General features: G+C 44.1%; 3 protein-coding genes across 7 annotated transcripts in view; 2 read left to right on the forward strand and 1 right to left on the reverse strand.

Moving 5' to 3' along the window:
* Positions 1 to 1046, forward strand: part of tnfsf13b (TNF superfamily member 13b) — a 3952-nt gene extending 2906 nt beyond the window's left edge. For both annotated transcript variants that reach the window (XM_010742744.3, XM_010742743.3), the window contains exons 5-6: positions 149 to 299; positions 402 to 1046. In XM_010742744.3, the coding sequence (XP_010741046.3) occupies positions 149 to 299; positions 402 to 514 (264 nt within the window). In that variant the 3' untranslated portion in view covers positions 515 to 1046. The remainder of the gene's footprint in view (positions 1 to 148; positions 300 to 401) is intronic.
* Positions 1047 to 6076: 5030 nt separating this feature from the next.
* Positions 6077 to 101969, forward strand: myo16 (myosin XVI). 4 transcript variants are annotated; one of them, XR_003464158.1, is made up of 36 exons: positions 24757 to 26024; positions 30421 to 30690; positions 39916 to 39986; positions 40672 to 40815; positions 46755 to 46863; positions 48537 to 48661; positions 48757 to 48882; positions 51824 to 51899; positions 53740 to 53890; positions 53987 to 54137; positions 54958 to 55068; positions 57180 to 57245; positions 59095 to 59222; positions 60913 to 61018; positions 61811 to 61928; positions 62468 to 62615; positions 62827 to 62944; positions 64833 to 64950; positions 65597 to 65668; positions 66313 to 66454; positions 67091 to 67163; positions 69939 to 70091; positions 70618 to 70818; positions 71916 to 71991; positions 73101 to 73297; positions 74313 to 74393; positions 76027 to 76232; positions 83524 to 83626; positions 84318 to 84414; positions 84504 to 84777; positions 86445 to 86827; positions 86934 to 88193; positions 90851 to 91003; positions 92011 to 92096; positions 93590 to 93704; positions 99318 to 99439. XR_003464158.1 is itself a non-coding variant. In XM_019261183.2 (35 exons), exons 2-35 carry the CDS (start codon positions 30456 to 30458, stop codon positions 99486 to 99488), a joined length of 5829 nt encoding a protein of 1942 aa, XP_019116728.2. In that variant the 5' UTR covers positions 6077 to 6216; positions 30421 to 30455; the 3' UTR covers positions 99489 to 101969. The 4 variants fall into 4 exon arrangements, 3 of the variants coding, with proteins under 3 accessions (XP_019116728.2, XP_027146805.1, XP_019116727.2); XM_019261183.2 differs by lacking the exons at positions 24757 to 26024; positions 93590 to 93704 and adding an exon at positions 6077 to 6216 and having other exon boundaries at positions 99318 to 101969; XM_027291004.1 differs by lacking the exons at positions 24757 to 26024; positions 93590 to 93704 and adding an exon at positions 13041 to 13145 and having other exon boundaries at positions 99318 to 101969.
* Positions 101970 to 128148: 26179 nt separating this feature from the next.
* irs2b (insulin receptor substrate 2b) lies at positions 128149 to 141717 on the reverse strand. Its single transcript, XM_010742742.3, has 2 exons — positions 138047 to 141717; positions 128149 to 130726 (listed from the first exon to the last, which is right to left on the reverse strand). Exons 1-2 carry the CDS (start codon positions 141414 to 141416, stop codon positions 130722 to 130724), a joined length of 3375 nt encoding a protein of 1124 aa, XP_010741044.2. The 5' UTR covers positions 141417 to 141717; the 3' UTR covers positions 128149 to 130721.
* Between the last annotated feature and the right edge of the window lie 2462 nt (positions 141718 to 144179).

Here is a 144179-nt window from a genome sequence, read left to right on the forward strand (position 1 = left end):
GCATGCTGCTAGTTAACAGACCTTGAAGAAAGGTCAGATAAAGAAGAGAATTTGCAAATGATGCATGCATAATAAATGAAGTGGCAAATGCTATACCACCCACATGACTGTTTCCACATCTAAAACATCTCTCTCTGTATGTGCTCAGATCTACTACATGGACAGCACCTTTGCGATGGGTCATGTGGTGATCCGGAGGAAGAGGAACGTGGTGGGAGACGAGGATCCGTATGTGATCCTGTTCCGCTGCATCCAGAGTATGAACCCTGTCTACCCTTTCAACACCTGCTACACAGGAGGTGAGCCTGTGTGTGGAATGGCTGCACGTGTCATGTGTGCCAGTAGTTGGGTATGAATATATATCTGTTGGAGGTCTGAAGTGTACATTTCCATTCCCTCAGGTATCGTGAAGCTGGAGGCCGGGGACCACTTGGAGCTGCTGATCCCTCGTTCAACAGCCAACGTGTCCCTGGATGGAGATGCCACCTTCCTGGGTGCTGTCAAGCTGGCTTAAAGGGGTGTCATCACTTTGGACCCCCAGGGGACGCTTTTGTACAACGAACTGTGCGACGAGGCACGGCTCCGGTGACCCTGTGCAACTTTGGGTTTTGTAAGAAGAACGCAGGAGGCGGCAGCCATTTCTAGCTGAATGATTGACTGTGTGACTCCTTGTCTGTTCAGCCTGTGGGGACATGGATTGCACGATGAGCTGATGGCATAGTTTTAGCTCATAAGAATACGCACAGCTAGCTACAGCTGCATTATGTTAGTTTCTATCACACGTCAAGACAAAATATTGTAACGACTTTCTGAATCAGTACTTTCCTTCATGTAAGACATTAAAGTCACACTTTGTTCTTCTGCTTTGATCAATAGTCTTTCCTCCTGTAGCAGCAGCACTTCTACACTGAAACATATGCTTTATTTTTTTAGATATCGCAGCATAAACATGAGTGGTTACCATCCTGAATGGCATCATTTGTTTTGACCCACATGTGTCTAACCCCCGATGCAATAAAGTGATGGTTATTGCACAAGAGATGACATCATCTGGAGTCTGGGTGGAGATTGTTGTTCCTTTTTTGGCCACAAGAAGGAAAGACTTGAGTGTGACAGAACATCCTGCCAGGTGGCTCGCAGAAAGATCGAGCTAAGGTTGAGCGGGAACAGTGGAAATCAGGGAAAAAGTGCCTATTTTTAGGTTGAGGCAAAAACTACTGAAGCAAGAGCAGATGATATGTGCACATTCAAAGGAGCTGCTTAACATGGATTTTCTTGGCCATAAATTACACATAATATGTGGTGTTAATAATGAATAACACCAGAATATTCATACAGTAGGAACTGGCAATTCATGTATGTTATGATTAATGGATTTCCAGTGGATTCGTAATGTGATCGTCATATGTTATTATCGTGTAAACTTGCTGCACAGATTAATGAATCGAAGCAAGTTAAAAAGTACATAATGAATTATTACAGGTTTGATTTCACACATTTACATAATCAAAAGATATAATAGTGGAACAGAGTGTAAATTTGGCCTTGTGATACATACAGATGATGGAAAAATATGAATATTGTGATATTGATCTGAAGTATTAAATACACTTTTCATAATCAGAAATTTATGACAGGCTACTATCTGCTATCAGCGACCACACAAAGGTCAGAAGAGTTGGTGTATGTCACACAGAAAAGGCTTCCATCTGAATTTTTCCATCTTACATGCTTTTGTTTTGAAATTCTGCACAAAAGATCTTGATACGGCTTCAACTCTTCTTTGTGTGTGTGTGTGTGTGTGTTCACAGACTCAGATACAGACACAGAGAGGAAAGAAAATTCAGTAATCCAGAGAGAGAGAAACATTCACAGTTCAACAGTTTGCAGCAAAATGTTAAAAATGATTTTTACTGACATTCATGCAAATGAGAAAACTTTACATCTGGGAACAGACGCTCCCTAGTGGTTCGTGGCACAATGCCCGAGGGAAACCCTCCCCCACCTCGATATTATTCTCGTGTGATATCATTGATGCGTAAAAATGAAAACACACACACATCAGCTGATTCTTTGACAGTGCTAATGGCTTAAAACGAGCAGAAATCAGTAACTACGATTCATATTTAGATGATTGGAGAAGAATAAACCTCTTTAAAACGTGGGAATGGTGACATCATTTTAAAACCTTTGAAACTAAACTACACTGAATTCACTCTAAAGTAACTTTTAAAAGTCTTACTCAGTGTAAAAGATAATTGTCCCCCACAGCATGATATCACAAGTTTGTCTCAGATATGGTGGCATCTTGTGATATTTTCCAGCCAGCTACTTTCTAACTTGCACATTTTGAAGAGATTGATATTGCTCTGGGGTTCTCCCCTACCTGCCTCACTCTATCCCATCTGTTTCTCACACACACACACACACACACACACACACACACACACACAGGCCTTCTGTCCGTTGGGGCAAAGAGTTAGACAAAGCCCAGTGGGTGGTCACTTCTTCACTAGGCATTTTGCCCTTGGAGTCATGGCTCCATTTGACAAGAAGGGAGACCGAAAACAGGGGGAGGGAGGTAGAGAGTCTAAAATAGAATGCTGAGAGAAAGAGAGATTTCAAACGGACTTAATGGATAGCAATCGCCATTTGTAGGAAAAGCAAGCAGAATAGAGAGAGAGAGAGAGAGACAGAGAGGCTGTGAGGCTAAAACAGATAGAGAGAGCAGGCCAGCCCCCGGGTGCTTCAGCCATGGAAGTCTGAGAAGCTCTTTGATGATCTGGTAAACAGAGCAAGGCGGCTGTACAAACACCGGCCGAAGAAAAAGAAGAAGAAGAAGGAGGAGGAGGAGGAGGCTATGGGAGAAGAGGGGAGCACAGACCTCTCCTATAAATGTGTCAAGCATGATGCTCTCCCCCCCACCTCCCTCCCTCCCTCCCTCTGGGGCAGAAATGTCTTTGTGTGGTGCCATGGTGACGGCTGGTGTGTTGGCGGAAGCTGATGTCATTGTGGGCTCGCCTCTCAAAAGAGAAACCAGCATCTGACCGGAGAATCAGGAAATGAGACCTGCTGTGTACACATGCTGGCACTGTGTGTAGTTCACACACTCACACACATGTTGCGAGTACACACAGTCGCATTATTACACACACAAAAAGCAGCATATATATATACATACATGCCCCGTAAAAGGGGACAAACGTATGTTTTGTTGCATTATAAGTAATAGTTTGCATTTGAATATCGAAGATATTGACACATAAATATTGATGTATATAACATATTTTATGTTATTTTAAGGCAGTCGTCCCTGCAAAAAACAAACATCCACCTCATATTTAGATATAAAATCTCAAGATTAGAGTCTGCTGCTTTTATTCTCCCAGACCAGACTGCATCCGATGTATTAAACGTGGACCTTAGTGTCCCCATCTGTCCTTTCATTTCCTCCCTCCTCCTCCTCCCTCTCTCTCTCTCCATGTTTTGGGAGCTTTAGGACAGGTCTGACTGATGACAGGGGCTAAAGGTGATCCACCGAATCCTGATTATAAGACCCGGCATGCTCTGCTTCTGCAGCAAAACACTCGCACTGCAGCGTCTGCGACTCACACATACATATATGAAACACATTCATTATCTCTCCTAATACTCCCGATTACAGCCCTGTACTCCAGTGCACTACACGGTTTGTCCATGCACATACTTCTCCAGTATTCGGGGATTACTTTGATCTGCTGCAGTCAGCCCCAAAATAATCAGGCTGATCCAGAGCCCTGCAGCTGAACTGGCAGCAGCAGCAGCATCGCGTGGATTCCTCATTTAAGTGAGGATTTGGTTTATCAACACACCGGATTGTGCCATCAGTTACTCTAATGTCTAAACGCCATGTTCTGTGCTCACCGTGCAGTAGTTTTTGAATCGATTAAGCCTGAGGAGAAGACACTAATTATTTTGGATCTGGAAAAAAAACGTGACCGACGCAGCAGAACAAGAGGATTATTTGTTTTTAACAGTGTCAGCATTAGATTTGTTCTCCCTCCTCACTACATAGGATGTGCAGGAATATAAGCTGATCTATAATTCATACGTTTCTGCCTCTGACTGGAATCAAACAGTGATGAAACATCAGGTTGGGAAATCTGCATGTGTGTGAGAAAAGAGCAGATTTCAAAGTTGGCTCTGTTCAAGCTCGTCTTGATGAATCTTTTTTTCTCGAGGACAGAGGAGAAAAAAAAAAAAAAAAAAAAAACATCAAATGACTGAGTGGAGGGAAGGATTTTGGTTTTTCCACAACTCCCCCTCCACCACCACCCCTCCTTTCTCCATCTCCTGACTCCCACTCCTCCGCTCGGCATTAAGATGGAGCTTTTGGCAGACACACACACACAGCCAGCGACATTTATCTAGGGCTGTTGTTGTGCCGTGCTAAAAGACTCCCCACCCTCTTGCACGGTTTTAGGGTGTGCAGTTTGTATACGCTGTAAATAAAAACTGTGTGAACGCCTTTTGCCAACTGTACCCTGATCTCTTCACCAGAAACAGAAAACACTGAGTCTGCAGAAGCATGAGCACGGCAATAAACTTAACATAATCATCTACAATGTGATTATAGGAAGACAGATTAACGCAATTCTGGGTATTTATTATGTATTTCTCAATTATTACTGTTCATTCCAGTGACAAAAATGACAACAATGGGAATCACTTAATTACAAAAGTGCTGATGCAAAGCTGTATAATACTCATTGACAGTATAAAGAATGGACAGCACATGTGCAGTGTCACCCACAGGTTTCTGATGAGCTCAGTGTGGTGGCTCTGGCTGCCACCATGCTGGTAGTCCTGCCTCTTTCGCCTCCCAGCTAATATAAAATCAGCAAGACATGGATCATTGGCGGACCAGATGAAGCCTTGGGTGCTTAAACAAGCCATCTGTAATGGCACCCACCTGTCAATCAAAGCGCCCACGCTGGTAATTATGCATAATTTCAACTTTTATATAATGTGAACAGGTGAGTTATATATAAATTCACCCTCAGTACAGTTGTCATGAATGGGAAAATTAGTTACAGAGACCAAAATAAATTTTTGTACCAGGCTGTAAACATGTTTATTATATTGTTTGTGTTTTGTTGTGATCAGGGCATTGCTGTAAAAGAGCAATTTGCTCAGTCAAGGTTTCCCTGAATAAAGAACGGAAATAATAATTTCTGCTGTGAAGTTGGACATTTTTAATATGGAGTCAGTTTTTGGCCACGGAGGTTGCCGCTTGGTAATACCACATCATAAGTACAGCATCAGTTTTACAGGTTTCAATCATGAGCTAAAAGTCACCAAAAAATCATTCAGCTTCGTCAAATCTGTGGCAAAATTTGATTGGCAATCCATCCAACAGCTGTGAAAACGTGTCTAATTAATTGGGCTGCTACTTAGGTTTCGACAAAGAAGTCTTCCTCTGGGGACCATGAATGTCTGCACACTGTTTCATGGTAATCCATCCGAAAGCTGTTAAGAAATTTCAGTCTGGACCAAAGTGGCTGACAGACATTGGCATCCCAAGGGGATGAGAGGGAAGGGTGGAGGGTGGAGGGCGGTGGTGGAGAAGGCTGGTGTTAGGGTAGGCACATCTGCTGCACGCTGCTTTTTTGTCCTCCCGTTTTCACTATTAGGCTTTTGTTTGAGCGATTGGTTCTCCTCCCCCTTACACACAGCACGCACACACACACACACACACATTCACACACAGACGCAACAGAGTGTAGTGTGTATGAAGTCCTGTATGTGTCACTCATTCCCACCAGCTGCTTCTGGGCTTGTGATAAGCAGTTGTAATGAGAGATTTAAACTCGTTTTTCTCTCTCGTACAAACACTGTCGAACTCCTAAATCTCTCTCCGTCTCTCTCTCTCTCTCTCTATCACTGACTCATGCTCTCTCTCCATTTCAATGCCTCCCCCCTCCCCAGTTCACCCAAACTGGCACACTCCCCTCTCTCCCCCTCCCTTTCTCTCTGCCTCTCTGATGGGATGTCAGTGGAGGACTTTAGCCTCTGGGTGTAGATGTAGAAAGAGCTTGGAGAGTTGATATTTCTTTCACACTCTTTCTCTCACTGAGTGTTTCAGATCTTTGCAGCTGAGACCACGAATCGTCTCTGGATGTTGTTTCCCAGTCGGCAAGAAAGCGTCAAGAACTACGGTGGAAATGTCACAGTGAGGTACGGTGCCACTTATCTGCTGTTTGTTTGTGTGCGGGTTGTGCTCACATGGGGCCTGATGGCATAATGTTGTCCACTGGCAGTTTGTTCCTCTCATGGTTTCATTGCTTTAGTCTTTCTTTAGAGATTTTCCGTAACTGAACAAACATCTAACAAAGAGTGTCTGCCTCTGTCTGCATCCACTCTACTTTACACGTTTTCTTATTCTGGGAATTTCTTCTTCTTCTTAAATGTCCACCGTCTTTGTTCAGCGTCTAAGGACTGGCCTTTGTTTCTTTCCCCTATTTCTTTCTGTCTCTGCATGCTGTTGTTTGCCCCGAGATGCTGCATGTGTGGCGGGGCTGGCAACGCAGAAAGAGAGAAAACAGGTTTGTTGGCTTGTTCACTGCACACACAAACACACTCTCATCCAAAAAAAAAAAAAAAAAAAAAGCCCTTGGAGGCTACTAGATGTCAGCTGGGAATCGTCCCAGTTTTCAGAGGACCTTGGGCGGCTTTCACACAAACGCTGTGATGGTGGACGTGTGATGTGTACACTGGACGCCTGAGTGTCAATGTTTAGAGAGAGACTGAGACAGAGGACGGATAGAAAAAAAGTGAAAGACAGACAGAGAAGGGCAGCGAGGAGACAGTCACACCAGAGCAGGAAAAGCTTTAGAGTCTAAAATCTGTCCGCCTCTGAACATAACTCTGCCCGTGTCACCCTACAAAACTCTGCTTTTGTTTCACAGGAGCTCACAGATGGGCTCATTCAGACTGCTGAGAGTCTACACATCCCAGTGTGTGTGTGTGTGTGTGTGTGTGTGTGTGTGTGTGATGAACCTGTTGGTGTTAAACACTTGGGACGATGATAACTGTTACACACTGTGTAAAAAATCGATCACGATAAACTGATGTACAGGGATGATTTCCATTTCAGTCACAGCCTCCCTTTCAACAAGCTGTGTGTGTGTGTGTGTGTGTGTGTGTGTGTGTGTGTGTGTGTGTGTGTGTGTGTGTGTGCGTGTGTGTGCTACACCCATCTGTCCTGCTGCTCAGCCAGATTGTGGGCCTGCCAGCGTTGCATGGAGGTATCACTCTCCCTAAACTGAAAAGATTATCTCAACCACATGCTTCCACAATGCTTTTCTCCAGCAGCTTCCTTCTGGCTCGTCTTTCTTCCTTCATACTCTTCTTTTCCTTTGGAACACGACAAAGCGTGCTGCTCTGTGCTGATCTGTGGGTGTAGCAGGCAAGACGTCTGAAAGCTGCAGCCAGTCCGTCTGTGTCAGGACGTAGCCCAGTCCCCTGTGCTGTGGTCAGCTGTTGAGCCACATGCTCTCAAGACTTAGTCACCACCCTGCCTGATAATTATGGGTTGATTTATGAGCAAGAGGGGACGATGACGAAGAACAGGAGGACGAGGAGCAGGAGGAGGAGGAAGAAGAAGAAGACTTTTCCCTGCAAGAAAGCTTTGTGATGGATCTGCCGCTGTCAGAGCTCCAGAGGTGTTCAAGGAATATACATCCCCTCCCACTGTTTCACTCATGTAAAGCAGCCCACCGACTGCGTTGCGACCCTGAGGCCCCGTGGCTTTGGCAAGATTTAAATGACACCTTTTATGCATGATTAAGGAGGGGAAAGTTGCTCACTGAGGAAGTGTGCTGAGAGGAAAACTAGATAATACAGCCATCAACTGTTACCTGGAACATTTCTGTCTGTTGTCTGATCATTCAAGTTGAACTGCTGAAGAATTCCAGTTCGCTAGCACCTCTAACTGGGGGGCCTCCTGAGGGCCTCACAAGCCTTTGTCTACATTTTTGATGCCTAACCTTTGGTCTGTCCACCAACCGATCTATTCTTAGATGGGACTTACCGGTTACCACGCTTACTGGATTTCCTTTGCAGCTCCTCTAATGGACACCAGCACACACACACACACACTCCTCTAGCCCCCCTTCAGAAAAGAAAACACACTTGCATACACTGAGCAGATAGATGCATTTCAGGCAGCTGACGTCAGAAGGCAGACAGCTGACTGAGCAGACAGAAGTGGGGGGGTAGGATGGGATTAAAGGGGGTTACCGTTCATCTGGGGAAGCCGGAGATTCGTTTCACCCACAAAGCTGATTAGGCCAAATTGTAATCCACACCAATATGGGCTATTTATAATTGGTGAATTTGAGACAGATTAAAATCTGCAATGTCTAGAGGCATACATTTAAATAGAAACAAAGACTGCATTCGTTTGGATATTGATTGATCCCAGGGCCTCACAACTAATCTAAATATTATTGACATTGCAATATCCAAATCATAAAAACTACAGTTCTTTGATAAAGGGAAAATGTGTGAGAAAACAGCGCTTTACTGAAGTGCTGCAGAGACGTGTTTGGTAAAAATGGTCATTCCTACTATGTGAACAATATTGCAATCATAATATTTATCAAAATATTCACAAAAGGATTTTTTAAAACCATATTATACATTAATAATTGATCCAATATTTGATTGGCTAATCTTTAACAGAGATAAATGCTCAGAGGTACCACAACTTAAATATTCTTACTGTAGGTAATCAGATACAGCAAACATTTTGAGTATTTTCAACTTGTCGGGTTTTACAGTGAAACCAAACACCAAATCTACTCCACTTCCAGTGATATAAAACATAAAACGTCAACACAGCCTAACAATGTCTGATTTAGAAAATGTAATAAATACAAAATAAACAGGACGTGTAAATCCGTCACTTTTCCTATCGCCATTTTCTTTCTTCCGATATATCTCAGGTGTCCACATTGCGAGTTGCAAAACGATCCTAAGACGAGGATGAATTCCCAGACTATTCTTACGAGCATGGGCCCATGGGAGCGGGCAGTTGGCCGACTCAAACAGCAGCTAAAGCTAATGACAGGTGGTGGGAAGCACTGCTGGCAGCAGCAGCAACAACATGTTATTTGGGAGTGGAAGTTTTCCAGCATAGCAAGATTGAATCCAAACCTTTGGTCAGACACCCCCACCCCCCCTTCCACCATCTGATGAAACAGTATCATCAAACAGAGCAGTGCGCATGGGTTCAACACTAAACAGGTGCATCGGCTGACACAAAGGTTTACCCAGCCCTATATGATGGTAGTCTTCGTCGGAGGAGGAGGAAAGGGGGAGGCTGTTCCCTGTTTGACCCCATCTTTCCATAGAAGACTTCCTCATACTGTAGTAATGCGGGCTTGCTGCCTCTGGCATGTGACCGGTGGCCTTGCAGACTTTGTTGCCCTTCCAGATCTATTATCAGACACCGTGTCTGTAAGGGACATCAGTGTCAGGGTCAGGGTATGGGCTTGCCAGGACTTGCTTCTGCGTACGTGTTTGTGCGTGTATACATGTGAACATCTCACCTGTTTGCACCCTGAACCGGAACGATAGAGCTTTACAGTGCTTGTGAGGAGAAAAAAAAAAGAGCACGAGTGAAGGTGCTGAAGGTAATTTAATGTGTAGTGAGTGGGAATTGAAATGACAAGATGGTGTGACACGGCAGGGATTGTGACCAGGGACGAAAATGTTTTCCCCCGAAAGAGGACAGATGTGGAAGGGAAGAAGCGACAGATAAGGCGCTTAGAGAGCAGCTCATACAGCAGCTATTCCCTCGCCTTTCTGGAATGTGTTAGGAGGGCAGGTGTATAAAATGTAACTACTTTACTGCAACTATCAAGCCTCAAACACACACATGCATCCATGCATGCACGTGCACGCAAACACTAGTCCACCTACCTGGTTTTCTAAGCCTACAGTTAGACAGTGTATATTATAGAGTGGAAAATATGAGCCCAGCTGCAGAGCAATGCTGATGATTCGAACAGCGTTCCCTTTAAAACCACTACTTTGATCTATCCGAGAAGCCGTGGGGGGAGTGTATGCTGAGATGAAAGCCCGGCTGTGATGTTTGTGTGCCTGATTTCAAGCATGTCATCTCTCACGTTCAACCCTAATCAAATTAGGTCAATACCTAATGGGGCATGATGCCCCCCTTCTTACAATGCTATGATACACTCCCACATACTATCATGCAAATCGTGCCGATGCCTGTCAGAGTGTGCAGCAGAGAGGATGCAAGACAGAGAGAGAGAGAGACGGAGAATGTACGGATGAAAGAGTGAGGCAAATAGCTGCGGAAGAGACTGATGCACGGCGTAGCCGAATGATGGTGCAATATAGTGCAGGGAAAAAGAGAGGAATCGAGGTGAAGGGCAATAAGAGAAGGAGAAGGGATGGAGTCATATCCTCTGCACATTTCCGTGAGTGCAGATAAGAGCTCCGAAGAGAAGGATAATGTCGAAAGATCTCAGGCCATACTGTGGAGGGAATTGCTTCAGCTTTGGATTAAAGGTGGTGTGCCTCTCTGTGATTTGAACCTCCTAGTCTGGTAATTTCATGGCCCATTGAGGTCAATTCATAGATTTAATACACACTCTTTCTCTCTGTGCTCTAACTTTGTCTCCATCTTCCAATCTTTCTTACATTTGCCAATTGACCCTATTCCAGAGGGAGTTCAGCTCAACTAGAGCCACGACCACACACCTACCTCACCGTAACAGGGGTCTAATAAGCAGAGAAGCATAAGAAAGCGTTGTTAAGTCAAGGTTAAGTGTGATAAGTCTAGCAAGCCACTCACACACTTACAAAGCCAAAAGTTGAGAGAGAGATAGGCCGCGATTCATTGTGAATGACCGCCCTGCCGAGCTCCAAACTCAAAAGGCACGGGGAGAGGAAAGTTGAGAAAAGCTCAATTATACAGGGATTAAAGCAAGAAAAGATTTGTGAGCCTTGTCCAGGAGGAAATGTGTGCAAAGCATTACATGAATTTAAAACTTCTCTGTGCCAGAAATCAGAGAAATTTAAGCCCCGACTTTATGTAAAAGACCAGGCGCGAGCAAATCTAACAAACTAACTGTGACGACAACAGAAAAGAACAACTTCCTCGTGTGCGGCACTGCAGCTAAATCAGAACACAGCTGTCCGGTCGGAGCGGAGCATGTAAATAATGTTCTCCGTGAAACACACACGAAGAGCTACAGCTTCACGCCTAGTTGTGCGAACGCAGCACAAGTCGTCTCCGATCTTGGAATTATGGGTTGGTACTGTATGTACCAGGGCAGTGACAGACTGCTGTATGTTGAGCATGAGCAGGCACACGCAGAGAACATTTGGCCTCTGACTGTGTGGATGTCCAGACTGGCCAGCTTGTCCACTCTTGTTGTGTGCATTTATAGGATAGTGTAGTAGTGAACTGACTGACACATAAGGAGCAGCCGTTCAAATGACACACGAAGTGACAAATAAAACCAATTGAGGAAAGTTAGGTAACAAAAAAGGACATCAACGCAACCTTTAAATATGATTTTAGACTCCCTCAAAGGAATCTTAAACTGTATAACTGTAATATAATTTAAATAACACAAGCACAAAACAAGCAAAGAGCTTCTTTTGCACATTCAAGATAATTACTGATGAAAAGAATGCATAACTGCAGAGTCTGAGCAGATTTTTAAATCATGTCGATGCTACCCCGGTGTGTAATCAGGTGAATAGTGTCTACGCCCTGATTACAACCACCCATGAGATGTACTTGACACTTAACGGGACTAATTCACACACCAACAACAACTATTTCACAAATTCTGGTAGAACTGGATCATATTTTATGCATAAAACATGATCCAGTTCTACCAGAATTACCAGGAGTAAATGTGAACTACAGCTAATGTTAACTCAGATTATGAGCTCAGACCACCAGGGGGTGGTGGCGAGTGTTTGTACGTGTCATGACAGAATCGGAGCTCTGCAGGCGGGATGTAATGTAACTGAGCTCAGCAGCGTCTAAGGGACATAATAAGAGAGGTGACGTTGACGGAGGAAGCTAAGAAGAGAAAATGAGCCAGACAGGAGTAAATCTTGGAGTGACTTTTAATCGTTTTTTAAATAAAATGCTGAAAGACAGACGAGCTGGGCTTCTGCTGTTGGACTTAGTAAGTAAAATTATCTGGCTGCTATGTTTTGTGTTGTTGCACTTGCTTGATGTTGGACTAGTTTTCAAGTGTAAGTGATATAATGATGTAATTTACGTATATATGCTACATATATATGTAAATTCTACATATGAAAGAGTAATCACAGGTGTTACCAATGATACTAATTAAGGAGGTCCAGTTCCATTCAGCTCCAGCAGAGTCAGGGTGCTGCAGCGGTGCAGCTTAGCTCACTGGAAACAATAAATGGAACTGAACCTTAATTAGTGTCATTGGTAACACCTGCTGACGCTGCTGTTTCATGTCAAATTGGCTGATGTGGAAAAAGTGGTGAGCATAGTGACTTTTACATTGCTGCCAGCAGGAAAAGCTCCTCGAAGAACATTGTCTTCCTCGGTATGACAGCATTAGGGAGACTTAATGAGACTTTCGTGCTAACAGGTAACACTGAGTCTGCCATGCTGACTTAGCTGAGCTCCTTGGAAGTGGAGGACAGCTTCAAGGTCAGAACAATTATTTTATCTTAAAACATATTGCATTGGCTTGTGTCATAATTTTCACCTTTTGTTTTTTTTGTACATCATTTTTCATAGCCTCTGTGTTTATATGAAAGACCTAGACTCTGTGCTGCTGTAGAGTACATTCAGTGGAAATACTGGATATAAAGTTCTGAAGTTTCACCCCAGCTGTCAGACGAGGAAAAAGAGAGTCTGAGATGTCTATATAACTCATAAAATATAACCGACTGCTGGATAGCTGGTGAAAAATAACAATGTTTTGATCCGATTTTTCCCTTCATGTGTAGTACACAACGCCCTGCATGAGTCATGGAGCGCTGATTTCATGATCGGTGATAACTGGCAGCATCGGTAGCAGGACGCCGAGCCTCTGCCTCTTACTGCTGCCAGTGGAGTGACTCATGATGTAAGTAATCCACGATGACCACAAAGAGTATACTGTGCATGGCTGTCCAGAATAATGCTTCTAATAGAGGTTAAATAAAAGACAAACCTTTTCACCTAGTTCACAATGTGAGAATACATCAGTGGTGCATGAACTATGACTTACTGCGCGTGGAAATAAGGCTGAGAAACAATAACTTGTTACTTCAGGGTGATGAGCTGAGCAGTGGCAGCGCAGGGTGAGTAAAGTGATGAAATGTGGACCGGTGGGGGTCATAATTGAATGACGGAGGCAGCTTCAGGCGGAGGTGATGGTGTGAGTGTGTGTCTTTGTTTGATTTTCGTCTCTGAGTGACCAGATTGCCCACCTCCCTCCTTTTCCAAGGTCAACACGGGGATTATTAGCAGAGAGGCACCGTCGTAATGATCATCAGTGATGGCCATTAACTATTCATCACCTCACACTACACTGTGGGGCCGAGTGTGAGTCTATTGGGGAGTTACACACATCTGCAGCTTTTAGGTTTATGTGTTTGTCCGTGTGTGCAGATTAGACAGCTGGCTCACATCTAAACAAGAGATACTCAGTCCCACCTATTCAGACTCGGTTGTGTTCCCCACCGCCAGCTCTTTTTGTCTGCCAGTTCTCGTCTTTTTATGGGACAGCCTTGACACAAAAGTACGCCTGTTTGACCACAAAGTCTTCAGGGTGTGTTTTGCTACATGAGGTGAATCCAGGCGCCTCCCCTTTTTTGTGTTTTCGTACCCTCCTACTCGTTCCCCCGCGATGTAATAGTAGAGGGGAGGAGGGGAGGTGTGGATGCTTGTGAGGCTGGGGGTGTGACTGTACCCCCCTCTCAGATGGAGAAAGTGGGCTGGGTTCACCGAGGTCTGGAGAGGGGGAGGGACATAGAAAGACAGAGAGAGAGAGACAGAGAGAGAGACAGATGTAAAAGAATGAACGGCTTCAAGCGGCAGAGTTGCCATGGCTACGGGGGGAAACGGATGAATGAATGACATCACAGTGGCGGGGAGGTGAGAGAGTGTGAAATTGATTTGGTGGCGGAGCACGGGGAGGCGTCTCTCGTTTGGGTCTTCGTCGGGCAGACACATTTCTCTCTCTCCTCCGTGTGCCCTGGTGTCTCCTGTGGATGAGCTCTCACCGGTGAGTCTGTTTTCTCTCCCTCTCTGCCCCTCCATCAGAGTGAAGGTTGAAGGTTTTTGAGGATGAAGGCGAGTGTAGGTGTGATTTTTCACACTGATAGGTCTTGACAACATGTGAGACAGACATATATAGAGAGGACATGTGTGTGTGTGTGTGGTGTCCCGGTGTGCCGTGAAAGGAAAGGCAGATGTGCCGTGCAGTTGTCGTCGCTCTAAATATACCATGAGATGCTTCAGCGTGGAAGAATGTGTGCGTTTCTGGCTTAGAATGAACAGCTGATTGTGCAAGAATGATGTCAGTGTGCTGTCAGATCCCTCGCCTTAACAAGAATTATGAGCGGTGTATATGTAGTAACACTTAGGAGCTCACACTTGAGCGTGAATCTGTTGTTGATGTTCATGTGTTGGAGAGAGAGACGCTCTCTTGTGGCTGTGTTGTTGTCAAGCATCTGTGTGCCGATGCTTTCAGTTATCATGCCATCATTTTCCTGTCTTGTCACTTGGCCCCACAGGGGTCAGCAAACTGAAGTCTCACTACTTGAAAAGAGGAGCTGGAGTTTGAACCTGGCTCCTCTGATTAAAGTGTAGTCTTTCCTCGCAGTGTGCCACCCCGCTGTGAGTTCATTGGCAAAGCCTCGTGCCATTCATCCCGGCTGCGTGATTAATGATGACGTTGACCTGCGATGACCCCCCTGAGGGACAAATGGCCACAGTTGAAGGGTAGGGGCTAGAGGTGACAGCAAAGACAATCAGGACCCCTTAGCTCAGTGTCTCTTCTCTTTGGCCAACATCCAGAATGGAGGAACAGATAGCACAAGGGCTCAAAGGATCAGCATTTAGGCTAGATTTTGAAAGAATAATCCATTATTGGACCACAACTGGTCTACAGATCTGTTGGAATGCACCCAGGTGAATTCCTGATGGTGGTTTGTTTTTCACATCTTTTCAGCTGCTACCATCAAGGCCACGCTGTTGTTGAAGAGAGAATTTAAGCTCCAAGGACAATGTACTGTAGGCAATCGGGTATGGCCTCCTGTGGCAGGCATGTGTGAACGGTGCTGTCTGTTTGGCGCCTGGGAGAATATGCAAAAAGAGACAGATTTACATTTGAATTTGCATTTAGTCATTTCGCTACTGCTCCTAACCAGACCATCCTGTTTTATTCAGAAATGACAGCTTCCAAAAACAGTGTACGAGGGTAAAGACCATGACAATACAGGGAACACATTTTCTTGTAATGCCTGTGGCTGTGAAATGTTGGAATTAAAAAGTAAAGAAAGTTTTTAGTTTTTAAAAGTGCAGGAGAAATGTTGAAAGAGGATATCAGTCAGTTTAGTTTGCTTCAAACTTTTCTTCTAAAGTGTTTCGGTATTATAGCGAGGTAACGTTAGGTGGAGGAGCTAATGCCTGGAACGTGTCTTTGAGACGGAGTAAGGTGTCGGCACTGTGGGTACGCTCAGGGCGTTAATTATAAACAGGGAGAGGATGAATATACATGAGGCTGCTTCAGATAGTTTAATTTGAAGCTGAGGAGAACGGACCGTGGCAGGTGCAGGAAACCACACAGTGGGAGTGGATTGCTTGGCTTTTGTGTACATTAGCGTCAGCCACAACTGGTTCGTTGTATTTATCGAGAGGAGAAATTAAGGCGGATGTTCACTGGCTCCACTACAGACAATATAAAACAACTCTCTTTTAAGTCACCACACTGTAAAAGCTCGGCTAAGTGAACCACTGTCAGCATGCCAGCTTTTTTAGATGCCATGGTTGGGGGCACAATTGGGTCAGCAGTGTAGAGCCACACCAGTCCCGAATGCTCTTTGTCTGCACTCTGGGAACAGATGTGCCCTGTAGCGAAAAACACAGCTCAACATAGTGTTTTTTTGTCTCTGTTGGGAGGAAATAATCGGAACTGAAGCCGTTCCACTCCTCTGACACTGAATCCTGTCTTACAGCGCTGTTTCCAAAAACTGTGTGACTAGAAACTGAGAATTTTCTGTTGTGTTTGGAAAATGAAATGCCCATTTTGAATTTAACGTCAGCAACATGTTTCACGTTTACTGCTCTGTTCATCACCTCTTCCTTTAACAACACTCTGTGCAAACTGAGGAGACTTCAGTACGATTTCAGTTCCTCAACATTGAAGAAGAAGTCGTCTACTTGGCAGCAAATGTTACTCCAAAACTGTACCAACATTAATGCCTTCACAAATGTGCAGGTTACCCATCATGCCATGTGCACACATACCATCACAGATGCTGCGTTTGGATGCTCCCTCTCCTCTCTCCAAACAGAACCTCAGGACAGTTTTCCACTTTGTCTCAGTCCATCTTAAATGTGCTCAGCTGCGCATCCATTTTCGTCTTTGCATGGTTGAGTTTCAGCTGTCATTTGTGGACGCAGTGATGAACTGTGTCCACAGGCGATTATGATGTCTACGGCAGAATCGTGTCTGTTTTTGATGCGGTGCTGTCTGCAGGGTCTAAAGATCACGGGCATCCAATGTTGGTTTTTCAGTTTAGATTTCTTCTGATTCTCTGAATCTTTTAATGATATTATGAACTGTGGACGATGAAATACGCAGATTCTTTGTAATTTTATGTTGAAACAATATTCTCAAATTGAAAGTTGAGCTGTGAACCCGTCCCCATCTTTACTTCTTTACTCTCTCTAACCTGTCGCCAGTTAACCTCCTTCTTTGTCAGATAGATTTTCACTTTTGTTGCCACTGTCCAACTTTTTTGTTGTTGGCATCAAATTCAAAACAGGCGTATCACTTTTCCAAAAAAAAAAATCTCTATTTCAACATTCCAAGTTGTCTTTGACATGACATTTTGTTTCTGTTTTGTAACCAGGGTCTGTGTGTGTTTAGTTTTTTTCTTTATCTTTCAGTTCACTCTGTTCATGACTGCTGGATAGGAGAAGGCGTTTAAAGGAGGTTGCTTAGCGACATGAGGGGTTGTGTTTACACCATCCTGAAGTCAGCTTGTGTGTGTGTGTGTGTGTGTGTGTGTGTGTGCAGTCAGTCCTTCCTCCTTGTGGTGTCAGCTGGTTGGCAACACTGTGGTCAGTTATGGTGACTGGACATGTACACAGACACTCAACATGCCCACATGCACAGACTGTGTGGAGGGTTTTGTCTTGAGCTCGTCCTCACTCTATTTTTCTTTTCTCCACTTTTCTCTTTATTTTTTAGGACTTTAATTCGTGGAGTAGAGATCCCGTACTTCACAAGAAGTGTCACCAACATCTCCTCCTGGGATGTTTAGCACATGGGTGAGCCCGTGTATTCGCGTAGTGGAGACTATTATCTCATGTCCTGAAACAGCAGTGCTGTCATTGCTAATTACTAACGGTCAACCTTTAAATGCTGTTATTATGGTAGTATAGCTGACACAACTTTTTCAGCTTCAGCCATTTCTTTTTTATTAAGAGCTCACAGCTCAGCTGTTTGACACAATCTTTTTTAAAGCAAGTGTAAATGAGGCGGTGCAACAGCAAGTAGCTTAATCAGACAGGCATGCCTCCGTATCTAAATCAGAGTCAGAGCCAGCTGGTAGTGTTCCCAATGCTTTCCTGCCTCAAACCACTGAAACAGTAAACTCAAATATAATGAAATTCTTCCCCAACGATGCATGCAGCCACTCATATGTATTCAAAAGTGAGAACATTTTCTGCAAAGAGACTTTTGTTTCAACTATATGTGAGTTGGTGTAGAGTATAGTGTCTGACCTTGTTACTTCTTCTCACAAGGCTACCCGGGAGTGATGTTACCTTGTCCTAGGGGAGCTTACACAGGTGTATGCTGGGATGTCAGTTTGGGTTAATTTTGCATTTGATAGCCTGACACTCATTAACCGATAACTAACCTGTTTTATTTTAATTGAGAGAGGAGCACACTGGACTGTAATCTTCCAGTTAGCACTTTGGATGTTACGTTAGTTGGAATCATTGATTGTATGATACATAAGAATAATGACTTGCAGGGATGTGGGGCTAATTTGGGAGCGAGGGCAGCCACCTCAGCCAGAAAGTCAATAATATCGCTGACTGGTCAAACACAAGCTTTATGAACAGAGCATTCAGACTCCAAGCATGCACTAGTTGTAGAAGGTGTATCCATATTAGTCACCTCTTCACAGCAACTGTCCAGCATTAGTTTAGACATCACATGACATTAAATTATGAAGAATGATAAATCGCTCTGCTTTTGTCTAGTCTGATATGATGGAAAAAATTGTTTCTGGGACTATTTGGTTGAAAAAAGGCCATTAAATTTCATGTGTGTATATTTAGGGGTCTATAATTACCTCAAATTGCCATGTTGAACTACAGTAGCCCAGAACGGACAAACTAAACACTGACCAGACTAGATCAGGGCTGTTTCATGTATTTTCCCTTCATGCTAGGAAGAAAATCATCAGCTCCAGTGCTATATATGAGTAAATCCTTTCGGGTGTACTTTCCTGTCTTTTGCAGTTGTTTATTAAATCTGTTCCTTTTTCGAGTATGCTGAAGAATGACTAAATTAAACTGAACTCACAGGGAACTGAACTACTGTCTGTATAGTTACTGTGTTTGTCTAACAGCCAGATGGGAGAACTTGCAAATCGCAGCGACTACATTGACTCATTGTTAAAACTTACACGTTGTGTCCGTGCATGTTGTCTCACAGCCTCAGCAAGTGTAGCTACAAACTAAAGCATTTTGTCTAATCCAACATCCTGATCTTTAATCAATAACTGCTGAATATCTGCAAACACTTCGTTTCATGTAAAACGTCCTCTGTGTTTCAAAAGAGTCAGCACGACAGAGATTTGTTTCCTTAAAATCATTACACTCAAACCTAATTATTATTATTAGTGTACTGATAATTATATACTATCCCCATCTAGCATTTTGTGTCAGTCTATATCAGCTCTGCCAAAGAAAGAACAAATTGCTGGTTGCGTATAATTGTACATGTTTAGGAGTGTGTGTGTACAGTACAGTGTGTGCACGCTTGCTCACACACACAGCAGGTATCATTGCTGCTTGAATTTGAGCAGCTGTGAGTGTAACACGATAACATAAGCAGAATGTTCATGTGGGGTAGGAGTTAGATCCAACTGTTCACGGGTCTGTTAGCTCGCCGTGAGTCACTAGTACAGTGTGTGTGTCAGGCAGCGGTCATGGTTTTCAGTCTTAGTCAGCGGAGAACAGAACAAGGTAACAGGAGGACGCCACCTCTGCGCCCAGCGCTGCTTTAGTCGGGAGCTTCTCGCATGCAGGACTGCGCTGCTCTTTTGTTTGTCCGGTTATTGATTGTCTCTCGCTGAAGCTTGCAGCCATCCTTTATGTTCCCATGTTGTCCATTGTGCCAGCTGCTTGGAGCTGGGAGCTATGGGAGAGGCTAGTGAAGGATAGACAAAGGAAGGGAGAGAGATCCACTCGCTGCCAGTTTGAGGGTTTGTTGGAGTTGACGGGTGGAGGGGAGAGAAGCAGACACATCATTAAAGGCAGAAAGTGAAAGAGAGAAACTCTCATAACTTATTAATTGTTATAGTTCTCCTTTATCTCCCACTCCTTTTGTCATTTACTAATTTACTTCATTTGTCTGTCAAATTGTCCTGATTCTGACAGACTTTTTACTTTACTCCCCCTCCTTTATGATTCCACTGTGTCTTTTTCTTTTTGCCCATGGCCTGCGGTGATAATAAGCTGAATCAGTCCGCCAGTGTCCCTTTATAGCAGTGTACTGACTGGGAGAGGTTACAGATGTTACCTTTCTGTTCTTCCCTCACTCTCCTTCCTTCCAGCTGAGTCTTGACCTGTGAAATTACAGTAATTTACCTGTCTGGTTTCCAGTCCAGTCCACCACCTGACCCCTTTTATTATGATCGTATGCCCTCCTTAAAAGTATCAAGATGAATTATGATGAACCACTTTTCAGTTTTTGTCTAGTCCTTCTGTTTGTTTCTTATAGGGAATCTTGATCAACCATTCAATCGGATTTCATCCTTTTGATTTGATTGTCATGGTTTAGTTGGGGAGCTTTTCAGGACATTTAAGTGTTGAGCTGACTGATCTGCCTAACAGCGAGCGTCTTGTTGGCGCTCTAAGAGCATGCACGCACATGCGTATGACACAACTGTAGCTGAATTACAGACAAATGGACCTGGCAGCTACAAAACCGATTCCTATACTGGTAGCACCTGATTTCTCTGGAAACAAAGATTACATTTTTAATAGGCATTTCTCACATGTAGGAAAAAGTCTGCTATTATCCACATTACACAGTATTTCTACCAACACCAAAGCAGTACTTTTTCAGTACCTTAATTTTAATGGCAAACTACTGAAATGTTAAATATTAACATACAAGGAGCCGTACAAAAACACATGATGCTAATACCTTTTCAATGCTACAGACAGATATCTGTGTCTCTGTGTGGGGTTATATACTCAGCTCTGGTGACTGTTGCACATGGTGCGCCTGCACAAAACCTCAGGTGAATTTTGCTCATTCGTACTTGTTCTGTTTGAGATGAATGACCTGCTGTCTGTCAGGAGAGGAAGCGTGTCACTCTGCAGCCGTGCCTGTCCGAGCAGCTCCTGGGAGCTGTTGAAAGCAACACTTGGCTTTTTGATCCAGATGGACTGTGTGACTGTTTTTTGGATGCCATTCTCACGGTCATCTGTCCACCTTTTGTCCATCATGCTTTTGCACAAATGCATTTAATGTGTTTGTCTGCTGAATGGTGATGATTCACCATTGATTCACCATTCAGCAGTGATTCAGCCCTCTGACAGGTTTATCTGTAGCTGGAGACGCTGGAGGCTCCATTACCATATTTGGTTTTTATCTCTAAGAACTTCATAATTTATTATTGTGCCAATGCATGTCACCATAAGTTGTTTTTTGGACTCATACATGACATGATGCAGCTTTAAAGGTCACTGTGTCAGATTTCAGGTGCTTTATTTACAGAATATGGCAGATATGGAATATAATATGCATAACTATGTTTTCATTAGTGTATAATCAGCTGAAAATAACCAGTTTTCCAGTTTTCATTCCATTTTTCCGGTACAGTGCTGTACCGTCTCATGTTAGGAAGGAGAGGGCAGCGAGGGGGTGGCAATAATCAGCTACACTGCTAAATATCATCTGTGTGTTGACTTGAGGCACATAAACCACATATTTCATTCACTGGAGTTTCTTGGTGACCTTCAGCATCATGCAGCAAAATGTTTAAATCCTCCCCTCGCAGGCAAAGATCCACCGCGGTATTGAACCAATATAACTGCTTAGCTATTAACTAGTATTATGATTATTAAATAGTAATCCCTGCTGTTCAGTTTAAACCTGGACTGAGCTGCTGTTTTGGAGGAGAAATGGTTGGATTATAATATAATCCAGCCTAAAGGGTGAAACCCTGATTATACATTTTACATTTGCACGAGGTGTGCTGCATTTATAGTTATCTTTTAAGTGATTCATCAATTTCTGGTGATCAAATAATCCCTGACAACCAAGTCAGTCACAGAGCTTCAGGTTTCTTTGTGGTCTTTGCATAGAAAAAGACGTAAATTGTGTGTGACTGACAGCTCTAAACATTTGCTCAGTCAGTCTGTGTGTTACACCTTAATGTCCTGTTTGTAGGTAATGCTGCTTGCTTTGTTTCTTCTGTTCTCTAGTCCATGTTTGTGTTTGTGCCTGTGTGCTAGTATCTCAAATTCTTCCCTTGTCAATAAACAAAGTTATTTTGTGCTCCAGCAGATGAAAAATGCTGCTGTGCATTCAGTTAACTTACAAATCAGTTATTGAATGCTTTGATGGGACACCCATCATCTGTTATCATAACTGAAGCTAAACAATATACATGGGCTAACAGAGCAGTATTGCTGCACTTGTCTAAGAACAGGAAGCAGAGCGACACTAAATCAACCTTTTAATCATGTGTAAGAAGCAGGTGGGACAACAGCTGGTGAACAACCACATCAGCACGTCACTCCCAAAACCTCTACAGCATGTCAAGAAAAGCAGCATGACATCAGTACTGTACAGCAGGGCCGGTCTGTCTTTACCACACAGACATTACATTAATTACACAGTCAAACGGGACACACCTTTAAGTCGGCCATCATCTAAACCAGGCTGTAACTCAGCTGTCAGCTGTTAATGCATGGATCATGCATCACCATGAAACCTAGTTGTTAAATATTCCAACATGTTGTACTGATCCTCCGAAACAACAATTATGTGGCTGAAAACATGAGGTGAAACAAATGCTGACAAAACCTTTACTGTATGTATATGAAGCTAAGCTCACAGGAGGAGGCCGTAATAACAATAATAAGAACATGCTTAAATTATTGAGCTGGATATCATACGTGCTCATGTAATTATTCAGTGCATTGTCTAAAGAATATACTGTACGGCTCCATTTCCAGTTGGTGGAAACCCAAAAAATCTCATAAAGAAATATTTGAATCCAATAATAATAAACAATCAGTCATTTCAGGTTGTTTCATAATTAACAAAAACAACAACAGTGCTTGGCAATGAAACAATAAAAACCAATGTAGTGACAAAAACACAAGCTGTCAACTCAGTGAAACAATCACACCACTGTGTACTGCCGAAGACAATAGAATGAATACACATAATAAACTATATAACTGTGGGGGACACGATATGATATGCACTGAAATTAAACAAAATGTAAATACTGCTGGGAATCACAAGACAATCAAATGACTTTGACCGTGCAGCTGTGGAGGAGAGGCGCTACAGATAAGAGGCGAGAGCGATAGCGTAGTCTAGTAAATGGATAGTGTGGTTCGAGTGTGTGTGAGAGCGAGCCTGGGGTTCCCATTGTAATCACACAGACTACTCCTCCATTGGGGCTTAACAAGTCTTTATGGTGTGTGTACTGTATGTGGATGCAGGTGCACATGAGCCAACAAGCTCTTTATTCGCACGGCAACGTTAAGCAATCCGTAATACATGCAAATAGTATTCAGGTTTTTACATTTTGCTGACAAAAATAAATAAATATTTATTTGTGTAAATACGCCACATCAGCCTGTGCTGAATAATTAACCCAAAGAGATCCCCTTTCATATATAATTTATCACCCCCCAAAATTTCCAAGTGCCTTTGGCTTCGCGGTAATTGGGGAACACATCCTGCATCAGACACGCCGCGTTATTAGAGTCGGATCGCACGCAAGCATATGTACACACTCTGGGGGTGGTAACCATAGAAATCACGTTGGTAACAGTTGTAGTATTGATCGACACCTGAGGGTGATGATGGCAGAATGACAGCTGTGTCAAAGAGAATGAAATGTGTCATCTCCTGTGGGACAAAAGCTGTTAGAATGAGTGTTTGTCACTGCCACACGCAGAGATACTCAATCTCCACACACAAACACAGCACAAGCTTTTACATTTATTATGATGCTATACAAACAAGCACATGTTTATATTGCTGCTCACATCTAGATAGTAGAATAAACACACTGAGAAATGGGTCTTCTCTTCTCTTTATTCTTCACATCATCTGCACTCTCTCTGTGTACCTCGTTGCTCAGGTGCTTGACCTATTTCTAGCTGTACAGAGGTAGAAATGATTAGTCTACCAACCCATTATGTTCTCTCCGTTCCACCGGAGATGAGTTGACTTGCCTCCTAGCAGCTTGTTTCACATCGAGACCCCGTGTTAGCTTTTGTCCTGATGTTCCAGCACATCACCCCCTTTCTGATACACCATGTTTCACGTCTATCGCTGAAGGCGCCGGTGGCAAGATTTCACACGAGTCATTAATGCTTCACGACATTCAGACGGAAACACTTGACGTTCCCTTGTCAGATCTCCTGCTGTGAGGTCTGGATGTCACGGGGTAAAGTGTTAATGGAGTAGGCATTGTGTTGTCCTTGAGCAGAAATAGTACACTACCGGGCTACAGAGGTGAGAATGTGTGTGTGTGTGTGTAGTCTGTTTGAGCATGTGACTTATTCAGTAGTCAATATATTGCATCAATAGCATGCATACACACACAAACAAACGTGGCATCTCAGGTAGTTGTTCTGAAGATGCAGCAAGTCGAGTCAGTGACCTGATTTCCTATGACAGGAATTACTCGAACACACACACACACATCCATCTCTCAGTCTCTGCTCTGCCTCTCCTTTCCTTTCAATAACACCTCACCTGCATCTCACGTTCTTTTATCCCACCTCCACACGCATCGTGTTTGACAGATATGCAAGGCAGCGGCGCTAAAACCTCTGCACGCTCTGTAACCTGCAGATGTGGGAGCACCGTGGCACAGATTTCTGAAATGTGTGTCACAATCCTGCTTTAGTCACACCGCACAGCCCGTTAAGCTGTTTCACACTCGTATTGCATGTGCGTAGATGTGTGTGTGTGTGTCTGCAGTCTTTCATGCTATCTCACTTCATCTTTTCCTCTTTCTCCTTAGTCTGTTTTTTTTTTATTTATTTTTTACCCCGCTTCTCTCTCCCATCTCTTTCCTTCGCTCTGTCGTCCATCATCACACTCTCTCCCCTCTTGTGTGAAATCCTCCTTTTTTAATGCAAAGCTTAGGTATTTATATATGCAAATCAGTCATAGAGGCCGCCCCACAGACACACTGACGCTGCGAGCAGTGCATGGTGTGTTGGAGCGTGATAAACACATGATAGAGTGTGTGTTAATGCCTAGTCTTGTAAACCATACTTATCTGTAGTTAATTTGTGGGCAGTTTAAGACCCTTGATGAACACTTAACCTGACACCGCACTCAGAGCCGCACTGCAGCAGCTTTTCTTTCTCTGTCTCTCCCTCTCTTTAGCTGTCTTTCTATCCAATTGAACGCTCCCCCTCTCTCCCTGCCTCTTGCCATCTCTTGCTTATTTTTCTTTCTCTTGCTCCCCCTACTGTATCTGTATCCTCCATTTTCCATCCTTATCTCCATCCTTCTGTTTTCTCCATTGACTCCTCCTTGCTCTTTTTCTTTATCTGTCCCTCTCCATGTTTTACAGGGACGCAGAATAACCCCCCCTCCTTTTTGTTCTTCTTTTGGGCAGAGGATAGTCCAAAGAGGTGTGCATCCTTATGAGTCACTGTGTGTGTGTGTAGGTGTGATAGAAGGGGAGACAGGGAGGGGGGTGTGTAAGGAGGTGAAGAGCATTGCGTCATTGGGGGTGTGTTGAGCTGGAGGTGGGCTGAGCCGGCTGTCAGTCAGTGACGCGAGTGGAGCACGTGCGACGGTCATGGCTGAGGAGACGTTGTGCGGCGGTTATCTGGCTGTAGGCGAGGAGAGCTAGAAACAGCCGCAGCTCCCCTTGCCGACGGGTTGATCGAGGGAGTGAATGTCTTGTGTGAGTGTGTGAGCGTGTGTGTGTGAGTGTGTGTGTGTGTGAGTGTATGTGGGTCTGCGTCTGTGCGCATGTAGATGCTGCATGGGCTGCAACCGGAGCTGCTACTGCTGCTGTTGCTGCTGCTGGTGAATAATGCAGGCAGGGGAACGGAGTTTGGATAGCATGCAGGGAGCCAGATTAATAATGCACCCTGTCTGCATTAGTTAGTTTTACTGGAACCTGTAGCTGCCTACTGCCTGCCTGCCTGCCTGACTTACTGACTCCCTGCCTACCTCTTTGCCTGCCTGCCTGCCAGCCTTTCTTCTGACTGGCGGACTGTCTGACTTACTCAAAAAAAATGTCTCACTACCATTTCATCAAATGCTGTAAGTAGTCATTCACCATCTCTTTATCCGTGCATGCAAGTGTGTCTGCAAGTGTACTTTTGTATGCCTCAGCCATGGGTGTGTGCAGTAAGTATTAGCACTTACTATGTATGCAGAGTGTCATGTACTGTTTGAGTTTACATGCTTAAGAAATTCTGGTCACCAGCTGGACACAGCAGCACAATCTAAACTTCAAATGGGTATTTTTGCCCGTGCGTGCATGTGTGTGTGTGTGCGTGCAGTAAGTGGGTGTGTGAGCTTGCTGCAGAGAGCTGCTGCAGATGTGTGAAGTTGACCGGTTAATGCGGCAGGTAGCGGCAGAGGGGGAAAAAAGAAAGATGAAATAGAGCCACGAAGATGCAGATCCCCAACGAGCGTCTGGCATATTCGTAACACGGCGACAGACTGAAAGGGAGAGAAAGTCATTGCAGAGAGAGAGAGAAGGACAGATGGAGAGAAACTGAGGGTTGATTTAGATGAGATGGAGGGAATGGCAGGATTGGGATATGGAAAGGAGGTGAGGATGGGATGAGTGACATATGAAGGATGCGGCCAAGTGGTGCGAGGGATGATGAGCAGACTTGAGGAGGTATGAGGGAGAGATGCCGTGAGGAAAGACAAAGAATACTGATACTGACGATACTGTAGAGGTGATGCAGACTGTCATAAAGTCTCTCCTTGACTCTGAGAACCCGACCTCTCTCACCCTTAAATCTCCCCCTTTTACATACATGTATATCTTGCACATTTATGGTGTCTGCAGTTTGCAGCCTGTGTGTGTCTGTGTGTGTCTGTGTTTGTGTGCTATTTCCTAATTTACAAGCTCCCGCAGTGCTGTCAGTGCTATTAGCCTGCACAGGGCATGGGATATTCTACAGTCAATCAATAACTGATAGCCTGGAGATGGGATGGCAGGAGAAGATAGCTCTTGCTTTTTATGCTCTGTCTCTCTCTCCCTCTCTCTCTCTGTCCCTCTACTCACTCCATCTCTCTCAGATTCATTCAAGCCTATTTCCCATTAGACACAGTTCTAATGTCCTTTGCCACTCTCATTCACATTCCATCAATTTGTCCAAAAGCCATTCATCACACAGGAGCAAACGCCTGTGTTATTTCTGTCCGACTAGACATTATGTCATAGTTCTTCCTTCTGACTCTTGAGTAAATGCTGCATAAATGTTTAGAAATAATTAGCTAAATTAAATATTTTCATGCAAAAAATGTAAATACTTGCTTGCATAGCAAATCGTTATTGATCTTTGCTGTCAGCGCTGACCGTATTTGATGTTTTCATCTAAAACCGAAGACAAAGAAATGCTCCTGGGAACGTTCTGATACACTGACCAATCATTTTACATCGATAACACATTACACAGAGCAACACACAGCAGGTTATGACACACCACAGCAATCACATTTAAGAGCCACAGCAGCTGAACTGCCGTGTGGATTAACGTGAAGCTTCCAGCTAACTGAACATACATTATTCACTCAGAGGTACATTTGTATCACTCCAATATCTTTACCAACAAAATGTTATTTTACTTCAGGGTGTTGAGCTGAATCTAATGGTTATCGATCTGCTGTGTATGTTCCCATCTGCTGGATGTGACTGTAACCTTGAATGCATGTTTAATGGATGATACGACAGAGTGTGTAAAGGATATGAGAGACCAAACCAAGGCAGAGATGAGAGGAGTCACAGCTAGTGTGCTTTATGATCTCTGCTATATAAGTATTAAAGGTCCAGTATGGAATATAATATGCATAATTCATTAGTTTATAAGCACCTGAAGATAAGAATCATTATGTTTTTGGCCATGTTGAACTGCCATGCAGCCCAGATTGGCTTTAGGTTGTGCCTTTTGCATGTTTTCATTGTAATTCCTCCTTAATGCTGAGGGTGACATGAGGGGGTTGCAGTCCACAACAGCACCACTAGATATTACTAAAGAGAACAAGAGATAAAAAAAAAAGGAAGAAATCTGCTGTGTCAGTGATTTTTCGTGTGCCAAATATTCTCACAGTTAACCTTTAGTTCCTCACACCTGTGCTCTCAAAGTTCACTGTGCTGAACTTGTGGTGGTGGTAACCACTTGGCTTTGGACAATCAAATAGGAGAGGGCAGGCACTGCTGGTTCATGAAGAATAGTGGAAGGATTTGATGATGCTGGAGATGTAAGGACACACAGAAGAGAAACTGGACCTTTTCCACCAGACTTGACTACTAAACTATTACTCGCTTGCAACACAGCGGTGTGAAACGACCAGTCAACAAATAAGAAGCTATGATTTCATTATTTTTTTAATTAATGATGAACCAGTTAATAAAGAAAATCATGTCAGCTTAACTGATCATGAAAATAATCACCCTACATTTTACCCGCTTCCATACACCTCCTATACCTTGTACTTGCAGCTTTGCAGTGAGCCGTGTGTCAGCATACAATACATCAGGCCACCTTTATATCAGCACAGTGACTCTGCTGTGGACACTAGACTGAACACACACCACGTCTACTCCCACTGGAAGTCACATATCAAAATGAGCTGGGTAGAAGAGACGGTGAGGAGAATAAATATGTGAGAATAGAAGAAAAAAAGAAAAAAGGCAGAGTGAGGAGGCTGGACCGTGGTGGGATGAAGTGGCATTTTATTGGAAAAGGCACTAGTGTGTGTGTGTGTGTGTGTGTGTGTGTGTGTGTGTGTGTGTGTGTGTGTGTGTGTGTGTGTGTGTGCGCTCGTGCTCAACCTGCAGCCAAGTTCCTAAAATAAAATACAGTTGAAGCAGACACCTGGCATGAACAGTATAATAATGACCGCCCATGTCTGGGGCCTGAATACAAAAGAACTGTTTTTACATGCCTCACCAGAGCAGATGGCACTAGTGTAGTGCAAAAGGTGTGTGTGTGTGTGTGTGTGGAAAAGGGGGGGGGTGGTGTAAGAGACAGGTGTTGGAATGAATGTGTAGATGTATATAAAACAGAAAAGGGCACAAAGGACGCCCCTTTTTGTGTGCCAGGGTGGCTTTGTCTCGACACGATAAAGATCTAGGTGCAAACACACCTCGGGCCCTGCAGATGAGAGACAGCAGTTTACTGTGTAATGTAGCAACAGTCCACTCGTGTCTGTTGGAGGACTGTTGAGGCCGTCTCTATTATTGCACTGTGTTTCTCTCCTTGATGTCGGGACTGTTCAAGGACTAGCTCATGTCACTCTGCGGATATGAAGAGCGATGATGATGAAGTAGTGAGAAAGAGACAGACAGGAGTGTGACAGACAGTAAAAACAAGTACTGTACGTCAAACTTTCCAGACAGACTGATGTGCGCTCTAAAAGAGAGACATGAAATAGAGACACTGGAGATCAATGAAGAGACAAAGTTTCTCTAAGGAGGGGACAGAAAAAAGGCACAAAAGGCCGAGAGTTTGATAAAAGAGATGAGATACAGAGACAGTCAGGGCCAGAGAGGGATTAGATGGTGAGTCAGAAAGAAAAACAAACTCGATTTCTGCAAAGACGTCCTCTAAGTATTTTACTTACCGTGGAGTGGTTGCGACCTGAATCTGTTTGAATTATCAGTGCTGTCAGTGTTCCAGATTCATGTGCATACTTTTACTTAAAACCAGCTGCTGTGGCTCAGGAAGCTCGGAGGATCTGTGGTTCGATCTCCGGCTTTTTCAGTCGAGATACTCAGTGTGTCAGTGAATTAGCTCCTGCCTGATTAGCAGTCAGCACACGAATGTGTGTATAAATAAAAGTGCCTTAAGTGGTTGGAAGACTAGAAAGTACGGTCCACCGGTTTTACCTGAGCACACTTAGTGAATCTCATTCTCAGCCCACCTACTGCACAAACACTGTACATCCTAATCAGCCAAGCAGGTCTTAATAGGTTTAGCAGCTGCCTCGCGATGGGATCTGTTCTGCTAAGTTCCTCTGAGCGGCGGGGAGATTCTGCAGAGTCAGGAGAATCACTGCACACTGTTGGAAGAGAAGGGATGACACACAAAATGCTGGGCTGCTCCTCTCCACTCACCCCAAGGCTGAACAGACACAGCAGATATCCTTTACAGTGAATATGCTCAATGATTGCCCACATACGATTTGGACTACTGCAGACATGCATGCACACAGAACAATAAGACAGCTCTGCCTGGAAGTGAAAGTGTCAGTGTTCGTGTGTTTTATCACCTGAGCTTTGCCTCATTAGCTCAGTATCAGTATTAGGCTGAATGCTATTATGGGCTGCAGTGTTTCCACTGATTCACCAGATTGTCGTCCTCAATTTTAGCAGGGACAGCTTGCCAACAGAGCTTGGTTGAAAACAAATGATGCGTAAATATAATATTTGCAGTTTGGTGCAGCTAAACATTATTTTAATTGTCTTTCTCACCAGGTTGTTTCCAGCTATGTAATGTCTTTCGTCAGAACATGGAGATAGACCAGTGTCTGCTGGAGTCTCTCCCCATTGGCCAGCGCCAGCGCCTGGTCAGGAGGATGCGCTGTGACCAAATAAGGGCGTACTACGAGAGGGAAAAGAGCCTCCAGCGCCAGCAAGGTGGCGTGAAGGTCCGAGCCCCGCCCGCCCACCACAAGAAGCAGCGCGTCCGCTTCAGCCTCACCGACGTCATACAGGATGCGATCATTCGCCGTGACGACAAAGAAGGTGTGTACTGCGTGTGGACACGTGTACGATGCCATGCGTGTCAGAGAAAAGGGAGTAAACTTTTGAGGGTGTGGATGCCTGGTTACTAGATGTGCAGCGCTTGTTCATTTATATTGACCTGACACAAACATACAAGTGGGTCAAAACTGTGCTGCTGACTGCAGGTTACACAATTTGTTCTGCTGGAAAGTATCCACTCGACTGAGGAGAACAGAATGAAGCTTTTATCCTGATAGAAACAGCTCCCAAGGACAAAAATACCTTAGCTGAGATGACACAGTCTGCTGCTGAGAGCACACAGTAACTCCATAGAATAGACCAGCTCTGGTTTCTATCAACTGGGCAGAGCAACGAGGGTTTGAAATGTTCCTGTGAGATGAACTAATGCAAAAAGTAACAGTGGAGAATAAAGTAATGCATCAAAACAAACATTAGCATGTGAAAATATCAGTCCAAATTCAAGCCTTCAGCAATTTATATCAATGCTGGGGGAATGATTGTTTTCTACAAGTGCAGATTACATACACAAGATAATAATCATTATGCACGGGAACATTTAAAAATAATCAAAAAGTAGATTTGCTGAAGCTCATTGCTTTTTCTTAAACTGTTTTTAGTGAACATCTTTGCCTCTGTGTATCTGCATTCGTGTCTGAGAATAGCAAGAGGACTGGGAGAGCTTTTCTCAGGCACACACTAAATCATATCTGGCCTCAGGTCTAAGCAGGACTGCAGCCTGCTGGGCTCCCAGTGAAGACACGTGCAATTACTCAGGCTGCTTTTGTGAGATCAGAGAGTGAAGTGAACTTTATGAGTTCGCTTTATTCTGAACGCCTTCCTTTTGTCTATGCCAGTCCTTTGCCCAGCTGTCCGGGCGTATCTGTGTCAGCCCTACAAGCAGTCTTTGCAGGTCACTGTGTTAATCTCTGCTCTCTGGGTGCCAATGAGGTTCAGCTGGGGTCTGTGGGAGCAGCTGGTGCCCCATTGCAAACAGCCAGACTGAAACCAGGGTTCCTTGGCTTGGCATGAATCAGATCTGTTACGCCTCGGCCTAATGCCTACCTACCACACAGGCACCACCATGCCACTGAACTGGTCCCAGACTACCTTTTTGTTTTGCTATGGGAAGGCCTCCTGATCTTCTGGTGGTGTTCATGGCACGAACTGGACCTAGTACAAACAAAATAGTAGACTCACATGCAGCAGTCTCGGCATGAGGTACAGATTAACCTCAGACAGTAACACTTCTGTTACTCTGTGTTGGCCTGTCTTGCACTTCTGTCTCTATTCCAGCATCTATCTCTTTGAGGTAACACTGGATCAGCACTTGCTATATCTTGACATTGGTTCTCGAGTGTCCCTCGCTGGTGCAAAGGCACCAAGTGATAACAGTCTCACCATTGCTGCTTGAGTTAGCTCTTTTCTCCTTTTGTACAGAGTGATAGGATTTGCCTCAGGCTTAGATTTTCCCCCAAAGTAATTTCTGGATCTTTTCCTCTTACCACAGAAGTATTTTAAGAGAAGAGGGATGATGTAAATGCACGTGTTGCAAAGGATTCATCTGCTGGAAAGGTTAAAGAACAAGGGATTTGCATTCGACTCATTGTCATTGCCAAGATAACCCAGTATCTTGCCTGGAAAGCAAACCACACCAGAAACATGTGTGCTGATTTCCTCATGGTGATGCAAGTATTTCATCGTATCTATATCAGATATGCCTACCAGGAAAATCTGACAGTTTGTTGATTATTTTATGCTCTCACTGTTATCATTAATGAATTCCACATGATGGAGTTTCAAGTGTGAAATGAGCCCGATAGACTGTCGTAAGACGCCGACAAAAATAAACACCCATTAGTTGACAGACAATGATACCGTTAACATCGCTGTTATCTCAGATGAACTGTGCGTGTGCCATCTTCATCTTCGGTTTTCAATTTGCAGCACCAGTGTCCCCCAGATGGTGACAGTTAATGAAAAAAAATTGATTGGCTTGTAATTGTTTTGTTTTTTTGTTTTTTTTATTTGAGTGTGCAAGACAGAAAGAGGATGATTAGTTAAAGCCTGTTGAATTAGATTCATAGATGGCAGATGTTCATATGTGGATAGTGCAGAAATGAGAGTCTGCTGACCAGGCAGACACACAGTCACACAAGAATGGATCTTCTTATCGGTACAGGAAATAAGTTGAAGGACAATGAGATAAAGGAGGGTGGAGAAGAGATGAGACAATGGGAAAATGGAAAATTGGAAAGAAAATGAAAGAAAATGAAAGAACGTCAGGAAGGAAGCATCATCATCAAAGTACCACCAGCACACATCCCTATAGGTAGAAACACACTACACCTCATCTCCTTCATTCCTTTCTGTCGTATGCAAACGTCTTGCTCACTCAGGTTTTGACATTTGCCCAAATTGCTTTCCTTAAACCAATCTTCAAACTTCATCAAAGCAAGACGCCGGTGGAAAGGCAGCAGCTGTTGCCCTGGCAGCTATCGAACCTACAGTCAGTCTTTATTATGTCACCGACCTTTTTAACAGAGTAACATTAAAGATGACATTTGGGTGTGATGTATTTCTAAGATGATGACTCCTTTAAAAAAACACAATGTTAGAAATGTTCAGAGTTGATGTGAATTATTTATAAAGTTATAAGAAAGGTGAGCAGTAAGTTAGGTCATCCGATTCCTTGTCACATTTTAGTTATGTAAATATATCTGTTGCAGTATTTGTTTAGTTTCAGGGTGCGAAATGATCTTTTCTGTCCACTGGCCAATGGTCTATGTTCAAATGTTAGTTGTCATTCAAGAAGTTAGCATCATTTGTTCGACCGGTGCTAGATGTTTGGCCTTGTTGTAATGATTTATTGTCGTGTAGTCATGTATCTGTGTGTGTGCAGCACTTTGTTCCAGGGTAAGAGATATCTCCACAGGCTGGATGGATAATCATGAAAGACATTCATGGTCCATAGAGGAATGAGTTATGTATTTGTTGGTCCCCTGACTCCCCCACTGGCATTTAAGATCATCTCGTTTCATCTCCCTCCTCCAAATGCTTCCACTTCTCTTCAATGCCAAACTAGCTGGTGGAGACCGATCTCTGCTTCGCAGATTTTCCCCCGTGCTTATGTTGTGTGTCTATAGTTTGTGTGTGTGTTTTTGAGATATCGTGTTCCTTACTCTTAACGTACATACACATACACAAAGTCATCTCAACAGCCACCAACCATTATTGATCAGCGTGTATAGATTCTTCCTGCAGGCTCAGCACGGCGACTCGCACACACTCCAATCAGTACTCCAGAGTGAGCCGAGGTTAAATTAATAGCTTTCAGTCTTGAGGCTTGAGTCGTGTGCTGTTTTGGAGTTATCCAATGCTCAGCCATTTGTGTTGATGCAGTCCCCACCTCCAGATCAGTGCAGCAAAGCTTCTTATCTACACAGAGCAGCCAGTTTAAACAGGAAGTTTAAACAGGCCCCTAAACACTTCTTAACTCTGCAACAAAGTGGCACTGCTTCTCATCGTCTGTCTGGTTATTGAACCCATGATAACATTTAAACGATCACAAAATGTTACTTATTTCATTTATTTAGATCTTTTTATCCAAATTAAGGTCTCTGAGAAGATAATTATACTCTCTTAGGTTGTAATTTTAATGAATATGCTGGACGGCAGCGCAGCTGAAGCTGAAAATCAACGTGCCACTCAGATCACCACCACACTTAGCTTTCTAGTCAGCTTGCCATCACCGCCTCACATCGAACCAACACTCCAGTGTCCTGTTCAGTGGAGAAAACGTGTCACAACATGTCACCGTCAGTCACTTCTGATATATATTTGCAGTACACCGTATAAAATTTAGTACCATCATCTCCGGATGATAAAACACCAACCGGAGCGAGGAGAGGAGAGATGGAGAAAAAGGGGTGAACGTGAACGTTAGAGGGATGCATTGATACCTCCTTGCGATAGAGCATGCTGGGATTAAAGGCATGTGAAACATCTGTCATGTTTTTGACAGAACGAGGCCTGCACGCAGCAGACAGCGATGTCGTGATATCTTCTGCTGGAATCCAATTTAAAACCTCGCGCCTCTCGTTCAGGGATGCCTTTTAATGTCGGTTGCATCATCAGGCAGCATATTGAAACAATTCAACTTGCAGTGGTGTTTATCTCGGCTTCTAATATTAAACCTTTGCTTCACCTGATGACTCATCAGTTTTCCTTTTTAAAGTTTGGCAGGTTCATATGGGAGAGAGCATGTAAAAATAAAAGAACTTTGTGAAGTCATTTTCTCACGGAGGTCTGCACTGTGAAGTTTGAAGCTGAAATTCAATTTAGATAGCTTTCCTTCTGTGTTTGAGAGTTTCAATTAACGTCAGCGAGAAGAAGAAGTGTGTAATGACACTTATTTCCCAAATATGGCCGGCAGAGAAAATGTATTAATGAAACACATTTTCCCTTTCCCTCTGCTGCTCGCAAACAAGCAATTACATTTTCCGAGTCGGTCTGTCCGCTGGATTTCCTGAGGAGACTTCACAAGTACTTATTATCAAAAAAACAGAACGAATGTCATCCCAGCAATGAGACATCCACCGTGCTACACAGTGAGTGCGAGCAAGAGAGGAAGACTACAGCTACAGCACAGACTCATTCATCGTGAGTACACATGCTTTTGGTAATTTACACAGTTGGCAAATGATATCTTGTGAAAATGCATTAACACCTCGGTGTGTTTGCCGTTAACGTATGGCATTGTTTTAGAGACTTTTAACGCCTGTAATCCATAAAAGCAGGAGAACTCATCACACAATAATCTGCATTTAGAGTTAAACATTACTGGAAAACTGTACAGTATGTTTTATCATCAGGATCGAAACAAAGAAAAAATGTCAGAGCTCATTTTGGAAACATGGGGCAGCGAGGTGAGACGGCGCCTCTTGTGACTATGAATGTGTGATAAGGACCCATGAGACAGGGGCATTTGTAAGGGTGAGGGATTTGAACAAAATCTCATACGGGGCCGCAGAGGAACGACGCTGTACATGGAGAGAATATGTTAGATGATGAGAATGTGCAATAATTCTGTAAGAGGCATATTATGGAGGATGCATTACGGGGGTTTCACCAAATTCATGGAATATCACGGTCCAGTGAGAATCGAAAAGAAAGTACTTTTAACACTGTACCTACAGAACATGCACATTCAGCACCTCAGAAAGTTCAACACAGAATACAGTTTATTTCTTTGCATAGAGGAGAAGTGTACTTTGTGTTTCCTGAAGAGCTGTATTCAGGTCTTACACAAACACAAAGACGGGTTAAGGACGGAGAGTCAGTCGGTCTGATTTTGAGGTGAGCGACTGAGTCTCTGTGAGTCTGAGAAGTACTAATTCACTTGTCGTGCGTGGTTTCAGCTGCAGTTTGGCTTCAGTTCTGATGCGTGTCGTTCTACTAATCTGTACCTTATTTAGGTTTCCCTCTCATCCTCCGTTTTTTTTCTCTCCCTGCTCTCTCATCTCATCCTCGCTCTTTCCCCACACTCTGCTACCAATTCCTATCTGGTTGCCATGGAAACTCCACATAAGTCTCGAACAGCTGTTTTTTGCAATTTTCCTACAAAATGACAGCCGACTTTGCTCTGCGCCTCACCATTTCCCTATCAGCAGCCTCCCGATAGAGGGGTAACACACAGGGACACACACCTGTGTGTGTACACACACACACACAACATACTCCATGGCTAAAGCTTGAGATCAGCATGTAATCACATACCAACTGACATTCATGCTTTAACACAGTGAGAAAACGACTGTTGTTGCTGTGGGAAAGAAGCCGTCCTGTTGCAGGTAATTCAGAGGATATAAATCTCTTTAACGACCACTGCTCCTTTTTCCTTTGGACTCCATTACAACACACAGTGCAGTTCTTTACTGTAACCCCCCGCTAAATACACGAGAACCTCTAATGTCTTAATTAGATCTTTTTTTTTTAACTACAGAAATGCCACAGCTGCCTATTTTTGCTTTATGGTTTTCTTCGGCACAGCTGGATTTCATAGTAAACCCACAGTATGTTATTTCTCCTGCTCTCTAACATCAAATCACTAACAAAAGACGTAATTGGATGACGAGAATTAGCGTGGGATCATCTGAGTTTTCTTTATTGTTGAACAACAACAACAATTTCCAATGAAATTAATTCTGATCTGACGTGACTAAGCTAGAAATTACGGATGTTTTATTCATGTTAAGTTGAGTCACGTCCACTGACTTCCTTCCTGACTCTGACGTATCCCCGTTAGAGGATAAAGGTGAAGGTGTCACACATTCACTTGCCCAGGCCGTACCCCGTCTCTCTGCGCTGTAAGTCAGCTGGGATTGGCTCCAGCCCCCCTGTGACCCTAAAGAGTATCAGAATCACTAATAACTTAATAACTGTTGGAGTTCTGGAGTTAATTCACACATTAGATTTATCGCTGTGAGCTTCAAAGGGCAAACTGTGCTAATAACACAGAGAGGGCATTTTGTCCTAAAAAGACTGTAACTTTGGGAGATACCTGCTTAAGTTGTCAAAGTTATGAGCTTCAGTTGAACTTTGGGAAGTATTTTTGAAAACAAGGACAATCCAGAAATCCTGGTTCAGTAGTGGTCGGTCTCGACGAATCCGCCAATGCTACGACAGCACTATTGATTCTTAACGTCCACTTTACTGGACAGGCACCTTTTTACTTTAACTGCCTGGGGGTCAATATGTAGCTCTTGACCTCTGACCTCTCTTTAGACACATTCAATAACGTGCCATAAAACTCTGGTAGGTTCTTCCATCAAACTAACTGGCTCCAACAGATGGGCTGTTTTACAGACTGACCAACCCTCATCGTCTATTTCTGTGAAGAGGAAAATCGCTGCTCTACATTCACTAATGAGCAGCTCTGCTGGATAGCAGCAAAGCAAGAATATTATCTATTCCCCTGTAACGACTTTAGCTTTAGATGGGCCTTAATTGGTGGTTTACAGTCTTGAGCCCCTACAGTATATTGAGGAGGCAGGAGATAATTGTGCTGATTGACTCTATGGTTGTTTCTCATCAACCATTTAAAGTCCATTAAGCGCTGAAGGCCATTAGAAGAGTGGGAAAATGTCTGTATACAGAATGTGAGCTTTTGAGATGATTAGCCAACTGACAGAAAATCAATTGACAATGATGATAATTGATGAATATGTAAGTAATTTAATTGTAACATAAATACCAAACGTCTGCTGGTGACATTATGTCATTGTGTCCATAGAAGCTGCTGACCCAGGTTGACTCATTCTGATTCTGGCACGACACCAGCTCTGTTCCTCGTCAGCATTTTGCCCCCGCACGGCGTGAATGCCTCCTCCTGTGCTCTGAGCTCACAGTCCGAGCTAACATTAGATAACAGCAGCCAGTTTACTTCACTGTCCATCAGGAAACTCTGTAAATCACAGAGCTGAGGTGGAGCAGCCAGAGGACATGGTAAAGTGTTAGAAAGTTCTCATGGAGAAGAAGAAAGAGACACCATTCACCTGTTTAAGATTTTCAAAATACCTAATATTGTTAAGCAATTAATTGTTGTGAAATCACAAGTTCCCAGAGCCCAAGATGTAAAATTGCTTATTTTGTCCAACAACTAGTTCAAAACACACAAAATTAACATATAAAACATGTTAAAAGAGAAACATTTTTTTATTAATCTTCGTCCAATATAGTTTCAACTCAAAAATAATCCTAGCTACTAAGCTGATTAACATCATTTTTGACATCTCCTATGTATGAAAATCAATAATTCACTTGAATAAATTAATCTATGATGAAAACAGATGCATCCTTGATGCATAATATAGTGTGTGTAGACATGTGTGTTTGGGGGCGGGAGTGTAAATGTATGCGTGGACTGTTTGCACACTGGACAAGGTTATCTGTGAAATATCCATATGATGCAGTCAGACCTGTACACACACAGTACACACATGCATACACATTTTAGAGGCTGTAGTGATGTTGGATTATATGACCATGATGCTCAACAACAAAAACTGAACATTATCAAGGAGGATTTATTGCAGAGCTGTAAGTAAGTGTTGCCTAGGCGTACATAACAAAGTGCATGTACTCATGCTCATGTAACCTTTGCAGCAAGGATTAAACACTCGTTAATGAAGGTTAATGAGTTTTAAATAGTGGTACATGTTCAGTTATTATGGAGACTGTGTCAAAGGCATGTTCATTTAAATCTATGCTAATATCTTTAGGTCATGTCGTGTTTTCGTACAGTACAGCAACACTTTAACATGCAGCGGCTTCTCAGCTAAACCATGAACATATATAACTTTGTATTAGTAGTGGTAGTAAGTGTGTGTGTGTGTGTGTGTGTGTGTGTGTGTGTGTGTGTGTGTGTGTGTTTGTGGGTGAGGTTTTTTAAGTACATCCGTCTAGATAATGACTCTTTCAGTGAAATGACCACGTGGGGATTCATTAGTTGGAATTATCACCACCGTAATTACCATGGTTACTGTCCTCAGAGCCATTGGCTTCGCTTAAAGACCGTCTTAGTGTGTGTGTGTGTGTGTGTGGTGGGATTGCGTGACAGTGGTGGCTGTTTTGCTGGCGTACAGTTTTCCAGGGTTGAGTCGGTATCCATCTAGTGCTGTCAGTGTCAGTGAAATCACACATGTCCAAACCACGGCGCTCCACCTCCCTCTCCGCTCGCCCTCTCGTTTGTCCGTCCAACTCTATTCATCTGTCACACACACTTCACTTCAGGTCTCTCTCTCTCTCTCTGTCGTTCTCTTTCATGTTTAATAAAACATGTATCAGTGATATTGTAAAATCACCGTGACCTTGTTTGCCTGGCGCTGTCTGCTCATTTGTTCACGGCTGACTGCGTGAACTTGTTTGCAGCGGTTTGTGTTTTCCGCAGTAGATCTGTGTCAGTGTGTGAGCGGCGTTGTGAGACTCACTGGAGCTTACAGTGTGTGATGTGAATGCATGTAACCCAGAGGCTCTCTGACCTGCTGCTGGAACAAGGAGCTAACATGAACGTGTCAAGGACAGTGGTACACTTGACACATATTGGTTCTGATGGTGAGTGGCAGTGTGTATGTGTGTGTGTGTGTGTGTCTATAGCACATGCCCTAAGTGCCCTGTCTGTCTTCCAGTGCAGCAGGTGTTAACATATGGATGTTTGTTGTGTTGCAGTGCTGCGTCTTCTGAAGGAGGGAGCAGACGCCAACACTCCCATTTCTTCCGGGGGATCCTTGCTACACCTGGTAAGACGTGCGCGCATACACAAACATTAAATAATTAATAAATCAAGGTATTTCTGTTTGTCAATGTCAATTATAGGCCCAGTGTGTAAAATTTAGGGGTCTCTATTTATGTCAGAAACAGAATATAATATGCCTAACTATGTCTTCAATGTATAATCACTTGAAAGTAAGACTTATGTATTTATATCTACAGACGCTCTTCAAGAGTCCACCATGTTGAACTACCGTGTTTCCACAGTAGCCCAGAACGGACAAATTTAGAAAGTAAAATAAAGAGAGAGTGAGGCGAGGGGCTGCAATGCCACTAAATCCTACACACTGGTCTTTATATAAAAAAAACTTTTGTCTGATGATGATCATTGAATTTAAGCTTGTCCAACTTGTTGCCATGTCAGTGCTCTGGCATATTATGTTACAAATGACTGAGGAATATTAGGAAGAAAGATGTTTTCCCCTGATGGCGTCCCACTAACCGTCGTTCATCATTAGCATTTTGCTCATTCTTGCACACGAGTTACCCCTGTGGCGTTACAGGAATGTCATAATTGCTGTACAATGCGTTTTTCACTTACATTAATCATTATGCACCGAACCATTCACGTGCACTGTTTATAGTCGGCAGTGCTTGAGGTAATATATATTCCTGCAATCTATTAACTCACTTTACTGTCCGTGCGTTCTCCAGTGTGCTCGCCATGACAACGTGTTTGCGGCTGAACTTCTGATCGAGCGAGGCCTGAACGTCAACCTGCAGGACGAAGACCTGTGGACGGCCCTGCATGTAGCGTGCGTGTGCGACCATGCAGATGTGGTGGTGCTGCTGCTGCTGGTAAGAAGCACACATGGAAACATGAGCATGATGGGGAAACATATTTCGGCTGTACTTTTAGTCGTTTCCTGTTGATCCTTGCAATTCCAAGCGTGGCATCTACAAATTAGATTAGTGTTTGGGAATGGGTCGACATAGTAGCTCCATGTTCTGAATTATCTTACCAAATGGAGCGTCTTCCATTGATGGAGGGTTTTGGATTACTGAGGGTCTGAAACATGACTTTCCATTCTCTGAAAAAAACCCAGCTGAATCACGGAGAAAGAGAATATTTAAAACTTGGGAATTAGCATGATATCAAAGAGAGCGGGTGATCTGCGGGGGATGATGAGCTCTTCTCGGGCCTGTCTCGTCAAGAGCTGTGGTTGTAACTGATTAGGTCCATAACGAGAGCAGGGCCAGCTGCAAGGGAGGGCATGTACATCCAGCCCAGTCACTCAGTGGGCTCGGTCTGTTCTGCTGGTGCTGATTAAACCCAGGGAGGGTTAAATGCAATCTGGAGCTCGGTCGAATCCGGTACAGCCTGGTTCTGCTGATTGGGTCCTTAGTGGTTGCAGACTGTTTGTGTGCTGGGCAGGAAAGAGACGTTCCTGAGAGGATGGGACACGTTTGAAGAGGTGCCAGGCAATGGGTGCAGAGTGGATCTGTCAGCCTGTAGTGACTGTTGTTTATTTGCGTGTGTTTAATTTCCCTCAAGGCCAAGGTTCATGCAGGCTGTCTAGTTTGCAGAGCAGGGTGTGATAGAGATAAGTCAAATGCAATTCATGCAGTGAGTTATGCTTTCATGATAGGTGACACCACGAGAGAGATTTAATACTGCTCCCAGGGAGGCAGTAACTAAACGTATCCTATTCACTACCGAGACAGAACTAGTGCCTCGTAAATGAGGTCATATTTACTCAGATCTCAGCCCTCTTGGAAGAGAGCAGGGGGTAAACCTTTGAGAAAGAAAGAGGAAGAACATTTCTGAGAAAGTCAAAAACTCAGATTCAGCACTCAAACATTTTTCCAGCTTACTCGAGCAACACGAAAACATCATTCACAGCCTGAATGCCCTTTGACACCAAGTGTTTATTTACCTGACTGTATATTCTCCTGTTCACGTGGCGCTGTGGTAATTTGTGGTTGTGACATACAGGCTTGTAAACGTCTTAATTTCCAAAATGGTGCACATTTTAGGGTTAGATAAACACTCGAGTTTCCTTTCCTGCTGTAATGAGTCGGGAAGATGGTCTCTGAAAGGGAGCCCGAGGCTCTTCCTGTCTCCCAGGGTAAAAATAGCTTCAGTCAAGCCATATTTCCGATAGAGATGCAATATCCCTCTTGTTCTATTCATTCATTTTGACACCCAGTCATTCTGCTCTGTCCTCAAGCTGCCGCCTTATCAGAGCTGTACGTGGACGATCTCTCCTCTGAATATAACAGGTTTAGGTTTTAATGAGAAGTGGAGCAGAGGAGCTTGACTGGCAGGTTTATCTTTGATTGGCAGAGGAAGGAGTGGTGCTGCTAATGTCTACTAATCTATTGTGTCCCACTCCTCCACCTCTTTCTCCATTTCCCCTCTCCTCATCTTCTGCGCCCTTGATTTCCTGTCTCCAGTTCATACACGGAGAAGCGAGGAGGTTTTTTGCTGACAGAGATGTTACCAGGCTTGTTTTGTGGGGAAAGTAAAGGGGGGTTGATGAGAAGTCTGGGTGCATTGTCGCTCTGTGTCCGAATTGGCAGTAATGTTAATTCTCTTATCTCCTGCCTCCAAACAGCAGGACAGGGCTTAAGCCATTTCTAAACTATCTTGTTTCCAACCCATTTCCAAACACATAACTAAACCTATTCCAGGCTCCAGCTCGGACTGGTTTGTCATTGAGAACATGGCAGGATTAGCTGAGGCACAGTGCATTGTCTTTTAGCAAAGAGTGCAGTTTTTATGGATGATAATAATATAATATAACAATGTTAGTTTAATATTCAATGGTAAAAACAACAGTCCGGTTCTTTGTTAGGCTTACATCAGGATGCCTCACAGAGTTCATGATCTACATTTGTATATGTGAGCTGTCCTTTTATTAAAAGCCACAGCCCACAAGATGCTTACTTCCTCTAGTGACTCAATTATGACTTCCTAATTTCATTTCTGTTTCTGTGAACTGTTGGGTCTCTATAAATAATATTATAAAGATGTATAATAAAAGCGAATTGAATAGAATTTCTTATGAAGCTCTGAACTGGAAAGATGTGGTAAGAGATGAGACTTAATTGCAGATTTGCCCCAGTTCTGCCTCCCTGAGAGAAAGCTTCTGCATTTTGACACAGTCTTTAAAATATGGACTCGTGGAGATCATAAAAATGAGACTGACTGTCTTAAACCGTTAACCACCAGTGCTCCTCAGCTCATTCTCTGTCATATCACAGTTCACACTGAGACACAAGCTTTCAGCCTGTAAACGTATGCAGGGGGGGATGTAGCAGTGCAATCATGTGATCCATGGGAGACAGGCTGTGTTCCAAAATGTTACTTCTCATCTCGTAGCTCAAAACCCAGCGGGGCAACAGTTGTAGGATTGACCCACTTTCTGTGTAAATGATGAATTTAAAACTTCTGAACTCTGAGTCTTTTTGAAGTCGAACGATTAACAGCAAGCCCCCGGCTGCACTGAACTCCGCTTCACACCAGTTGAATTTATTTGGTGGTTTTTCTGCTGATAATGTAGCCCCGCCTTCTCCAAACACGACAGTGGTTCATCAGGCAATTATGGCACATTCCCGTGGTCCGTGATCTACTTTAATTGCCAAGTGGCAAACCTTCAAAGTTTCTATGAACAATTTGTTTACAAAGTTTCATATTTTTGTTCAAATGCGGAGTTTGGAACCAAGTCCTGGTTGGGGAAAACAAAATCAACTGATCTTAATGCACATGTGGATAAATAAAGAAGAAAGAAAGAAAGAGGAACACGAGTATGGCTTTGGGGTTATGTTTAACCTTCATACACATGCTTAAGTTAAGTATTCCATCTCTGAACACCATAATATAGATTTAAAAACAAATGTATGAGACTGACGTTGGAGGAAGTCCACTGGGCTGTGACAGTATCCAGCTCAGCGGTGCTCAGGGACAGCTCTCAGCACATATACTCTAGTTGTTATTGATTCTGTAGCTATCGCTTCATGTAACAGCTTCCATTATGAACCACAGCCAGTGTAGTATTAACAGATTTCTATCTCCGGGACATCCGAGGGGTATCCATCATAGTGTGGCGGGGAGCATGTCGGGGGTCAGAAGTCAACTTGTTAACCCCTCGCAGCCTGCGCTGGCTGCCAGCATGCGTCGACTCGTTTATATCTGTCAGCACTTATCACGCGAGCTCAGAAACATGAGTAATGTCTCGGGATCGATGGCTGCTTCACCACTTTATCTTTACTTTATCTTTGTGTGGTGGTCTTGGAGCTTTGTGAGACATAATAAATTATTTCTGAAGTGACGGTTTTCTATCAACTTTTGTACAACTACTGTAGACTCAGGAGAACATGTGCAGCCTTTTCACATTCATTTAGCGCACATTGTTACTGCGTTGTGATTTTGAAAGGAACAATTTCATTACAGGATAATAAAATCTGTCACATCAGTCACAGCATTATGTATCAGATAGTATATTCAAAGTGTAGTAGGTCTCGCTGCCAATGTTCACAGCACTCGGATAGCGGTTTCTTTATTCAGATTATCAAATATAGTAACTCATTCGTCTCCCATGCACTTCTGGCTGCCCGGCTTATCCAGGTATAACACATTGTCAAAAGTTCAGCTCATGTAAACTGACAGGCTGACAAATCCACCAGACTTCTGTGTGTCCGTCCTTGAGGTCCAGAGCACTACTGCATTAAAAGGACGGAGTGATTAGACAGAGAGCTCCACCTGTGTCATTCAACTCCTCTCCCTCTCTCTCCTGCAGCTGAATGCCAGCTCAGCCCTCCCTCCACAACCAGCTTTTTCCAGCTGTTTTTGTACAGCTGCAAGTAAATGATAAATAAACTGTATTGTTGGTGCTTTTACACCCATCTCACCCATTCATGCCATGCAGGGTGTCAACTGCTTATCAGGCTGCAGCTAATTCATTCACACACCGAGTATCTTGCCCAAGGAAACTTCAGCATGCGGGCAGGAGGAGGCCGGAGATGAAAACACTGATCCGCTCTACCTCCTGAGCCACAGCTGGCCCAAATCAAAGTGGTGAGAGTGACCTCCTGAGAGACGGAGCAAGATATATCTGTCTCCCAGCTGATAACTTCATCCAGCCAGACCCCTACTGACTTTTACTGGACCTTGAAGTGAATTGTCTAGCACACACATACTAACAATGCAGCACACACACGTTAGTAAAGGCACCTTGAGTGGAGCTGTCAGGTTTACGAGTATGTTGATTACTGTTCGGGGGTGAAGCACAAATCTAAAGGAGATGGAGGAGTCCAAATTTGACATTAGAGTGTGAGGAAGGGATGGGGATGGTGTGTGTGTGTGTGTGTGTTTGGAGGTGGTGTGTGGAGGAGGAGGGCATATTATTATGCTCTCTCTCTCTCTGACTCACTGATCATCTCATCTTGTGCTCTGAAGCTGTGCTTCACGTCGTGATAAGGTCTCTTGTTTTCTCATGAATAGTCAGCAGCTGAGAGTTGTTAGAGTTAATTAATTCCCTTTGTTAACCCTTAACTAACCCTCATAAGCGAGTGAGCAGAGAAAAAAAAAAACTGAGCTCCCACCAGACGACACATATGTGTGCGCACAATGAAACCACAAAGCTCGCCGGAAAAGATTCGCTGATAACTGGAACTGACAGCCAAGTGCACCTTTCATCGCGCTGTAATTACTTGGCATTTCTGGGATGAAAAGCGCTCCCTCTGAATATCTGCATTTTTTTAATTAATTAGAAAAAAACTGTCTGTCTGATTTAGAAATTAATAAAGAATTGCAAGATTGCATTGAAGGCTCGGGCCCCCTGTGGTTTTGGTTTACCGCTTTACAATGCACTAAGGTCAACAACACTCTTGTGTTACTCTGTCAGCCGGCTCCCTACCTCAGCCCTCATCCTCCCATTTTTCGCTTTCTCCGCCCCTTCGCTCTCTGCCGGTCTGAGGACACGCTCATAAATCTCTTTGCCGCACTGCAACTGGGTCGTTAGAATTCTATTAGCCGTAAATATTCAATAAGGATCCTCACTTAGAGTCCCCTGTCCACGTTATCAGACCTGATCCAGGTACGATCGTTACACCCCCGGCTTGTCTTTTGTGGTTTAGTCAAACAACAGCAAGCGATTTACAGCTAGGTGCTGACAAACGCCACTTGAAGGGATGTTTGTTACTTTTACTACCTAACTCCAGAGCAGGGTGATAAAAATGAAAAGAACAGGAGTAAAAGTCCACATGAGTGAGTTTTGTACACATTTCTGCCGGTCTTGTAAAGCATTGCAGCCGTTTTTATGTATAATGAATGCAGTAGAGTCCCTCTAAAGAGAAGCAATCAATCATAACCGTATCATGACCAACGACTGTGCTATCGTCACAGTAACAGTCATTAAAGGTGCCTGAGGGAAGGGCTCCCATGTTATATCATGCAACAACAGAAGACTGCTCTGGCAGGATCCTTGTTGAGTAAACACACATTAATCTTGTCACACGCACACACACACACACACGCTAACCCCGATGATCCCAGGTAACGGTAACCAACGCCCTCGCTCTTCACTGCCCCATCACCCCCCCAGGCAGTTATTTAATGAGTTCTTTAATTCACTGTATTGTCTGTTAATGTCTCCATGGTCCGGCTCAGGTACATGCCTCTGGGAGGCCAAGATAATGGGGCCCACTTTATCACTGATTCAAGTCTGATGAATGGCCACGGCTAAAACTCAGTTTGTTTGTGTCTTCTCTGCTTTCTCCTTTTGTTTGGAAAGGCCGGGGTGAACGTTCTGCTGCAGGATGTCAACGGAAACATTCCTCTGGACTACGCCTCCGAGGGGACCGAGACCAGCTACATCCTCCGAAAACACCTGGAGGAAAATGGTAACGCTCTAGCAACATTGTTTGTTCACGTTGCATCGAGAAAGACAGAGAGGTAACCTGAACATTTCACATTTCAATCATCGTTTTAACGTCAGGAAAGGAGAGAAAAGCGTAATTAGAAAATTCCCTCATTTGGATCACGTGGTTCACGGTTTATATGTCATTACGTAGAAAACAGTAGGTGTTCCACTGTGTGTGTGTAAAGGTGAAGTATACCCACAGGCCTAATGATAGTGGATTGTGATTGTGGTACTTGTCTCTCACAGAGAGAGGAGAAGGTCAACACTGGGGGCTGCAACTAACAGAGATAATGGCACAGGAAAATTGGAGGCCCACTGAGATGCAGAGTGACAGAAGGCGAGAAGAGAAAGAAATCCAAAGAGATGTGCAGGGAGAGAGGAGCGGGAGTTGTGCTGACGAAGCGAGACAGAAACGGATATAGACGGTGATGGAGGGTCTTCCCTCATCCATCTGTCTTTGGCCATGACAAATTCAAGCTGCAGACCGCTCACTCATCAAAGCGCAGACCACCCCACACACACACACACACAGTCTCAAGTTTTTTGAGACTTTCCTCTGCTTCTGTCAGCCAGCCCCCGTGCTGATCTCTTCCCTCCTGCCTACCTTCAGCTCCCCTTGCACTCCCCCATCGCGCTCGGCTTCGCCACCATGAAACACACTCTTACTCACTCTGCCTCTGTTGCTATAGCAACTTGGCTTGCATGCTCTCTATCCCCGTCAAGTTTGTGCGTTTATGGGAGAAAGACAGACTGTCCGTGTGTCTCTACATCAGGGGAGAAATAGAAATTCTCTTTTCCTTCTCAGCGCTGCTTGTGTTTGTGATGCCGGATTCCTACAGGCATCGGTACTGTGATACTGGGAGTTATGGTACACACCCTGCGGCTCTCGTTTGTTTTCAAAGACAAACTTATTGATTAACTAATCCAACCGGTCTACTTGGAAAAGTCCCATTAGTTAGTGGCCTAGAGCTTATCCGAGTGAAGTATGGATGAATTGATAATCAATCCATACTATTACAGCAACCGAAGTCAGGTCCACTGTGTGTATATGATTACTGAGCAGTGCACTAATCTTCATAGTTTGGGACAGACGCCCTTGGAGACCTCTGTCTTTGTCTGTGTTGGCTGACAGGTGGTCCAAGTGGATGACTTTCTCATATTTTAATTTATATGTCATCAACATCAAGCACGCTTAGCAATCAATACATCAGCCACAAGAGACTTTCCTGTTTGTGGCTGTTGTCACTGTCAGTGCTGCACACACAGCCAGCATCCTTCTAAAATTGCACATGATAGTCGTGTCGTAATTCAGCACTGAAATTGCACAACCGCTATTAGAAGACCGAAAATGTCACACATCTCTCGTGAAATCGTGTTGGGAAATTACTTCAGAATTCGTTCTTTTCCCTGCATATTGCAAAAGTCAGTTATTAAAAGTTAGTCAATTATGTTTTTCTAAAAAAAGTGGAAGCTTTAAAGGTTTAAAGTGATTGATACCAGGAAGTCACTGCTTCAAGTCTCACACATAACACCCTGTAAAGTATGAACTTAATGTTTTTACACTTTGTTTTTTTTATACACGTTACACGAAAGGAAGATTAAAATACATGACAACTAACTACACAATGTAATGTGTGTGTTTGTGTGTTGTAGGTGTGGATGTGTCATCCATGCACACCATGAAGACGCAGAGGCCGAGCACGATGCTGTCCGATGTTAGACAGCTTGTATCTACGGGGGCAAGCCTCAACCAGCCCAATGATGACGGAGTCACTCTGGTAAGTAAAGTCATAATGTGCCAGTTTTGTTTTTACCAGATACTGCCGCTTCTCCTTTTTGCTGTCATAACCTTTCTTTGGTTCTCTCTCTGTAGCTCCACATAGCTAGTGCCAGTGGTTACAGGGAGGTGGTGTCTGTGTTGTTGGAGAGCAGGGCAGACCCTCATCCTGCTGACAACAACTTCTGGACTCCTCTCCACCTGGCTGCTAAATACGGACAGGTAACTCAACAAAATGTCTAGTGTTTAATGTAGTCACCTAATTTGAACTCATTGATCCAATGTGATCGGACTCATCAATGAAATGATGAGGATGGATTATCCTGCACACACTCTGATAAACTGCTTTTTTTTTGTGGTATTGATCAGAAATAGTCAAACTGCTGGCACACGGCAGCACTGCATGCATTTGTTACAGCTTTTGAGGTCAGCAGTCTAATGGTCTCTCTTAGAGGGAAGGAGATTGATTTCCAGATGGGGCGGAGGTGAGCCGTCGGAGAGATGAGATCTGGTGGTTTGGAAGGGATCCAACTATGAAGGAAGGGAAGCGATCATGCTCAGATCTTGCTGACCCAACTAGATATTTAATTACATTTCTGGGCTGTGTGCTGAGCTGCTGACAAAGAGAATTTATTCATTCGGTATTTAGAGTCGCTCTCTACATCTCTGGTTCATCTACCCTCAAGGCATTTTTTCTTTTCCCCTCTAGAGTGTGTTTTAATTCTTTCCCCCTCTCTCTAACCTCTCTGTTTCATTCATAAAGATCGTTTGTTTTCTTTGTCTTCTCTCACACGATTCTTTGTTGTTGAAATAATCAGTAGGTCTAAATGTACGAAGTCTTCTAAACGGAGTAATAACCTCCTTGTCTCTCTGTTTTTCAGACTTTCTGCATACACAATTACTCTATGTGTGTGTGTGTGTGTTTGTGTAGTATGTACAGTAAGTGCATCTGGCTTTAGAGTGGCAGCCTAAAGGATTGAAGAATCGATTAGTTTTTCCTTGCAGTGCTAAATCACCTCAGCCATCGTCTCTTTACTGGTGCCAACGCTTCGCCTCTCGCATACCAACTACTCCCCGAGCCTCCTTAACACTCACTTCCTGTCACCAATCCCTATAGCTGATAGCTGGTCTGACAGTGACATGTCGGTAATGCAGGGCATTATGGGTTCACGATGTGCCCGTGTATCTAACCAACAAAGTAAATCACTGGCCCACACTGATAAGAGGTTTTGATGATATGAGGCACAAGCAAACTGTTGCCTGGAGACACTTGCTGGCAACTGTAACACAAGCTGGTACATTAAACCCGAAGACCCCTAACGCAGTGTGGCACACACACTACACTGACCCTTTAAGAAGATGTATGACCCTATTACTGCAGCTAATTAAGCTCCCCGTTCTCTGTCCTGTGATAAGTTAGACCACGGCTCTTGGCTTCCTTGGTTTGAGTCAAGGCTTTACAAATCGTGCTCTCTTGAGGGACGAATTTTAAATAACTTTGTGTTGGGTTTTCAAACAAGGATGATGTAACGTTAAAATACAACCCTACTGGGATTGGATTAATTCATTCGGTTTTATAATGAAGGTATGAAGGAAGCTGTGCCAACACAGCAGCTGCCTGATTCATTGGAAAGTTTTAATTCTCTGAAGTACTTTAATGTTAATCTCAAGATTAATTTTCAGGTCTGACAGATTTTATTAAAAGGACGTTTGGGCCCTTCACAGAAACTGTTCTGTGTCTCTGAATCTATATAAGCTGTGAAGTTGCTTTGTCCACATTGATCACCATGTACTGATGACCTTTTCCTGGTCCTCCTGTCAACTTTGACCCATCGAAGAGTTCAGATCCCGTGGTGCTACTGACGTACGCTCAGTATTTATAGGGTGCGAGTGCAGCTGACAGGGTTTGTGGGCTGCAGAGATGCTGTAGACTCATAACTGAACAGCTGTTGACGCGGGTCAGAGGCAGCCTGCTGAATGTGCTGAGTCACTCTCTTTCATACTGCAGACGATGTCTTATTACTCTGCAGTAGTGCAAAGAAGTTCTGCTGCTTAAGCCGTTTGGAAGTGGATTTAAAACCGCATGTTGTTATTAGTCCATTTCAGTAAAAGACTTCCAGGAAGTTACATTCACATTCACATTTAGTCATTAAGATTAGACTTAGACTTAGAAAAAGGGAAACGATCAACATACAGTGCAACAAGGTGAGTGCAGCAACAAGAAGGGGAGTTGTTGGTAGTGTTGGAGAGGATGTACTCTCTGCAGAGCTGGGTGTTCAAGCATTATTTAATTAAAATCAATGGTGAAAATGAATGCAGGCTCAGATATCCTGACTTTTAGTCACTAATCTGTGTGATGGTGCAAAAACTATGCAACACATTATGTTCATTGGTTGAACCTGCCATGCCAGTTAATTTAGTTTGCGGTTCCTTAAACCGACTGCTGAAGCATAAAAACATATTTTTATCATAATACACTGTATGCACCAGGTACCAGCAGCAGTGGAAATGTGCCAGATAATCACAGCTATTTTCTTGGTAGTGATTGACACTATAGACCTTAAACAGCGCGTGTTGCATTGAAGCTGAATACTGAACAGTCTGAGCAAATGTGTTTGGTTTATTTTTTTCCCAAGAAGAGAGCTGCTTGTGTTTAATTATCAGCCACACACATCTTATATATTTATTGAGCTGCTCAGACACTTTCTGGGTCATGGCATCTTTCCTACAGTACTTAGAAATGATGAAAAAGGATCCTCGTCTATTATCAATAAATTGAGTCACACTGCAGACACTTGATGTCTGCGTGAGCTGAGTCTAAAAGAAAGAACCCAGACAGAATAGAGGACAGAGGTGACAGCCGTCACATGTCACTGTGTGTTAGAAATGAGGGTAGACGACGACGGGGTTGGTCCTTTGTGTCATATGATGGAAGATGGGCTCATTATTAAAGGACCTCCTCAGTCAGGGGCAACACTTGTACAGGCCTGTCATGTGTGACATACACTGTATCTGTGTCACAGTATATCCCAGGTGTCTTATGGCCATGTTTTGTTATGTACTGATGGTTTGAAAGTAGATGCAGTTAACAGTGCCCTGGAAACATTTAGATCTTATGAGATCTATTGAAAATGGATGTGAGTGTTTCTCCCATCTCTTACAGACAAGCATCGTTAGTCAGCTCCTAAGGCACGGAGCAAACCCGACTCTGCTGAACTGCAACCAAGACAAGCCTTCAGGTAACACATTTAAGCATTCACACAAGTATACACGTGTTGGCACACACACAATCATTGCTGCTGGAATGGAATGAAATGTGTTTTTAGCAAGATGCAATGAAGCAGAGAAATGGATTTGGACTTATTCAGCTGAGCCTGTTTGAATGCATTAATAATCACTGATCATCAAAAAATAAAACACACACACACACATACACATACACAGTGTACACGCTCTGTCATAACATGTGCACATCTGAGTGTATCTACAAGACAGAACCCTGAAAGAAAACACAAACGCCTGACTCATGCCCACACACTCGCACAACATGCGCTGATTAATTTTGTGTATTAGCAGTAATCATAAGGGGCTGGTGTAATTAATTTGCTAATGCGTAACGGTGTCATATCATTACCCAGGGACATGCATTGTTTTGTTTTTTAATCATGGCAGCATAAGAAGAGGTCAAAATGAGGTGAAAATGCACCGATTCATTGTGTGTCTGTCGATGCCTGATTAAAGGGTTTTCATGGTTCTGCAAAGAGGAACACTAATAATTATTTGCAAATAGCAAATTGATCAAATATTGCCTGCTCTTACTGTGAGTTAGTAATTATAAATCCTCTAAAATTGCATCAAAGTACCTGTGATATTCAGTGAGTTATGTTTTGCACTCGTCTTTACTCCAACGCTCTCAGCTTTGGGGGAAACAACTCAAACAGACAAACTCTCCTCAGTTGTTAATGTCAAATACCGAAATGTGATGGTAAGCGAAACTGGCGTTTACCTCAATGATTCGCCACGTCCGTGCCGACATGCGTCGGTTTCACGCTATTACGTTATATCGATAGGCAGAGATGACACTGGCAGTACAACAACAAGCGGCAGGAAAGAAGAAGACTGGCAGCTGATATGAACATTAATACTAATTTTCATAAAGAAGCAATCTATTCTCGGCTTCTCTGTGAAATCTCTCGTCTTCATGATGGAGTAATAATGTTAATTTACATATTTCTATTAGTTTCAGTGATGGAGTCGATGTTTGAGTGAAAACTATTACTGCTTGATGAACCTGATCAATCTCACAAATTTCCCAGCAGGGGTAGAACATTTCAAACCTGAGCAGAACCATTATAAACCCAGCCACTGAACCAGGCTGCTATGTTGTGTAGTCATTGTTAACCTCAGTGTTTTTTGTGTGTGTGATTGTGATGAAATTTACCACAGAGAGGGGCTTTGGGCTCCTAACCTCTCCATTGTGGGATAGAATACCATTGCTGCCTCTAACCATTTACTCCCATGGCTACATCACACATCTGACTGCCTCACTTTGGCCTTAATCAATAACGGCTTCTAGCATGTAGGCTCAGAAAAGATGTGAGGCAAGCCCTCAGAGACTGAGACAATCCCCCCTCTTTTTCTCTCGGAGCCCCGTACCCCCTCCCTCGGCAGCCACATGACGAAAGAAAGCCAGAGCAAGAGGTGGGAGTCCAGGAGGCTGTCAGTCACACAGAAATAAAAAGACAGGATGAAGCCATCCCCTTCCCTTGTGCCCTGTTAGACCTCATTACAGACGGGGGATCTGAACTCCCCCTTCCTCTTAAGCACAGTTGGATTGATTCACAGTGGGGTTCACATTCTGCACCAGTGCAGGCTCATCCACACGGATCATGAAGAAGGGTCGGCATGACGAAAGACAAGAGAACAGAAAGGTGTACCTGGTTGTTTAAGAACATGGAGTATTAAGGTCTCTAGCTTACAGTATTACTCAGAATGGTGAGAAAAACAATTAAGGAGCTTACAGATGACATTTTTAGGTTTGCATCTATATCTCATTTGCCTTGTGTGTCACGTCACCAGACATTGCAGCCTCGGAGCCCATAGCTGAGATGCTGCTGAATGCAGAGGACAGCTGGCTGCAGAGACTGTCGGACCCTTCAGCTCCTCTCCCCTCCACTGACCAACGCTACGATGGCGGTTCACATGACCTCAACACTCCTGTCAAGAACTTGTGGGTTCAGTTCACAGATTTGCCTCTACTCTGCTTCCCCTCCCTCCATCTACTGTGTCTTTTCCAACTCCTCACCTCTCCACCTATCACACACAGGAACCCCCTGGGTCTCCCTATCTCTAAGCGGGACAGTCTGCTGGAGAAGTGTGCCATGTTCAGAGAGGCGGGTGGAACACTGAGCCGACAGCCCTCCCAGGACAATGGCCTCGATGGCCCCTTCAGCTCTGGAGCCAGCAAACTGGAGCAGGTGCCTTGTTTTCTTACACGCTATAAAAAACACAGTAAAATGAATGAATGAATGGATTTATTTATATAAGACCTTTCATTTCAATGTGCTGTAAAGTTTTTGTGGTGACCTTGGGAATAGTAAAAAGCTGTGTAGGATCATAAAACAATAAGGAAGACGTAGTGTCTTTAAAATCTGACAGTCTTTAACGTCAGTTCTAAAACATAACCAGCGTAGATGGTGTAAAACAGTTATATGATCTCATTAGTTTCATAGAGTTCAGTGCCTTCAGAATTATGAGCCAGACTACAGTTTTAAACAAAAGCAGATAATGACAGCAACATAAAACGGGCCTGTTGCTGACATACACGAGAAACAAACACATGAACAAGCTTTCAGCTTTCAGGTAGTTTTATTTGATAACCAAAACTGAAGAATTGAGTTTAAAAACTGAAATGATTCAGAGATTTCTCACTTCTGTTATGTCTGTGAGGTTAGATGACCCAGTTCACTTAGAACAGGGTCCCGTTTATTTATTTATTTGTTTGTTTGTTTGTTTGTTTATATTTTAGATAATCCAGGACACAAAAAGAACAATTTCATACACTCGCCGTTATACTTTAACTATACTGATTAGCCAATCCTGTGTCACCTGTTACGGTGTAGCAGCCACCATCCATGATGAAAGACCGTTAAGAGGCTAAGCAGGCTCATACTGTGACGCCTCTTAGCGGCCTCTAATAACGGATAGTGGTCGCTACAATTTAGTCAGTCTTTGCCTCAGGTGTCACATTGTGGTGTCGGCATATTAATTTCAACTCTCGCCCCGCTCTTTCCTCAGGTCAAGCTGATGCCTCCAGCTCCCAATGACGACCTGGCGTCCCTCAGCGAGCTCACCGACAGCAGCCTGCTGTACGAGATGCAGAAGCGCTTTGGCAACGACCAAATCTATGTAAGACCACCACTAAACAAGGAATGCCCCCCCTCTCACTCACACACACACACAATGCTAAATATGCATTAGACCCCAAAGCAGAGACAGAGAAAAATGCAAATATACATTTTCTCACGGGCATTTCTGAGCCAGTATTAGTTGTTTATTTGCAGTGGAGTGCTGTGTTGTTTACAGCCTGGGAATTTCAGAGTGTGATGTTTGTATCACATCACATGTTCTTTGTACCCATGAGCACTGCAGTGGGTCTCCCTCCAGCATACGTACACGTAGTAATAAACTTCACACACACTGCATCACAAATACAATCCCTCCTCTTCTGAAGACTGTTGTGCAGATCATATTTATATCCGTGACCTCTTACAGCCGACTACATTTACAGCCAGTGACTTAGTTCGTGGTTTATTAGTCTCAGTAGTATGCACACCAGGTTGTGTTCATGAGCTGAACCCCTTCCCCTCTCTGTTTCTGTACCTTATTCTAGTACACACACACACACACACACAGCTACATACTTACACCGGCGACAATTGCAAAATCAATACCATTTAGATCGATTGGAAAGATCAATCCATAACTATATTCAGGAGTAAGATGGCTTCTCCGGCAATTGGTCCATTTTATATTCCTGTCATTTTCTCTTTTCCTCTAAAACTGTAGTCTGGCCCATACTTCTCCACGGGGACTGAGCTCTATAAAGACTGGAACCAGATCAATGTGGAGCTGTCCGGTGCACCCTCTTCTCTGTGAAGAGGCAGTAATAGTGTGTTATTAACCCAGATGGGCGACAGACAGTAGGGTTAGCCACAGCAGGGGGACAGAGATAAGGGGAGGACAATAAAAGGCGGTAGATCGGTGGATGAAGAAGAGAGAAATTATTAGAACTCAGAATAATGAGGGCTGGATGTGAGGTGCAGTCCATTTGGAAGAAGAAGTGGTGAAAAGAAAGCACAGTTAGCAGACAAAGAGCGGCTATCATGAGGAAATCACAGCACGCCTGATCTGATTGTGCTGAACTTCATGGATGTACAATCATTAGCAGCAAAGACGTTCCTAAAAAATAAGCAAATTCCAGCTGGGACAGTAAAGTTTTCAACATAGTACCCATCTTCCCTAAAAGACCAGAAACAGCTCAGACTTTTCATGTTTCCAAATGAAATAATTTCTTTATTTTTTACCTTCTAAATTATAAACATATGGTACCTGACCCGTATGTAATATAAAGCATTTCAGGAAAGATGTGAACAGAGCAAAGAGGTGGCAGAGGACAGAAATTGGGGGAAGACAATGGCAGTGAATGCTCCATATGTTCCCAGCAGGGTGGTCAGAGATGGGGCTTTGATGAGTGGTCTGCTGCCTTCTGCCAGGATAGAAAGACCAGTGCACCACTGAACCCCCGAGGAGAGCGGCAAGGAGCTGGTGAAAATATATAACAGGAGACACCGATGAGGAGGCTGGATTACTGACAAGCATGTCACAAGATTAAGTGTGGAACTGGCACACCGTCCTCTGACAAGTTTCACTTAAAAACACAAGACGTAGTGTGAATTCTGCACCGCGACCATCCGCGAGCAGTGGGGAATTGTTCAAGCTATTAACCTTGAGCCAGGGCCTAAGGACAGAGCGGCATGTTAGAGAATGTACAGCAATGTCTGCGCTCTCTCCCAGGGGAGAGCTTTGGCTTTTAAACAGCTTGCGGGACTCTTTGTGAGAAAGAGCGGGTTAGCAGTTAAATGGAAAGGGCCAGAAATTGGACATTTGTTATTTTTATCTAAGCAGCCTCGGGGGTTTGTGCGGATGCTGCACGGGAGTGCAGACCTTTTATTGTGGTTATCATTGGAGGTCCTTTCCTGACCTTTCTCTGCCATGAGATTACCATAATCTTATGGTAATAGAGATTGTCACCACTATGAATACTGATGTTAAGGAAAAATTTCCAGGTCAGCATTGGCTCTAGGCAGTCTGTAAGTAATTATAACCCAGCTTCAGCCTGTTTGTGTGTTAATTGAAGCAGAGATGTGCAACCTCACACCCAAAAGATGAATGTTTTACATTATTGGTTTCACTTCTTGTTCTCAGCCCAGTTACAGAGATTTTCTCCTCTTTTGTAGACTTACATCGGACACATCCTTCTCCTGGTCAATCCAAACAAAGAGCTGCCCATCTATTCCACTTTGGTAAGCACACTTTTAAATTGTCTCTATTTCACGAAGGCTTACAGTGTACGCTGTGCTTAGCCTTCGTAATGCTGAAATTGCAGGTGCATGAACGATGATCCATGCTTAAAACACATGGCGTTTAAATTCGATAGGCTCTGCGTTTTACATGAAAAATCGTACTATAAAGGAGGCGTGTTTGCCGTGTAATAAGCAGGACATGAACAGATGAAATGGACCTTGTGGTTGATAAATAATGCAGCCTTCCTGTCAGTGATACACAGCACAAGGCTGACTCTGCATCAACGGGGGAAGAGAGGGATCCTGTTTATCTGGCACCCACACACCTACACTCCACTACCTCTCCACTTAGAGTTAATTTTAAAAACACTACCTCTATCAGGGCAAAGCAGCATATTCAACATATGCAACAGCAATGGGAGAATGACTCGTTGAGTGACTAACAAGCGTGTGTGTGTGTCACCTTATTTTAAATAATGGATCACTCATGTTCAAATGGCTGAACTGATGCCAGCTTAGTGCTCGCCCATGTGGACCCAGGAGGGGTTGGATGGAGGAGGAGACATGTTCTCCTGCCATGACAGAATGAAGCCAAGCCCCCTCTGGCTGGTTCCATTTCTGCCTGTGTCTGGATTCACTCCAGGCGTCCATACCCGACTGTGCGAGTGTGAGGAGGAGCCGGTGTGTAAAGGACATATGTCACAACATGTGTGATCTGCTGGCCGTCTGTCACCCCCTCTGGTCTGGTGGTCTTCAGCCCATCCACTGTCCCTTTTCCAAAGCCACAAATACAAATACACACATCTGCTGGACTGGTTACAAAAAGGGGCTCAGAGGGTTCACTGATACATGATTGTGTTTTTAACAAAGTTAGAGCTGTGACTGTTTTAAAACTTTCATTGTTCCTGCTTTGATAAAATACAGACAGAATAATGAGTGAACACAGCTGCACTATATGGTACAATTAAGCATTTAACATCCCATCATAATATGTAGCATGCATAAAAATACAGAACAGGTCCAGTCGATTCAGATTTTGTATCAAGACATCTAAGTCACTTGTTAGTTAACAGATGGTCAGAGTTTCTATAGTGACATCTGCATTTAGACAGAAGAGTCCCCATCCGTAGGGCACAAGGAGTCACTGAATGGTTTGATAAGTCTGAAAATGATGTGTATTATATGTTATGGCCTTCACAGTCACCTGGTCTAAATACATCTGAACACCTATGGGAGATAGTTCTCACCATCACCGTCATCAAAACACTAAATAAATGAATATCTATCTACCGTTTCTGTTTGAGTTTAGTGCAAAAGATTTTTCTTTTTCTGTGTAGAAGGAAACTGAGAGATAAAAATATCTCCTCATGAAGACAAACACCTAAGTTGGTCAGAAGCTCCAAAGAATTAATCACACAAGCTGAACATTTTAAGGCTGCAGCTGAGATCTCTAATTGTTTTCCTACACACTTTTTTTTAGCTCCGTGTGTAAATGTGAAACATGTCGCAGTATATTGTTACACACCTAAAAGAATGGAGGCAGAGGGATTGTTTAAATGGCCACTTTAGATTGATGAAGATTTTCAGTTTACACCTAATCGGTACTTCTGCCACTTTGGCTTGAGTTACATGCTTAGTGAAGTGTGTGGTAAACCAAACCTTCTTAGCGAGGTTGACACAAACAAACCGACACAACTACGGAAAGTTATCCCCAGCAGGGTTTCACTGTTTAGCTGAAACTTTATCCATCTGTGTTGTTCAGTGTGTGTGTGTGTGTGTGCGTGTGTGTGTGTGTGTTTCCATGTTACATAATGTGTCGTGACCAACTCCATTTATATTTCTCTTTCAGGTGAGTCAGCTGTACTTGAGCTCGACAGGTCGCCTGTGCTCCTCTCTGCCACCTCACATCTTCTCCTCGGCAGAAAGAGCTTACCACATGATGCTGCAGGAGAGACGCCCGCAGTGTTTCATCTTGAGGTACAGCATACCGGCTTCGACACACAAACACACACACACACTCTCACAAATGCTGAACTCTGCGCCTCCGGATTATGGGACAAAAATGTCGACAGACTGGAAATAATGGACTGAAAAATAGTGAGGTTCTGCTGACCACCTGGTCGGTGCCACACACCTGTTAAACACTCCTTGAGAGATGAATAGCTCTCAGCCTGAGTTCAGCCACAGACCTCTTCAGTGTTCACACAGAGATGGAGGTTTGCTGCTCTTTTTGTCCTCGGCTGGATGGAGGCGGCTCCCTGATTGCAATTAAACCCCATTCCGGCTCTCCAGTGACATTCCCGCTGAGTTGTAACCAATCTGGCAGAGAGTTAATGCGCCCTGGCCGCAGGCTATCCATCTCACTCATTCACACACACACACACAAACACACACACACACATGCAAGGCCATTGTACTGTGCACTCTCACATACTCGCACTCTATCTTGTTCCCTTCATTTTTTTATTTTTGTTCCTCTCTCATTCAAGCTTTCTCTTTCACTACCTCTTTCCTCACACATGCACACAATCAGATACACACACACACAATCACACACTCCTACACACTTACAGGCAACCAGCGGCCATGATCCCCCCGAGGCCAGCGCTTTAACAAAATGCCCTTGAAATCTAATAAAAAACTGCTAAATGAAAAGACAGTGGAAAGGCCTTTGGACTTAACACTCAGCAGGACCATTAGTAGGAAATATAGCAACACACAGACACACAGATAAACAGCGCACCACAGCACACTGCGGTCATTAGTAAAGGCTTCTGACCTTCTGAAGCCATCTGCTTGGTGTTATTATGCCGGTCTCAACTCTCTGCATGTCGGTGAGCGTCAGAGCGTGTACTGTAGAGGTACCTTATGTCAGATTTAATATGCACTCGACGCTAAATTAAAAACAGGCCAGACAAGTTGTGACAATAAGAGCTTGTGGAATAAGTGGCGGTCAGTGGAGCCACATCAGCTGAGTTGGACGGGAGGAAAAGACTGGGAATTTAATAGGAGTGGTTCCCTGGAGGGTTGATGTCAAGTGGGCGGAGGCATGTAACTGAGGTGACAGATGTGGAAAACACCCTGATGACATACACATAACACACATTTTTCTCAGAGAAAACATCTAGAGAAGTGTAGGTTCCTTCTATATGTCATCATTTTATGTTGAAAGGAAAATGTTTGTATGTATGTTAAATCAATGACAACAGCAGCAGTGTATCACAATTTAAATATATGCAGATAACATGCATCAGTTGGAAAAGATAGTATTGTAGCTTGCAAGGTTGTTGTGTCCTCTCTTAATATCTTATATATAATAACGCAGAAACTCCCTCTACAATACATGTTTATTCATCATATTGGAAAATGTATGACTACATCTCAGCAATATAAAACACTGCAACATTAAAGGATAGGTTTAAAAAATCTTCACATCTGTCTTATAACAATAGTCCCTTGCCCATATGAACATAAAAATAACAAATCATGTAGGGAGACGAATAAAGTGGAGTTACAGTCTCTGTAGAAGCACTCTCTCTGTTTCAACGTCATATGAGCTATTGTTTTAAAGCAGACTTAAAAATTGTGACGGTGGAACATCAGACACAGTGGGAACAATAACAACATCGCCAAAGACATAAATGACATTATCATTCTGTCTCCGCAGTGGTGAAAGTGGTTCTGGGAAAACAGAGGCCTGTAAACACATAGTAAGACACCTGACGGCACGCTCCAGCCCCAAAGGCTTTGCACTGGAGCCCAGAATGAAACACGTAAGTCGGGCGGTCATCGGGTGGGGCGTCCTGGAGTCTGTTATCGCAAAGGAACACGAGAGACTTGAATCTCTGTTGCTTTCATACCCGTTTGAAATAATGTTATATATAGTAGATATCTTTGTTTAAGACAGGGTTATTTGCAGGAGAGAAAGTTGTTTGGGTGACATCCATAAAACAGTCCATTTTCCTCATACTTTGTATCCTTATGAGGGAGCACATTTCACAGTAAATCAGAAAAGGCTGCAATCATAGAATAAATGATAATCAAATGTTTTAAATGTTTATTTAAAAAAATAGTCCATCCTTTATATTATGTGTGAAAAAACAGAAAGAGAGAGGAGAAATATCATGTAGGTCAGCACCTACATGCCTCTTGATGTTACTACCCTGTGTGCACTTGTGGTTCAGATTATGCCATGTTCATGGAGCCTGACACGTGATTCACTTCCTCTACATTCAGTCCGTCAGTTGGGTAACAGAGCGGTACGTAGCCTGGTACGAGTGTGTTCTGATGAAGTCATCGTTATCTAGTCGATAACTGGGTCAGCTCGCTCTCTGATCATCCTGGGACACGAAACAGACCAAGCACACATATATTGGATGCATATTGACATCTAGTGGTAGAAAGTGGAATGGCATCAGAACTCCTTTTTTTTGTTTCTGGTCTAGAAAAACTAAATTAAATTGATTTGTTTAAGAAATGTGGATAAAGTCTGCAGTGTTAGTCATTCTAATGATACATCAAATCACTGGTAACTAAAATTCCCTCTGCTTTAATGAAACATGCAGGTTAACTGTATTCTGGAGGCCTTCGGTCATGCAAAGACTGCGAGGAACAACAATTCAAGCCGCTTCGTCAAGCTGTTGACCATTCAATACTGTGACAAGAGGAGGACGCTGCTCAGAGGTAAGCTACATTTCACTGTAAAGCTTTACTTTCACTTTAATATTTTCAGTGTTTTCTTTATTCAGCTTGTCTTTAGAAGTGGTTTTATTCTGATTTTTGTTTTGCTACACCTCAAATAAAACATTTATTTAGATTATTTTTTAATTCCACGCATGTTTATTCTTGTGTATTTAGATTAAAAGTAGTATTTATTACCAAGATAACTGAGAAAACATGAATTATTTTCACAGTCGGAATCACTAAGTTTATTATAATAGTACAGAGAGCATATTCACAATATAAATGTTGTCTGCAATGAGATGCACAGTAGTTTAACACCAGCAGGGGGCAGTAAAAGCCCACGAGTGCAGTGTTACAGTGCTGCGCTCTGTTTTTACAGCCCTGCTCACCTTATTTTACCCCAGTTAATGTGATCACAGAGCACGGGCCATCGCACAGAGGCCACAGATTGAATTTTCTCTTTTTTACTACCATCAGCACTGTTGATGTGATTTATACACCTTTTTTATTGAAGTATAAAACAAAATCTGATGTTTAAGCCCGTGTGTACACCTACATGCTGGAGAAGTCTCGTCTGGTCCACCTGCGTCCTCACCAACACAGCTTCAGCATCTTCTATCTGATGGCTGAAGGCCTGTCGCCTGAGGAGAGCAGTGCACTTTACCTCAACAATGTCCTGGCTCATAGGTACGTGGCTGTCAGCTGCCATATGTGTACTGCCATATGTACTGGATATTGATACTGGTGGAGGTAGGTGATGGGTGCTGGTTGATGATCAAGAGCTGTTCAGTTGAAGCAGAGCACATGGGTGCATGACTATGAGACTCATCTTCTCCTATGTTTATTGTGTATTTGTGGTTGACTGAAATATTGCTCCATCTTTCTGTCCTTACTCAAGGTATCTGAGTGGAGGACTTCCAGGGGAGAGCCCTCCAGTGGCTACAGCCTCTGCCCAGAGCAGGGAACGCCTTGCAGCAGTCAAACAGGCCCTGCGAGCCCTGGGCTTCAACAAGCAGGTATAGATTGGCACTGCAAACAGCTTCTGTTGGGTCTGCTTATTCAAATTTGGCCACTTATTCTTGTTAGCTAGAGTCTCTGAGTTTGACTCAGGAAGGATCTGGATCTTCCAAGTGATGCACTCAAAAATGGATCCTTCATAGGGGCTAAGGGCTACATCTGAACTTGAACCTTCACCTTGTCCTCAGTTCTGACCTCACAGAGAGCAAAACAAACAAATATTTCAAACTGCATCACCAGAGTGTTGTCCCAGTAATATCTGGTAAATATTCACATGGTCACAAGTAATTTCCGGACTCCACAAGTTGCCAAGGATTGCCCGTCTGACCTGTCAAGGGTGTTCCACGCCCCTCGACCCAATGTCCCTCATGACCCCGCAGAGGTTAAGCAGTTGTAGATGAAGCGCGGATGGATGGATAATGGATTGTGGGATACTGAGGGCAGCAAAGGACACAACAGTGTGTCCTCGCAATACAGGCACAGGACTGTAATGTCGTATTCAATCTGGATGTGTGGGAATCCTTAAGATCCTGAACTCATCATGTGTTCCAATTATCTATCTAAAGACCACATGAAATGTGTGACCAACTGCAGGAGACAGGACTTTGATTTACGCATACTGCGAGCGTGTCGTGTGCTTCAGTGCGTGGTACAGTCCGTCCTGTGAACCACCACCCCCATGTTCCCAGCCCATTATCAGGTTCTATTCTTAGATTCCCAGTCAGCATCTGTCAGCAGTGAGTGACCACCATCTCACCTTTTAATCAGCAGGACTCAGTACACAGGCATGGCCTTAGGGACAGAGGAGTAGAGCAATAGATAGTGGTATTATCAGAGGCGACTAGTGTCCACTGCATAAGAGAGAGGGACGTAAGAAGGAGTGGGGGAGTACGAGTGGAAGTGATAGACCACCCATTGGTCTCTGTCTAAGTCTAATCAGGGGATGACTCCCAGTCCAGACCCATAGGTCAATCGTCATTAACACTCCCTATCGCTCCCTTTCTCTCCCTCACTCCCTTTCTTCTCCTTCCCAAGCAGGGGGGAGTCTAACTGTGTGTATAGGGTGTCAGACAGAGACTAATGCTCGTGTTTATCTCCCAGATATCAGCTCCAATATCCTGCCTTGAGAGAGTGCACACGCAGACATATTCACACACACACACACACAAGCAAAGCACACACCCTCAATCTCAAACATCCCCCTCTCAGAGATTCAGAGCAGTGGGTAAGGAGGTATTCCATTAAGTGTCCTCTACTCAAGGGCAGCGAGGAAGGGAGAGTAGGACAGAGGAAGAGAGAAGTGTGCGCATGAATACTATTTTGAAAATCCACTTTTACTTCTTTCAGTTTACATTTTTTTACATTTTGCAAAACAGTTAAGGACAAGGCTTATCTGTCATTGTTAAGAAAATCCATAACATTTCTAATCTAACTACAGATAAGTCAGTCTCTCCTCAAGCCCAGTCATTCCTCCTGAAGACGTACATCTTTTAAAAGGCCAACTCGTTTCCTGAAACAGCTGGGCACTGTAGTTTTAGCAAACATTATTAAAGAAGCATTGATTTGTAGCTGGGAATTTATAGACATTCAGCATCAGGACGTTTGTGAGATCGATTAAAAATACTCCTAATCTATCACGAGTGTTAAAGTGTCGCTCATTTATGTGTTTTTGAAGAGCAAAAGAGGAATAAGGTTTATCAGGCTTTGGTCAATTCTTGTTAGTCGTTTTGGTTTGTTCTGTCCAACATTTTACGTGGTGCAAGTTGGAAATCAATGTTTTTGTGCTAAGACGAAAACATGTTTTCTCTTTCTAACTCCTCCGTCCGCTTTCCCTTCTCTCCCTCTTTTTCTCTCTTGTCCACTCTCTTGTTTCTCTCTCTCTGCCAGGAGGTTGACTCAGTGTTCATGCTGCTGTCCGCCGTGCTCCATATTGGGGACCTACGTTTTACTGCGCTGACAGATGCTGATACAGCCTTCCCTTCTGACCTGCAGCTGCTGGAGAGAGGTCAGTGCCCCCGTCACATGACCTGGGTCACATGCGTGGAGGTGGGATGGGGCTGGAGAGGAAGGGGGTGCTTCACAATCACTCATCTCGTTTTCTGCGCCATCATCCTGGAGTCCTGCTTGGCGGCTTGCCAGCATTTGCTAAAGGTCCAGACAGTCACCTGTTTCTTGAGACACTTTTTCTGCCAAAACGTAACCATGGCGAGGAGAGCTCGCTCTTATTCACACACTTCCTCGCTATTGGGGTCGGTGTTTTCTCCCTTTCTCCGTCTCTCCCCCTCATTATGCAACTGCTCCATGTGCTGCTGTGACCCGTGACCTCAGTGAGACGGTAAACAAATGACATCAGCGCCTGAATGGGAAAGAGCCCCGTCGTTGTCAGGGAGATGTGATGTCATGGCTAGTGATGTCAGCAAAGGGATTCTGGGTCGCTGTCACCTATTTCTGCCGCTTGTTTATGAGTTCTGCTCAGAAATCCACTGATGACTAACCGCTGCCAGCTCCGCCGATCGATTAACCAGGAATGAGTTGTAGCGGAGCTCATCTCACTGTGCTGGCAACGTGATATCATCATCAGAGCAGGAAACAGGGGCTGTTACGCATGAATGCTTAACGCTGTTATTTATTCTGCCTGTTTCTTTTTCCAGTTTCTGGAATGCTGCAGGTGTCTCCCAGTGACTTAAGCACTGCCCTGACCTCTGACGTTCAGTACTTCAAAGGTATCCACTCACCAGCCTTCACCATCATTTGAGCCTCACACATGTGCACTGTCACAAAGCTTATCAACTGATCCACAGTGTCCTGTAAATTGTCAGCCGAGATACAAATATGCAGGTACACAATGAGCTAAAATCAGAACAGATGTGTCGGTCTTTAGTTTAGTTTAAACTTTACACTGAAACATGAAATCACAGGGACATTGGATCCCTTTAAATAATGTTAATATTGTTCTGGTGATCATCAGTTAAAATCTGTAACGAACATCTGATTGCGATCACATGGTGACATTACTCATGGGTCAGACCACACCTGTCTTTGAACTCAGCTCAGCCTCTCAGCCATGCACCTGTGCAGTGTCGTGACTAAATCTTCCACAGTTGTAACGATATCCACAGACAGACAAATAAACACCTTTAAAAAAAGTACAGTATACATCCCAAAGACTTTTAAACACTGTATTATTACATGGCTACACAGTAGTCACAGGTCTTCAAACTCGGTCTCAGCTACGTGTCTGACTGAATATTGCACGGCTGTGAGACACCCAGACTAACCAGGTGAAAACATTACCAGCCAAGCACTGTTACAAATATTGTACTATCACAGTGTCAGAAATTGTGCTGTCACGTCTCTTTTGCGTCAGGTGACATGATCACTCGGCACCACACGGTGGAGATGTCAGAGCAGTACAGGGACCAGCTCGCGAAGGCCATCTACGGACGCCTCTTTAGCTATCTGGTCAACAGTAGTAACGACTACCTACAAGGACAGGATGACAGCATCGGGTAAAGCTGTTTTTTCTGTGTGTGTGTGTGTGTGTTTATGTGCTGAGCTTATTTTTTACAGTGTAAACCATAAGAAACATTTCTCAGAGCCGTTGATAACTGTTATCACAAACGCTGCAAACGTAGTGTATCTGTCATCGCACAAGAGCAGTCACTCATTCAGGGCCTGTGGAGTGACAACACTGATATTACAACACAGCACATAGTTCAGAGGGGAGGTTTGTAATAGTTTTCATTGCATGACATGTACAAATAGGCATGTGCACTGAAATGGAAAATGTCGAATGACAGGGTAGAGATGGAGGGAACGCCCAAGGTTTTTGTGGAGGTCTCACAATAACACACACACTCTTAGGTGGAGGCCATGAGATCCTTGGTGTTGTTGATGTTATGAAGCCTTATCGCACTGATAACCAGATAACCAGGGTTACATCTTCTGGAACGTGTTTGTGCCTTTCCTTGTTTACACACCAACCGCAGACTGTAATAAAATTTGTCAACAGCATTGCTCATGGCACACCCCGTTCAGATGTGTGTGACTCAAACACACACACACACAAACATGATAACTCCTGATCCCCGAGTAAAAGTGTTACAATATATTAAATATGCTCTCTATCCGTTCGTTTGTTTCAGTGATCCTGCCTTGGAAATCGGGATCTTGGACATCTTTGGGTTTGAAGAGTTTCAGAGGAATGGATTTGAGCAGGTGGGACAATGCTTACTTTCATTCAGCTTCGGTCAGCACCCCCTCTGAGAAAAACACATCAGTGCTGTGTTCCCTCTTCTCTTCAAGCTGACAGATAATTCCTCCTAATCAAGCCAAATGCACTTACGACATTCCGTGATTTATTTTGATCTAAATCGAATTCTTAAAATATTTGGGACTGTTATCTATTTTAGCCCGGATTTAGCCGTTTTAGTCTGTAAATGTAATGAATGAGGTGAGATCTGAGGCTGCCTGTGGCGTGATTTTCAGCTGTCCTCAAGTGAACCGGCTGCTGACACAATGACTGCCTGTGTGTGTGAGATGTCGGACTCCTAGGCGGCTTCAAACCAGTGTGTGTGTGTGTGTGTGTTTGTTTGCATGAAGAAGAACATCTGTCTCAAGGCTGCATTGTTCACATTATTGAATAAAACAACCAGCAACAATGACAGTTACCTAAACTGTTTCAAATTAAAGAACCTGCGTGATTTCACAAAATGTTCTTTATTAGTGTTGTCGAAATAGCTCCTTCACCAGTAATGGTGTTAAGCAGCTGGCTAAAAACATGTATGAATCCATCCTGTACTAACTCTCAGCACACGATAGTGGAAGCCTGAGAATAACCCAGCAGTCGCTCCTTGTTGTTAGAGAGTTTGAGCATCCTGCAACAGCTATATGGCACTAACATTGCACTAGAATTAGTAATTATAGCAATATTTAGTGAGCGATGATTTCTTTTGGTGTGTACGTGCAACAAGTTTGTATACACGGATGGATAAGCATGTGCGATGCTTGGTTGTGTGGTTGTTTCCAGTTAGTCAGTGGGTGTGATTACAGGGTACAGCATGTGCAGCTCAAGTACGGCTCACCTGTTATGGGCTGTAAATCTGCCGTGCACTCATCATCAAGCTTGCACTGTTAATAGACTCCCACATAGTAAGAGCAGCAGGGACCAGGCAGACAAGTCTGTATATCACAGAGCATTTGTGTGTGAGGTGTCTTAGGGTGTAATTCATAGAACTCAAGAGGCTAAGTGCTTATTCCTGTTACTCAGAGCTTAAGGTCCCTCCCTGTGGAGCTGCCAATCTCCTCGCAGCTTTTATTAAGTCCGGCGTATGTTTGGATTTGCTCTCGAGCGTGTGTGTGAATGGTGTGTGTGCTACCGAGAGGTCCGTCTGGCCTCTGGATGATGTCTAATTTAAGTGAAGGCGAGGGATTGCGTGACCTCCTCTTGAGGTCATGAAAAGAGCAAGTGAGAGCAGGAGCCTAACCAAAGGGGAGACACTACTCTACACTACCCCCGCCTCTTTCCCTCAGACCTCCTCTCTATTTTTGCTGCATTTTAATGTCAGTTGTATCAAGTCGAACACATTACCTGTCGCCCACCCGAGGAGAAAAGAGGAGGAGCGAGGTCTGGATAAACAAACCGATGATGAAAAACAAGCCCTCATATTCTGACATGTTTGTACACACGTGTGCAGACACGTACACTGGCACGCTCAACACACAAGCACCATGATCAGGGTCATTAGTGCTTGTTAATTAGAGCTGTGTTTGTCAGTGGTGTGTTGTACCTGCTCAGCACTTTGCTAATGAGCTAACTCAATCAACCACCTGCTGGGACTAAGCCTTTAATGTACTAGACTGGCTTGTAGACAAACACTGATGAGCGAAAAAGCAGCGTACAAACAGACCACACAGACTACAGCCGCACCGCGGAACAACACATCTCAAGATGAGCACTTCTCAATCAGCAGGCTGAGACTAAATGTGGGTCATGGCGCTGTTGTGATGCGGTCACGTGACGGCGCCTGAACAGACAAAACTCAACCCTGTTTATTCCCTGAAATATCTTTCTTTCAATATCAGACAGAAATATTAGAAAGAGAAGTGCAGAGGAGGAGAAGCCCTTTAACACCAAATGAACTCAGTCAACAATAAATAAATAAACCTGCCTCCTGTATGAACTATCTGTAGCTGATCAAGGTTGGCCCACACACATGTAGAGAGATGAATACTTTTTGAGGTGGTATAAAAAGTTTGAGAAACACTGACCCCAGCTCCAAAAGTCATGTTTGTCTGGAATCTGTTTTCGTGTCAGATGCAAAAACACGAAGTCAGAGGCATCAGATCTTGGGTTGAAAAGAGGGACACTTCACTAAAGTTCAAGTTTGACTAGTCAATCCTTTAAAAATCACTGGAAGACTTTGTTTGGGCGCTCTGCTTTGTGACACATTTGGGTTCAGGAGTTCAGAAGTTTAAACAGGCCCGCTGCTGCAGTCTGCTGTCCTGTGTTTGTTCCCCTTCATATAACATGTTCCTTCTCATTACATCAATGTGACAAGTCACACTCGAGTCTCCGCTTCAGAGCTCCACGCTCACTCCAGACAAACTGATTTGATTGGTTGACTGCTGGGTTAGGAAGAGTTCATGTGTCCCAGCAGGAACACTTAGTGCATATTATACAATCGTAGAAAAAAAAAGGCTCAGCTTTGGGACGTCCATTACTGTGTACATCATGCATGAGATGTTCCTGTAAACAACTTAACTGATTTCGGGGTCAGATGTGTTATATTTGTAGTCCGTTCATTTATGCCTCGTTGACTTCCCCCGTCGGTGCGACAGCAAGTTGTGTTTGAGATTGTATATGTACATTTACGTGTTTTGAAAACAAACATACAGCAGTGTGTCTCTGAGGAGGAACTTCATGCCGTGGGCACTGAAGTGTGTGTTCAGAGGCTGATGTGTGTTTGTGTGTGTGTGTTGCGTGCATTCCAGCTGTGCGTGAACATGACCAACGAGCGGCTGAGGCAGTACGTCTCCGAGGTGCTATTCCAGCAGGAGCAGGCTGAGTGTCTGCAGGAGGGCATTGCCATGGAGACCCCACACTCCCCCGGCAACCAGCCAGCTGTTCTGGACTTCTTTCTTCAGGTATTGTACGTTACTGGTTTAGACCAGTCCAGTCCAGTTTGGTGTCTCATGATGTAATTCAACATTGCAAGCACACCCAGACAAGACTTTTTACAAAAGAAAAAGTCAAATTCAGACAATTTCATCCCGTCAGAAAGTTGATTTTTATCTCTTCTTGTGTCAAAAAATATTTTATTTCTCTTTTTTTAAAGATTGATTGTAAAAATAGCACACACCTCACTAGAATATTACTGGTAGGACTGGTGGTTAAGATGCCACGAACATGTAATTTGTAAATTGTGGCCGAGGACCTTTGTTACATGTCACTGTTTCTACTATCTCTATTAATAATGTCCAGAAAATCTAAACCAAATAAAAACGACTGAAGCTATTTGATATCGGGGGTACATTTTATTGATCCCCATAGGGTAGAGCAGTGGGGATCAATAAAAGTGTCATAATGAAAATAATTTATGAGTATTATCAGGGGTGCTTTGTAGACACGACTGACATAAATAACATGAGCATCTGTTTGTTCCTCCTCCAGAGGCCTCAGGGACTGCTGTGTGTGCTCGATGAGGAGAGCCAGAGCCTGCGGCCGGCAGAGCAGACCCTGTACAAGAGGCTGTCAGCTCAGCTGGACTCCAGCCCGACTCACGGCCTCTCGCTCACAACCAAGGACGGCAACGGAAACCCCCCGCCAAAAGATCAGGGCCCAGCCTTCACTGTCAGCCACTATGTCGGACAGGTCTGTCTGTATTTCAGATACAACTGTGTTTAGAGGCAGGAGGGCGGGGCAGTGTAAACCCGAGAACTGTGACTACAGGTACCGTCTGTTTTACATCCCCCTTTGCTAGGTATTGTTTCCCAAAACGGAAATTCAGTCTGAAAATCAAGTAAGACAAGCTGTTTCACAACTTTTGCAGCTGTTGTAATACATCGCCACATTGATGCTTTATGCTATCTCATTCCATCTGTAGCAGACTGCTGCGTCTGCAGAGTGACCTCGTCAAGTGTCGAGCGATTTTTGCGTTTGTGTTTGAGGTGATGGAACAAACTGTTTGTCTTTCCCCCAGAAGCTGCTGCAACTATTCTCAGATGTATTTACATTTAGCTCGGTTGTTTGTTTGCGGCTGAAGTGATTTTTCTCAACCAGCTCTTCTGCACTCGTTTCCCTCAGCAGTAAATATCTGCAACATTTGACTTGTCAGTTAATCAGTTAGTAACATCGGTTGAAACTGATAGGTGGAACCAAGTCTACTTGCCCTTTTCTGTTTAGAACCCACCTGCACAGAAAAAACACTCAAGAAGGTGACAGTGTTTGCTTTTTTGGGGGTTAGATGTGATTCATTGTTTTACAGTCCACTGCATGAGGGGGTAAGACTACAAATAACAGTCTCTCTGAAAGAGTTCATTCATCAAACATAGCAACATGACTTCACTTAGATCCACGAAAGATTCATGATGTCTTTGGTAAGTTTCATATGTCCTTTAGGATCTATGATAGTAGATAATAGATCCATTTATTATTGGTAAGCAGAATGCAGGGGCAAATTGCAAATATGAATGTTATTGTTTTATTGTGCATTTTTCTTTAGAGGACTGGATGATTGTCCACATTAAAACAGTCACACGTAATTAAGAAAAACATAAGATGATATGATAATGTGTGGCATTGCCGAGTGTATACAAAAAAGGATATGCTACCACATCTCATAGCCAAAGGAAGTTCATTTGGTGCTTTCACACAGATATTAGTCTATGAAATTGAACGTTTTATGCTGCATATAAGATGAAATCTGCACCGTGTAAGTGAATGTGCATGTACGATCTGTTTTCCACCAGATTTCATACGACCTGACAGGATCGCTCACGAGAAACAAGGACTCCCTTCCTCAGAACCTCTTGTTTACGATGAAGTGTGAGTACCCAGTGAATAACACGCATATGAGCACATTGTGGCGTCAGAGCACACTTGATCACAAAGATGCACTCTTGTCTAAACCCAACAGCACACAAAACCACTCTCTGTCTAAGTGTGTCTGTGTTTGCATGTGTGTGTGTGTGTGTGTGTGTGTGTGTGTGTGTGTGCGTGCTCCATCACGTATGCAGCAGACAGCACCGTCTGTGTGTATATTGTCTATAGAAGGTGCCAGATGTGGGTGTTGTGGGTAGCGGGACACAGGCAGTCGTTGTGTGACTGCCAGACCAGTCTTACGTCCAGCAGGCTAATTGCTGTAATTCCCATGATGAGGATAATCTTCTAAAGGCTAGCCGTTCACTCTCACTCGACTGCTGTCCCTCCGTCCGACCGAGCCGATGCGCTGCCATTCATCTGCACACACTGACTCGCGTATTATGTGGTTTCTGCTCGCGGACGTCATTTCCTCCCCACTTTGAGTTTAGGTCTTAAAGCTAATTGGACAGCAGAGCGATCCATGTAAGTCTATATTCAGGTGGTGGCAGTGATTGCTTTAAATTAAAAGACACTTAACCCTGTAGCTGTGTGTGTAATTAAGTCCTTAAATGAGTGCAGGACTCGTGTTTGTTTTTCTTTGCTTAGTACGCCTACTTGCCATCATTCTGCCTCTCTCGCTCTCTCTCTCTTTCTCTCTCCCTTGCTCGCTCTCTCACTCTCTCTCTCTCAGGCTTTCAGATGAGAGCCACACGCCCACGTTCACGCACATGTTGTTTGGCTTTGTGAATGAGTTCATTGTTGTTGTGGACCACTCCACGTGTGTGCCGAGTGGCGTGGTCCATCGCCTCCTGTTGCCTAAAAGATTGTTTACATGGAGCCTAACTTTATGCCTCCATCTCCCCTCCACCCTCACCCCTTCTCTGATGCTTCTTTCCTTCCTTGTTTACATCCTTCTTTCTTTCTTTCTTGTTCATCCTACCTCTATTCATTCTCCTCCACCCCCTAATTTCCACCAATGCCGTTGCTTCTTTTCACCCTTATTTTCCTTCCTCTCTCTCTCTCTCACCCCTCCCTCCCTCTCTCCTTCTGTGTTTGTGCTTTGTGCCCTGCAGCCAGTGAAAGTGTGTTACTGCAGCAGCTCTTCCAGTCCAAGCTGACTCAGACTGGTTCTCTGGTGCCAGCAGCCCAGAGCCGTGCCGGGCTGAGAGGGCCTAAAGCTGCCCTGTTGCTCCACAGGATGCCGTCAGCCTCCCTTGTCACTGCCAACACTGTCCCCCAACAGCCCAGGAGGTACCATGACCTTACCAAGGTACGGTACATTGTTGACAGAATGGTGAGGGCAGGACTACACATGAATCACTCATACAGAAAGTCTGTTGTTGCTCTGTTGTTGTACGGTCAGCTCCAGAATATACGTGAAGGATGTTGCAGGCCTTGTTAATTTTGTATATTTTAATAATTTGGCAATTAGATTTAGGGTGAGCTGTCTCAAAAGGTGCACTGATCATACGAACTTTTGAAACTAGACAATGAAATGTAGGCATATATGAGCTGAAGGCACACACTCTCTGTCTGACTGCTGTGTCGATCAATGGAAAAACAGGGATAGTAAAAAAACAAAACAAGACATCAGTCTAATTTAAGCTGCTTCCCACCACAGTGCTATATATAAACTTCTGGGAATTAGATTTGTTTTTGAGAAACTCCACAAGCATGCATGCATACAGCCCACAGGACACACAATCATAACAACACAAATCACACAAATCACAAAAAATCTCAATATGCCAAATATCTTTTATTCAATCCATCGTCTGCGTGTTTATTTTTTAATGTTTTGAACATTAGCGTGTCGTACTGGCGCACATGTGTGAATGAAAAGTCTTGCTGGTTGTGTAACCTCCTAGAGAGTTGTGCCCGCTGTCTCTGTGGCTCATTAGGCATCTCGAGAACGGGCTTACATAAGACCTCTTTCACATCCCTGATCAGTCCTACCAGCCTTATACGGTAACATTAGGTAATATTCCAGTACAGAACTGGGAGCGAAACAATAAATAAGACAATAAATGCTGTAATGCATATGAAGCTGACTGAGAAGTGGTCTAATGGGGCTGTTCATTGCAAACACATCCTAATACAAAAAGATTTTGAAGTGTCCATTTTTCTGATCTCTAGTCAAAGCCTATCAGCCTAATGTGATGTTAATGTGTGATGATTATGTTGTAACGACCACGTATTCCTCAGAGACCACTTGAAGTAAGATGCGCAGCTATCTCACATCTATTTTTTCTCTCTCTCTCTCTATTATCTCTTCGATTCATCAGATCCTGAAGAAGAAAGGTTCGAGCTCCTTCCTCCAGCGACTAGAGCGCTGTGGACCCATCACAGTGGCAGTCCAGCTGAGGGTAAGAACCATTATCCAGAACCCAATACACAGTTTTTCAAAGATGAGGTCAGGTCTCTGAGTCATGAAGTACGATGTTTGGTTTCTGTTCCATATTTTCATTAATGAGCATGTTGGTTAGAATATGTGCCTGACAGCAAGGTCAGGATTGTTTCTGTGTTTTTCAGGGGTTTCCTCCCACAGTGACTAAAGATGTGCAGGTGTTTGGACACTAAATTGTCCACAGATTGTGTTTGTCTATATTTGTTGAGGTCCAGGACACAGTGTACACTAATTATTTCCCAGTACATGTTGTGGCAGGCTTTAACTGAATAAACAACTTGATTTTGGAGACTGATGATTCTCAGATGAAGCTATAAATAAGCTTGACAAGCCATTGTTATAAAAGTATCTACTGCAGCACTCAACTGTTAAAGAAAAGCCAGTATATACGTTTAATTTACTCTTTACTCCGACGCCAATCAGACAAAACACATATATACTGGGTGAGCATCTCCATCAGATCTCAAATGAATGCAGGGATTTGCCTGCTCAGGCTGAGCGAACCTGAAGGAGCTTCAGGCGTTGTTCACAGTAAAGTCATTTCAATTATGATTCACACTCTGTCTTCCTGCAACCTCACTGCTACTATCGGCTGTGCATGGGGACTTGAAGTGAAAGCAGGGATTTATTAATGAAACCTAAGGTTTTCTGTTAGTGCTCATCTCAGAGAAACCTCTGCTGCTTATACGTCCGCATCCTCGCACACTCGTTCCCTCACCCTAGTCTTTGAAACAGCCTTTGCAACAATACAGCCCGAAGACCTGGAGTGGCATACTGTGATTTCACAACTATATAAAGCAGCAGTGATGTTCATTTGGAGTAATGCAGTTCCGTGTCTGCTGGTGACGCAAGAAGGCTGAGATGCGGCTCGGAGAAGCAGTACCTTTTGTCTGAATGAAGCCAGTGTGTTGCACAAACAGAGTTGTGGGCTTGTGGCCGATGAGTCCCTCAGGGAATGGGAGGGAAAGGAGAGAGTGGGCTGAAGAATGATGTTGTACCAAGCCAAGCATGAAGCCCTCCACGTGAATGAATGAACAATGAACAACAACCACTGTGTGTCGTGCGTATGCATTTGCGCGTGCTGTGCGCGTGTTTGGAGCAATGTGATTGCTGGTAGTGACGTTCAAAGATGAGGGGAGAGGTGCTGGTCATTGTACCTAGAAGTATGCAGAGCGTAGACTGACGTCAGTCAGAGGAGTGGAAGAGACACAGATGTAAGCATTTATGCGGATACGGATGTGTGGGTATTTGTGCGCGTCTGTGTGACTTTGGAGCTCGAAGAAAAGCTCTCTCACACTCGCACCCTTAAAAAGAGCAAAGAGCTCTTTGTGTTTTTGCTTCCTCCAGATGCAAAACACCCCCCCAAAAAAAAAAATCAGACCACTTTGTCTCAAACACAACGCGATCTCACTCCCAGTCACCGTGACTCAGAAAACAGGTTACAATGCCAAACAGAAGAAGACGGAAGGCCCTTGCTTCCCTTCTTTAACGCTTACTGTGCAAGAACAACCCACTGAACACTACACTGAATAATCAGATTACAACATGTTTCTCATTCTGATATGTTAAATTGACTGTATCTCCTCCTTCAGAACTCGCTGTCAGAGGTCATCAGTAAGCTGCAGGCCTGCACGCCTCACTTTGTGGAGTGTGTGCGCCCCAACGGCAGCGGCCAGCCAGACAGCTTTGACAGCTTCCATGTGTCCACCCAGCTACAGTACATTGGGGTGCTTGAGATGGTGCGCATGATCCGCTATGGATACCCTGTCCGCCTGTCCTTCCAAGGCTTCCTCAGCAGGTCAGTGCCAGAGCATGTTGCATAATTAAGCGCGCGGCAACTGTTATAACTCATCCCCTGACGTTATTGTTCCATGTCTGCGTGCTGATCCGTTCACTCCGCTGCAGCTTCTTCTTTAAAGGGAAGGATTAAACGACGCTGGATTGCTCTGCTTCTCCCTCTTTGTCTCACTCATCTCAGTTCTTCAGATACATTACGCTCCCAGCAGGGTCACTGTGATCTCTGTCAGTTTATGTGTTACTGAGTGAGCAGGTCAGAGTAAGCTGAAAGTTTCAGAGCGTATGCCGCCGTCTCTACATCTGCTGCTCAGGATCATGTGCTCGCATGCCGACTGACACATTAGCATTGACAAGTCACAGCAACCCCTCGGCTGTTAGAAGCACAAAATGACCTTGAATGGCTCTTTAAGAGAAGTCTGCTGCAGCTGATGAATGCCACTATCACATTTCCCATGTCAGCCCGACACACACACATTAACGAGTCAGTTGTGTGTAAGGTCTCCATGTCCCACACTTTAGTTATATCTCTCCATCTCTTTGCTTAACTCTTTCACTGTGTTTCCTGCCTTCTTTCCCTTCTCAGTTTGTCAGTTTTTCTTTTCCACTTCTCTCCCGATGCTGAAAAACAGTGGAGAGGATTTAGCTTTAAGTCTGTCTGTCTCTCATCCTCGGTCTGACTCCCAGTCTCTCTCTCTCTCTGTCTCTCTGTCTCTCTCTCTCTCTTTTTGAGGATAAAGGGATTAACATGAACATTCCTGCCAGATAATAAGTGAGGACAAAGCTGGTCACATGACCCCCACCCACACACACCCCCCAAAAAAAAGTTTCCACTACCCTGCTGTAAACATCATCACATCACCACACACACTCATACAAAATGTTAAACTTAAAGATAAAATATAATGAAACAAAATGCTGTTTATTATTATTATTATTATTATTATTATTATTATTATTATTATTATTATTGTTATTATTATTATTATTATTATTATTATTATTATTATTATTATTAAATAAGAAGGCTTACATAGAAGGCCATGGCTCACACTCTTTATCTGGTTTCTGGTGAGATTTCTCATCCTGACTAGGCGACTCTCAGGATTTAGAAAGTAACCAGCGTAAGGATGCATAGTAAAGAAAAGAGAAAGAGGCTACCCATGCCCTGTGGAGCGTTGTGCAAATGGATGAGGGTGCTGTATTTATTGTCAGTACAGTCTGACACTTAATATTTTCTGGTCAGACACATACCAGGTGAAATAGATAAGTGAAAGTCAGATAATGGGTCTTTTCATGAGGGAAAACCTCAGCTGGGAATTGAATCTAGAGAACTAGGCCCTAGTTAAATGATGAAGTGAATCCAATATAGATTGTAGTGTTGTCTGCCTGTAAGCTGCCTCCAGCTCCTTTGTGTTTTTGATGGATAGACCTTGTAGAGCCGGCCTTCTCACGCTTCAGGCTGTAATTGAAAGATTCCTTATGAGGGTTCTGTGAAATCTGTTTGCTAAGCCATATGTGAGTGTCATAGTGTTGTATGAAAGCACTGTGCTAGCTACAGTACAAGAGTCAGCTCGTTAGGGCTGGGTATAAACCAGAGTGTGTGTGTTTGCAGTGAGTTGGTCAAGCGTAGGTCGAGGTGGTTTGACTCTCAAGCAGCTTGTCTGAGATTCCAGGCTGGTTTCCAGGACTTTTTTTTTTTGTATTTTCACACTGCAAAGTTAGAGTTCTTAGTTTTTGTCTTGCATGAATAGAGCTCACTGTCAGACAGAGACAGGACGTCTGACATCAAGATAAATGGTTGAGAAGGGTCCAAATGAGAGTATACCCAAACAAAAGTCACGTCTATTGTTTTGTAAAGCTGAGTTTACTTCAACTTAACCAGCGGAGACATGAAGATGGTGTGAAACTCACACTTGTCAGGTTTGGGAAACATATTTTTCAGTATTTATTTTTTTTAAATCGTCCAGAATTTTGGAAGATTTTTTGGCTTTATTGGACAGAATAATACAGAGGCAGATAGAAAACAAGAAAAAAGAGAGCATATGACAACAAAGTTCCACCTGTGATCATTACAGTATACAATATGCATGGCATGGCAGCTTGGGGCGGGAGCAGAGTCGACCCAAAGAAGAACAAGCACCGGGAAGGAGACCCATTGTGAAGCAGGCAGTGTGATGGTCAGGTGGTTGTTCGCTTTTTTTCCCCCCCAACACGTCCTGCAGCGAGATGTAACATCAGACAGCTTGACAGGGTGTGATTGAGCAACGAACATACTATTACCACTTGTGGCAGGTTAGTTGGCATGTAGTCCTCCATTCCTCCAATTTACCAGCTGTCCGGTCAGTGTAGGGTTTTGCAGAGTGAGACAAGACAAAAGAAACCTAAAAATCAGCAGACAGGACATCAAGAGCATGGCTAATTATCTGTTTTTGGAATCAGCTGGATGAAATACCTGACATTTTCACGTCATGAGAATTACCTGTGCGTAACCTGCCACTCTGAATCAAGAAAGCAGAACACTGGTGTGTCTGATTCCCACGGGAGGTCTTGTAGAGCTGCAAATGAGATACAGGTGGGTTAGCGAGGAAAGTCGACTTCACTGTCAGGTCTGATCTTTTGCTGAACGCTTCCTACAGTAAGCTAGAAGATGAGTAAAGTTAGTGAAGACAGTGCACCATTCAAAGAGAGCACTGGCAAAGGAGAGCTTCAGTAGACACCTTCACTACTCCACCTTCAGTTGTCAGCATTCATTCATTAATTCATGTTCCACGACCGCTCAGTGTCAGGTCATACCATGGTTGCAGGGCCTGGGCAGATCCCAGCTGACATATGCCTAGAGGCATGGTACAGCCTGGATATGTCACCACATCACAGGGCACAGAGAGACAAACAGCTATTGCTAATGTCCACATTAAGAATTACAGGCAATTTAGTGTCGCCAATTAACATATAAACCTGCATCCATCTTTACAAGTCCAGGGTGCAAGATTTCGGGGGATTTATTGGCAGAATATGTTAATATTCATAAGTATGTTTTCATGAGTGCACAATCGTCTGAGAATAAGAATCGTATGGTTTTGTTACCGTAGATTGAGCCGATTGAGAGAGCGGTCACTCTGCTGTGCCATGCTGCACCCCCATGTTTCTATAGTAGCTCAGAATGGACAAACAAAATACTCCATAGGGGCTTTTGCATTTTTCATGAGTTTTGTGGCCAGCATAGTTTCTCCTACACCCTTCAAAGGGGGCGTGCACAGTTGGTTACAGTCTGCGTAATCTATTTAAGATCTGCTGCAAAATCTCTGATTGTCTGCAAGGCAGAGGCTCACTGCTCCTATAATGCGGAAGCACAGGCCTGGTGAGTAACGAGATCATGAATGAGACTCTCATCTACTCATTGATAAATTTGGTTGGCTGAACTTCCAGGACTCTGGTTGCTGTTGTCAATCAGCCTCTAATCACTGCAGCACAGGAGACATCTTCTATGGTGTGTCAAACTGCATTCAGCCTGCCCTCTAAACTAGTCTAGTTTGGCCTGGTGCGCCGCTGCAAGAATATGATCTACCTCAGCTAGATTCATAGTTTGGCTGCAATGCTGTTACTGTATATGAGCACAGAAGAAGAGCTACCGCCAGTAGACAGATGAACCTAAAATGGCTTGCAGAGGCAGGATTGGTGACTGGCAAGACATCTACAAGATCTGAAACAATGCGTATCCAGTGTAGTGATGTGAACAGATGATAATAATAATAGCCTGATGAATCAAGCCAAGCTACTGGAGTCTAGGAGACTGAGCCAGGATCCTAGACTCCAGGATCGGCACACTGGACAGCAGCTGTGTTCTGTTCTGTGTGATACAAGGCCAATTATTTTATCCAGTCCATTCCAGTGAGGACGAACAAAAGAAAAGACAAACTTTGTAGAAGTCTCACATGTATGTGTTTAACCAGAGAGTAGTAAATGTCTGCTTCATTTGTAAAAAAAGGCACAATACAAGGCAGTACAACACTATCAGAGACACCGTCTCACTAGTGAAACACACAAGCTGAATCAAAATGATGGAGTAACCCTTCATTTCTGGAGCATTGTGGGGTTTTTTTTTGTGTTCATACAAATTGATTTTTTTAATTTGATTTTCTTTTTTTCTTTTTTTAATGTGCCTTTGTCTGACGTGTGTTCCTGCTGTTTATACATTAAGGTTAATTTAAGCAGCTGCCACTCACAAAGACACCACTCAGCTCAGCTCAGCCCAAGTGCCATTCATATCTCTCTCTCTCTCTGTCTCTGTCTCTCTCTCTCTGTCCTCTACCGGGTTCAGACAGAGCCAATGAATGAACACAGCCTTGGCCAAGGAGGGAGCTGCAGCAGAGTGGGGGTGGGCTACACTGCTGTTTTCACAGAGCTCGTTCTCACACACAGTTTCTCATCCTTTTCTCACATGCTCCCTCCTCTAAACCACCATTTTCTTCTTTTCCTTTTTTTTTAATTACTTCCTGATCCCAACATGTTTTATTTCTTTCATCCTTTCACGTGCACGATCACGCTATCTCAATTTTGACCAGTTTCTTATTCGCTTTTCTTTTTTCCATTTGTCACTTTCTCAAAACAGACCCCTGCCCTTGACTAATCAAACTGACATGCCAGTGAATCAGCCATTAATCTTGAGGTTGCTATATTCTAGTGAACACAAACACACACACACACACACACACACACACACACACACACACTGGAACCATACAGACCACTTCACTAAGTCATAGTGGTTGCCTGAAGCAAATTACATTATGTCCTGGTAACCAGAGTGATTTATGAGGAAATCTATTTTACTATTGCTTTTATTTGTCTTTTATGATACACTATGTGTTTTGTGGCCCGGGTTTATTTTCTGTCAATGTGTAAGGTCAAATACGGCCACTTAAACCTCGTCTCAGCCCTTCATGTGTTGTTGCTTTTTTCAGTTCGAAATTGTTGCAAAGTGGATGAGAAAGAGGCATCAGTATTCAAAGAGCATGTCGCAAATGTAGCTCACAAGCATGTAGCTCATTTTCTATATGGCCAAATGGACCCACTTGGACTTCTATAAATCCAAGTGGGTCCTCATTACCTCCAACTGATGGATAAACACACACATTTGTAGGTTATTAAGTTACCTACAGAAGAGTATCCATCATTCAGGCTGAGCACTGGGGTGGAAGTCCATGACTAAACGGAGCCAATAAGCTTCGAGGATGTGGCAACTGAAGGTTTGTCTGTGGAAATGAGTGGTTTAAATTCCAGCTGCGTCGCCTTTACCACCGTTGTGACGCTCAGTAACAGTAGTCACCGATGGCCCTTTGGTCACAGAGAACCACATTAGTGCTCTGTAGCCCTCCATTTAAACTCTTATCAAAGGAGTTATTTCACTTCTTTGACTCCACATGAAGTCCCCTTGGGTCTTGTAAAAGCTGGGACCATCGATGGTTTTCATATCCTCATAGGGGAGGTCATGGGTTTACAGAGTTCCTTTGTGTTTTATGAGCCCAGTGGGACAGCGTGTGCTGTCTGTAGGACTGGTATTACCATACAGAGAGAGGGTTAGGGAGAGTTCAGACAGACCCCACTCTTCCAAATCAAACACATCCCACATTCACTTGCCCTCACTTACTCACTATTGACAACACAAGTGGTTTATGCGTCCAGCCATCTGCTTGTTATATTTTCCTCATCAGATGACATCATCAGCTGGCTCTGCCTCTTATTGATAACAGAAGAGAAACTCTGACGGACGAAAAGCACTGAGCAACTGGTATGAAGTTTGGAGGGGTTGTATGATGATTTATCTGTGCGTATACATTAAATACTCACTCAATAAATGCAGGTACAGTTTATCCTTCAGTAGATTGTACTGTAGTTACAGTATGGTGTAGTAAAGCCAAAGAAGAGACTTAAAAAGATAGGCTACCTGTAAAATATTGATCTGTGTGGGTCACCTCTCCCCCAGACATATCAGCTATTGGTATCATGAGCCTCATCACAGTTTAAAATAACTTTATTTGACTTTACAGTTTTAGGCTGACTCCGAGATCCTTCAGTTTCCAGATAAACAAATCATATTTACTTACAGCTCCTGGACAGAAACACGGGTGTAAACTCTCAATCTGTTGTCTTAAAAATGAGGAATTGTGTCTCTTGTCGCTGTTGACTTACTAAATTGACTCACTGTATTTGAACAGGTATGTTCTTGTGGGTACAAAATAACAATTAAATCTTAAATCTGTTATTAATTGATAGCATCAGGAATTATTATGCAGTTGGACCCATGGAAAATATGATGACTTGTTGGGTCTCTGTAAATTATACAACCTAGATCTGCTCTACATGGAAAGTATCATGAGATAACTGTTATTACTTTATGCTATATAATTAAAATTGAATCAAAAAATTGAATAATTCTAATATAAATCTAGAGCGCATTGTTAATGCTGACTCCACCTGTACTTACTTACTAAGACTGGCTATGAGAAAAGCCCACAATATTCCCTGTTTACTCCACATGTATCTTAATTTAATTAGTATTGTATATCAACCCACCACTTTGTGTTAATATTATTAACGTGTATCCATTTCCTTTGTAGGCAACGTTTGCCAGTTGTCTGTCACAGGTGATAATGTGCTAGTCAAAGCTGGACAGTGTGGATAGAATATTTATAACACACCCAGCGCAAATGGAAAATTACTCTGGCATCCATTTACACCATGTTAACTTTAATTTTCACTTATGAACCGTGCGGCTGCTGAGTATTCCTGGAGCACGTGAAGAGGAGCTCAGAACTGAAGTGCCTATGGACGGAGAGGATGTTTTTATTTCAGTCATATTCTTGTTTTATTTCAGGCATTCAAATGTCAGCCTCACACTACTCACTCCTTCATGTCTACACATTCACACCTCACACTGCATTTAAAAGCATCCACGCTTATTTAAATATAAAGTGATGTGTATATATATTTTCTGTGTCAACACTTCTGTTGCTCACTTTCCCTTTCACCCCCCACCATCCCAGGCACAAACAAACCACTGTCTCCATCCAGCTGACCATTCATAGCAACGGTTGCCCAGGGCAACACCAATGGGAACAGATGCTGTTTGGCTGGTCTGCCGTATGACCCCACTGACATTTGAACCCATTGTTTCTGAAAAGAGGAAGGGAGGGGGGGTTTCCACTGCGACTCTTCTAAATTTCTAAGTTCAGCACATCTTTTCACACATCTTTTGTCTCTGATGTGTTCCTGTTTTTGTTTGTGTGTCTCAGATATAAAGACCTCGTGGTCCCAACTTTGGGAGACAAGAAGAGGTTATCATCAGAGGAGAGATGCCGCTCAGTTCTGCAACAGTCCAAACTCCAGGGATGGCAGGTGTGTGTATGTGTGTGCATGTGTGTGTGTGTGTGTGTGTGAGTCTACGTCTTGCCTCTTTTTCTGTCTCCATCAATAACAAAAGATTTGCCAAATGACTTAATCCCTGACCCTCTATTTTAAAGATCCCATGGAATCTTTGACAACTCGCTCCAGCTGTCCCACCTCATCATCATTCTCCTCATGCACACACTCACACACACACACACACACACAGAGCAGCAGCAGCAGCAGCAGCATGGACCCCTCCACCCGCCCCCCCGTCTCTGTCCTGTCTGCCAGACTGCTGTTGTGTCTGAGTGTGTGACCCTACAGGTCACATCAGTTCCTGCCTTGCACACGCACACACACACTCCTACACAATGCCCAGCAGACACCTATTCATGCTGCTCCTGCTTCACACACACACACTTCGCACACACCACTCCTACAAGTAGCGTGTGTTGGAATGAATAGTGTCCATCAGTGGAAGTATGTCAGCCCCACAGTTCTGTGCACCTGGTATAGAGTGACCTCCGTTACCCCCTGAAATGCCCCCTAAGCCTAGGAAATGAATGCAGAGTCAACATGCGAACCCTATCCCCCTGACCACACTCCACACCCACCTATTATCATACATCACTGCTACATGACTGCTCTCCCATCGCTCAACTAGCAAGTCACACTTTTGTGATTGTCGTTGTGTGTGCAGATGGGCAGCAGTAAAGTGTTTCTGAGATACTGGCAGGCAGACCAGCTCAACGACCGCTGCTACCAGCTCCATAAAAAGATCATCACCTGTCAGAAAGGTAACGTAAAAAAAAAACAACGACCCATGTTCTTTTTAGAGTTTGTCTGTCTGTGCTTCGCTGACACTTCTGTCTTCCTCGTGCCTCAGTGGTGCGCGGCTGGCTGGCCAGACGGTGCGTTCATCGCAGGCTGTCGCTACAGCAGAAAGAGGAGTGCAGCGTGCAGCGTTTCCTGCAGGGGGCAGAAGACATGGGGCTGCGAACGTACGACCAGTTGGTCATCCAAAACGCGTCCGACATCGCGCGGGAGAGCGACCGCCTGCGTGGCCATGGCAACAGCCTTCTCAACACCCTTGGCAACAGCCCACCGCTTGGTGAGAGGCCTGAGCCGGTGGGCAAGGAGGAGGATCAGCCCGTCAGGAGGTAAATTATCAAACACTGTCACAGCTCGTACACTCATCATTCATTTTAATGTTTGGTCCCTGTTCTAGCCAGATCATAATGTTTGTGTTGTTTGGATGATGGACTATATTCTCACCTATTACTGACTACAGTATCATCCATGATGCTGAATGTGAAGGCCTCATTGTGACTGTACAATTATTTAGCCTGGAAAATAAACACTCTGCAGTTACTGTCATTCACAGGATTCATTACCGTATGAAGGAATTGTTTGCCTCTATAGATGTGTGTGTTTGTGTTTGTTTGTGTGTGTGTCTGCGAGACATGTGTTTTGTGATTAATGATGTCATTGTATCCCCGTGCGCTGTGGGCCTTTAATTGTATGTTTCATGATGGATAGTCAGATAATGAGCTGTGTTATCAGATTGTATTAGTATTGTGTTGCACCTATGGAACGCTATCCTTATCTCCACCTCGCCTCATTCCAATATAACATATCATGCCTGGAGAAAATGGAATAACCCCGGAAGGCTTCGAAAGGTTTTTTTAAAAAAAAAAGATAATAAGAAGCTCTTTAGAGGCGGTGGCAAAAAGTCACTTCCTTAATTTAAAAAAAAAAAACTTGTTAATGGTTTATGGTAATTTGTGAAATGTGATCTGCAAATGTGTATATTTGATATATATTTTTATGCTTTCCCATTTGTGTTGATTATTTCCATGGTTACATAATACTGACCTACAATTCATTGACAATGATTGGCTACTAAATACATGCTAAAAAGGGTTTTTAATATAAAATATGTGTTCGCAGACACACACATGCTTCAGTGTCAGACAAACATAAAGCTTAAAAGTGTCTGAAAAAAGTGGAACAAATGCCAGTATAGTAAAAACTGGCATATGATTTTAATATGCAATGACCAGAGTTTAAAGACAAAGTTGTAAAAAAGTCACCACACTGCACCTGCAATCACAGTTTTAAATACGTTTTCAAATAAATTAAATTAAGTTTAAGCACAAAGATAAAGCAATACATCTTGAAAGATGAAAATAAGCATGATTTTTTTTTTTTTTTATCCTCCATGTGTCCTTGTGCACGTACCATCTTGCTGCTAGGACAGAAGACAGGCCCACAGGGAGGCTTTGAACAGGAGGAGGGGTGTCGATAGGCGGACTGTGAGAGGAGTAATTGTTGCCGCACAGTAGAATGGATTAACTAATTGGCACATGAACATTTTAACCAAACTCACCTGATTTCTTTTTTTTCTTTTAAACGCTTCCCCCTATCACCTACACACATGCCCGGCCACCTCCCGCCTGCAACTGTGGAACCAACAGATGGCTCACGCAGATTACCAAAGCAAATATCAAACTGGATATTATCAAATTAACTGCAAGGAGATTAGATTTAAAGCATCATCTCTTTGGTCTTTATCCTCAATTGGCCTCCTTAGCGAATATTTGTGGAATGACAGTTTAAGCAGGCATACATTGAGTTTCAGTTTACTGATGATCTAAATGATATGATTAACTCAGATCAGAAAATGATTGGATGGGAAAAGGTTGTGCCTGTAGCTCGAGCTTTCATGCTTCTCTGAAAAGCATGAATCAAGCACGGATGATTGAGAAAACACAAACGGTCTTTTATTTTATTTTATGTTTTTCATTTCAATTCTTCCCATTTCTAGGGTTCTGGAGAAAAGCGGGAAAGTCTACGAGGGCACCGCCAACGGGAGCACTCGAGTTATTCGCCACTTTCGCTCTAGCTCAGTACCCACCCCCCTCGCCATGGAGAACATGGTCCATTCCTCTGCCAGTCCATCCATCAAACCAGCCCTGCAGCAGGTAGCTTATACCAACGATGACGGGTCAGGCGGGGGAAGTCTTTCCTCTCCCCGTAAGCAGCCTCCTCCCAAACCAAAGAGGGACCCTAACACTCGTCTGAGTGTGTCTTATGAAGCGGTTAGTGCAGGGTTGGTGATGGCAGCCAAAGAGAGCCCCACTCCAGAGGGTTATGGTTCGCCAGCTGGAAGCCCTCCTAAATCCCAGCTGTCCCCCACAGACCCTGCAGGTATATCACCTCCACTGCTCTTCAGTAGATACAACAGATGGTGGGTTTTTGCTGTGTCCTAATGCCTTTTACTGGATTTAAAATGCTTCTTTTATAATTTCCCCAGCTTTGTCCAAGCCACGTCCCCACAGTGATGACTACACAACCATGAGGAAAGTGCCACCCCCCAAACCTAAGCGCAGTCCCAACACCAAGCTGACGGGCTCATATGAGGAGATCAACGCTGTAGCACCCCACATCCACCAGCTGCGCCCTGCTGATATGAAATTGGCGTTGTTGTCCCGTGCTGGTGGATTTGCCGGGTTTGGTGGTTTGATGCAGAAAGCCGCCTCTGTAGATGCACCACAAGGGCTAGGACTGAGCATGTACCAAGGCCAAGACGAGGAGGACGTGTACATAGAGATGTTGGGCTCCCAACAACCACGGGCTCGTAGCCTCCAGGAACCACCTGATAGCCCAGAGCAGGCCGACTCCGAGGCCGTCTACGAGGAAATGAAATATTTTCCTCCAGAAGATGGTGGAACTCATGCTGCTGTGGTTACCAAGGCAGCCAAATTGGAGGCTTTAGGCTTAGGCTTGGTGGGATTAGGGACATCTCCGCCTCAGAGCGGGGAGACCAAACGCCTGACAGCAGGGGTGACCTCTGCGATGGACATCAGTCTCTCACAGAGTACGTTCAGCAGCGGAACTGCCAAAACTCCACACGGCAAAGATGGCAGCTGTGACATCCCGGCACCGTTCCCTAATTTGCTTCCCCATCGACCACCTCTCCTGGTGTTTCCCCCCTCCCCCGTTACCTGCTCTCCTGCTTCAGATGAGTCGCCCCTCACCCCTCTAGAGGTAAAGAAGCTGCCGGTGTTTGAGACAAACCTGAACTACGCTACTGGACCTGACAGCCCCCTGTCCCCACAGTATGCTCGCCAGAGGGCTGACTCCTCCCCTAGCCTCACTGTCCTCATGCCAGAGAAGAAGTCCACACCTCCACTCACCCCTCCACCTCCACCTCCTCCTGCAAATGCCCCACCTCCCCCCTACAGACCTCCTTCACACTTCCCCTTCCCACCAGAGGCCAACTTCTTGGCCTTGACGCGAGCAGCATCTGTCACAGGGAGCACAGACTCCCCCAAAACATCGTCCTCTCAAAGAGCAAGTGGGGAACCGCTGGGGAAGCCACCTCCCTACTCCCCAGTGAAGATGTCTCGTCCTGAGCCTCGGAGAGCGCACTCGTGCTCCTCCTCTCCCCTGCTGTTCAACCCAGCCAATGGCAGACCCCTGACCAGTCCCCTGGATGAGCTCAACACTCTGTTCAGCTCTGGACGCAGTCTGCTGAGGAAGTCTACATCTGGCCGCAAGATGAGAGATGGAGGTCGGTCAATTATGCTCACACACACATGCACACGGTTACACAAACCAAAACCACAAGCAGAAAGAAGAGCACAGTTTTGAACCTTTTTGTCTGAGTGAAAGTTTCGAACTGCACGAATGGTCCAGTTACAGCTGGGATAACACCAATATGTTAGTGAGCATATATGTAAGGAATGGGTAGTTAACCTTTAGGCTTGATTCCAACCTAATCCGGCGCTACATCCAAAATGATTTCCTATTCATTTGAACAGGGGACTGTGTTTTAGCTGCAGGCAGTGCAGGCAGTAATGACACCAAGAAGTTTCCTTTGGCCTGTGTCCTAAATGAGAGCGAGGGAGCAGCAGTAAGGACAGAGTGAATCAGAGAAGTGAAGTTATTTCCTGATTGTTTCATAGCGGTTATGTTCATCGCAAACACCCACAGCCACAGGAACTCCCACACACCGCCACACAACCCCGCAGTGCCTGATTCGGTCTGAATACAGCCTTACATTGTTGCAATTTTTCACACTGTGTCCCATTCAAACCACCTGATTGTAGGTATTCATGTGTGTGTGTGTGCATGTGCAAGAGTGCATGTGTCCATTATGTGTTCTATCTACTGTGATGAGTTCATGATCAAAGTCTGCGCCACATGATTAATGGGGTGCTGGGTGATTACCTTCTGTACAACAGGAGCAGTGTGAGGTTGTAGGTAAGTAATAATAACCCCCTGTTTCTGTGTGTGGGTCCCTCTGTGGTAGGGACGTGTGATGCACCAACACCCAACAGCCCTCCTCATAAATCCCACCTCTCTAGCCTACATCTAGAAACCCCTTACATTGATTCAGGTGTTGTAGCCAGCCACCCTCTTTGGCCCACTTGAGGCAGTCCATTTGTTACAGTCTCCAGTACTGTGCCCTTTGGCTGCTGCAGCTGCCTTCTAACGTGTTACCTAATGAGCTAGTTGGTGCAGCCCACTTAGCATCACACTGCACTGTAAGCATCATCTAGCCCGTGCTGGTGTGTGGCTCGGTGGACTGCATGCAGAGCACATACAGGCTCTGTGACACTGACGCAAAGGTTGACCTTTGCAAAACGAGGCCAAACATATTTGTCACACGCGGTGAGTGAAAAGGGAGGCTCCTCGGGTCAGAGGTTTCAAAGCCACGACGAGATTACCTCCGTGCTGTTTTTATGAAAGTGAATTTCCCGTCTACGTACACTGCAGCTCGAGAAAGCAGAAGCCGCCTTGTCCCACTGTGTGTTTATCCGAGTCTCTTTTTCCTCCAAGTGTATTTGTTGTGGCTGGATTAATAATACATGAGCAGTAGAATGATGAGGATGGGTATCAAATATTCAACAGCTTACTCATGTTCTTCTGAAGGCGGTGTGACTGCCCAGCAGCAGCACACGGGACAACCCGAACGGTTAGAAAAATGACAATCAAGTGAAAGTTTTAACGTTTGGTGGGTCGTCTTGCATGAGGCTCATATTTCAGAGACACAACTGTGTCATACTTTCACAACGGTAACAAGTTCAAGGGTTGGGAAGCGGAGCTCCTTATAAGAGAAGGTATGACAGCGAGCGCCCAGGCTGACGCTTGTGCCTCATGTGACGTCTTGTGCTTGACTCTTCGTCAGCAGCTGGACAGACGCAGGATAAGCGCTGGCGTCATGGAAACAGTGTATGTGACGGGGCGGGGGGGAACCTGGCACTGGGGTTCACAACCTTGCTGTTATTTTGAGTAGGCGAAGCAAGGCGGTACGCGGAGATCAGAGCGCAGAGGGATGCCAATGGGCTTAACAGGATGGCCTACTTCCGTTCCCTCTCGGCTGTTAAATGAGCGAGTGTGATACCTGACGCTGTGGGAGTGGCCAGGGGTTACAGCTGCTATCTCAGACATCTCTGTGAAGAGCAGCTGCCTCTCCCTCCGCCTCCTCCTCTTCGTCATCCTCAGGGAACTAGAAAACCACAGGAATGCCAGGGGAAGAGAGCAGGTGGTCTTGGCAAGCTTCAGAAAATCACTGTCATAAGACACCTCGTGCCTTAACAGCAACACACAAATTTCCTAAAACCGGATAAAAGTCCAGTTCTCCCTCATTACAGCGTTCATTGTACAAATCCAAATATTCAGTGTGACTCATCTCATCACAAGTATGCAGCCCTGAAATGCACTCTCCCTCCCTCTACCTGGCCTTTTGTCCCTCGGAAACACACACCCACCCCACGGGACCTATAGTAGAGTTCGCTAAATTTATATTTAGTCATCTTGTGACCATTCGGGGGGGTGGTGGGAGGGAGGGGAGGCACAAGGCACGCATTCCCAGCGTGGGATGGCAGCTGACGGATTCCCATTCACACTCCCATACACATATGTGCCCGCAGTCACTCCATTCGCCTCATTCAGTGTGTGTGTGTGTGAGAGCATGTGAGCCCCAAGGAACTGCAGCACAGGCTGAGGCAGGTCATGTGGAGTCACCTTCCCAGCAGACAGACCGGATGGAGACAGTTTATTCAACTTCATAAGAATTAAAACAATTTATTACCAATTAAAACCTCAGACATCACTTTTTTTCTGTACCCTACAAATATTATGATGATTATACATATTATACATATAAATGAAAATGCCCTGATGTGTAGTGTGTTTTTTAACATGTACAAATATTCTTCCCAGGATTCAATTCTAATATCAATCTGCCAGGGAGGGATGAATGCGGCTCTGCCCCCACGTCACCGTCTCTGCAGCTTCAGGACAAGAACGCCAACAACCACTCTCCTCACTCCTCGAGCCCCGCCCCCGTCGAGAACGGCAACCAGATCTCCAACGGTGACAATCACATTATTTTCCATATAGGTGTCTCTGTGCATTGTCCAACACAGAGGGTGAAGCGGATAATACACACAAGAGCAAGAGCAAGAACATACAGCTGCTAACAGAAGTCCAGGCTGAATAGATTGTGAAAAAATCTGTACTAAGTTGTCACGTCGGTGTGTAGTTGTGCAGCTAGATGAACAAAGCATAGAACTAAATTATGGATGTCAGACTACTTAGACTTCACAGTTTGCCTGAAAGAAGATAAAAAGTTAATGTCATGTTACAGAGGCTAACACCGCTGACTCAACCTGTGGAATGAAGAAAGTAATCTGCCAGGCCAGACTAAGCTGCTCATATTACCCTTTTACTCATGTCACAACAAAGTCACATAATCACTTAATAGATTGCAGTTCACTTATACGCCGCTGTCTTGAATATGGACAGCTGTGCATGTGCATTTGTTACTATTAAGAGTAAAAACTAGGAAAATATGCAGCTGCTCCTGCTCCAGGCCTGAAAACATCCTCCTGGTGGTCTAAAGCACCCAGCACAGACAGTACAGCTAACTGGCTATCAGCAGATTATTGTTTATCTGGCAAAAGTTGAGGCGGAGCAGTCGGAGGACATCAGAGGGGAAACCAGGAAACATTGTCTCCATAAAATATGATCCAGTTTCACTGAAATCAGTGAAATCGTTGGTGGTGTGTGACTTACGACCACACACAGAAGTTACACAGTGCATGAGTGGGAATGACGGAGACATGAGGCACCTAATTATGTCAGTGTATGATTCTGAAGCTGTTATTTTAAGGTGGAAAGGTTACATAATGTTGCTTTTAATCCATCAGAGAGGTTGACAGCCTCAGGGTCTTTATGCATGATGACAAAAGCTTTTTCAACCCTTCTGCCAATCGCTTGCATTTGAAGAGTGAAGCGTCCTTCTGTCTGTCTGCGTGTGGGTGGACTTCCAGTCACGTGTTTGTATTCTTTGTAACGCGCTTTTCATTCTGTGCGTTCAGGGTCGCTGGAGGATGAGAGTCACAGCAAGTCAAACTCCTCCAGCTCCAGCTCTCTGCACAGACACATGGACAGCCACCATACTCAGGTAAACACACACACGACAGCTGCACACGTGACGTGAGTTACTGTAAAATGCTTCACACTGATGGCAACAGGTGGCATTATTTTATGTCGTAACCTTCCTTTCCAACACTTTGTGAAATACTCAGACCTCTGCACGCACACACACACACCAACCCACCTACAGCCACACCAACACACGCACAGTGACTACACAACTGTATCAGGCATCTGTTTTGTTTTGGGTTTGTTGACATTTTGAGTAGACAGGAAAGTGGCCTCCTTTGAACAACACGTATCACTCATGACATGCGAGCTTTCCCTTGCTCTGTAGACAGGTGTACGGTTACAGGATTAAATGTCTTGCACGCTTGCACACGAGCCCACGCACACATGCTGCCATGCAGGAATGTACACAAACACACACACACACACAGTCTCTGATATATGCAATTGATAAAACTCCGATCACAAAGCGGAAACCATCTGTGAATGGAAGAAGCTTTTGAAAACTGAGATACGCCGCAAACTGATAAACACGTGTATTTTAGAAAGCCTTAATTATTTAAAGCCGTCACATGACCAATGCAGCCTGCAAGACCTCCGCAAGGACAGCCAGTCACAAGCTCGGATGATGATTATCCTGTGCCTGAGCAGCTCGCATCTCTGAAGCACGAGATTCATTTGTGAATCTCTATAGAAGTGGCAATTCACTTAGAATGTATTCAATTTTAATGATGCCTTTCATTTGTTTTGACTTTTTCTTCACACTTACACATCAAAACTAGTTTTTCATCTTTGATAGAGAGACAGAGGGACAGAGAGAGAGAGACAGAGAGGGAGAGAGACAGAGAGAGAGAGGCCTGTTATTCTTTGCTCAGGAGTGTTTTTCCGTGTCCAACCCAAGTATGAAATTCGATGGATGAGAATTCATCACGAAGAGCTGAGCTACAGGTAAAAATCATTATTTTAGGACGTTGTCAGATTAAAAAATAAACGAAACTTCTGTGCCTCTGCATCATGTATTCCAGGATGCAGCAGTTTCGTCCTGGTCCACACACTCTCTCCACACTAAGACAGCTTCACCTGATGGAAACTGATTTAGGTTCATCGCAGGCTGCATCAGTCAGTGATTGAGTGTCACTGTCAGCAAGAAGAAGGAGCAAAGCACGTAGTGTCCCACTTTCAGGCGCAAACCAAGGACAGGCCATTCCTAAGACACTGCCAGTGAAGAGGCACACCGTGTTCCCACTTCACAATCCTCAGGTTGACTAAATGTTAGGGGGGCTCAACTCACCTTATGCACCTTTATGAAGTTTTTCAGTGTGTGTGAGCTAAAGTACTGACGTGCCAGCACCCCCTGCTTAAGGCCGTCTCGTTACAGCCTTTAAAGAAGTCTGAAGCACATTCCTGCTGCTGCTCTCTTGTACCTAAATGACTCTTTCTCTCTCTCTCTCTGTCTCTGCTTGATTCTAATGAGCTTTGCCGGTAACTCTAACTCCCTCCTTTATCTCCTAGAGGGGTCATCTCAACTTTTCTCCGTTCGGTGCGGGGGCCGCCCTCTAAAACAGGGGGGGGGGGGGGGCAGTGGGGGGGGGGCTCACTGGAAGCCCTGTTCACATGTAGGGATGTGGTGAGTGTATGTCATTCCTTGCTGCTCTCCACCCTTAATAGCAGTGTTTTTCATAGAGCCAGTGTGGGATCATCGTAGCAGTAATGATCCTCTTTTTGTAAAAAGAAAAAGCCTCAGAAGTTTTGTCTAAGTTGGAAGTAAAACTCCACCCAGAGTCTGTTTTTAGACTTGAAAGGTGGCTTTCAAGAATTTTTAGTTTGCCCCTTCATGGAGAACAGAGGCTGTGGTCATCTTGAATTCATTGCAGCTACAATGGACTCCATTGATAGTCAGTGTTTTTGGCAGAAAAAATCCAAATGTTTTGCTAAAAAAATAAAAATAAAGATTTGAATCTTCTGAAAATCTTGAAAACCACTGCTTTCTCATAGCATAATGTAGCTCGACCTGCTCCCATTGTCTACTGTCTACGTCTTTTTTTTTTAAATCCCTAATCGCTGAAAGGAAACTGCAGCTCTCGACTCTCTGCATCTGTACACCTGCACACATTAATGCCGTCAAAACTAACTATACTGCTAATCATAAGATGAGAATGAAGTTATCATGCCTTCTTCATTTGAGGCTATTAGCAGTGAGATAATGTGTAATGTGAAAATCTGTGCGGTCGGTTTCTTTGGGTAATTAAGTGTTAGAACTCTCATTTAGTGACACTAACAGCGATAACTGTCCAACATAATTGAATAAGATGAATATCTTTCTGTGGATTTGAATAGATTTCTCCAGTTTGATTTATTTTTTATAAAATATTTCCAGTTCAATCACAGTTTCAAGGTTACAAGAAATACGTTTTTTACATTTAAAATGACCTCTGGTCATGGAGAATACAGTCTGTTTTCTCTGTGGTGCATTCCCAAACACGAGACATGATCACCGTTAAAAGCATCTTGTGGTGGACAGTCTGTTTCCTTTGACGCTGTCCTTGGATTAGCATATGCTAATCCGTATGCAAATGAGCAACACTAACACACATATATTTTACTGCTAACGGACGCTCAAACCTCAAGTCAGTCGGTTTCACAAAGGAGAGCTGCAGTTTTTATTCTTTGCTTATTCATCTGCTGGAATTTCATTTCTGTGCTGAATCCACCGCACGGCCGACTTTTTAAACATGCCTAAAGTCTTTTTCCAGATTCTTTGTTGTCGCTGGTGTTACATCTAAGACTTGTGCATCCACAGGAGTCACTCCAGATCTTCATCCTCATAAATGACGTGTTTGATATTATCCCTTAAGAATTGTTCAGTTAAAGTGTGGCTACTCATTCTTACATGGATACATGGGGAAAAGGAGATTCTTATATCTTGGCTCTTTTCTAATCTGGTGTGTTGTCTGGATCAAGTTCATTCAAGAGAACTCTGCGACCCAAAATGCCTTTCAATTATCTGCATTCCAGGCTGAGTTTGTGTAGGATTATCAGATCTAATGGGATAAATGAAAGGGAAGGGTTGAAGGAAGAAGAGGGGGGCGGACAACTCAGTTAGGAATGAATGAACCAGCTTGTTTTGGTTCCTATAGTTAGTCAACAGCAGTCTAGAATAATTATGTAAAGAATAGACTGTCTGTTTTGCCAGCTAAATAATTGGATGGCACAGAGATTAATATTCTTTTAGACAAAGTACCGGGGGAAGTAATGACATTTAAAGTGGGAGGAGTGACTGTGCCACATGCGTGCTATTCACTATAACGACACGTTAACAATGAGAAGGACAGACAGAGACAGAGGCCTCGGTGTGTCTGCATGGATCCCCTGTTTGCCAGTGTTCAAGCGTATGTGTGAGCTGAGGTATCATGCTAGTTTCTCAGAAATCCCCATGTCTCCGAACCTTACGAGTGAAATTTCCAGGAAAGAGCTCATCATTGACCTCCCCTTCAACTCAGTCCCTCTTTTTTTTTTCCACCCGCTGTGCTCTCCGCTCCCATCTGCCAGTCTGGGTTAAAAGGTTCTACAAATAGATACAACTTAGCGACCTTTGGGAAAGATTTCGAACAGTTAGTCATGTTTTTCCTCCTGTCAGTGTTGTGCAAATGGTGTAGCTGTTGCAGCACATAGTTTATTAAAGACTTCAGTGTATTGTCATTTTTTAATACTCTGTGCCGAAGGTGTGTGATGAACACAGAGTGCTGAATGTGATCAATCAGAAAACATACGGCCTTGCCAACCTGGTGTGTGTGTGTCTGTGTGTGTGTGTGTGTGTGTGTGTGTGTGTGTGTGTGTGTGTGTGTGTGTGTGTTATTTTAAGCTCAGAGGTTATTATCACACTCTGTGGCCTCAGGACAACAGGTCTGTGAGAGGTTGGGATGACCAATAGTCATCATACATTACCATAATATTACCATAACATTAACAAGCCATTGACATGTTGGTTTGGATGTTGCCTCCCTCCCCCCATGTCCTTGTGAAGGAATATACAAGTAAGCGGGTGTTTAGACAGAAAACAGCTACGTGTTAAAATAATGCAAACGGCTGTGGTGTTCTGTTTCAGTTAGCAGTGAGACAAATAAATAAAACCCAGGAAGGGCAGTCTGAGTAACAGAATCATGAATTTTTATTCTTATCAGGCAATAAAACACTGCAAATAATCTACCAGGAATGCGCTGTTACACGTGTTTCATTGGCCAGAGCAACACCTTGCAGAATTTTTTGCCAGATGACCTTGCATTGTTTCTTTCCTTGAGGCCTCCACACCGAATATCCCCACACTGTCAACAGACTGGTCCCTTTCAAATTAATGAGGGGGCTTCCTCCTGTTCTCTCACGGCACATGACATAATTCTGCCAACTCAACACAAACTGTGATGGACTAAAAACTACAGAACCACTGAAACACACACCATTTCTAAACTGTAAAGTATAAAGTAGTACATAGACTACGACATTCCTTCTGTTATGATAATTAAATCAACTCTCTTTAACGATCATAATTTATGGCGTTGTTGGACGTTAATACAGGTGGAGCCTGTAGAAAATGTTTTTTAAAGGCTCGACTAACATGGACTGAAGCAGAATATTTCGTTACTAAAAATGCTGTGAAAAATCTTTTTCTCAGCAGATGTCTTAGTCAGAACAAGACAGAGCTTGAAGGCAGATTAGTGTGTATATGTGTGATATTTATTCAGTTTGGGGAAACTCCACAATCTCCAGAAAGTTCTAACGTTAGTTGACTACAACTAGAAATGGTCTCAGACTCTGACTACTTGCTGGAGTAGTAAACTTGTTCCCTTACATGTAAGAGTCTACTGCTGTGACAGATTGTTTTCTAGTTATTACTTATACCCTGTGTGTCTCCATGGAAACAGAGATGATATGAGCAAAACAGTCTCTATTTTGAGAGCAAATCACACACTTTTTGATTGCATTTGAGGTGGTAATTGTTGTATAATCACATTATTACATTCAAAGCTAAGCTTTATCTCATTATTGCCACTTAAATGATGCAGTCAGAACTGAGGCGTGTTCAAGTAATGACAGTAAAGCATACCCTCTCATGTAATATTGCTTAAGCAAGACATATGTAAGATATTCCACATACTTGAGATAAGAGAGAGTTTTAAGCGCAAGGTAAATTTGACATTACCTTCTTGCCACTGATGAAAGATGATAGTTAAAATGATTTATACTTTTAGGCATCGAGGCCAAAAACTATGAATCTCTCAAAATATTTGGCCCTCAGAGTTACTGGACTGTCAAAACATACCTGATGCTCATTTGCATCGAGTTTTGTGTTTGTGTGTGTCCGTGCGTGCGTGCGTGTGTGTGTGTGTGTGTGTGTGTGTGTGTGTGTGCAGTCATGCACTGCAGAAGGACATGGTGTTCCTACTTGTCTACTGTTCCAGTAGCTGGTGTTCCTGGCTGGCGCCAGTGCAGTGAATGGCCTAGCAAGGAGGTGTAAATTATGGATTAGGTCGTTGAGTATTGTGCCTGTGCAGGGAATCATCTGTATGAGTGTTCACTCACAGCTGTGCGCTTCTCCAGATATGCCCATGTGATCCTGGCTATGCAAGTATGCAATGTGCATTTATTGGCGTGTGCATACGTGCGGCTATGCGGTAAGCATCACTAAATGTACTGTATTCCTGGCAGCATGCAGAGAAACCGTTAAATTAGAAGCACCACTGATTCGATTTAGCTCGCAGCTCTACCTCGAGCACAGATTAAAAGCAGAGAGGCAGAAAGTGAAGTTACATCTTAAAGGTGCAACTTTTACTGGCAGAAATGGGATTATAGCAATCATAACTATGCCTTTTATTTGTGTGTATTAGCCTGAAGATGATAATCACTGTTTATGTTACCTTAGAATGAGACTTCAATGTCTAGAGAGGGAGCGGGTCCTCTTCCGTGGAGTCCGCCATTCGTTTCTACAAACCCAGAACAGACAAACAGACTCTACATAGGACCGTTTCTGGACCTTTTTGCAAGTCTCACAGCCGCTGTAGTTTACCCTACACAAGGTGAGCAGCATTCAGTTGGTTGCAATCTGCAACTTAATCACTAGGTGCAATTAAATCCTATACACTGTACCTTTTTTAAAAATCAAGTTTTACTTTTATTAGGAGAACAGTGAAAGAGAAGAAATCCCAAGAAGATTAATAGTGAATCAATAAGCTCAGGGTTGACTGTTGCTATCACAGGGTGTGAAAGCACTGTGACTGCAGAATAACACATTTTTTCTTGAGATGTTTTCATAGGATTTGTTGACCAAATAAAAAATAAGGCACATTTATCCTTTAAATCTCGTCTCAGAGCAGGAGGAAATACTCTTTTTGCACTAACAGCACATCAGCTGCCACCATTATAACCTCCAGTCTCTAATCTGGTGCGGATCATCAAGGCCCAGACCTGCTGCTGCTGGTATTACTGACTGAGAAAGAATTCCTGTCTTATTGATTTACCTGAGTATTGACTGGCAGATGACTGATGAGGTGTTCCATACTGAATGATGTGTGCATGTGTGCACTTTTTTGTATTTGACCCGAGTGTCTGTGAGAAAGAACGAGAGGTGCTGGCTGCAAAAAAAAAAAAGAAAAGGATCCCAGCTGTAATTCGCAAGATCTATATTGAGGTGATGCATGAAGGGTCCGGAGACAGAATATGGAAATGAGTTGTTGTCGATGCTGTCGGTCAGAGAAGGGACACCCTCACCCCCTTCCACCTCACTGCTTCCCATCTGTATCAACAGTCTCATGAGAGGGCTCACTGCCAGCCCCAGATTGATCTCTGTGTTGTTTATGAGAATGATTCATGAGAAAACGTGTCCTACTTTAAGAGGAGAAGCCCAACCCAGTGATCACTGCCTGTTAAGATGATGAATCAGAGAAAACTGTAACTTTTTATTGCTCTGGAGGAGGTAATCACTAATAAAGACACGATCAATCTAGAAGATGATATTCTGAATCTCTTTTGCTTGTTTTTTGGATTCTTCAGTGACAGTGAGATAAAGTTTCAGTTTTTCTTTTCATAAAATCACTGCTTGTCATTCCCTCTTTCCGCCTCCACCGATCATAGCCCGGTCATTTCAGCTTTCTGTCGCCCACTTGTCGATCCATTGAGGACAAAATCATTATTCAGGGTGTGATTTGAATGTAAATGTCTATTCTTTCCTCCTCCATCCCTGCTCCAGCTGTTCCAGCGGTTACGTCTGTCCAACGGGAATGAGAGTACCACCCTCGGGGAGCTCCTGCGATGGCGGCGAGCGCAGTGTGAGGGGCGGGGCGACTGGAAGCACCGTCCACCTCAGTCCCCGCCCTTGCCCCCCACGCTGCTCTGGACCAACAGGAAGGCCTCTCCATGACGAAGGTTGTGTGACGCAGTCACATGTATTGGCTATGAATCTCCTCCCTCTCCTTCTCTTCAGCCACACTCGCACTTCTTTTTTTTTTTTTTTAAATATGTGGACAAAGTAACCTCAATGCCCAGGGGCAAGGTTAAAGCTCCAAGGCCCAAAGCGTGAGCCTCGTCCCTGGACTGAAGGTCGGGCCTCAGCGCCTTTGACCTCAACCGATGTATGACGGTCGAGGTCAAACACTTGTATGAAAGAAGCTCAGCAATGAGTGTTATCTATAGAAAATGGAAAGGAAGGAGTGGAAAGGTTTTATCAACAAAACAGAGTGACGATCACAATAGTATTTATTTTCAGTTCAAACGTATGATGTCAGTCAATGAGAGGCTGAATTAAAGAGCAGACACTAACATTGTTTTCATAGTAGTCAGATATTAAATGGCCCCTTTAGTCCATCTGTATCTTAGCCTATCATGTTGTTGCTGCACACAAAGGAGCTCCACCCCAAAACATGGTGCTGATTATACTTGACGTGCTGTCCTGTGATGTTCCCATGAATGATTGTGTGTGCACCCCCCACCCTACGAGTGTCAGACCTCTCTGAAGTTTACAAGTCAACCAACGCCTTCCGGACAAACTCCAGCTTTTAGCATCCGTGTACAGGCTTGGACACGAGACCCTTTTCAGGTACACAGCTCTCACTTTTAGCCCTTCACATTTGGGCTCCAAGTGCTACTGCAGCCCTGGCAACGAGCGACCAGGGGTCAGGGTAACCTCAGTATAATATCCCAAGGTGCACTTCTCTTCCCCATTGTTACTACCAGCCTTTGAGGAACAAAAACCTCCGGCCAAATTGCAAAGTACTGCACTAACCTTTACTGGGGAAAGGGGATCCAACAAAAACCCTGCTTTGTTTGAAGGTAAAATAACTTTATCTGGTATAAAGTTCATGTTGTGAACATGAAACTCTGTGCCAAAGTGACACAACTTTTCAAAGATATGTCTAAACTAGAAAGTATAGTTATAGAAACATGTATACAGTAGTCCTCACATACTCATATGTACAGACTGACATAAACGACCAAATCAAAACTGTGGTTCAGTGCTGAGTCAGTGTTTCTAAATGAATCAAAAGAACATCGAAGGCGGGGAGAAAAACCAACAGTCTACACTTGAAAAGTAGCGACTTAACTCTCATTGTGTCTCATCAACACCTGGGCAGTTGTGCATGTTCAGGGTTGTTCAGGAGACTGTGCAGAGCTCAGGAACTCACGCACAGACGAACTCAAAAACTCTTGTACAGATTCCTCCACCGCAGGTGTGTTTCCTTCATCTCCTTTCCTAACTTAACCCAAACAAACAGACCCCCCCCGCCTTTCCGCCCCAACTTGGTCTTGGACCTTTGTCCCTGCTCACCTTCCCGATGGATCAAACCGGCTCTACGGGTGTCTCCATGATAACCGCTCTGTAAATAGTGACTCGTGTTGTATGTTCTAGCTTTTACTATAGCAGAGAAGCGCACAGATTGAATTGAAAGATGCAGAAAGAGATGAGATAATACTGTCTATCATGGTGAAACTGAGATTTAAGAATGTCTTTGGGTTAGATGCAATGAGTTAAAGAGAAGAGGTTTATTTTAAAATGTGAATATCTTTGTTTGTTTTTTTTCAGAATGATTGTCTATGGCTATGAAATTCTTTATACTCTATTTAATATTTGTTTTTTCCCCCTCCTCTTGACCCTGTTGTTCTGTTCCTATGACGCAAGGCAGATGTTTTCATTGTATATGGATGTTTTATTGCACAATATTTATGTGGTGTCGTGTTGACTTCTGTAATGGGCTGGGTGTGTCTCGACAAGTTGTTTGATCTTTGAAGATAGGTCCAAATTGTCAGAGAGCCGCAAAGTATCAATAGCTCTAATTGATTTCTCATTCCCACTGATCACCCACAATGTGTCTGATTGATTCGGCCTTTACGAATTAGCAGCACCATCACAGGATCGATCTCCCGGTTGCTGTCGGTGCACGGGGGGTGCACGGACGTCCAAGAGGAATTAGTGGAGGCTGCTCATATTCACAACAGAGATGGCAAATCAGCTGAGCTGCATTTTTTTATTTTTTTTTTTGTTTCGACTGACTGGCTGAATGTATAAATGCTCAATTTTCTTTCACTGCCTGTGCACATCAATGAAACGCTGTGTATGTTATTACTGGAACAGGCGCCTGTATCTACTGCTTAATGTGTTATTGTCTTCAGAAGTTATGTATGCAGTCCACTCTGCTTTAAAAAAACAAAACAAGAAAAAAGTTCGTATCGATGCAGAATTTCTGATAAGGTATTGATTTGCTCCATGATTCATACCTGCTGTGATCGAGGTTGCATGAGTAGCGCTGCATTGCAGCAACTATGTTAAACATTTTCCTCACAGTATGACTCAGCTCATTCACTCGAGAATTTAAATCCATCTGTGATCAAACTAAATAATAAAAAAGTCAACCTTGCCAATGCGAAAGAGAACTTCGAGCCTCTGTGCTGGTCCGTCATGAGGGCCAGGGTTGTGGTTAGTCCTGTGCGTTACAGATTTGTGTATTATATGTTTACTGAAATTATGAAATGAGGAGTTTTTTTTAATTGTCTTTTTAAGCATATCAGTGCTTTTTAACTTGCATGACCACATGTCGGGCCCCGGCCCCTCTATAACGTGCTCATGCTGAAAAGATGGCTGTCTAATGTGAAGAACTGCTTCCCACTGCACTGTGAATCACTGCACTGCCCCTCCTAGTCTCTCATCTAAACACTCGCCATCCATTCACATCCACCCTTTACACACACATCAGCTCTGTCACATACAATCCCTGATGATCTAGCTCAGTCTGTCGTAAGCGTTACCAAGCTCTGGCAGCCAGATTACTGCCAGTCACCGTTGTTAGTCAGGAAATCTTAATATCCTCTGCGCTGAGATCAGCTCTCTGGTGCTACAGCCAGTGCAGAATGGCCATTTTATTGTCCATAAGACATTGTCCATGTATAGTTGTCCAGAGAGACACACAATATTTTAGCACCTGAACAGGAGTATTTCACTGCCTTTCATAGTGTTTTGTTTTTTTGTTTTTTATTGTAGTCTTTCTTTTGTACATGACATACAGTATATTTTAACCTGCATACGTACGTGTTTGTGGAAAGAAAAAAAGATTGTATGTGAAATTTCATAATTATTATCTTCCCAATGTTTTATAAGTACTGTACCTGTACAGCAATAAAGCACAATTGTGTCAATGCCAGTCTTTGCGTGTGTGTGTGTGCATGTCAACCCCAGGACTCCGATGTCAGATGATAAAAGTGTGGGTCTGTATCCTTTGTGTAGTGGTGGAGTTATCACATCCTTTCATTATGCAGTATGGCTCCTTATAAATTATATATTATTATACGTTATATTAAAGTGTCTGGCCGAGGTGACATAGCTGTAGGGGAGTTTACTCAATAGCGATGCATCAAGTTATTAAAATATAATTTTAACTTAATGTTTAAACTTAAAGGTGAAGCCAGTTTTACACATCACAGATAAAGCCTTCTGTGGCTTCAGTGGGAAAAGCTCAAAACTGGCAGATTACCTCAAGTTTTAATCTTTTTATGACAGCGTGAAAGGCAGATGAACATGTTGGAACACAGGTACATGTACATGTAAGTGTCTAGTGGTAACTAACTATGACGGATGGTTCTGTTTTTATTAGTTCAGGTTTTGGTTTATTGGCTTTCTGTCTCCGTGCCAATACAACAGAAGTTTTTATTTGTTTGTGAAGCTCAATATAATGTCAATTTAAAGTGACGTATCCCAGAGTGGGAGCCTGCGCCTGCAGGTATTTACTAATCCGAGGCGGTTTCTGCAGAATCAGTTCACGACAAGCACAAGCACAAGTCATGTCAGCTAGAACAATTGAACAGTTCTTCCCACATTAATAACCTGCCACGGCAACTTAAGAGGAATGTTTCCCTCAAGCAGCGGCCACTGTAAGGCATCACGTCACATCAGACTGTGGGAGGCGGCGTTTGAAGTTTATGTGTCAGCGCGTGTTACAGTAAACAGCCTCTACCCGAGCATGCTGACTCACACACACACCCAGGTGTGAACAGAATTAGAGAAAAAAGCACACTTAGTCCGTTTGAAGCTCATTGACATTAACAAGATTGATGAGCATTATATTGGGATACTAAAATCAACACGACATGCAGGCGCCAGAATGATTTTTTCTCACCATATAAACATGAAGTGAACAACACATAATACTGTACAACTAATAACTTTATTCCAGAAGATACCTGTACATATAATATTTGGCTGATCTGACTGCAATAAAAGAACTGGGTGGCTAAACCTCCATGGCGGTGAAGTGAAGCCTACGCAGAAGTGCCAAAAACTGCAGTTCCTCAAACGTCCACTTGAGGCTGGCTCCAGAAGTGAGTCAGTCTCCATAAGTCCCCATGTTCAAATGTCCAACACTCACAGCAGAAATAAACATGTTTACAGCCTGGTACATAAAACAGTTTTGGTCTCTGTAGCTAATTTCCCCGTTCATGACAACTGTACTGAGGGTGAATTTATATACAACTCATCTGTTCACATTATCTTAAGGCTTAAAGTTATGCAGCGTGGCCACTTTGGATGACAGATGGATGTTGTTACAGATGGTTTGTTTGAGCTCCCAGGCGTCATTCAAGCCTAAATCTAAAATTACAAATAGCCTGTTTTTACTCAATAGATACTTCAACTTACTGGCTATAAACCGGCATATTAACACGTAAATGTTTATTTATATGCACTGTCCCTTTTAAATAAATAGATAAATAAAATATAAATGCCAGCGCACCAAATTTTCTACATTTTCTGGCAGCCACCGACACATTAATGTGTTGCTTGCAGACTAGAAGGAAAATTATGGTTTGCGAGTTAGTTTATATCTTTGCCATTTATTGCCTTAGCTTTACTTTCTGATTTATGTTATTTTATTTAGTGCATGTGACTGTCAGAAAGCTACTGACTTTGCACAGCTCAAGTTGACACTTGGCAAATGTATGTGGATATTTATGGAGGATATATTTATCTCTCAGCTCGAAGGATACATATTGCATCCGGCTTCAGTTGTATGTCTGGTCGTTGTAAGCCAGGACCCGCTTCTGGAATTCTGATCAGTCAGTGATTCAAGGGTTCCCTCCGCTTATTTGCTCCACACTGATCAGTGGAAGTCGTTATTGGATGGCAGCAGATGTGCATCAGCCCTGAAAGTATTTTGCAGTGGTCATTTCAGTGAGAGTGGACAACCAGCGAGTGGGGTCGCACTATCTGGTTAGCCCGTTCATGGTAGACGTAGACGATCAAGAATTGCTGTAGTGCAATCATGGAACTTGGGTATTGAGGTTGTTGTGTCGGCGTCCATTTGAACCCTTGGGAGAGGCAGAATCGAGGCGGTTGAGTGCAAAGACAGCAATTCTGCTCACTATCACGTGAGCGAGCGGGTGGGTGAACTCCAGATGCTGTAGGAACAGATTGCGTTATGACATGTGCGCCCTCCGCCGCTGTGTCATCTCAATGTTCACAGGTGACTTTGTTGGCACAATAACTCGACCTGTAGATATGCAGGATGGTGCTGAAGCACTGTTACCTGGCCGTCGTCCAGAATTCAGAGAACAGTAGTTGCATTTGTAACTCTTGTTTCCTTTTCTCGGATGGCAGGCTGCAGAGGTGGGGGTTGTTAGTCTAATGTGTTTGCACCTGCGAGGCCTCCCCCAGGTCTATTTAAGCCGGTGCTGTTAGCAGGTTCTCGACACAGCTGAACATCCTCCAGTTTGCTTTAATTTCCACCATCCATACACGACTGATGCGGCTGCCTACCGCATCCTGTGTTTAAATTTCTTTCGTGAAATATTGTTTTTTTAGACAAATATCCAATTATTGACATTGGAAGTTAATTAGTTTTATTTTTCTGATGTGTTTTTATGCATGCATGCACACTGTGCAGGTGTAGCAAGGTGACATATCAACATACAGAACATATAGTGTGTGTAGAGTTTTTCACAATTTAGGTATTCTGCACAAAATATGCAATACAGCCATCAGTGTGTGTATTATGATGATGTCAGATTAGAAATGTATCAACATTTTCTATAATGAAATACCAGTTTAGATGACTTGCTGATTGTATGTGAGTACCTTCCCTGCACAGTGCTACAGTAATAGCAGTGTTACCACAGGGACAGTGATGGTGCTCTCTTACATGTGTTGACCATCAATCCAAATCCAAGCCATCATCGTAGGAGGGTTGTTACCTAATTTATCACCACCACCAGAAGTGGCAACAGGGCCGTTCTGTTATTTATTCCGGGCTGAAAAGGTCCACCATTACACAGAAGGAGGGGGGTAAATGGCCAAGTGGTAATTTGGACCAAGCTGCCCCCTGATGTTCCAGCAATAAGCCCTGAATCAAACACATAGACCTTTCCTCTTTGTCTTCCATTTAGGGTGCTGACTGTGGTCACCTTTGCCATATATCCTCCAGTTTCTCCTGATTCTCTTTGGCCTCCATCGCTCCCTCAGGGCTACTTTAGGGAGCGGTTTGTACCCAGGTGTTTGTACGTGTTCTAAGGTTGGACGGTAAAAAAAAAAGATAACTACAAGACACTGAAGACAAAGTGTGACAGCAGCAGAGAACATAAAGCACCATTCTTTGATTTGACCATTCACTGAACCCCTCCCCCAAAGAGAAATTGTCCATAAGCTGTAAAAATGTGATCATCATTCAGATATATATGGCTCAAAACCAAGCATGTTATTTGGTCATTTAAAAAGCAACCTTACCTTATGAAAGCATAGCACCAGGTCATTCCAACTCTGTATTTCCATGTCTTCTAAACGGATCACCGTCTGGTGAGGATGCGACTATGATAACATGTACGTAACCATTCAATGCATATTTAAGACTCATTTGCAGGATTCTTGAATTAAAATGAGCTTTTTTTTTTTTTTTAGAAAAACATTTTTCTAGCAAGTGTTAGTTCAGCAAATTCCAGTTGCTGGTAAGAAGTTTGGCAACTGTTTCAAAAAAACTAAGGAACTACTGTATGCGACCTGCACAGCGAGACGGAAGAAACGAGGTATTGATCACGCGTGCACATCGCGGTCTGCAAACCACCTTTACGAACTCACCAGAGACACTGACATACCGTGCTGTTTGTCCTCGTGTCTATATGTTTGCGAGCTCGACAAAGAGAGAACAGCAAGAGCGAGGGAGCAGATGAGATATTTCAAAGGCCATAAAACACAGGAGTAAACAGGATTCCTACCTTTATTGATTATTTGAGCACTGGTTGGAGGGTTTGTAGGTTTATGTTGACTTATAAACAGTCTGGGGACTGGCTTCCTGGGTCTGATCGATGCAAGGCCCAGCTAGGTTAGAAGGGTTGTTCCCTTAGCTGTGAGCCTACACCGGCTTTATGATAGTCAAAGGTTTAGGGTTATGCTCGTAACATGCATGAAGCCACAGAGGTGGTAGCTATTTTCTGAGCATTTAAAGGCCCCATAATGTCTGTCTTTCAACCCTACTTTACTGCCTACCCTAACCTCATGATCCCCTTCTCTCCTCCCTTTGCCCCCTCTGCTCCTCCTCCTCCCCCCCATCTTGTTTTCTCCATCTTCCTTTGACCCCACTGTTGTTCCCTTCTTCACCTCTTCACCCGTTCGCTCGCAACGGCACGGACTTACGTACCCCGCGCGCCGACAGTGAGAAAATCAATAACATCATCTCGACACTGTCTCAATTTTCAATTAACGACTTTGAGGTCCGTCTCACCAGACACATCCATCACTGCAGATCGCATCAGACGCGAACTCTCACCATCAACGCTCAACACAGCCGACACCCTGTGCACACAGCGACACACCACAGAGATGAAATACTCAAATCGTGTTCTCAAAGCTGTTCTTCTTCACGTTTTATACAAACAATGGGTCGATGGAATGGGTCGCCGGTTGTGACTCAACTCTGCAGGGTTGAACTTTGTTTCCAGCTGCAGGCAGGCAAAGTTTGAAGAGCCGGATGATTTTTCTCAGAAGTTGTTACAGCCTTAAAAGCTAAATCCTAAATCCTAATAAGCAGACAACCGTTGCAACAGTTTTGTCATAATTTTAATATTAATAGGTGATAATATGTCGCAGCTGTGCAGATAAAAGCGACTGAAGCGCTCGATGCAAAGTGTTGCGTTCAGGTGTGCTCGAGTAAAAATCAAATGTAATTTCAGCGCGGTCTTTAACAAAGCTGAATTATTAATATACTGTAGCTTAGATGTAGCTACTGTAAGCACTCCATACACTGCTGGGTGGTTTAATATGTCATGAAGTATTTCATCTCTACATGGAGAATATTTACAGGATTATTTTGTCTTTTTTCAATTAGTGCTAGTAGAAATGATTTGTAGCCACACATAACTGTGTGCTGTAAATAAGCACATTTCCCTCAGCGTGCTGCGTCTCACAATACGGTAAATATAATCAAGTGACTCTAACTACTTTCTTGACCAACCCCCCAAAGAAACCATCAACAAACACTGTCCCCGTCAGCCCCCATGCAGAGGTACGTATTGTGTCAATAGCACATGCAACATACCCATCATGGAAATTCTTTCCCCCCCATCTGAACTTGATAAACAGCCAGTGGACTCTGAAGCTATCTGCGTCTTGTTTGCAGAACCACAATGATCCCGCGCTCATATGCTTTCAGAAAAAGAAAACAAAGTGATAAATCATGAAATCATCCTCCTCCCATTTCCCCCCCCTTTTTTTTTTTTACCCGGCAGTCAGCAGATTGGCAGACACCCAGGCGGTGTCTTTGATGATAAAGCTAATTAATGTGGCAATTAACAAAGGCTCTATATTGCTGACGAGGTCAGACGAGCTAAGACACACTTTTTTTTTTTTACTCATATAGACGTGCGCATATATACAGATAAATGTCTGTCAGGTAAGGGGCTCACGGGGAAACGGTAATTAGGTGTAGTTGTCTGTGACGTGGCTACAGACGCATAAACCTGCAATGCAGATAAACATGTAAGGAGTTAAATTCACTCTCATGTAGAGTCCAAAGGGTGTGGATGTAGCATCAGGTGCTTCTGCTGCTACCATCAAAGAAATGGGTAAAATTATGCAAATGTAGCATTCCTGGAAACTCTGGGAAAATTCAATAACCTCTGTATCGTTTCCTTGGCAACGGGAGGCCTTGTCAGTTGCAGCGTAACCATTGTGCTCCCTCGGGCAGTCTCTGCGAGGATCTCTCTTTGCTGTATGTCATGTTTACATTATCAACCCACGCCGCTCCCAAAAGCAAACATATGGCACTCTATGCGGCGGTCTATACGTCTGTGAAGAGGGCTGCAGAGGGAAATCTGGAACGTGGTTCCAGCTTGCATGTGGGCTCAGCGGAGGAAGGGTTTGTGAAAAAATACCGATCGACTCTATGGATCTGTACATTTGGAAAGGTTGGAAGGGAGATTAATCATGCGTTGCATGAATTCCAAAGCGAGGCGTTGGAAAATCTCAGGAAATAAGCAAACACTCTGCGAGCAAACGCAACGCAAGCCTGGTCAAGAGGGAGAATGTCAGATGTTTCTGTGCTTCGTCCCCGCGGGCCTCGCCTTTGTGTGGTGGCCAAAGCTTTCTTCCTTCATTTGTCTCCGCTGTCAGCAGTAAAATGAAAGATTGGAGAAAACCCCCGACGATTTATCCGCTTAACATCTGAGGGACAAATACGGAGAGAGAGGACAACGCCCTGCCATTTTCTCCTGATGCTACATATACACATAAACCTGTGTTTATTTAAAAAGACCCCTCCACACACACACACACACACACACACACACAATGACATCACCACATAGTGCTGTAGCAGTTTTTTAATCAAGCACTGGTTAACTATCTAATCAGCCATTCGCCAACCAATTAAATCTCATGATTGCCCTACTTAAGAGGTATAAGTAATTTAATTAGCATGGCTGGCTCCTCTTTATGGGTGAAAGAGGAGCTGCTGAATGGTGCTACAGCGAGCTGCTTGGGTCCATCCTCATTTACATGCGTCACCTACAGGACATCTGCATTTATTGTCTGTCAAGAAAATGAAGCTAGGGTTAAGCTCTGACAGGTACGCACACACACACACACACACACACACACACACACCCACATAGAAATCAGTACCGTGTGAAAATGGGAGACATGGTTTGAATAAAATTTTGTCAATGGCTGGAGCAATTCAATTCCACCGGGCATGGATGTGCCACCACCACTGAAGCTGGTGCAGGGACTCTATTTTTGATGGACACCACCAGCAGCCTGCATCAATCTGCTCAGAGAATCCGGTTGATTTTCAAAATAAAACATCCTGTGCAATCCTCTGAAAAACAGCCAAAAGGTAAAACATGTAACTACGTATCATATTTACATATTTAGAAGAAAAATCACCAAGACAGAGACCTGCCCAGTGAGAGTACTACTCCACATAAGAAGTTTGAGTCAGAACTTTTTAACTAATTGTAACTTTGCGTTGGATCTTCCTAAATAGTATTCTTACAGGATTACTTCATTGTCAGTTAAACAACAACAAATTGTGGTTAAATCCTGCATCAAGACTGCGAGGCACACACCCTGACTTCAGACTTTTTCTAGATGTGAATGTCTAAATGAATAAGACTGAGAACAATGTGGCTGTCCACACGTTCACATTCCAGTAAAACATTCACAACTCCCTCGACACGTTTGGAGTATTTGCACAATATTTGCATACAATGCAGCACGGCAGACAATTATAGTGTTATTTTTGTCCATGTGGTCATCCAGTCTTCCATTCATTCACTGTTTTTTTTTGTTGTTTTTTTTGCGCTGGCACCTTTCCAGTTCCCAGCTGATGGTTCTCATCTCCTCATCCGATCGGCATATCCCCACTAGATGTGTGTATTAGTATACAGCCAGCATAGCACAAAGCTCTTCTGTTACAAACAGGAAAGTGACGCATGCAAAGACACACTCGCACTCGAGCTCCATTCAGTCCTCTGTCATCTGATTTCTGTCACACTGTCATGCCAGATCTTTTGGTATGGGGGGAAAAAATGCAGGATTAGATGCTTGTGTCGGATTTTCCGTATTATCTACATGTAACCGTTTCATTACGAAACATTACACGAGATGGAGAAATCCGCCGGTGCTGAGCATTCATGAGGGTGCTTGAATTAAACAGTTGGACTTTCCATCATTGGCTCTGCACATGGAGGTTGCAACCCATCTGGTAGGGATACAAAGATGGGGGGTTGGGAGAGGAGAACACATTTCAGATTTACAGTAAATGTGCAGCCATTTCATTCCCTTTAAGAGGTTTGTTTCTCGTTCATTCGAAATATTTCATATCAGGATTTAGCAGGATTTCTATCGGGTGTGAAATCGATCACAAAGCGAAGATAAAATAATTGTTAAACAACATAGTTGGTGGTTGTTTGCATGTTCAGTTGCAATGGTAATTACACATCAAACAGGATTTATGTGAGTCCAACTAAGGCCTCAATCAACTACTACTACTCTAGGCTTCTTTCTGCACTTTGCCATCTGAGTCAAGTGTCAAGTGGCGAGGACGGCACCGCCATGTTACTGGTATAATGTTGACAAGAAACACAAAAGGGAAGAGTAGAAATAATGGCGGTTAGGGAACCCAAACTGTGCCGTTGGTTACAATTTAACTTATTATTTTGTTCCTGTTTTCAACGTAGAGGCCAATTAAGTGACAAAAACATTGTTATTGCCTGTTTTATGATTTTACACCTCCTATTGTCAGGAAATTGTTTGTCAGTGCCTCCAAATAAAAATTACAAAAATGATCCATGTGACCATTTTCTGATCTGAACGTCTGTGGTTAATGTTTAGTTTGATTTAGGTGCAAAACCTACTTGGTTTATATTATTAATGCAACCAACAAACCAGCAAAATAAATAAATAAACCAGCACTGACATAAGAAATAAGAAACTGTCTGTTGTTTTTCCTGTTTTATTTTGTAATTCTCCCCTCTCCATGTCTTGTGTGTCTTTACTTCTTGCCTTTGTGTTTTTCCCGCCACTTTTAATTATCTGCTCGTCCCTGATTGGTTTCACCTGTGCCTAATCGCCGTCTTGAGTATTTAGTCTTTGTGCTGGCATCCTGTGTCTGTTTGCCAGTGCTGTGTCCAGTTTCACTCTCAGTTCCTGCTTCTCTTCCTCTCTGTTTTTTGGACTTCTGTTTTACTTTTGTGCTTCTCTTCTCTTTTTGTCTTCTCTTTGATTTATGGATTCCGTTGGCTTGTTTATTTTTAAACTTTGAACTTTATGTCCACTTCCCCTTCGTGCCTGTTCTTGGGTCCCCTACCCTGAAATTTGAAACGGTTCTCTAACGTCTCGCCAGCTCCCCCGAACATATGGAATACATAACAGAGTGCAGAGACAGTCTCTCCACGGTTAGAGTGTAACCGTACGATGTCGTGTCATGTCCCGTGAAAGATAACATTTGACTATTCAAAAACAGTCTGTTCAGAAAAGGCAGGCAGGTAGTCTGACTTTTATGCCTCTTACAGTTGCACTGAGTTGCACAAACAGTTATATTATATTGCTATATATTATGAGTTTTGTTCAAATTAAAATATTAATAATGCTGTGGAGGGTCATAAAATGTTTTATTTACCTAATCTAATTATCATCATACACTGAATGATATTCTGAAATATTCATGTACATTATACTTCTTGCTGTTGTGTTGCTAGGTAACGTGGCACTAAACACTGCATGGGTTTTAAGCAGAAAGGGATTCAAAGAGGACTCTGCATACAGATTTCTTTCTTTTCACTGTACACAACTCGCGTAGATCCGTATGACGTCATTACAGGTTATTTTTTTCCAACAAAAGACATGTGACAACTGTTTTTTCCTGCTCAAAATCTTGCAGGTTTATGCATCTTTTTGGATTTTAAAAGTTCAGTTCAGACGAGTTCTGGATCCTCTCCCAAACTGTGATAGAAAGGGCTGGACTCATAGTATACATAGCAGAAAACTGGCTTGTGCCTCTCACATATAGATGCTGGTTGCTCGCCCGATAAGTGCTGCAGAAAAACAATCACAATGAGTGACATTTATTCGTCTGCAGTGACGGTTAACATGGCACATGGGTCTGCTGATAACTGTGCGCTGTTTAGAGTTTAACACGGTGTCAGCTGCTCCAGCGGCCCGGAGGGAAATTGAAGAGAGCACTGCTTCCAGGTAGTGTCAAGCCCAGGATGCCGTCGGTGCCCTTGCAAAATGTTGTAGAGGAAGAGATTTCTGGCTGAAATAGCTGGACAAGTCGCCAAGCTCATCGCAGGACACATTCACATTCATAGTCAATGAACCTATTAAGTGCATGTGTTTGGACTGTGGGAGGAAGCCGGAGTAAGAGAACCCACACAGACACGGAGAGAACCTGCAAGGTCACAGCCGAGGTTTGAACCAGGAACCTCCCGTGCTGTGAGGCGACGCTGCTTAACCGCATGGCGCACCAGTGGCTCTCATAATGACTAAACAAATCACATCCTGTCCAGGAGGCTTAAAGGTGAGCATAAAGAGAGGATGACAGACAGAGAGCTCGGTGTTGAGTTTAGTGTTTGCTGGCTCCTAACTGACTCCAGTGAAGTGTGTACACAGTGCTAAAAGAGGTCTGCTCTCACCCAGGAGAGCCCCATCGCTCATTCAGCAGCTACTCCACCTTTTAACTGCACAGCCCTCAAGTTCATAATAGGATGAACTCCTATGCACTCTAAAAACATCGTTTCTGGGCTTGTTGCCACATTCCTAAAAGCATTAAAATGTTTGCATGCGGTGGGCTACTCTATTTACGCAGTGGGACACACTTCTTTATGTAAATGTGCTGGCAATTGTTGGTCTCATGTTTGAATAAGTGTCTAAGAAATGTTTCCATAAAAGTCTGCTTCACCTCAACTCTGTGATTTACGAAAAGATGTTAACAGACAGACGCTGAGCTGGGCGTCTTGCTTTTGGACCGGCTGCTATGTCTTGTGTTGTTGACCTTGCTTGATGTTTGCCTTGCTAGTTTTTGATAATAAGTAATGTTATCATAATAAAAAGATGTCCGACGAGGTAGTCACCAATCATTTTTCATCTAGAAAATATGTAAATATTATTTGAGGTTGTCAAGTTGTGCAGGACATAGAGAGAATAGAATTTGTTTCCCTTACGATGCAAAACAAAGCAATAAACATTATTTATTTATTTATATATATATATGATAATATAAACAGTACAGCATAAAATACAGCAATGTTACTGTACATAGTGCAGTAAAAACAGCAGCTGGTTTATAACCTGTCACATTATGATGGACTATTCAAAGCTATATTAAGATGGCATATTAGGGCGAGCTTGTTGTGCCTCTTGCCCAACATTACTACTTGCTGTTAAAGTCCAGTCATGTTTGCATCAAGTGATTTACATAACAGACACGATGACTTTACAGAAATAAAAAAAAAAAGTTTTATCTGTTTGTTTTCATCTGTTTATCTCTCTCTTCCACATGAGCACCGACACACGCCCTTAACATTTGGAGGTAGTAAGTCGTCCCCTCAACTCTTCTTGTTGCACAAATAGCTGACATTAAAAACTAGTAGGTCACCTTGCACTGAGAAGCACTCAAATGTATGTTTGCCTCTATGCCAGGGGGCTCATTGTTCCCGCGTTGGGAACAGAACATCACGCCGCTGAAGGCGAGTTTAATTTGTACTACTTAGCACCCTGCACCCTCAGAGCTGTAAAAAGCCGCATGGAGAACACACCTTTCTCCCAGTCAGTTGAAGTACATGGAGTGAAAAGCCATTCCACACACACACACACACACACACACACACACACACACACACACACACACACACACACACACACACACACAGTTTAAACATAGAGCAAGACAGAGTGTTCCTCCCTCAGAGCAAATACCAGTTCATCATTGGCAGGAACGGTCCTGCTGATAAGTAAAGAGATGTTTATTCATTAGCTGAGTGATAAGTTCACCGAGGATAATTCTGCATGAATGTCTGTCCTCTTTTTCCCTCTTAAAGAATTCTGTTCATGCAGCCGATGACGTTGCTGCTGTGTGTACACACACGCACGTAAACCAATTGTACTACAATTCATGGTCATGTGCTTTCCATAGCTGAAGAGAGTGATAACGCACAACCTTATCTGTAACCATGACAACACGCTGGATCCACTGCGGGCCCTCTGACGCCCGTTCTGAATCGGCAAAGTGTTGCGAATGGTGTTCAGATAGGAGCAGAGGACTGCTGCTGCTGCTGCTGCTGCTGTGGGAAAACTGTGAGATAGCAGGACCTTTTGATAATTCAGATAACACGTTTAAAAAGAAGAAAAAAAATCCAGAAGGGGTTCCGGGTGCACTTTATGTTCTGATGACCTTCGAGTGTATTGTTGGTACTGGCCTCAACACCTTCGACTCGAGACGGACAGAAAACGTGCCGCAGGACCTTCATCACACACTGTCTAGACTGAGGAAGAATACGATGTACCTGCTGTGGATGACGGATATTAGTCAATATTTGGACCCAAAACATGGCGCTCTTATTTGAGTTAGACATAACAGGAGGCCAGCACCCAGTCCCCCACCCGCCCCCGACCGTCTGCTGTCCTCTGCAGACAGAAAGGTCAGCCGGAGAACACCATAAAGAGGAGTGGAACGTATTCACCGAGTTCCTCTAAAGTTCAATCAGATTCAGCAGAGGCCCACCTCTCTCTCTCACTCTCACTCTGTCTGTCTGTCCTGTCCTGGTCTTTCCTCATGTGTGTGTGTGTGGGAGGGAGAGAGAAAGGCAGCAAAAGACACTGAGATTTTTAAGATTGTGTTTATTAAGCAAAGGGGGAGGTCCCCTGACCCTGAGGCAGACTGAACCCGGGGTCAAAACAACAGGAAGGAAGTCACATGACCCATTCAAACTCAGAGAGTAGGGGGTCGGGGGGTCGGGGTGGTGGCAGAGACAAACACAGACAAGTGGAGGGTTGAAGGGATCTGGGATCTGTTCTTTTCATTCTTGTTTTTCTCAGTCGGTCTGACCCAGGTGTCTGCAGACATGCTTTGGCGCCTGTCCAGGTGTGGATTACAACATCAAGACCACTACAGGGGAAAACAAGAAGAAGCGTGAGGCAGAAAAGAGGAGCGGAAAAAGTAAAAGCGACAGACTCGGAGACAGAAAGAGAGCAAGACGTCATACATTTTTTCACTCAACATGTCATTCTCTGTTACCAAGACGAGAAATGAATAGACGAAGCTGCCTAGCAACATTTAACCGCGTGTAAACGAACGTGTCTGCATGTGCGAGTGTGCGGCAGAGCACAGAAAAGACCCGGGTTGAAGGTTAGTGCAGGCTCGAGGAGTCAAGAAAGAGTAAAATAGGTGGTGCCCACTTCTTTTTCTTCCACTTTTTTTTACGAGAGATGTCCAGGTCAAGAGGCAGGATAAGCAGCGGCCATTAATGACACACGTTATTGGTCCCACAAGTCCTAACAGAGTGGTCGTGTGATATTGGGTCATATGAAGGCAGGCTATGAGAACTGCCGGTTTATTGGTGGGCTGTTAAACTTTGGCCTTTTCATGTTTCCTGTGTGAGGTATCTCTGTGAGATCACTCGCAATTGGGGAAAGGAGAGCAGCCCTGCCTTTGCTGTTACAGTGTGTGTCATTAAAAATAGGTCACAAAGCAGAGGGGACAGAAATTAATTACTTCACTCCTGTCACTGCAAACAAAGTTGCAGAATGGCAGATGCATAACTGTGTTTTCATTAGTGAAAAATCACCTGAAAATGAGGATTGTTCAGTTTTTGTTACCTTAAAATGAACCTTTAATATTCTACAGTAGTCCTGAACAGACAAAATAAACACTGGCTCTAGACAGGACGTTTCTTGCACGTTTTACGACCACCATACTTTCTCCTTCACGTCAGGGAGAAAACAGTGAGTCAGCAGGTACACTGCCACAAAAATGGTACACTGGTCCTTCCAAGTATTTTACTTTGTAACATTTAACGTCGCACTCCATCACAGAGTAAAAACAAGTCGTAATAATCCGAGAATGAAGAATGAGTCTGAATAAGGACATACAATAACACAAACTGATCGAGGCAGCATTTCTAGCGACATCAAACTGCATTTTTTTTATGTTCGGTGGCTTTGAATATGAGAAAGATAACATAACTGTCTCTGTTTCCATTAGGTCGGCGGACACTTCTTGATCTAAGTTTATCCATCCATCCATTTTCAGAAGTTCAAACCGGGAACCTTCTTGCTGGCGACGGTGCTCACCACTGCACCACTGTGCTTTGGTTTAAGTTTAATCCGCTCATACAAAACTAATTTTACTTTTACTTGAGTAAAATATTTGAGTCCAAGTGCATACTTTAATTTCTGAAAAAGTCATTTCCTAAAACAAACCTCAGGAGCAGGGTGTATATAAAACGCTGCATATGTAATTTCCCACTCTTAAGCTGGTATTTACAATAAAACAGAACGTTCAGTGGGAGCGTAACTCATGCTTCAGACGTGATGTATGGATTACAGTTTTCTAAAGAAAGTCATGGGCGATATAATAACACGCAGAGGGAAACGTGTTCAGAGGAAGACTCAAAAGATCATATGCCAGCTTCACCTTTATTTATTGTTTTTTCTTTCATTTTGGTTTTGCACGTGTACACACACACACATGCAACCGCTTCACACACACACACATGCAACCGCTTCACACACGGGCTGCGTTGGCGTCCTCGTCCTGTGTCAAGTACAGGAAGGAAATTATTAGCTTCCTGAGGAGCTAATGGGACCGGCCACGCGGGGATCAACAGACATAGAGGAGGACAGGATGAGGTCAGCAGTGTTATGGATTGACCGGTCGGAAACTCTCAGTATCAGTTACCGCACGAGCACGAGACATTTAGAAATTGAGAGGCGAATGTGGACTGGATGGATTAAAAGACAAAAATAGGAATGAACGATGGGAAATGTCAGCGTGGAGGCTTTTGCACAGAAATCAGTCACAGTCATGTGTGGAGAGTGTAATGGGCTGGTTTAGAGGATGGGGAGTGAAAGTGATATTGTTCCAGGCAGGATGTTGGAGGTCAAGAGGCTCTCTGACCAAGGATACACCACGGCCAAAACACTCCATTAAAGCTGGCCTGACCTTCAACCTGCCACCGCTGTCAAAGAGACCGAGATTTGGACAGCGCCAAAATGTCCGGCGCTCCTCTTATCAGCTCTCTGATGATAATTATTGTGTGTACAACGCAATATGTGCGCGCTTATGTCCGTCTTTGTGTGCCGCTGTCCAACGCGGCGTGTTTGAACAGCAGCTACCCGAGAGTGCAGGTAGTCCAAACAAGGTCACAGTGTACCTGGGGATTTTCCTGTGACCTGGAGAAATGAGACAAGTTGGGCAAAATGCCAATAAATCCAAGCCGAGGAGAGGAACATGAGATACATGTAATGTGCTGACATGCTGTGTCTCCCATTTTTTTTGTTCACACATTTGAATTTCAAGTCGTGTGGCTGGACAGATGTTGTTTGGTATATTGTTGTTGGTGATGGCGGTGAGCTCATCACGCTGTCATTACCGCAGAGAAAAACACACAGATTCCCTGTAAACACAAACACATCCCTCTCGCTGTCTCTTTCGCTTACGCGCAAACACATTTGCCCAATCCTGCCCCTCAGCTCAGCTTTGTTCCAGCGAGCAAGTGGGTTTAAAAAACAAATGACGTGCTTGGCCTTTTATTATGTTCCGGACACTGTTTTTCCTGAGGCTGGAATGTGGACAGGAATGTGTTGTTGTTCTGCGAGCGCTCAGAGGGAGAAAAACCTATCATGCTTGAGGAAAAAGAAGAGAGGGGGGTAGAAGGAAGACAAGAAAGAGAGAGTGAAGCAGAAGTTGTGAATTCATTCTCAGTATGGTTGTGTGTGTTTTCACTGCCCTGCTCTGTCTCTGGTTTTCATTAACAGCTGTTTTGCTGCTCCGTGTTCAGGCCGGGCCAACACTTGCATAACAGCCTGCCTGTTATTGGCCTGCTAGTCTAAACTCTGCTGCTCGTCTCTCTCTCTCTATCTTTTTTATGTAAACTTTTAATGTACTTCACCAGCTTTGTATGTAAGTCAGCTGGAACAGCCACACTCAGAGGCGGGGCAAAGAGTCAAACTATCACAGAGAGGGGTGAGACGCATAAATCAGTCAAATGTTGGAGTCTAACAGCGCAGACTTTCAGACGGTCGTGCCTTAAAGGCATTCACGTCGCTGCACTTTGTAGATACAGAAAGTGATGGAGGTCACTGGTGTGAGGAATTTTAAAAGGATGCTTAAGACAGAAGGTCAAACCCTGAGGACTTTATGCCTCCACACAACAGGTCAGTCAGTGTGAACGTTGGATTGTCAGAAAGTTACTAAAACTGTTGGACGTAGCCCCCTCTAACGCCAAGAACCCACCGGGCACATCTCTGTTTTGGTCCGTTCTCTACACGAATTCAAACCCTACCAACCCTAACCCTTTTGCCCACCAGCCTTCAGATTTGGTCACTTTCCCTTGTTTCAGTGTTTCTAGATATGCTTTAAAATATGTAAATATGCTACATAGCAGCTGTTTTTACCACCAGCAGTTTGCTTTTGAATTTTTCTATACTGCTTCTGTGTCTGACTTTAGTTCAGTTTGCTTCGTGCAGATTGATGCAGGCCGCTCATGATGAACAGATGAACAGAGAACAGTTGAGTTGATCTTCGCAGAGCCGAGCTGAGACCCGTTTCTGAAACAGACCGCTGGGGTCTATCTCTTATCCACAGCGCACACTAAACGCGTCACATCCGTGCCTGGTGGAGTTTGGGGATAAGGTGTTCAGGGAAGAGATGTCAGATGTTCAACCATCCAACATGCACTCTTATCAAAGCGTGCCAACATCTCAGGAAGGACAAGGAGCGTCTTCTGTGGCAGTCTGTCCTGTTGGCTCTATATGCTCTAGCATTTTGAATGGATCCTATTAACTTTATTATTGTTTGCTTCTGTGTGTTCCACAAGTGAAAACCACAGGCTGAGAATACCGGTGCAAAGCAAAGAAAAGCAAAACTTTCCATCATCAACTTTTCAGACAGAATTTCTATTCTGAACACGTGACGGGACATCTCATCGATCGATTTGTTGTGGGTTTCGTTCGGTTATTTATTTATGTGCAGGCACAGGATGTTCATGCAGGCAGTCAGCCGTTTCAAAAAATTATTTAAGCTCTGTTAAAAATGATGAGTACGTATTCACAACCTGTTTGACGTCTTGGCCAGGAATTAATGAGCTTGGGTTTCAGTTCCAAAAAAACGTCTTGAGAAGTCAGAAAGTAGTTTGTTTTGTTTTGGTGTTTTTATGGAACTTGTTGACAATTAGAAAAATATAGAATATCACCATCCTCACAAACAAATATAAGATGACATGAAGCTTGGTAGTCAGGTTACTAGTGAACTACAGTTACAGTCCTGGTGTTGCACTCAGGTAGGCTCTGTTCAGCATTCTGCCCGGTGCTCGCTGCAACCAAGATACTGTGAAGACAAATCTCGACAATTTGTTTCTTACAGGATTGCGACACGTTATCAGGTCGGTGTGCTACCATTTGAGACACGCGGGGTCATCCATGTGTCACATATCCTGCTTTGTAAAGTAAACAGCAAACAGGGTCATGGTTGAAACAATCTGAACGCTGTGCACATGTGTAAGATACCTTTTTGTGGGTGTGATTGATCATGTAGCTCATACGTTACACAAAAACACACATCTGTATGGCGAATGGGTTGTGGATTCGATGTATCCGAACGTGAGAGCGCATGCATGAGAGAGGAAGATGCAGGAATTAGCGTAAGGAGTAAAAAAAAAAAAAGTGGTTGTATGTGTAACAGGCTCATCCTTCACCAGGGGCGCTCAGGGACCTATTTGTCCCAGCAGGGAGAGGCGGGTGAGGGATGAGGTCTAGAGCCCCCTTGGCCTGTCTGGAGCTCAGAGCGGGACAGGAACACCCAAGATGGATGAAAGGGGGTTGGGGGGGGGGCCTAAACGAGAAAAGGTGGATCAAAGAGCTGGAGAGAACGGGAGCGGAGGAGAGCATAGCTGGGAGGACGGGGGAAGAGAAGATGAGCGATGGCTGGATGGTCTTTCTTTTGATCCATCATTGAGTGATGCTCCATTCAATGTGTTGACTGAGACCACCTGGGGGACTCCGAGGGAGGCTGTGTGTTTGTTTATTAGCGCTCAGGGGGGAGGGGTATCACTCGGCTATAGATGGCTGTCAGCCTCACAGCCCTCCACATTAGGGTGATTGAAGGCAACTGATGGCCCACTTCCACACAGTGTCAATGTCTTTGGAGAGCTCAGTAAACCTGCTGTGTGATCTCAGTGATGGAAAACAGCTTTCATTACTCTGATACAGGAGAAGCCAAACAAGGAAATCTTTTGTATCTCGAAGCCCATTTTGTTATTGCTGTCAATGAAATGAATAGTCGGGCGGGGGAATCAATCCGTGCCTCTGTTTTATGGATGCTCTGGCTCTTTTTTTTTTTCCTCTGCTTTTCTTACTTTGCTTTGAAAAGAAGAAACCTTGTGTTGTTCAACCCGTGTGTCTCCCTAATTATTTATTTATCTTCCCTTCACCAGTACCAGCCTCAATCATTCATATAATAATGTGGTAATTCCCAAATGAGACTCCCATCCCCCCTCACTTCTCCTCCCACTCTTCCCGAGCTAGGCTTTCCACAACCAACCAACTATCCTGTTTGTCACTTGCTTGTAATTTTGTATGAGCCTCACACACACACACACACACACACAAATGATCTCTTGCAGGGGTCAATGCACAAGCTCAATGCATCTTTTGTGTCCAGAGGTGTTATAACTCAAAATGTGAATTAAAGCCACGGTGGGCATTGTCCGCTCCACATCCATCGCCGCTCTCAAACATTTTAAAAGGAGTCAGTCTGAGATTAGTGATTCGAGGACGATGTCTGCGTGTCCTTGCACACCTCCGTGCGTCATATGGAGAGCAGCCGAGATAAGACATGAGCCCTGAGAATTCAGAACATTATCAGAGATAGAGAAGAATGGAGATAGAGGCAACAGACAGATAAGAGAAAGTGAAACATATGAGGTGTTAAGATACATTTTAAGAACATGTTAAGTAAAGTGTTGTGAATGGAGAGAGGAGTGATTATAGAGACAAACACCAGGAGATACCAGCTGTATGTTAATATTCATTTCATATAAATCATTTTCAAACGTTTTTTTTCTGGAATGCAATGGATATTTCAGACTCTTTCAGAGAGTACACTTATTAAATCTTGAAAATATTAATTAATTCCGTTAGTTTGCCTTGTAGACTCACCTTAGTTCGTTCTTTCCAGTCCGACCCTGTAAGATTTTAACACTTTTAACTGATAATTATGTCTAAAAGGCCAAATTCCGATCAGGCCCTGCAGCGAGTAGTCACAAGTTTGTGCAGCAAGCAGTCACTCGACCACAGCTGTCTCCCACTTTAGTTCATGAACCCTCGTGCTGGGGGGGGTGTTTATTTGTGCTCAATGTAACTGCTACGAAAAAATCAGAAAATAATCAATTTTTCGCCGATTCACCAGCTTTCTTGATACAGGCGCTCCCTCACTCTCATTTACTGTCTGTGTTGCTCGACCACTGCTCTCTTTCCCCCTTAAACCAAAAGAAACTTCTTTGCGTCTCTATTTTGCGGCGCAGACACGACAGAGACATAGCCGTAGAAGCTGGTACATGAAATGGACAAAGCCAGAACACAACAGTTATCACAGTTTAGTCCATGAACTCCTGGATAGTACTCGGCTTCAGTGACATTTCAGGCCGACTGTGAACACGTTTGACTCAACTCCTCAACTCACCTCACCTCCTCACCTGGTTGACTGTGTAAATGTCACCTGACTGTAATTTGACGAACACTAAACGTCTGCATGTAGAGGCAAGAGGCTCATTAAACAGTTTGTGGAGTATTTGTCATGGCGTTAAAAGTGGTAGAACCATGAAAGGGGAACACAAATTTCTGGTTTGAGTTAGAACCTCAAGTTGTTCTTCATGGTAATACCATAGGGAAGGAACCTGTTGGTTCTTGAAAGAACTATTTATTATGACGTTATTTCAAGAACCTTTAAAGATCATTGCTCTTCCTCTGGGCTTGGTCATGATTACCCTTTTAAAGCAATTCTCTAGACTCTAGACTCTTGGGAGATGTAGGGAAATCCAAAGTGCCACTATCCTGCAATCGTCACAGTGGCCATTGTTCAACAAATCGTCTCACTTTAATTAGTTTTAAAGAGTTGGGTTGCACTGGAGCAGGTTTAGCTAATGGTTAATGGTTAATGGCTACTGGATGCTGTAGGATCAAATCCCAGTTTCACCTCGATTTTAACTGGAAACCGATACTCATGAATAAGTGTGGTGTTGAATGAAAACAAATTAGCACGGATTCCCAGTAATGTCCAGAGGACTGTTTCTTTTTTTTTTCTAGTCAATGAAGAAACTATTCATTTGTTCCCTCTGTTGTCTTTTGGATATTTGACACACATTCATGCGAGTCAGATGTTTGTATTCTCTATGAAATTACAATATGCAAGCAGTTATACATGCATTTTGCGTAATAAACACAAAAGCTGAGCTGTCAAAACTGTTTATCTATCAGAGCTGAAATCCTCCCCAACACACTTGTCTGCATACCTGACTTAAATGCATAATTATGTTTGTGCTTCGGGGTAACGCTTGTCCCCACACTGCTGTCCAAACCTCTAAACACTGAATGAGCCCAACACGGAGATTCCAGTGAGTTAGTCATGTTGTGTACACACTTACTTGACCTCTTGTTCTCTGAATTGCAAGATACTAAAGATCACAGACAACAAAAACAAGACAAGATATTCAGACTGAAATGCTAAAGCGGGTTGCAAAAGCTGGAATTACCCCAATGTCTGTCAACTGGAATTTCACCAAGGTTGACCTTGTGCTGTGAGTGAATTGTTGGTTGTCCCACACAGAGTGTACTTTTTTTTTTCCTCACTATGCTAGGAAGAAGTTGACTCACATGCGTCAACACAAAAGCAGGGAGTCATCAGCTGAATCAACAAGAGTGATCGGTTTTCATTTGCCACAGGTGATGCCTGAGCAGTCAGACTCTTCCAGACCTACTGCTCATATGCTAAAAAAAAATCCACTTCCACATATGCACACACACACACACACACACACACACACACGATCCTAAAGTGAAAAACACACATGCGGCTCACTGACACTCAGCAAGCCGAAGAAGCAGATGGCGTTTCCTTCTAAGGAGCTGGTGGCTGTCTGCAGGTCGTGTGCCGTCTCCACCGACCACATCCATCACTTTGAGGCAAAAGCAGGGAGGGGAAACAGAAGACGTATAGCGGGGGCCCACTCCTAAAAGATCTCCCTCACGCTGTGCTCTGAGGGACTATGTGGTTACTTTCAAGGGACTGCACACTCAAGAGTTTCCAAATGTGTAATCCTTACATCATACACTCTGCGGGGCTACTGTTATATTCGAGATCATTTTGGATCTTTCAGTTGTCGCCTTGATTAAGCCGAGCGGTGTGGTAATAAAGCAGCAACGCTCTTGTGTGTGATGAATAACTCTACCTGTGCTTGAGGAAACATGTTCTCCAGCAGTGCAATGAGGACACACCCTGAGCTGACCTGCAGCTGTAAACACACATGCAGACGCACCTGCCAAGTATGAGTCAAGCACGGTGGGCAGGGCCAGGAGAGGGCATGAGCTCATCCTGTTGCTTCCCGCACATTCCCACATCTCATCTCCACCTCCCCCCGTCCTCTCTTTGTCTTTCCATCCCACTTACCTGCCTCTTCCTGTTCACCTCTTACCTGCCCTGCTCCCTCTTCCATTGTGTGTGTGTGTGTGTGTGTGTGTGTGTGTGTGTGTGTGTATGTGCTTATTTTCCCGTGCCCTCTCTATCATCAGAAACAGGAAGAGGTGTGTGTGTGTGTGTGTGTGTGGTGGGTTTTTGTTCAACTGGTGGCCAGGTAAAGAGGCGGGGCAGTGTGTGTTGTGTGTGTGTTTGCCTGTGTGTGTGTGTGTGTGTGTGTTGGTAGGGATTACAGTCAAAGAAACAGGAGATGCACAAGAAGCGTGAGAACATTACCTGGAAAACAGCTGGGAATGTCTGCTGAACGGGCTGACCAAACACACATATACTTAGATACACACACATACACACACATTCCTGTGAAACGCAGGCTGGATCAGACCCAACTGGGACTTCTATACTGACTCATTTCTCAAGAATCGTAGTTTCGGGTCTGGGAACTTGTACACAAACGAAGAGTTAGCTCTCCTAAAAGCCTGAACCTGCTTTTAATCAAACATGAAATGCTAATTAAACATGACTTTGCAGAACATCACCCCCGTCGGCACCACTCCATCTTTCTACCCTGTGCGTGTGTGTGTGTGTCTCTCTCTTTCAAATATTCAGACTTTGTTGTTTCTGTTTGTTGTTGCTCACAGCCTGGCTTTCCTCACATATGTACAGTACACTCATGTCACGTACAGCGTGTTTGTGTGTTAGAGCGTGGATGGGAACAAACTGGTTCCCAGATTCTAGTGGAAAGAGGAAGTTAACTCGTGTTTACCGCACTTTTACTGGCAGATTATGCAACGCTGTAAAGATGACGAAAGGTGTGTTCCAGCGCTGCATGTTTACAACGTGTATGCGAGAGAGAGAAAGAGAAGGGAGGGGAAGAGAAGCTGTTGATAGTCACTGACCATGGTGGAAACACACATAGGAAGTACTATTTGAATAGGTGCCCACAGTTTAAAGAAGGATCTGTTACACACGCACACAAACACACAAGAGTAAAATGGGTTTGCCTCAGGGTATGTGCTCTCTCTCTTTCACACACACATACTCAGTGTTCCTTTCTCTCTCCCTTGTGAACCTGCCATCCATTCTCTCCCATGCAGTGTATATACAAATATGGTGAAAACATCCCTGTATGCCGAAGTGTTTGCATTCCTGCTTGTTGGATCTGTGGGAAATCTCCGGAGAACCTGAATATAGATGAATCCGCACAGCACCAAACCACATTTACAGAGAAACTCCACTAAGTTTTTTTTGTTTTGTTTTTTTTACCCCGTCCACATATTTGGCTCGTGATCAGAGGAGGAACATTTTTTCATTCTGCAGCTGGCACCATTTGTGGTATCACCTGTGAGCCAATCCCATTTCCAACATGTCAACGTTGTCCTGAAGAATACCTTTAAAAGGCTCGGCTAAATAACTTCAAGTCTTTTTTTTTTTTTTATGTGTACGTTATTGAAATGTTAATTGATTTTGAATGTTTTATCACTTCAGGCGATTTGGAGGTTAACCACACATGCTTTCATAGAGCTTGTCAGCCTATAAAAGTGTGTATAAATACAAAAAATACATATAAACATGCTGATCTGACAGAGATCCAAGTTATATTAAAACTTTATTGTTGTTAAAGTTTTTTGGCATGGAGTAAAGTGTGCAGACGTTTTTAATTGATGACATCAAGTATCTGAGCTGAGCATCAACGCTACTGATGGGCAACCGAGGCAAGAAGTCTTTATGTGTTGTTATTTAAAGCTATCCAATCAATCGTAGGACAACTGTGCTTGTCGTCAATCCAGAAACTGTATTCCTAGACGTCACTCTAGGAAGAAGAAATATGTCAGAAATGTTAACGTGATAACGTGTCTCTGCTTTTGTACATTGTAGCGCCACAGTAAGAATTCACTAAGCGTGCGTCACACACTGGCGATATTGTAACGTTTGCTATAAATTGCAACCAAGATTGAGAGCGTGACATTCAATAACACTGCAATCATGTCGCAGTCCCTCCCCTCCCATGGAGATTACAATAGTAATGTCATTTTTTAAAAATATTTCATGTGGTCTGCCATAAGTAGGAATACACAAAAGTTTGTGTATGTTTACAGTATTTTGTCTGTTTGTGTTCAAGCGTACTCTAATGCAGAAAACATGTTGCGTACTGGCATTTTAACCCTGACCCTAAGGCTGGTCGCACAAACAGCTGAGGACTGATTGTTATGGGGTGGGGGGTGGAGGGTATCCACAAATCCACAAATGGCCATACTAGATTTTAAAAGCACACACACACACACACACACACACACACACATGCTAAGGCCACTAATGTAGTGGCGGTGTCCCAGACAGCTTTCCGGAAGGATGCCATTTCCTGTGGAGCTACTGCAGGTCTCTGTCCATAAGGCTGATGACTCCCTCGGGCATCCAGCTACTTTACGCTGCTCGTATGGTCATGTCTACTGATGCACGACCAACCTGCCTCACACACACACACACACACACACACACACACACACACACAGAGGTAACATGTAGATGATATTCCCAAGCAAGCCAGTTCATTGAGTTTGTATTATATTACTGTTCTAGTGGTTTTATCCTGACTTTATCCATGTGGTCTATGCTCCAGTATTATCTTCTCTAAGTATCACAGTTATCCTTTCCTCCTGGTCAATGTTTTGACAGTAAAGACTCCAGCGGGTAGACGGAGAGACTAAATGGCCCGCAGCTTACTCTCCATCCCCTTCTTTGCGATTTAATGAGATAAATTAGAGTCTTTAATTAAACTTTAGGAGGATGTCGAGCAAGAAGGAGAACAGGGGGCGACGAAGGGAACAGTGATGGATGAGATGCGGTTTACACAGAACGTGTCACACTTTGCTTTTCGGGATTTCACTCTCTCATTAGCCTTCTTGTATGCTGCAGGGACAAATCTGCCTAATGGACGAGATCTACCTGCAGGCTATCATTCCCTCCATCAGTCAAGCTGTATGTTCCTCTACAAACCTGCCCCCTTTTTTGGTCCCAGCTGTTCCCCTACATTCCCTTTTTTGACTTTGGCTCCATCTTTACTGCTGACATACTTGAGATTTAAGTGCAAACATGTCATGTCCCCCCACCCAACACATGCGCACAAACATATTAAACCAACCCCTCCTCCCATCCAAACACATACCACTGTCCATAGTAGACAATTAGACCTATTTCCCTCAGCATTAATTACCATTTTAATTAGCAAGGCTGTGAGAATGAGTAATCTGACAGCATATGGCTAAGGGTGCAAAATCATAATCCTATCACATTGTTATTTATTCCCTCCCAGTCGCAGGGGCTGTTTCAACATGCTGGTCTAATTACTAATGCTGGGGGTGGGGACTGGAAGCCAAGCGCAGAAAAACAATAACAATGCTAATGCTAGAGGCAACGATAGGTTAGACCTGCACCCAATTCAGGATGCACTCTTTCTTAATGGAGAGCAGGGCTTTAAAAACAAGGAGGGACACGGGCAATGAAAGATATGTCCTCTCTTTTTCTAATGAGGGGTTTTCTTAATGAAAGGGGCAGGACTCTGAAATGAAACATCTGCTCCGGTGAGTGCGTCTATTCAAATGAGCGATGAAAAGCCACGGAGGAGAAGGGAAACGAAAGGCGAGCGGCTTTTCTTAAATAACATCATTATTTATTGCATGTGTCTATAAAGAATCAATACAATCTAAAGCAATGAACTAAGTTTTTAATTATCATCTCTTAGTAGCATCACAATATGCAAGATATGAAATATTTACAATGAACAGACACAGCAAGATAAGCCAGGGCCTATATTGTAACCTTTAAGATGCTGAATAAAAACTTGAAACATTATCCAAATGCAAAACACTGCTCGAAAACATCAAGAGGCTCGATTAGCAAAAAACACACCGAAAAAAGTTTCTCATTTCAAATTTGGAGGAAAAAAACAACAAAAAAAAACATACAAACAGCAAAAAATCAGATTTTTTTTTTGTCGTTGTTGAAGGTTTAACAAACATTATTAACAGTATTTATACATTTGGTACGTCTTTGTAAACTAATTTTCAAAAGTGTAAATATTGCATATATGCCATTTGTGTTTGTACCTAAGTAACAAGAATTAATCATGTCAAGTATTAATGATTTCTCTTTTTTTTTCAGAATTACAGCATTAGAAAATGTCCTCATAGTGGCATCCATTTCAAAAGACTATTCCATGACAGTTCAAAAAAAAAAAAAAAAAAAAATCAAAGCCAAACCATACTGGTTAGCATATAACTTAATTAGTGCTTTTGTTGTATCAGAAAGTTCACTCCAACACATACTATGTACAGTACAAACAACATAAGTTATTTAACTTAACATCTCTCAAAGTTTCTCAGCATTTGCTTAAATGTAATTCTCTGTAACGACGCATTATTTACAGTATATAGGCAAAGGTTAAGTACCAGTGAATTCAGATAAATAAAGAGATACTTCCCCTGGTTTTGTATGTGTCATAGTTTTCATTCAGTACCTCTGCATGTTTCATTGTTGTCGTTGTTGTTTCACTTGTTGTGGTGTTTGTTGTTGGGTTGTGCGTCCCCAAGCTCGGAACACAGCGTGTACTACATTCAACGTGTCTTGTGTTACAATCTAGAAAAGTTTGTAAGTGCAAGACCATGCATTGGCTCCGGCGTGTCCAAAGTCCAAACTCAAAAGTGGCAGCGAGGGGCACTTTTTGAGCGATCGAGTGGCTTGTTGGACAGCCGGTCAAGACTGCGTCATACGTTGACCACATTGCCTTGCCTGACCGCGTGGCGTGACAGAGCTCCGCAATGAGGCAATCGGGTGAGAAAATGTAAGATTCTGAGCTGTCCAGTTACTCTGTATAAATAACTTCAAAACATTCATGTTCCCGTCCCTTGTCGTGACAGGTCATAAGTTCCTGGGCGTGCAGGATATCACAGGTGAACACCGGGCCGGGTCGGTAAAGTGAATAAAGGTGCTGAGACTTGGAGGGGCTCAGACAGGCCACAGATCTGGTGGTCAGGTCCAGTTGGTTCATGCTGCAGTGTTTGGGTGAATGACTCCTGCATGCATGTGTGATGCGATGCAATGTCAAGTATTCCCCTAAAGTCCTCTGGGTATTATTTTAGTGTGTATGAATCTCAGGTATATTAATAAATATATTACTCTGGATTTTTTTTTAATACATAATCTTGTCATAAATGTAACGTGGGGAGAGAAGGAACTTAATCTTAGAGAGGCTGTCTCTGAACATTCGGTGTATAAGATAACTGGTTAAATCTTTGATATACTGCGTGTTTATAGGTCCAAACTAAAAAAAAAAAGGTCCATCAGGTGGGGGCTGATGGTTAGAGTAAGGCTTTGGATTGGTGATTTTAAAAGACATTCACCTCTGAAAATAAATATTTTATATATATTTCTGCTTTGTGAATTGGTACCAACCTGGTTTTCTGTTTTTTTTCTGAGGTAGTTTTCTCTTTTTTTAAGCAAATGTTAACTTTCTTTTTTTAAATATGTTGATAAATGCCACCTCTTTTTTGCAGTACAATCTGTATACAAATTCACGCACACGCACACACACACTTCATTAAATGCATACATACATGATAAATAAATAAATATATGTAATCTGTATGCATGAAAGGGTTTTTGCATGTGTGTGTGTGTGTGTATGTGTGTGCGCGCACTATTCTCTCCAGGTTTGGTTCACAGGTTTTCAGGTGAGAGTATCTGGCAACTATTGGCTGAAGCCAAAAGAAAACCATCTGAAAGTGTATGAATGGCAATAACAACAATAATAATAATTAAACATAACAATATACTGCAGGATAATTTTACAGGCAGGAGATAAATAGTTACTTATCTATAGTTAGAGTTAATAGTCTGTTTAAGTTCTTGTTATTTTTATTTATTTTTTAAGTAATCTAGTACAGCAGCAGTGATGGCGCCTGAATGTTTTGGTGCCGAGACAAGTGGAGGGAAGATTTGGAGCAAGGGTCAAGTGTCCGTGTTGCCATGGTGATGGCCGTCCCCGTGACCATCGAAAGGCGGCAAAGAGGTCAAAGGACATCGACTGCAGCGCATGGTCCAGCTGTCGCCGTGGCGACCTCGTCACTTGGCTGCAGCGAAATCCTACGTTCACAGGAAAAAAGGAGGGAGAGGAGAGCGAGGCGGAGCGGGCGGAGGGGGCGTATGAAAGGACCCGTCAGCCTTCATTCTGAAAGAAGAAGAAGGAGGAGAGAGAAAGAAAACACAAGTGAGTTTCTTGTCAAGTGATCTACGGACATGATGTTGAATCTAACTGAATCCTCCCCTCTGAAACTTAATATAGGTGTGTGTATGTACAGTATACGTGATTTATCAAGTGGAGCAATAGAGGAGAGGTGGACGAGGTCAAACGGATACCCCCACTCTGTTACCAAGTAAGGAATAAGTGCCTTTGTGCGTGTGTGCGTGTTCCTCAGCCGGTAGACACTGAAGTGGCAGGTGCTTTCACGGCAGGGGAAAAACAGAGTGGCATTTAGCACTGTGCAGCTGACACAGGGCAGTCTCCGATGACGGCAGAAGAGACGGCGACAACACTCCCACACACCGACACAAACACATACCCAGGTATTCATGATTGCACACCTACTAAAGTCAAACAAACAAAACATTCTCCCACACACACACAACGCCGCAGCCAGTTGCGTTTCCACACACACACACATTAACAAACCCGGCGACTTCGGAGTGTCGCTTTTCTCCCAGTGGAAAGCTGTGCTGACCCTTGCCCCGGTGTACTTGTTTGTGAGGTTTCATATGCATGCAGAGCTATCAAATGGGAACGGAAGTCTTGGCTGACACACACACACACACACACACACACACACACATACACAGCCCCTCTGCGGCTGCATTTCTTCCCTCATTTGCTGTCTCCTCTCCCTCTTCCACAGCCATGAACAAGAGCTGTTTTCACAAAGCTGGATGTGATCGTCATTCTCTAAAACAAACCTTTCATTCAGAGTCCTCTCGGTCACCCCCCCACCACCCTCCCTCCCTCACTCACTCAGCTACTCCCACCATAAACACACACACACACACACACACAAATGTGTGTGTTCTCTCTCTTTGCCCTATACATAAACACAGAAAAGAGGCTGATGTCGAATCTAAACCGTTACAGACACTTGACACAACACTTACTGATGAGAAAAACAACAGAGAGAGGAGGAGGGGAAATTCAAACCATACCGAAGAGGCTGGTGCATTTCCACAGATGCTCACGGATGTCTGGAGCTACGGGGGTATTTGAAAAAATAAAGTAATTGATGAGGCCACCTGTGCTTGGCTGAGCTAAGTCTCTTCATTGCCATGGGTGTCAGAGACAAAACAAAATAGAAACGTCGGGGTGGGAAGTGGTGGAAAAACCACAGTAACAGAATCAACCTGACAGAGAGGAACGGGAATGCAGTGAGGTCATGGGACCGACGGTCCACAACAATCTGTGTGTGTGTGTGTGTGTGTGTGTGTGTGTGTGTGTGTGTGTGTGTGTGTGTGTGTGTGTGTGTGTGTGTGTGTGTTTCTAGAGGGGCTGGGCCAGCCAGTGGCACGTAGAGGCAGACACTTGGGTGAGAATGACTGAGATCTGCCGGGAAGGAGTGTTGAATCACTAACAGCTCCGATTAGCAACCAGGTGTAGTCGTGTACATAAACACACTTGTTATTATTCTGGTGCAATGGTACAGTGTTGCATATAGAGAGCTGCCACACACACACACACACAGACATGCACACACATGCACACACTGCTATTCAGACACATGCTGATCAGAGAAAAGTGTGGGTGGGCAGGCAGATTTGGGTAGAGAGAGAGAGGGGGGAGGGGGTTATTGAGCGAAGGGGACAGAGGTCCAGCGAGGGAATGAACCCGATGGCCCCGGACCCCTCCTCTTTGTCGAGCGCACACACACACACATACACACACACCCACCTACCCCTCCCAACAACCCACGTCTGTGCCCCCTGTCCCACACACACACCCACCCAAGCTCTGTTCATTATTTATTTAGTTCTCACAGGCTAAATTTAGCCGTGCTCCATTCAGGGCTAACACACACACACACACACACACACACACAGGCATGTATTAGCACAGGCTCCTCTCTGGTGCTTCAGAAGCAGAGTAAACACGTCCCCATGTCTGTCGATGAATCGCCGGCTCGAGTAGCTCTGGTGTTGATGCAGAGTTAAAATGAATGAGCTTTTAGGGGGTTAACCACTCCAAATGTATTTCTGAATAGCACGAAAAGAAGAGGATGATTGACCGAGCGCACGAGCTTCTGCAAACAACGCGGCCCCATGTCAGGAGCATAGTTTCCTCTTACGGACAGGTAGCGATCAGCAGGCTCAGATCTGCTCTGTTTACATTCCTGCCCTGCCGGCTCCACCCTGAGCTCCAGCAAACAAACACTGACTCCTCACCTCTGACCTCCCACACCTCCGTCTGACTGACAACACAACAACAACAGCCACCCCGTGCTAACTCTCACCAAACATATATTCCAGATAACACGCGGAAACATTACCTCCTCCTTTGTGTGCCACTAAAGCATCAAGGACTGCTACTAATGATTATTTATATGTATCTCTATTGATCATCGGTCAAAAAAAATGCCCTAAAAATGTCTAGCAAAAAGACTAGCAATCTAAAACCCAAATATTTTCAATTTATTGTCACATTTGACAAAGAAAGGCAGCCAGTCCTCGTGACTGAGTACCCGAGACCAGGTCACATTTGGCCTTTTTTTGCATTTAAATAATCTAAATAACCGATAATTAGTTTCCTCAACACTCAACTAATTGTTGTCAGCTGTAAACACGTCATAACTTACAGGCCTAATGTTTTTCTGGCAGGCTACCAAACCTGCTCGGATTCCACAACATAAAACAATTATCACCACGAGCGAAATCCAGCTGAAATCAAGAAGTTATTATATTACAGCAGTGCCTGATCCTGTGCTTGAGTACATAATACACCTCTGTGAAGAAGCATTGGGGTCCAGAGATGAATGAAAAACTTCTAACGGGCCAGAAGCCCGAAGCCTGGGCTGTCCTGGTGCGTGGCATGTGCACTCATGTCACACAGAGGCTCTATCTCTTCTTCTATCTCTAGACAAAACAAGCTACTCAACAATGTCTAATCTCAAAGTGAATGTAATCCTTCTTACCTTCAAGATAAATTGAGGATATGGTAGGCTGACTTTGTTTTTATCTCGCGCTGGAACATCCCGCCCTACTTTACTCAAAGAGTTATGTATCAGACAGCCAGAAGCGCAGTGTATGTGTGTCTGAATGGGAGGGAGGGGGGGGGTTTGCAAAGGACAGGTGAGGACAAAGACTGTAATGTTCCTCAATATATCTGCATGCAATCCAATAATTGAGTCGAGTTAAATGTTCTAGTTTGAAAATAGGCTGCAAGAATAAAAACTTATGATGTACGAGCATATTAGGTACCCAGAAAAGTGCATCTTTCTTCAGCACATACTGTATTGGTGACGATACGGGCGGCTCGCGAACACATCACGACAAAGGACGTTTCTAGAGCTGCAACTATTGTTAGGATTTTAGCTTGTTTTGTCGACAAAACGCAATAAATCAGTTCAAATGCCTCGACAACCAGACCCCAGACTCCTGGTCCGCTTCATCAGACCAAGAGTCCAAAACATATCTTCAAATCTGTGAGGCTGGAACCAGAGAAAGTGTCAAAACAGAGGGTCGATACATTTTCTGTCAATCAACTAATCCATTAATCGTTGCAGCTTGAGACGTTTCAGATCAGTCCTTGGAACTGTTAGTTATCTGTTATTGTTGTTTGCAGATAAAAACCAAGAAGCGAGGAGGAGGAGGAGGAGGAGGAGGAGTGAGAGTCTTGTTAGTGGCTCTGATCAGATATGATTAGCTAATTGTTTAATGCATCGTTAGACAATCCTCCGTGGCCTCTAGTGTGAAAAGCGAAGCAGGGACAGTCCACAGAGGTCAGATAACAACACGAAAAAAACACAAGACACAAACGCACCGGTGTGGAGAAGGGGTGTGTGTGTGTGTGTGTGTGTGTGTGTGTGTGAGGGGGTGGGGGTTGAGTCACGTGATTTCTGTAAAACAGAAACCAATGCCTGGAGAGAAGAGGAGGGGAGGAGGTTGCAGAGGAGAAGGAAAGGGAGGCGGAGAGGAGGGGAGGGGAGGGTTTTGGGTTGGTATAGGGCTTCTCCATGTTGTTGTTGTTGTGGCAGATGGTGGCCAGTCATTAGCGTATTGTCACTCTCCTCTGACGGGTCCAGATAACCAGTGAGCACTGCTTGGCGGGGCAGGTGCAAAAACCCCTGACCCCCACCCCACCACCACCACCACCCCTCCACCATCTGCTGATGCCTGTGTATATGTACGCACACGAGACAGGACAAGAAGGCACACATACACACACACACACAAAGTAGAAATACAAAGTGTGTGTGTGATAGTGGTGGGGAGCAGACTGGGCCCACAAATGAAAGGCATGGAGAGTATGAGTCAGTCTTCTCCTCTGTCTGCACCCATGCAAAGACTGCATGCCAGAGAGAGAGAGAGAGAGAGAGAAATGTTAGATAAATGAGGACAGAAGTGGGTTAGGCAGATGACAGGAGGATGATAAAGAAGCTTTTATGGAGAAAAGACAAGTGGCAGGGCAGATGTAGTCTGAAAGGATGGGGGCGGCTGAAGAATTGGAGTAAAAAAAAAAAAGAAAAGAAGGTAAAAATAGTACACAGATATGGAGGTGTGTGGATTTCTGGAAAAGCCCCCTATGGCAATAACCACCCCCCTCACTTCTTCCTCTCTCTCTCTCTCTCCGAGTCTCTCTCTCACACAGGGCGAGTTCAAAGGTCAAGAAACTGACGTTGTCGGCAGGGCCAGAAGGCGTGCACTGAAAGCTAAACAGCCCCCCTCCTCTTCTGCCCTCACCTCCCCTCTCTCTCTCTCTGCACGTCACGTCAGGGCCGGAAAAAAAAAAAAACCCAAACAACAACAGTGAAACCTGTCGACTAACGGGCTCCTCCACCGTTTCTCTCGGAGCCACTTTCAAAAACCTCAACGCACAGAACGAGCCGGACGTGCCCGTTGAGCTTAGCTTACCGCATTACGCTGGATTCATGCCAAAATGAAGACAGGTGATCTGATTTCCCAATCTACCTGTTTTCAAATCGATGCACTGCGGGGGGGAATGCAAACTATGGTTCGTGTGTGTGTGTGATCGTGAGAGAATGTGGCAGAGCCTGTCATCTTGTAGTAAGCGGTATTTTCTCTCAATCGCACGAGCAACACAAGCGCTTTTGTGTTTTGATGAGAGTATCAGTGACTTGCCACCGTGGTCACATCTCCGATCAGAGCTGAGTCATTCACTATTATGTGAAAGACGTGTGTTTGTCAGGAAGGGCTTATATAACTAAGCTACAGTAGCAAAGGTAAACTGACTGGAACAACACTGATCTCTATCTCTTTCTGCATTTCTTTTATTCCTTTCCTCGTTACTCCTGCATTCCTCCCCCGCACCACTCGCTCTCTCTCTCTCTCCTCCTCCCTTTCAGCCAAAAAGCTCAATTGTCTATTTTGTTCTACATAAAAAACAAAACAAGTCATCCATCCTTCACTATTGTTCCCCCACGCTCGTGTAGCCTTGGACAAACGTCTACGCCGAGGTAACAAAAATTCAATATTTGGACCCTGTCCTCTGAAACACAAAAGCACCGGGACACAATGAAGTGATGGGACAATAAGTGAGAGGCTCACAATAGGTGTGAGGGCGTTCATGTAAGTACCTGGTAAAAGTAATATGTGTTGGTGAAAAAAAACATTGGTGCGCTTGTGAAGCTGCTCACGGTAAAAATCATCCAATCCCCCCTCTGAGTCCATCCCACCAGGTTAGAAAAACAAGTGAGCATTCACCCCTCCCAGCAACCTTTGCACACTGACTGCATTCCAGTCCTGAAACCCAGTACCTGACAATTGATAAACAACTGACTCACTTGTTTTTCTGGGGAACCCGATGACTTGCACCGAGCTCCACGCTGGCTGCGCTCGCAGCATGAGAGCCAGCAGAGACGGGAGACAAAGAGAGACAACTTTGGTTGTGAAATCACAAACAGCAATTAAACTCTTGTATTTCACCATCAGGAACATTGACTCCTGACTCACGCTGATCTCGACACTGTGTGTTTTCTTTTTCGAACAACAGCAACTTCTGACATGCCCCTGCGAGGTCATCCATCCCTGTAAATAATCCCTGCCATTTAGAGGCGCATGAAAAGCCCAATGCAACGTCGGACAGAATGAGGTGAAAGGTAATATTTGGATGGCAATTACTCCTTCCCACAAACACGAGTCATCAAGGATTTTTCAGCGCTTATTCACACATACCAGCCTCAGTACACAGTACACTGTAGCCTGCTATACCATTCATCACAAACATATATTCCTTTTCTAGATGTTTCTATATGTGTGAGCGCTGCGTGCGTCACTGGACTGGATGTTTTCTGAAATACTGACGTGGTATAAAACTGCGTCACTGAGGGGAGACCAGCAGACCATTCACACTCAGGCACAACAGCAGCATAAAGCCAGCCGCACTGAGACAGAACCACGGTTTTTCAAAATAAAGCTGTTTCAAAATAAAAATCTATTTCTATCATGTGAATACAGTGTTGAGATACAGTTGGTGTTTTCCTTTAAGGAGATGCACGACAAAAGGAAAAACAGGAACGCTGCAGAAAAATTTGGAGAATTTTTCTACTTCTAAGCTTTTATTTGGAAGGAGTCGTGCCCGTTTGGCTGCTCTAATATTTGTGTGTGGTTTGAAGCAGATCAGAGATCCAGCAGACAGCCCCCCTCAGCATCGAACAACCTTGAGATTTGTCGATGTGTCATGGGTGTGACAAGGAGGTGACTAATCCTATCTAAACATCGCGGCCGACACCCAACAGCAAAGTTCATAACAACTTTACTTCCCCTGGCTACTGTAAGCCTGTTTACACACCTAAAACTGTTATTTTAAACACACACACACACACTCACACACACACGTATCAGTAGGTAACTGCTGTTAATGTAAATCAGATCTAACTGATACATTACACTGCACGCCGGTATATGTCGGTACACACTCTACCTCTAATTTGACAAGCAGAGAAGCAAACTGTAATTTAGGCTGGCGTTACAACACCGCTGTCCAGAAAAATAACTGTGTGTGTGTGTGTGTGTGTGTGTGTGTCGGCAGGCAGTGGGTTAACCCCCAGTCTGTTAAAGACACAGGCTCTGCTGCAGACACGCAAATGAAGACACAAATGAATGAAGCTGTTTGTTTCCAGCATGTTCTCTCAAATACGAGTGGCCTATCTCTGCAGAGTATACAGTAGCGTCGAGGCGGATCTTTATCCTACCAAAGAGCTGGCGCCACTCCCTTCATGAATGAAAACATTCTGTATGAATGAGTGCGTGTGACATGTATAAAAAAAACAACACTCACCTTTCACAGCAGCAGCAGTCTCCTTGAATCCCAGGCTGACGTAGGGGCTAGTGTTGAAACCATTCATGCCCCCCTTGCAGCCACAGGCTGTCTTGAACCTCAGGAGTCCATCACAGTCCCCGAGCCTACATCCTCCAAGGTTTCCCTCCATCAAGTTTAAGGCAATGTAGTTAAGTCCGTTTTGATAACCAGCTGACATCTCCCGGCACATGGGGCTGTTGCTGCCATAGTCCTCGTCCGGTCCCTCCGAGCTGCAGACGGTGTGGGATACATTCTCCACAGAGGCAGAGCTGTGCCGTTTGGTGTCATGGGCGAAGGATGGGCACACGGGTGTGACAGTAGTGGTGGACGAGAAGGTCTCAGAACTGTGCCGCCGGCGCCCCTGAGGGTCGGCCCGGATCACTTTAGCCCCCCTGTGTGGATCCAGGAGGGTGACAGATAACGAAGGAGCCCCCAGGAGAAAAGAGTCCAATGGCACAGGGGGCACAGCGTCCACAATGCTGCTCTCAAGGCTGAGTCTCTGGACACAGGCGGTGGGGCTCGTGGGGAGGGGGGCAGCATCGGTGGTGCAGAGAGATGGTAGAGGGGCAGGAGGGCTGAAAGTCATCTCAGTGTAGTCATCCTTGACTAGAGCAGGCGGACACACCAGGCTCACCTGCTGTTGGAGAGGATATTCCTCTACCATCCCCCTTTCCTCCGCCCGTCCCTCTATGCTTTTATCCACCTCTTCCTCCTCGCCTCTCTGCGTGTTGGACTGAGTGTTCACAAGACTGGGGCAAGTCAAGACTTCAGGTGTGTGGTTTAGGCAGCCTGCAGGGGGGGAACCCCCAACTTGGAGCGAGTCAAGGTGACCCGATGAGCTGACATCAACATTAGCATAGTCTGAGAGTGGCAGGGATCCCTTCTCTGCGCACGTTACATTCGCAGAGGACTCGGAGCTCTCTGACACCGTGGATGCTTGCACGTTGTGGGTAGCACTACTAAAGTCTATGTTGATGTACTCTCCCGGACTGCGTGGCTCTGAGGGAAGGGGGTGTTCGCTCATACATGGTAGTGTTCTGAGGGACTCCAGAGCCAGACGGGTGGGCCGACACGCCCTATTCCTGTGTACCAGGCCTCCGTCTATCCGAGCCACTCTGAGAGGAGACGGGGCAGAGGAAGGGGTGACTGGTGTCCCCGGAGAGCTGCTGGCCACAGAGTCTCCAGGAGATAGAGGACAATAGTTGGACTCCTCTTCTATGCTCTGTTTCTGTAAACTCATCACCACATACTGATCTGTGTCTGTGGACCCGTTGCGCTGCAGCTGGCCTTTAAGTGAGCGTGGTAGGGAGCTGTAAGAATAAGGCTGTCTGTGATGTTGCAGAGGGTGGGGATCTCCTACGGGACTGAGGATGTACTCTGGGGGTGTGAGAGACGCCAGGGGGTCAACAGGAGACATGTTCAGGTACTCTCCATTGGTAAGTTTTCCATCAGTACTCTCCACTGACATCTTAGTTCCGCACCACATCCGCATATAGCCGCTGTCCTCCAGAGAAACACTGCCAGGGGAGTCTGTGCGTGGGGCCAGCCCCACTGAAGAGGAGTGTGAACGGGGGTTGATGATCTGCTTTGGTGCTGAAACACACATGGGGCTCATGGGCATGTAGGGGTCATCCTTGGAACCTGATGTTTGATGTGCCACACCTGGCATCATGGGCATATAGCCACTGTCACCTTGGAGAACGTTGGTGCCAATCTGAACGTCCCTGTAATCCTCAGGATAGATCCCTTTAGGCGAGGCAGTGTGACACCTGCGAAAAGACTGACTTCCACTCGTGTAAGTAGCCCTCATAAGAGTATACTCATCCAGGGAGGCTGAAGATACCTGGGGGGGACCTCTGTGCTGGCGGGGAGTAGTGAGGGAGTATGTACGCTTTCGGTAAGCCTTGTCCAGCTCTGGCAAACGACGGTAACCGTTCTGCTTCTGCCTCTCCATCAACATGTAGCCATCAAGCTCACTACCGTCCCGGGAGGGGGGAGTGTCGGCTTTGAGGGACTCAGGAGTGTTGCTACGGAGGGTGAGTGGTAACCTCAGGTCCCGTGCGTCCGCAGGGCTAGAGCCAAACTCCTCGCATGATATAAAACCAGCATCACTCGGGGAGCCTGAGAAGGAGGCACTGCAGCTGGAAGGGCGAGGGGCACTGCTGTCTGGGCAGGATGACAGATTTCCAGGGCTGGTGGTGGCCATGGGTGGGGAACGAGACAGTGGCATAGACATGGACTTACTGTGCTGGAGGGAAGAAGATTCAAATGTCCGACATGGGCGTGCTGTAATGGTGTGAGATCTGCTCAGCAGGGTCCTGTGGACCCCTGGGCTTAGGGGGCTGCCAGTCACTGACATGGGGCGTGCCATGGTGCCATCTCCCTCGCTGGCCGTGCGTATTCGGCAGGAGGAAAATTTGCTCACAGGAGAGGTGGCAACCATGCTGTCAGTGCGCGACCGCCGGGGAAGCCCGGTCTGACTGGGGGGAAGATTGTTCAGGTGCCGCCTTGTAGGCACAGAGATGGGGTTTGTGCCAGATGACTGGCTTTTGCTGCGCGGACGGAATTCCGACAGCTCCTTCATGGCTTTCATCGCCTCCAAGATAGTTTCATGGATATTTTGCGCCACCACAGAGTCATCAGCCTGCATCCATAACTCTCCGGGACCCGTGGCTGCAGATCGACCAACCTCAATGAAGAAAAAGCTGTCAGAGTGGCCGCACCTCCGGATATTCATCAGCTGTAAAATGACGGAGGCAACCTCCGAGTTCAGCTTGACAAAGCTGATAGTCCGGCTGGAGAGACACAGCCTGTACACTCCGGTCAAATTCCTGCTTTGCCCCAGGCCTTTGGATTTCAGATTGACTTGCCATACCTCCTTGTAGGCGGCGGAAACCGGCGTTATTACACCATAGCTCGCCTCGTCGAAGCCAACCAGCGAGGACGCAGAGTTGGACGCCGATCCGTCGTATACTTTCCCCTCTGCCATTAAATCCGTCAGCACCCGGTACCAGCTCTCCTGCTCCTGCTCGTTTTCCGCCGCCACGGCGAAATACTCGTCCTTGGTATAAAGAGCAATAAGATATTTGTGTTTCGCGTCCGCTCTCTTGTTGATATTGAGACAGCAGTCCAGAGGAATAACTCTCTTGGCGACCGATTTGTTTTTCCATTTCTTCTCGCTCTCGTAGTACTCCAGGCGCGCAGGGAAACCTTCGCTCGGCTCTCTCAAAACAAAAAAGCGCTTGTGTCCGTGTTTCTGCTTCTTTAGATATCCACATTTCTTGATATTGTTGTTGCTCGTAGTACGGGGCGATAACGGCTGATCTCCCGTGTTTGGCGGACTCGCCATTCTCGTGTCCTTTTTCCTCCCGGCTTATCAGACACAATGCCTCCTTTCCCCCAGTGTTGCTCAAAGAAACGACGCGCGTAATTTCTCCTCCTCCTTCTCCTTCTTCTTCTTCTTTTTTTTTTTTGGTTGCCTTAATCCTCCTTCTTTTATTTCCAGTGCGTTCGTCTTCTCCAAAAGCTGAGCAATAAATAACACATGTCTGCTGATAGTGTCCGGACTAAGAAGGAGGAGGAGAGGGGGGGAGAAACAACATGTGACGATCTACACATCCAGCTCTGCTTTAGAAAAAAAAGAGAAACGAGGAGGAGGGGGGGAGGAGAAAAAGAAAAAAATACACACACCGACGGTGGGCGGTGCGCTCTCAGCTCATTGGGCTTATTGGTGGAAACGGGATGAATGCTGGAGTGAGGTGTTCAAAGGAGAGAGAGGAGAGAGAGGAGAGGAAGCCCTCCTACTATTACTCTGCCCTCTTCCGACTCATTTGAGCGTAGTCAGTCAGGACCGGAGTTTTATTTATAGCAGCTCTGGTCCTGTGATCCAACATTTGACTACCGTGATTTTTTATTTATTTATCATCAATCTAAATATATTAAACTACTTGTTCTCGACCTATAAAGCCTCACATGTGCGTCATTTAAGGATTATAAAACGCGTTCAAATAACCACATGGGAATTATTATTTCCCCTCCATCCTTTTTACGCTCTTCTTTTTTTATTCCCATGGTTTATTCTTATGTTTCGCCCCCCTCTCTCTCAAACCCTTGTCTATATTTTAACGTGACTGTAGAGGGAGTCCTTCCAGTCCTCCTCCTCCTCCTCCTGCTCTCTCCCCAACTGGTAAACAAGCATCACCTAGTCGAGACTGCAGCTCTGTCACAGGAATTTGATATTCCCTCTGCGTCTGCCTCAGCCAGAATACATTCACGGTGTCCAAGCGGGATTATTTTAGCCCCTTCTTTTCCTTTTTTGGGGGGGTTCATAGAAAGCACCGACGTGTTCGTGATAAACTACAAGAACCAGAGGAAGAGTGTGTGTGGTTTTTTTTATTGCGTAACGCGTAATTGCCTAGAGCTCTCCGGATAGCTGCTCAGTTACAGCCCGTTTCCGATCTGCGGCTTCCCATTCAGAAATAGTGTAGCGGCAGATCAGGATGACAACATATGTCCAGAAATGTCTCAGGTTACAGTAAATCCTCATCTACAAAAAAAAAACACCACCCCTCCTGTCAGCGAAATAGGATGAATGACCCATATAAGGTTATATAAAAAAATAAAAAAGATCTGATATCATGATGACGCAAAACATTCTCCTGATCTCAATGCGTCAGCGGCTGGTAATGTGCGTAATGACGAGATGCCAGCTGGGTACCGCGGTGTGGTGGTGATGAGAGTGTGTGTGTAGCTCAGAGCCAATAGCCTGCATGTTCTCTCGACTTCCTGAGGGAGTGAGACTCAGCTCTTCCTGTCCATCAGAGGCAGGCGTGGATGATGAAAACAGGTCACGGTGAACCAGGCGAATCAAACCCAGTCACGACTTTTCAATTATAACATGTACAAATGTAATAATTAATCGACACCACCTGCTGAGAATCAGTCATATCACTGATGTCTTAAGGTGATATTGAAAACCACCCCCCACCTCACTCTCACACACACACACACACACACACACACACACCCTCTCCACTTCATATATCCATTTTCCTTCAGATCCCACAGTGCTGGCTCAGCATCAAACCAGCCTGTCCTCAGCAGCAAGGTCAATTACGATGCCCTGTGCGGGTCAATTATGCCACCAGAGGCAATGATTTGACTACTACCACCACGGAGAAGGAATCAAAAGTAGCAAATAAGCTTTAGCTTTAGTAGTGTTATGTGCATTTGTATATATATTTCTTTTCATAATTTGACTGTTTATCTCAGCCTTGCTCAGCCTAATGTGCAATGAATGCATATTGATATTAATAGATGTTGCAGAGCTGGCTGCCTAAACCTCCCAAGGCTCGGATATCTCCCTGTAGGATAAGGAGGGTTCCCTGTCTTTTGATATTAGGTTTCCTCCATGACAGACGTGGGCTTTGGTGGAAACTTTCACACTCTCTGATAACTCCAGGCTGATAACATATAATGAGAATGTGCAGCTTTATCTAACATTTAGGGTATAAACGAGTCCCTGTGAAGAAGTCCACAGCAGCATGGCTTGTATGATACTGTGACCTGACACTGGGAAGATAAACAGAAAGCAGGGGGGAAGTGGGGGGATGTGTGAAGTGAAAGCAGGGGCACGAGGAGTGACTCTTTCTTTTTGCATAATGCAAATCAGCTGTCTATAAAATACCAATAAGGTGGGCGACTGTCCCATAAACTGTGCTGCTTGCAAACCCAATCTGGTTATGTCTGTGATACGTCCTTGCCCTTTTCTTAGGTAACTACATGAATATTTATCACCCTCCAATTTACACAGCATGGTGCATTAATTTACAAGTTAATTAAACGGCCATCTGAAGCTGATTTACAAGGAATAAATGGGCCCTCTCATCGTCTTCTGGTATGAACCCATTAAGTCTTTATAGGTTTATTTATTTAGAGAAGAACTGGGGTGTAACTTTAAAGGTGCGTCCTACTAAATCTTTGGATTTATGTCCTTTCCTGGCGACGTTAAAGAATTTCAAACGATCAAAAAAGGGTTTAATAAACAAATAAATTGTCAAAAGTTCACTCACTAGCCTGTAGTGTTGGAGACCTAATCTCATTTAGGCTCTTA

This window comes from Larimichthys crocea, chromosome XVIII (genome assembly GCF_000972845.2).
Source record: "Larimichthys crocea isolate SSNF chromosome XVIII, L_crocea_2.0, whole genome shotgun sequence".
NCBI lineage: Eukaryota > Metazoa > Chordata > Actinopteri > Sciaenidae > Larimichthys > Larimichthys crocea.

Bases quoted from the DNA above. Each gene is read 5' to 3' on its own strand.
- myo16 (XM_019261182.2), top strand. From the start codon at position 25,997: ATGTCTCACTACCATTTCATCAAATGCT. The intron at 39,987-40,671 runs GTAAGACGTGCG...TGCGTTCTCCAG, and splicing joins GGGGATCCTTGCTACACCTG to TGTGCTCGCCATGACAACGT. The intron at 76,233-83,523 runs GTCAGTGCCAGA...TGTGTGTCTCAG, and splicing joins TTCCAAGGCTTCCTCAGCAG to ATATAAAGACCTCGTGGTCC.
- irs2b (XM_010742742.3), bottom strand. From the start codon at position 141,416: ATGGCGAGTCCGCCAAACACGGGAGATCAGCCGTTATCGCCCCGTACT.